The following is a 134145-nucleotide window of genomic DNA, read 5'->3' as shown; positions in this document are numbered from 1 at the left end:
CATAACCTTATGGAATCAGTTTGGAGAGGCTGAGGCTCAGAGAGGTTGAGTGACTGCCTGAGGTCACACAGGTATGAGACGCAAAGTAGGGGCAGGTGAGGAGGCAGGCAGGAACTGTGCCACTACTGCCTCTTGCCTTCTGGTCTGGGAACCCTAGAGGAGGCTGGGGGACCTGGGGGCACAGGAAGAGGGCGGAGAAGTGCCTTTTTCTTTTCTAGAAACTGTCCTTCCCAGGAAAACTGGGTGGAGGAGTCCCCTGCAGCTCAAGGCCTACATCTGCCTCTCCGAGGACACCGTGTGGTATCTTTGAGAACTGCAAGTGGTTAGTGCCTCCGGCCCTCTTCCAAGACGGCCCACCAAGGCCAAACGCTTACATTGTTTTGTGACCGCAGCTGCTTTTGTGTCCCCATCCACCTTCTCCCCTGGGTCACACACACTCTTTGTTGGCACGACACCACCCTCATGGTGCTGATACCGACTATAGCTGAATGTCCCCTGGATGAAGAGTTCCCCGCCTGAGACACTGCCCCTTGCCCTCCCCAGGATGGGAATGAAAACACAGCAGCAAAAACAACTTTCTACAACAATCCTTTTCCACAGTAGGCATGGTGGCAGCTCTCTCTGAGATGAGGAAGGAAAACTTAGGATGATAGTCTTGGCCTTACAGGCCACCTAAATGTGACGGGGAACTAACATTTACGGGGCATCTACCGTGGTCTGTGTATTTTTCATATAAGCCTTGTGAAATATAGATATCATTACCCCCATTTTACATGAGAGGGAAATTGACACTCAGGTTACACAGCTTGGAACAGCCTGTATCAAATCCTGATGGACTTTTTCAACAGCAAGTATCAGAAACCCACCTCAAACTAACTTTAGCAACAAGGGGAATTTGTTGGCTCATGTAGTGTAAAAGTCCAGGCGTAATGCTTTCCATGTGGCTGGACCCCACTGTTGGATAAGAGCAGGAATCCTTCTCCACCTCTTAGTTTTTTTGTGTGTGGGGGGGTTTTTTTTGCGGTACGCGGGCCTCTCACTGTTGTGGCCTCTCCCGTTGCGGAGCACAGGCTCCGGACGCGCAGGCTCAGCGGCCATGGCTCACGGGCCCAGCCTCTCCGCGGCATGTGGGATCTGCCCGGACCGGGGCACGAACCCGTGTCCCCTGCATCGGCAGGCAGACTCTCAACCACTGCGCCACCCACCAGGGAAGCCCTGCCTCTCAGTTTTGACTCCCTTTCCAGGTAGGCCCTCTGCTTGAGCGGCACCACGGCCACCAACAGCACCCACAGTGAGTGTCCCTTTCTCGATGGTTCCAGCAAAGTCCTGAGCCTGTTCCTCACCCGCTTGCATGTGGTCACATCCCTGAACCACTCACCATGACGACCTCACCAGCCTGCACACATGCCCATCCCTGCAGGGGCATGGAGGTCATGGCCACCCAAACTAAGGAAGGGGGAGCTGTCTGGAGAAAAGAAAATGACAGGCCGCAAGGGACGAAGGCAGGAGGGATGCTGAACAGGCCGAGACAACGGAGGTGCCCTGTCCACCCTTTCCAAAGTCACATGCAGCCAACGCCAGGCCACCTCCTCATTTCCTAGTGTGCGTGGGGGAAGCGAGGAGGGCTGGGGCATTCACAGGGAGCCTTAGGTGCTGGGGCCCACAGAGGGAGGAAGAAGGACCAGGGCTGGCAAAGTGCCAGAAGATGGGCAGAAGAGGCCCAGGTGGCACTAGGCTGGGGATCCAGGGCACTAGCGCTGGTGCACCACTGGGGCTGTGCCAGTGGCCCCCAAAGAGGTCCTTGCCCACTGGGAGAGAGGGCCCCTTAGGAGCAGCACCAAGAAGCTTGGGTCTTCTCAGGGGACTGTTGGGACCAGGGTGAGGCAAATGAGTGCCTGGGGTACAAAGTTGAGGAGGCACTTACCCTCAGCGTTGTGCAAATGCAGGGTCTGCCCCTGGGGGAGAGCTGGGGAATGGACAAAGTGGCCCTGGCCTCGCCCTGGGATAAACAGGGGCTTTGCAGTTAGGGCTCGCTTCCCTCCCCAGCCCTGTGCCAGCCTGGTTCTCCAGGTAGGAGGTGTTTCAGAATCCTGGGGCGTCCATGTGCCCCTCAGACGGACCTGTTTATTTAGCAACGCATGGCCAACGCACGGCCCTCCTCCAGGTGCACCACCTGCCCACCTACGGCTGAGCCCAGCTCTCCAGCTCTGCTACCAGGACAGTCCGCCACCTGCCGATACAGACAACTCATGACCACCAGCCCTTCCCTCCGCCCCTGGGTTCATACGATGACCCAAGTGGCGTGTCCTTGAATAAATGTTTTGCATGTCGACCAATCAGCTTAGCTGCCCCTCCTTAAAACACTGGCCCGTCCAGCATCAGCATCTACACAGTACAGCTGTCTCGGCGGGAGCAACACGTGTGGTCAGCAGGCAGTGGCAGGTCCCTGCTGGCAACGGCACTGGTGGCCCATGTGCTTTAAGAGCTTTATTTCACACCCCCAACATGCTCACACACTCGTCTGCCAGGCTAAGGCAAAGACCGGATTTGTCGACTACCACCCACCGTTGTCCCCACCCCAATAGCCGCGCACTAGCTTTGTGAAAACTTCCTTGACCTTTTTCTGTGCTCCAGCGTCCTGATCTGTAAAATAGGTATAAGCACCACCTGCCCGCCTCACCTGTGGCTCTGAGGCTAAAATGACTTGAAATTGCTGCTCCATATATGTCTGACCCCTTGGGCTTCGAAGGTGGAAAGCAGGGCAGCACTGTTGGCTGGCGGCGACCAGCGTGCCGGCGGATCCGCAGGCCAGGTCTCTGATGCCATCCTCCCCCTCCTCCCACTTCTAGCAGGACGGTGCCCAGACCGCTCTGGACCAGCCCCAGGTGAGGTGAGGCGCCACCCAGCACCCTCTGTCCTTGCTCAGCTGTCGCAAAGGCAGTGCACCATCGGGGAAGCACACAGGCAGGCCCTAGAGTCACACCCGCGTCCCAGTCCCAGCGCTGCCCCTGAATATCCGCACGGGCGCGTTAGTTAGCCTCTTCCTTCCCTAACTGCCCATCCTCAAGATGGCCCTGCTAACTGGGGTTAGCTCACAGGTTAGCAGAGAACTGAGAGCGAGCACTCGCCTAGGGCTCACCTACCTGGACGCTGCTTGGTCCTCCTCCCGCTGGGTGTGAGTGCGGCCAGCCCAGGAAGGGGGTGGGGGCGTGGGAGTGGTGGGAGGCGCCCCCTTCCCATCTCCAGACCTCTCTTATTAACAGGGACGTGCTAATGAAAATTCACACCCAGGTGCTAATAAACAGTGGGCCACTCCTGGGCTCGGAGAGCGAGGAGAGGCTCTCCGCAGGGGAGGGGGCTGGCCGATGAGCCCCACTTATCTGTGAAAAGACTTGCTAATAACTTTAATTCCCCGTCCTAAACCACGGGGCCTTTGCCATGTAAATAGATTTTTCTAAACTGGGTTGGGTCCTGGAAAAGACTTCCCGTTCTGCTCCTTAGGGCTCTGGGAGGGGAGAGCGCGTTGGGGGTGGAGGTGCGGGAAAGGGGGTGGATCAGCGAAGGTGTGAGGTCCCGCCCCCCTGCAGGGCCTCTGCTTTTGGATCGCACTCTCTGCAGCCAAACGCTGGCCAGGGTGCGCCTGGGCTTCTGAATTATACACAGTAAGCCCCCCACCCCACTCTGAATCACTGCCCCTCCTGGCCTGGGCCAGAGCACTGGAAATGATCTCCAAAGTGGTTTCAAAACAAACCTATCAATATCAATGGATAAATAAACTGTGGTATATCCATACAATGGAATAGCATTGAGCAATAAAAAGAAACAAAGTACCGGTACATGAGAAAATATGATGCTAAGTGAAAGAAGCAAGATGCAAAAGGCCTCATGTTATATGATTCCATTCATACTAAATGTCCAGAACAGGCAAACCTATAGGGATAGAAAGCAGCTGAGCTGGCTGGGGTGGGGAGTGGGGGAACGGAATCATGGGGAGTCACTGTTAATGGTTACAGGGTCTCTTTTGGGGGGTGATGAAAATGACCCAAAATTAGACAGTGGTGATGGTTACAGAACTGTATGAATATACCAAAACCACTGAATTATGTACTTTAAGAGTGAATTTCATGGTACATAAATTATATCTCAATAAAGCTCTTATAAAAAACGCCAAGGCCAGTATTTCAAAGATGCTTGAGCAGGGCAGAGGGGAAGAACTGAGTATCCATAGATAGCTGAGGAACCCTCGGACAGAGAGGCTACACCCCCTTAACCCACCTCACCACCCCCCAGGCTTGACTGCTCACCAGACCCCCTGACTGAGGCCAGGCTCCTTCAGGGCTCAAGGCTCCCCCTTCCCCACACAGCACTTCCCTAACCTGAATCCAAGCCTGGTTCCAGGTCAGCTCTGTGGATTTGGATGCAACCAATGGACCTCTCATCTCACCCTAGCCAGGCCTCTGGGAGGTCACAGTTACTTAAACTGGGGGCTGACCACTGATATTATTTCATGTCTCTAAACCACATAGGAGAGAAACCAGAGTGAAGGGAGATGGGAAAATGCCAGGGTCCAGGCCTAACGCTCCAGCACAAGGGGAATAAGGACTTGGGACACATGCAATGAGCCCTTGGAGCTGGTGTCCCCTCAGACCCCAGAATGAATGGAGCTGGCAAAACCCTACCAGAGCTGAGAGCCCAGATTCTGAAGTCATACCTAGGCTTGAGTACTGACCCTTGGCTTATCCTTCTGCAAAATGATTACTTAGGTATGAAATGTGTAAAGGACCTGGTGCACAGTAAGTACGCACTAATGGAAATGAATTTTCTACAGAGATACTTGGTTTTATTCAGCTCCCCACCAGATTCAAAGAAAAGATGGACAGACTCCGCTTGCTGCCACTTTCTCCGTAGAATCTCCTCCCCCCTCAGGCTAACCCATCTGGAACAGGAGGTGCTAAGCCAGGGCTGGGGAAAAGGAGGAAGGGGTCTGAGCCTGTGGGCTTTGGGGGCTGAAGACTGCAAGAAACCCTCCCAACTCTCCTACGTCCTTTGGAGGAGAAGAAGGGAGCTTTGTGCCCCTGTAGAGAAAGAAGAACTTGCCAAGTGACACCAGCACAAAATTTATTCACAAATAAATAAACACGTACTAGGCAGAGCCTCCTGCCTGCCTCAAAGTGTCTACCCTCTGGGTCCCTCCATCACGGGAGGGGTTGGGGAAGTCCGTCCTGGGTGGGGACAGGCTCTCCCTTTCAGCAATGCCCATGCCAGTATCGCCAGTGCCCTCTTCCAGGAAAGGGAGTCTAGAGTGGGACCTCTTCGAAGGCGCAGAGGCCAAAAAAGCGTCGGTGCTCACAGAACGGGGCGCCAGATGTCCGCCGTCACTTCAACGACTCAGGCCGGCGGCCACTCCAGGGGCGAGAGGGGCATCCAGGTCTCCAGCAGGGCCAGTACGTCGCCGGGAAAGAGCTTGAGGAGAGAGGGAACAGCGAGACCCTCAGCGTTGGACACCGAGCGTGGGCGTCCGCCTCGCGAGCTCCACTTTCAGGGCGCCTCTGGCGGGGAGCGGGACCCCGCCCCCTGCGTGTACTCTCCCTCCCCTCGCCGCTCGAGCGCCCCAGGCACACCAACTCTGTTGCTCCGGAGGGCGAGCAGGCGAGGCCGGGCCGTCAGTGGGGAAGCCGCACGGGGGCTGGTCCCCGCAGTGCGCGCCGCGGGGCGCGAGACAGTAGGTAGCGCCATCCACTACTGCGCCGCGCCCGGAGGGAGCTCCGCGCGGGAAGGAAGTACTAACCGGAGATGAGGGGCCTGGCTCCATCGCCGGCCCTTCCGGGCACGCCGTCTCGTTGTAAAGCACCGGCGGATCATGCGGCTCGGGCGCCGCTAGGGCTCCGGGGTAGGCGGGCGGGGACCCCCAGGACACCACGGCGCTGGCGGCTGAGCCCAGGTCTGGGCCGCACGCCTGTGCCTGACTCTGCATCTGCGTCTGCGTCTGCGCGGGGCCGCCGTCGGGGCACAGCGGGCAGCCTCGAGGGAGCGCCGCGTCGCTGTGCCGCCGGCGCCGGCGCTGCAGGCTCTCCTCGCTGAGGCCCAGCACGGCCGACAGGTGGCCGATGTAGCGGATGGCCAGGCGCAGCGTCTCGATTTTCGTCAGGCTCTGGCCGGCGGGCGCCACGGACGGCGGCAGAAAGCGGCGCAGCTCGTGCAGGGCGCGGGCGAGCGTGCGCATGCGCAGCTTCTCGCGCTCGCTGGCGCTCTGCCGCTGCCCGCTGCCTAGGCGGCTGCTGCGGGCGCCGCGCCTCCCCGCAGTCGGAGCGCGGAGGGCGGCGCTGGTGACGGGCCTCCCGGGGCTGGACACGGGGCTGCTGGCCGGGGCGCTGCCCCAGGAGTCTGGGGACGAGGCGGGCGAGCAGCCACAGTCCCTGTTGGAGGCCGGCGGCGGCCGAGCTGGGCCCCAGCCCGCGGAGAGGATCCAGGACTCAGAGAGCGGCGGGCACAGGGACTGGGCCATGGCAGCGCCGGCGCGTCTGGGGGCCGGCGGCCAGCGACCGCTTTATCCTGAGCCCGAGGTGTGAAGTGGCCCCTTCCAGGCCGCATCAGCACTTCAAAGCGGGCTCGGGGCCTGGTGGGGGCGGGGCTTGACCCTTTGAACCAACGGGGTGGGGGGCGAAGGTGCCTGCCCGTTGGCTGCGCCAGGTTGGCCCCTCCTGGGTGCTCGCATGGGCACCTGACCCAGACACTTGGGCCTCCTGCCTGCGCCAGTGCCGGCGCTGTCCAGGGTGTTGGGCCAGCTCAGTAGGTTAAAGGAAGCGAGGTCCGGGAACTGGAGGTTCAGTACTTAGGTTTGGGTCTGCCTTCACCTGTTGGGGACCTTATGCAAATTCTTAAGTTTTCTTGAATCTTCGTTTCCAGTTTGAATGATGGGAGCCTCAGGGCATAGTGCAGCCAGGTCTGTGGACTCGTATAGTGACCAGGAGTGGGGCCCTGATTCCTGCCAGAGTCCAGAGTAATCCGTTCCTCCTCTGAGGCAGGTTGGTCCTGGGTGCACCCTTCCCTGGTGGTGGTGAGTGGGAGGGACAAGGCTACCCTAGGTAAATCCAACAAGTTGGCTGAATCTGGGCAGGTTGCTGGACCGTCTGAGTGGAGGGAGAGGAAGCCTGCTGCCCTCCAGGCCACCTTCAGCCTGGCAGGATTAAGGGCTCGGCCTGTTGCCACAGCTGCCACCACTTGCCCCTAGCTGGTATTCTGCCACCTTGGGGCAGGTATAACGGGCCTTACCAATGAAATGTGAGTGCAAATGACACAGAAAAAAAGCATTTAACAAAATTCAGGGGAATTCCCTCGTGGTCCAGTGGTTAGGACTGGGCTCTCTCACTGCTGTGTTCAATCCCTGGTCAGGGAACTAAGATCCCACAAACCACAGAGAAGCCAAGAAAAAAAAATCAGCACCCCTTCATGACAAGAATTCTCAGCAAACTCAGACTAAAGGAGAGCTTTCTCAGTCTGATGAAAAGCATCTACAAAGAAGCTACAGCTAACAGCATACTAAATAGTGAAAGACTGAAAGATTTCCCCCAATACTGAAAACAAGGTGAGGATGTCTGCTCCTACCCCATGCCTCTTCAACGTTGCCGGGGGGCGGGGTGGTGCATCTAGCTTGTGCAGTAAGGAAAGAGAAATAAAAGGCTTACAGATTGGAAAGGAAGAAATAAAACTCTATTTATGGACATGATTGTCCACATGGGAAATCTCAGAGAATCTACTATATTGCCTGCCTGACCCCTCAGGTTTGAGTTTGCACATTGTCAAAATAGCCATTTCATGCATGGATGTCTGCTCTCCAGCTAGACTGTGAAGTACCTGGTGTCTGGTATCATGTCTTCAAAAGAAGTGGTAAAAAAAAAAAATTAAAAAGAAGAAGAAGTGGTATCTAGGGTCTCTTTCAGTGCCGGCGGTCTACTGTTTTGCATCCCCCATGGCTTCCAGTTCTGTGAGATTGATGGCTGAGCTGGTTTGTAGCAAAGAAAGCCAAGTGGCTTGGTACCTTCTTCCTGGGCATCTCTGCTCACCACCTCCCCCCTCCCCTTGTCTCTTTTTTCTTCTACTGCCCTTGGCCTTTTCTAACACCCTCTATACCCTCTACCCTGCAGTCTGTCCCAGCAGCCCCAGATGCTTATGCCCATGGTCACATCCAGGACAGGCAATGCCAACCCACCATTGGGGAAAAGGGGAGGAGCCCACTCCATGGGCACATGCCATGGGACCCTGTGAGAGCCTGGCCTAGGCCTGCAGCTGTCAGCAGGGTCTGCCCCTTCTGGACCCTGGCCGATGGATGCCTTCCTGGGGTTCCACATCCAAGCCAAGAACCTGGCATTAGAGCCCAGTGATGGTCCTGATCCACTGGACCAGAGCTAACAAATGGTGAGAATTGGTTGTGTACCCAAGCAGCGGGAGCTGCAGCCTAAAAGCTGGACAGGCAGGAGGGGTGGGATCTCAGAGGGCTCTGGGCATTCTGTTGCCAACCTCTGAATGTCAAAAAATTCCTCCACTTCCCACATGATTCTGATTTCCACTTTGTAGCTAATAATTGAGAAAACTCAGAATGACCAAAAACTCCTAGACAATCAGCCACCCTTTTGTTATATTGTTATACATTTGAAAATATAATACACGCACGTGATTAAAAGTTGAACAAGTACAGAGGGTATAACAAATCTCTTTCCTATTCTCCGTCTGAGGCCTCCAATTCCCGGTCCAGAGGAAACCACCATTCCTGGTTTGTGGGCAGCAATGCTCTGAAGTGAAGTTTTATTTTATTAAGTACAAAATCAACTAGACATTCTTTACACAAGAGGCCATATGTGTGGAAGGCAGACTGTTTATCGTGAAAACACAGCTCTGGCCCCTGAGGATGCTCAGATCTGGGACCGAACAGTTAACATTCATCGCTCACTTACATGGGAGCCACTGAGAGATCTGGAACAGGAGAGAAACGCCATGAGAGAGGGTTAAAAAGACCCAGGTGTGTCTGTGGAGGCAAAGAACTCACAAAAATGGCATGAGAGACAGGGCAGATGGGAGGGTTCCACCCCCAACCCCAGTCCTTCAGTCTCCAGCCCTAAGGCTGACAAATTGGATGTGCCACGTGGGAGTCCCTCCCTTTCCTGTTGCCTCTGAGTCTTGGGGCCCAGTGTGTGCAAGGGCTGTGGTCAGTGGGCCTGATGAAGCCAAGTGGGGCCAAAGGGGGGACCCCCAACCTAGATCCTGGGCTCTACCCCCTCCCGTCAGCCAGCCTCCCTCTTCCCTCGCCCCCATGCCTCTCTCACCTTTGATCTCCTTATCGCCAGCCTCTCCGGTGGCTTCATTAGGGAGCTGCCCCAGTTAATGAGTTCTCCGGGCAGCACGGCCCACACCGCCCTCCTGCTGGGGTGAGGACTTCACACCTCTGGGGCCTGTGTTTTGACAAGTGCCGGAGCCAGTGGCTCTTGCTCCCCTGGCCCGAGCCTGCCGTCGCCTGCCAACGTGTAAGGCTGGGAAATGAGGCCTTGGGGCAGCCCCACCAAGCGGAGGTGAGAGTTCAGTCAGGGTCCTTGGCCAGGGTGGGGGCAGGCAGGACAGGGCAGCACCCTCTCAGGCTGGGGCCCCCGTCTCAGCCTTCCCGCTAGGAACCAGCCGGCTTCCTCAGGCCAAGCCTGGGTCCTGGGCGCTCTCCCTCTCCCACCTCCCAGCCTCAGAGCCCTCATTTTCCCGGCCAGGCCCTCTGACATAGGAGTGCTAATCAAAGGTGCAATGTCAGTACTGCCCTTGCAGCCCCTAATCCCTATCCCCTCGGGAGCCAGAGGCCCCAGGAGAAGGAAGCAGCTCTCTGCTACCGCCAGCCTGTTTGGCATCAGCAGGCGCACCTCCTGGGAAGCTCCTAATTTGGGTGTTTCCTATTGCCAGGGATCTTCCCGCCACACCTCGGCACCAGCCTGAGAGGCAAGCCCTTTCAGGGGAGCGATTGTTATTCATGAAGTCCCCACCTTTAGACAGCCTAGGACACCCCTCTGGGGTGTGGCCAGTGTGGCTTAGAATAGAACCCCTGCCCTGCCATGTACCACTTGTGTCACTTGGGTAACTCACTCTCCATCTCTGGGCCCCAGCCTCTGCTTCTGTGCCATGAGTAATACCTACTGTGCTGATGTGATGTGGGTGTCATTGCCTTGCTTTGTAGTTAAAGACACAGAGGAGCAGAGCGGCGGTCCTACGTCACATGGCTAGTAGGGGCAGAGCTGGGATCCATGTGGCTCTGTCTGGGACCAAAGCCAGTGTTCTGTCCTACCACCAGCTCCCCTGTCTCCTCTGGAGGACTTGATTGGCTCCTTTCCTCCTGGAGGGCCGCCTGGAGAGTGAGGGTGCCGAGGTGGGGACGACGCCCCATAGTCCCCAAGCCTCCATGAAACCTCACTACAAGTCACTGGGACCTGTTGAGATGTAAAAAGAAAAACGTTTCCGGACCCACGCTGGAGCTGCTTGAACCAGAATCCCTGGAGGAGATTCTGGGTATGAAAAGTAAAATCTCCCAAGAATTATGAAGCTTGGCCACTTTTGAGAAGCAATGCCCTATAGTGAGCACCCCCCAATCCAGAGAGTGGAAAAGGCACGGGGAGTGCCCAGCCCCCCACCATGGAGCCTAAGCCCCACTGGGTCGTGGATAGATGAGGCCGTGCTTGTGCTGGAGAGGGGGCAGCAGCCACCTGGAGCCCAGAGCAGTCAGAGGGCCCGGCAGGAAGGCTCCCAACTTCTCCTCCACCTCCCTCCTTCCCCATCAGCCTCCCAGCTAAGGCCCCGGAAGCTCCCAGGAAGCCCCTTCCAACTGAGATCAGCCCCTCTCCTCACACCTTTAGCTCCCGGAGCCACTGAGTTGGCAAGCCATATGGAATAGATTATTCTGGACCCATGATAATCTGATTAGCTTGGTCATGGATCAGCTGGATGCGCAGCCAGTGGAAGTCACAGGAGGCAGAGGGGTGACGAGGAGGGAGGGGGTGGGAGGAAAGGAGAGAGATTTGTCAGATTCCGGGAAAGGCCCCAGAGGAAGTGCCAGAATCTCCCCTGTTCTGGGAGCTGGGCTGAGAATGCAGGGTAAGTAGACTGTGCCTTTCTCCTTAGGGGTGTCACATCTATGCTCCTTCACTTCATCTGGGTAAGTGGAGGAGGGTCTAAGCCTTACAGTGAAACATGGGGAAACTGAGGCATAAAGGGGTTAAGTAGTTGAACCAGCCCAGAGCAAAGATGTAGACATGTGAATGTAGGGAAACTTGTCACACGGCTCCTCAGTTTCTATGGCTGTAAAATGGAGCAGGGACTCCCAAATGCCTGCTGAGCTGTCCTGGGAGACTGCATGCCTTGATTGCAAGGTACGGTCTCAGGCCAGAGGGCTGCCCCTGGGTGTCCAGTGTCCTTGCGATCCCAGCTACAGACAGCAGAGGGCGCTACCCAACCACCTAGTATCTTGGGATCTGAGCTGGGCAGACCTCCTGCCAACCGGTCAGAGGCCCTTTTTATCTGGGGCCAGGGCCAGTGCGGGTTGGGGGTGGTGGGCTCTGGGAGCTAAGCAGGTGTGGCAGAGATGCTGGGGCTGGCTTAAGAAATAGGTGAAGCCGGCTTAGTGCCAGTGTGATGGGCCGTGTGACCCCAGACAGGCCACTTGCCCTCTCTGGACCCCAATTTGCTCATCTGTCCACTGGGAAAAACATACACCTGTATGGAGAAAGGCAGAGCAAGATGGAGCCTAGAGGAATGAGGAGAGGGGGATGGGCTCAGGAGGGCAGGGGCCAAACAGGGCTCAGGTCTCCCTACCTTCCCTACACACCTCTGGAAGCAGAGGTTGAAAACAATCAGACCACCAATTGACCGAAACTCTAGGCTTGCCAGCTCCCCAGTGGGGATTTGCAGGCCCAGCTCAGCTGCCAACTTGGGGCGCATCCAACACCCGCACCTCCTGAAAGCACAGGATGGAGCTCCCTCCAGGAAAGACGCACAGGTTTCAGGCTCCTTCTAACCCCACCCCTGCCCTGGCTGACTGTACAGCAGAATGGTGAGGTGCCAGGACAATGATGAGGCTCCTGCCAAGTCACTGGGTGGCTCAGGCTCTCAGCCAGCTCCAGGTCATCCTTCCCAAGGTCAGGGGAAGGAGCACACCTCTGCCTCCCCTCCCCCGAGGTATCTGTCTTCAGACCCAATAAGAAGCAGAGTGGGTCTAGGACTGAGCTGGAATGCCTAGGCAGGACCTGGGAGAGTGAACAGCCTCTGGGCATAGGATCCTTTGCCAGAGGCTGGGGGACAGTGACATCCCTGGACAGAGTGGAGAACATGTTAGGGGCAAAGATAGAGCTTAAGTTGACCAGATAATAAATCAAACAGAAGAAGGGTCTTAGATGGTCAGTACTGATTATGTGCCAAAGACTAAGGATAGGATGAACTCAGTCCTTGGTTCTAGAGGTTTCCCCACCAAGAGAAATCCAAGATCCAGCCCTTGGCTGAGCCGAGGAAGTTTCCTTCACCCTTGGAGATTACGCACCGCCCCAGGCCCTGGGAGTGCAAAGTCAGCGCCCGGCACAGGTGGCCAGGCTGGCTGAGGCCCCTGGGAGTGCTGACATGTGCCGCTGGTTGCTCACAACAAGGTTGGCCTCAACAACCCACCCCCAAGGCGCCCCAAGGCTGGCCTGAGGCTTCAGAACAGCCACAGCATGCCCTTTGCCCAGCGCGTTCCCTGATGGGGAATTCATCCTGATAAGAAAAAATTAAAGGTGCAAGTGAAGACGTACTGTTGAGTGACAGAAGCAAACTGCAGAAAAATCCCTTCAGTATGACTTGACTGATATAAGGAAAAGCAAAAGAAAACAAAAATCTAAAAACCAACCTCTACACAGAAAGGCATCAAATGATACCATGCATTTTGTGAGGCTCTACTGTATGTATGTGCGTAAATGCATACTCGCCAAGTCTGTGATAATGTACCAGGACTTATTTGGTGTGGGAGTGGAAGAAGGGCTGGGTTCTGAGGTGTGATAAAGGGAGACTTTAATCATATCTGTAATGTCTAAAATTTTTACAAGGAGTTTGCATTCGTATGTGACACGTGCAGTTTAAAAATAACTTTTAAGGGGCTTCCCTGGTGGCGCAGTGGTTGGGAATGCAGGGGACACGGGTTCGAGCCCTGGTCTGGGAGGATCCCACATGCCGCGGAGCAACTAAGCCCATGAGCCACAGCTACTGAGCCTGCACTCTAGAGCTCATGAGCCACAGTTACTGAGCCCACGTGCCACAACTATTGAAGTCCATGCACCTAGAGCCCGTGCTTCGCAGCAGGAGAGGCCATAGCAGTGAGAGGCCCGCACACCGTAAGAGGAGTGGCCCCTGCTCACCCCAACCGGAGAAAAGCCCAGCGCAGCAGCGAAGACCCAATGCAGCCAAAAATAAGATAAATAAAATAAATACATGTAAAAAAATAATAATAACTTTAAAAATATAGGTATAAGGATACACCTATGTGGAAAACTTTAAGGCATCTCAGTATATGCTAGAGAATTTGTTACCTAAACTGTAACTGCCACACCATGGAGTACTAGGCACGCCTTAAAAAATCTCATTACAGAAATAAATACAGCTACTGATATGGAAAAGTTATTCATACATTAGTAAGAAAAGGTCACAAAACAACATGCTCTTTATATATCCAAAGAATTGAAAGCAGGGGCTAGAACAAATATTTGTCCGCCAACATTCATAGCAACATTATTCATAATAGCTAAAAAGTGGAAACAACCCAGATGTCTATCAACTGATGAATGGATAAACAAAATGTGGTATAAATGTACAATGGAATATTATTCAACCATAAGAAGGAATGAAGTTTGGGCACATTCTACACTGTGAATGAACCTTGATGACATGAAATAAGCCAGACACCAAAGGATAAATACTGTATGATTAGACTTATATGAGAGGTACCTAAAATAGGCAAATTCATAGAGACAGGATGCAGATGAGAAGCTACCAGGGGCTGGGGGCTGGGGTTAAAGGGGAGTTTTTGTTTAATGGGTACAAAGTTTCTACTTGAGATGATGAAAAAGTTTTGGAAATAGAAATGGTGATGGTTGCACAACATTGCAAATGTAATTAATGCCACTGAATTGCACATTTAACAATGGTTTAGATGGCAAATTTTACGTTATATATATTTTACCACAATTTTAAATGTAACATATAAAAAATATTGAACTGTACACTTCAAACAGGTGAATTATTAGGTATGTGAAGTATATCTCAATAAAGCTGTTATAAAAAAGAGAATATATATTACCAGAAGCTTCAGAAAATGGGAAAAAGAACTCAACATGCTCCCTCAATGCCTCTGTCTCCATACTCTGTACTTGTAGGGATGCTCAGAAAAGGTTAGGATACAGAGATATGGACCAACGTGTTAACCTGGTTCTCTCCGGGTGGATGGAAGAGGGGGCTTTAAAATTCCCTTCTTTTTGATTGTCTGTATTTTCTCACTTCTTTGTAATGATTATGCATTGCTTTTATAAATTAAAAAAGAAAGAAAAGGAAGGAAGGGAGGGAGGAAGGAAAAGACTTTGCAGCCCCCTTCCCTCCCTTGTTTGCATTCCAGTAGTAGAGCTGGCGGACCCAAGCCCCCTTATAGCTTTTGGAGATCAGGATGGGGAGGCTGGGTCTTCCCTCACAGAGGCTGCAGGAGTGAGCACCACTCATTCTCCTCCTTTGTCCCTCCCTAGAGCTGCAGGACCACAGATGATCACTCCTCCCCAGCAGGGAAGTCCCACATGCTGAACACCTGATGCTGCATCTAATCCTCCTGGCAAGGACACCCATTTCATAGATGAGGAGACTGAGGCTCAGATGGGGACTGAGCCCAGGCACGGATGGTCCTAGGCCTGAGCCACCTCTACTGCACCTTGTCGCCCAAGGAGAAGGGCCAGGCAGCCCTGGGGCCTCTGCAGGCCCTTCCACACCAGCCTCCTTGGCTCAGCCTTCTTGTTGGAGGAAGAAGGTCGAGTCCACCTCCATGCCCCCGGCCTGCTGGGCAGCTCTCCAGATGCCTGTGGCCCCAGCCACTAGTGGCCATGTCCTTCCCACTTTTTCCCACGTTCCCTCCTATCGGATCCTCTGCCCACTCCCAGCGCCCCTGCCCGTGCCCCAGTCTAGTCAGCCCTTGCCATGATGTGACCGCAGTCTCCTGGCTGGTTTCCTGCCTCCAGCTCTTTACCTCCCAACCCCTCTCCCTCCTCAGAATTTCTGTGGGTCTCATTGCCTCCCTAAGAGTCCAAACTCCTCATTCAGCAGGACTTTCCAACCCCACCCGGCTCCCACTTGCCTGTCCACACCCCTCCCACCCTCCCCACCTCCAACCCAGGGCTCCAGACCACTTGGCATCACCCAAATTAGCCCTGGGCTTCCTGCTTCCAGACTTGGGCTCACACCTTTCCCCCCCGGCCAGAAATGCCCCACCTCCACATGGAGAAAATCCACAATTTCAAGTCCCTCCCTTCCTCCTGGGACCCGCACTGATCACCTGGCCAGGTGGCTCCGCTCTGTCGTCCATGGGCGCCCCGCACACCAGGGCCCCACAGACTCAGAGCCAATTTGTCTTTTTCCTCCTCCAACTCTCAGCTCCCAGAGGGCAGCAGAGACTCCTCCCTCCCTGGAGCCTCAGCCCCCTGGTTCGGAACATGGGGTGCATGGCCTTTGTGGGTTTGAATTCTGGTTCTGGGGGACCTAAAGCAAAGGAAGTGGCCTCTCTGGGCCCGGAAGAGCAGGCTGTCAGGCCTGGGGTTTGAGCACTGAACAGGCTGCTGCAGGCACAGCGCTGGGTGCTGTGTGGTGTGGAAATGCTCGGCGACCAGTAGACTGAGGCCCGGTCAGGGTGAATTCAGCTCCAGGGGCTGCTCTGTGACCTTGCCTGGTGGCTGTCAGCCTCTGGTGACACTGATGGTGCCTGCCTGGCAGGGCCTGGTCATCGGGCTTCCCTGGCTGTGCCCAGAGTCACGCACCAGCCCCTGGGGCCAGGGGAGGGGAGTATCCGGGCAGGCTGACTCAGGGCTCCCGGAGCGAGGGGCCCATGCAGGCCCCCCTGCACCCCGCTCCCCGTTCCAGGGACACAGGCTCTGCCTTTTCCTTGGGCCTCCCAGGATGGGGACCTGCAGCCTCCCACCCCCACCCCAGAAGGGCTTTCCAGGGATTCTGAGAGGACCTGCTGCCGCCTGTTTTGGAGGCCCCTGCACACCCTCGTTCCCAAGTCGACACCTTCTGCCCTGGGGGAGGCGGCCTTGTGTCAACAGGCAGACGGGAGGTGTGAAGGCAGCCACAGTGGCCAAGGGGGAGGCTGGGCTGGCCCTCGCTGCTGGCTGGTAATGAGAATACCACACGGCCCCTGCATGCAGCCCCCTTTCCTCCCATGTTCCCACAGCCTGACCACCCCCAGGGCCTGGCAGGGACCCAAGGGGAAGGAAGGGAAAGAAAACCTACGGGGCAGAGGCCAGCCCTTAAGTTGGCTCCACGTCCTTGGGCCTGTTCCCGAGGGCCCTGCACCACCTGCCCAGGAAGAAAGAGCGGGTGGAGAACTTCCTGGAGCAGGGCTGGGGGTAAACAAACACAGGTGAGGCCTGCGCTAAGCCACCCAGAGCAGGCTGAACAGAGGCCATGCCTTCCGCAGCTCCTCGCAGGGCCGGGGCTCAGGGAGCACATTCTGACCCCAGCCTGGGCCTCTGCCCTTCCCATCTGACTGGTGGTCTGGGGCAAGGCCCTGGGAAGTCGATCAGGGGCTGATGGGATGGAGGCCCCCGTTTCTTCACTTGTATAATAGGAATACTGATGTGGACACTGCCTGCCTCGTAGTGCCAAGCTGACTGGTGCCACACTGGCAAGCTGAGCCAAAGGTCACGTGGCCCTGTGGTTCCGGCCCTGAGAGCAGGCCCAGCTGAGCCCGAGCTGCCGGCACACAGAAGAACAGGGGTGGGAGTGTCATGAGCACTGAAGCACATGTGAGGCCTTATTCTGCCCTCCCCCCGCCCAAGATGTCCTGAAGCCAAGGTCTCCTGCGGCCCCCTCGCCCTGAGACTCCCCAGGGGGCAGCTCCTGTCCTCTCTCTGATTCTTGGCCTCAGCTCTGAAAGTACCTCAGGGATCATCAGGTCCGAACGCCTGTCTTATGGTACTTGTCAGTGTTGGCAGAGGCGACAGCAGCTATCCCCTCCAGCTCCTGCACGTACTCAGCTGGCTTCTTCTCGACCACATCCATGTACAGGCCACTCACCCCCTCACAGGACAGCCCCTGTGATCTTAGAAAGGCCTTCAGACTCTCCCTGGAGTATCCCCTCCAGGCATCTGGGGACAACTCTCACATCCCCTATGTCTTTTCCTTTTTGGATGAAACATTCCCAAGTCCTTCAGCTATTTCTCTGGACCTGGCTTCAAGCCCCTCACTAACCTCCCTCTCCTGAGCTAGGGTTTATCCCCTGCCCTCATAAACTGTGGCCCCCAGATTTGACCACTTACCCCGCATAGGCAATAAGAGACCACTGCCTACTTGATTGAAGATCCCGTTTCTTGCAAACGTGAATGGGATCACATTTGATTTTCATGCCCTTGGTGCCTAGAAGGCAACGACTACCATGCCCTTTCCACAGCTGCTGCTGGTTACATGATGTCTCCTAACCCTCAACTTAGAGGGGAGGTACATAGGGCTCTGTTGATTCTACCTTATTAGTAATGAGATCCGATCAGTTGTTCCAGCCTGCCAGAATCTCTTTAGATCCTGGCTGTTACCCAGTTAACTTCTTGGGTTTGGATCTTATCCCCAATTAGATCAGTTCATATCTTCATTCAAGATCATAATGCTGGGGCTTCCCTGGTGGCGCAGTTGTTAAGAATCCGCCTGCCAATGCAGAGGACATGGGTTCGAGCCCTGGTCCAGGAAGATCCCACATGCCGCAGAGCAGCTAAGCCTGTGCGCCACAACTACTGAGCCTGCACTTTAGAGCCCACGAGCCACAACTACTGAAGCCTGCACACCTAGAGCCCGTGCTCCGCAACAAGAGAAGCCACCGCAATGAGAAGCCTGTGCACCTCAACGAAGGTAGCCCCCGCTGGCCGCAACTACAGAAAAGCCTGCGCACTGCAATGAAGACCCAACACAGCCAAAAATAAATAAATAAAATAAATTAAAATTAATTAATTAAAAAGATCATAATGCTGCCCATGACGAGGCTGGGAATAGAGTTGGTGGCACATCACTAGAGACCTTCTTCTAGGTGAACATCCATCCATTCAACTGTGGGAACATTGAATCTGTTATGAATTCACTTAACTTAAGCTCACATGGCCCCATTTGTCAACAAGGATAATCTAGGAATTTTTTTTAATAACTTTAAAAAAAATAAATTTATTTATTTAATTAATGGGTTCTAGCCGCATGGGCTTCAGTAGTTGTGGCACGCAGGCTAAGTAGTTGTGGCTCACGGGCTCTAGAGTGCAGGCTCAGTAGTTGCGGTGCACGGGCTTAGTTACTCAGCAGCAGTTGGGATCTTCCTGGACCAGGGCTCAAACCCATGTCCCCTGCATTGGCAGATGGATTCTTAACCACTGCGCCACCAGGGGAGCCCTGAACTTCTTTACTATGTGAACAAGAATTATGTTTGGCTGCTCAAAGCACACACCCAAACTGACAATGACTTAAACAAGATGGTAATTTATTATCTCTCACATTAAAGAAATTTAGAGTTAGACTTTTCTGGGCCAGTACGGCACTTCTATGTTGTTATCAGTGCCTCAGGCTTCCTTCTGCTCCACGAGCCTTAGGTGTGACTTCTGTCCTTGAGATTGCCTGAGGGTCACAAAATGGTTGCTGAAGCACCAGCCATCACATTTTCCAGGATGACAATATAAGGGAGTAGAGCCACAGGAGTGTACCTCTCTGCTTTAAAGAGCTTTCCTAGAAGCCCCAAACAATATTCTAATAAATCTCCTTGGCCATTCCATCTGCAAGAGAGGCTGGGAAATATAGTTTTTCAGCTGGGCATATCACCACCCATTATAATACAGAGCCCTGTTATTAAGGGAGAAAGAAGAATAGAGGCTGTAACAGATGCTGTGTGGGCAACCAGAAGTGTCTGCCACACTGGTGAATATTCTACTGACCATGTTTCCCTGATCTAGCTTCTACCTCCTCCTATCACGGGAAGGAGGGGGTAAACCTGGTGTCACTATCAGGCTGAGGCTCAGAAGTTAATCACCTTATCTAACAGCACACAGCCATAAATACCACTCCTTCTACCAGGCGAGTCAGATGAAAGAGAAGTGGAGACTGCTCAAGTGGAAGCCCCTGCGGCCTGGGCCCAGACCTAGCTTGTTTGTGCAGCACCTGGGGCTGGTTTGAGCACACAGGGAGGAATGCCTGAGGGTCCCAGGGCCAGAGGTAAGCTGGAAAAGCACCTGAGCCAGGACCCAGCCCACCAGGAGAAGCTGGTTCAGATCCTCCACTTCCTAGCCTTGGTTGGGCCAGTCGGCTGCGGCTCCAAGCTCCAGCTCCAGGCACCTGGAGCTCTTCCATTGCCTCTGCACTGCAGCTCTGGTGACCCCTGCCACAGGCCAGGAGCTGGAGTGCCCTGCTGAGGAGGACTCCCCATGCTGGGTCCCGGAGAAGAAGGGCTGAAGATGGAGGAGAGGGTAGGGCAGGATGCCTGAGGCCCGGTGCTAGAGTGAGGAAGGAAGGAATCATCTTGTAGGGCCAAGGCTAAAGATGTCGGCCCTCTTCCCCACAATCCAATCTAGTCCTTTACCCACTCCATTCTGCTGCCCCTGAACTTACTATAAGCAAGACTTATAGGCTCTATTCTAAGCTCTACAACATGCATTATCTTACTCTGTCCCAACAATTGCCCTGGAAATCAGGATCCCCACTTCATAGATGAGAAAACTGAGGTTAAATTGCCCAAGTTCTGAGAGCTTGGAAGGGATGAAGCTGGGACTCTAAACCCAGATCTGTCTGATTCCATAGCCCAGCCTCCTAACCATTAAGCCATACTGTCTCCCTGTGCTAAGTGAGTGGGGCTGGTGACAGTGTGCCCCTGTGCTCCCGGAGGCTGGCTGAGGGGCCCAGTGAAGAGCCAGGGGCCACAGCAAACCAGCTCCAGGGCCTCACCTCCCAGAACTTATGCTCTGCCATCCCACAGTCAGCCTGAGGCCTGGGCGCCAGGGCTAGCCCAAACTAAGACAGAAGGAGGCCAAGCTATCCTGGCGAAGAAAGGATAGTATGCAGAGCTCTGCTGACAGTGAATTCTCATAATTCACCAAATCCTTTCACAGGAGATCCCTCCAGGCTTGCTCTAATGAGTAGGGGGTGGGGGGAGAGGAGGAATGATTCTGGATATTCAGAACCTTCCTGGGAATCACAAGGCCATTTCACCACTCCATATCTAGCTGCCTGTGCACAAGGCAGCACTCTTTGGCAAAAACTAAAACCATGCTAAAGGTACATCAATAAGGGACTATGGTGTGAGCACTCCGTGGAATATTATACTGCAGTGAAAAGGGGTGAGTTGGAACAGTCAGTATCAACAGCACAGCAATCTGACACTTCAGAATCCAGATGAAGAAGTATACATGAGGGACTTCCCTGGTGCTCTAGTGGTTAAAACTCCGTGCTCCCAATGCAGGGGGCCCAGGTTTCAACCCTGGTCAGGGAACTAGATCCCACATGCTGCAACTAAGACTCAGCACAGCCAAATAAATAAATAAATTTTTTTAAAAAAAGAAATATACATGAAAACTGATGAATCTTGTTTACAACTGTCAATTACATATATATAAATTTCCTGATAGTACAATATGTCAAGATCTTCATAGTACTGTGCAGCCTTGGACAAATAATGATTTGCCATTATTTTAATCGTAAAAAGTGTGGGATTGACTGTTTTCTAAGTCTCCCTCCCCTTAGGAGAAAGGATTATTATTTTTTTAACTTTGGTTTAAACCCTTTCAGATCATGAAATATTGCATGACTAATTGCTTCTTTCCTGTTTGAAATCAAGGCCATTATTGATTGGTTCCACCTTCTTTTTGTGTGATGGACAGATTAAATATGTCCCCTCCTCATTCACAGCAGCTAGAATAAACTAAAAACAGTTGCCCTGACCAACATTATTCAATGTCAATTATTACTTCATCATAACGTTAGAGTAATAACTTGGGCATATTTTCTCCAATATTTAAAAAAGTAAGTTCTGAGGAGAAGGTGATGTAATTTCATTATTGAAGGTTTATTTGTACCTCCTGCCATTTAATTTTTTTTCCAGTTAAAATTATCCACTATGATTTAAATGGATGAACATTTAAATCAACTAAGACCAAGTATGAGTCAGCTAAACACATCCTGACATGGAATGATCTCAGATACGCTGTTGAATGAAAAAAAAGCAAGTTACAGGCAAATTGCCATAATGTTACCTCACTTATACTATGTGTTTTCTAAGGATACATATGTTTATGTGAGTGCACAGGGACCAAGTCTGGAAGGACACATGACCTTTGGGGAGGGGTTACAGGGACTCCAGCTTTATCTTTCAGGTTTCCATTTCTTATAAAGAGAACATATTAGTTATGTAATTTGTGTAATAAAGTTAATTTTTTAAAATAAATTTATTTATCTATTTATTATTTTTGGCTGCGTTGGGTCTTTGTTGTTGCGCGCAGGCTTTCTCTAGTTGCAGCGAGCAGGGGCTACTCTTCGTTGCGGTGCGTGGGCTTCTCATTGCAGTGGCTTCTCTTGTTGCAGAGCATGGGCTCTAGGTGCGCAGGCTTCAGTAATTGTGGCTCGCGGGCTCAGAAGCTGTGGTGCACAGGTTTAGTTGCTCCGTGGCATGTGGGATCTTCCCAGACCAGGGCTCGAACCTATGTCCCCTGCATTGGTAGGCGGATTCTTTTTTTTTTTTTTTTTTTTGCTGTACGCGGGCCTCTCACTGTTGTGGCCTCTCCCGTTGCGGAACACAGGCTCCGGACGCACAGGCTCAGCGGCCACAGCTCACGGACCCAGCCGCTCCACGGCACGCGGGATCCTCCCAGACCGGGGCACGAACCCACGTCCCCTGCATCGGCAGGCAGACTCTCAACCACTGCACCACCAGGAAAGCCCCTGATTTTTTTTTTTTTAATGTCACACTTCTGCTGAAAAGTCCATTTGGCTTCCCATTGCCTTGGCAGTAAAATACAACTTCTCAGCCTGGCCCCAGCCAAGGTGAGCTCCTGCTCTCCACATCACCCCGCCCTTGCACACCATTCCTGAAGCACACTGGGAAATCCCACTGCCAGGCCTTTGCTTATGCAGTTCCCACATTCAGAATGCTCTCCACCTGCCTCTCTCCCTACCCAAGTCCTACCCATTGTTCAAGACCCAGCTGTGACCTCTCCGCCTCTGTGGCCAGAGCATGACAGTCCCTCTGAGTTCAGCCTTTTCTCTGAAGATTACGAAGAACACTGATACTGCCTTTAAATTGTAATTATTGCTGAGGGGTGGGAGCTTTTACTTTTAAACTTCACTGTATCAAAGGTTATATTATAAGACTATAACAACAGTCCTGTGAGCAGATACTATAATTACTACTCCTGTTTTAAGAGCTGTAGTTCAGGCTCAGAGCTGTCCAAGGGCAACACAGCTAGCTAGTGGTGGAGCTACTAATTACATAACGTTTACTCCTCTCTCCCACAAGACTGAAATCCCATGAGAGCACAGACCACAACTATCTTGTTCACTCTGGTATGCCTGACATTTACCAGCTGCTAAATAAATATGTATTAAATAATGCCTACAAGCATCTTGAAATGTAAGTACTTTCTTAATAAAATGGTAGCAGCAAACATTTAGCCCACTTGCCAGGCTCATTCTAAGTGGTCCCATGGATGGTTTCACTTGGTACCAGCAACCATCCTAGGTGGTGGGTATTTTATTTACTGCCACAGGGATGAGGCAACTTGAGCCTCAGAGGAGTTAACCGAACTGCCCAAGGTCACACAGCAAATAAAGAGGGTCTGCCTCAGGCCTGCCTGGGGGCCCACATTCCCCCATTTTCATCACTCACTACACTCCATGCCTCTTCTTCAGGCTGCTCTGTACTATTTCTCAGGGAAAGAAACTAACTGTGGACGGTGAGATGACTTTCTCGGTGTCACTCAGCAAAGCAGCAAGTGCGGGCTCTGGGAACCCAGTAACGGTCCACCCGTATGTCCCCTCCTTCCCCAACCCCTCTCCCGCCATCACTGTGAGCAAGTCCCTCAGGGTCTGTCTTGACGCCTTATCCAGCACACTTGTAGGCACTGGGTGGGAGTGACTGGGTACAGTCTCCCGGAGGGTGGTGATGAGGGAGGCGGCCACTCTTTGCGGGGGTCCTTGAGTCACTTGAGGGACAGCCTGGCCGCCCCCAGACGATGGCACTGCCCACCACTGTCAGGGTCCCGGGCACTCACCGGAGCAGTGGATGAGGCGGAGTGGGTGGGAACACAGTGAGAAGCTTAGCAGCTCCATCCAGATGCGAATTGTCCCTCCCACACTTCCCGGGCTGCAGGGGCCTCCATTAGAGCCCCCGAGGAGTCAGAATCCACACCTCCGCAAATGGGCCCGCTTTCCCAGGACACCCCCTGCCCAGACCTTCCCTGGGCTCTGTGGGTTTTGACACCTCTCTGTAACGTGGCAGGGGTCCACCTCGCACCTTTGGTCCAGATAAAAGCTCAGTCCTGGAGGTGGCCGGCCCAGCCTCCCAGAGCCCGCAGCCCCGGCCATGGCCCAGTCCCCTCCTCTGCAGGGCCTCCTCGGCCACGACCACTGGATCTTCCCGCAGGGTTGGGGCTGGACCGGCCACTCGGACTCGACGTCCCCGGCCTCCTCCTCGGATTCGTCGGGCTCCTGCCCCTGCGACCGTGCCCGCGGCCCCTCACAGCCGGCGCCGCCTGCCCGCACCGCCTCACAGGCCGCCTCGATGGCACCCGGACGTGCGCGGAGCCGGTCAGGAGGCGGGCAGCGGCAGAGCGCCAGTGAGCGTGAGAAGCTGCGCATGCGCACGCTCGCCCGCGCCCTGCACGAGCTGCGCCGCTTTCTGCCGCCGTCCGTGGCGCCCGCCGGCCAGAGCCTGACGAAGATCGAGACGCTGCGTCTGGCCATCCGCTACATCGGCCACCTGTCGGCCGTGCTGGGCCTCAGCGAGGAGAGCCTGCAGCGCCGGCGCCGGCGGCACAGCGACGCAGTGCTCCCTCGAGGCTGCCCGCTGTGCCCCGACGGCGGCCCCGCGCAGGCGCAGACGCAGACGCGAGGGTGCGGCCCTGGCTCAGCCGCTAGCGCCACGGTGTCCTGGGGGTCCCCGCCCGTCTGTCCCGGAGCCCTAGCGACGCCCGAGCGCCTGGGGAGCAGTGTGTCTGATATGGGTCCCTGGGTGACACTCCCTTACTGCCCCGGGATGCAGTCGCCCCCGCAGCTGTCCCAAGGGAGAGCCCCTGACGCGGCTCGTTGGACGCCGCCCCAAGCCTGTTCCGGAACGCAGACACCCCCAGAGCCCCGGGACCAGGCCACGCCCTGGACCTCGCCCCCCGCAATGGAGCTGGCTGCAGTGTACCAGGTACGCGCCCAGGCTCTCTCCGCTTCCCTCGGAGTGGTCCCCAGGCTTCGATTGGAAACGGAGGGGGTGAGTAAGCTCTAATCTGCAGAGAATCTTATGCTTTTTAGATCCCGGGTTTACCTAATCCAACCCTGGTTAGGGATGGAAAGCTGAAGGGAGGATGAAGAAGACCCTAACCTCCTTGGGGAAAGAGGTGGGGGCCCTGGGAAGTTAAGGCCACCACCACCTCTACCTAGAAGCCTTCACAGTCATGTGGAAGAGGGGGGAATCTTCAGACTTGCTTTCAGAGTCCAGGGTGGAAGGTAGCAGGGGCCTTCAGGTAATTCAGGAAATTCCTTGCAAGTGCTCCATCAAGGTTTGAGGGGGAGGGAGGCCTGGCTGCCCCGGGGGTAGGGGCTTTCTAAGTAGATGGGCTTGGATCTGGTGACCTTCATGCTTTCCTCAAGCTTCCATAAAAGAGCATATTAATAACCAAAATTTATTGAATGCTTACTGTGTGCCCAACATGATTCTTGGTATTTTACATGAATTAACTAACTCATCAGCCCTCCAGCAACCCTGTGAAGTAGGTTTTATTATCATCATCACCATTTTATAGATGAAAAAACTGAGACTAAAAGAGGTTATCTGAGTTCTCATTGCTAGTGAGTGGCAGAGCTGGGTTTTGAACCCTGGCAGTATATCTCCAGAGCTTGTACTCTAAACCACTTTGCTTCACTGGATCCATGGCACCAGGGCAGTTCAGCAGCTACCAGCCACACTATGGGGAACATCCAGGTTCAGGATCTCAGGGCATGAGGCAGTGGCCCACTAACCTGCTACTCTTCTCTCTCTCAGGGAATCTCTATGTCTCCAGAGCCTTGTCTGTTGCCAGAAACCCCTCCTGTCCTGCCCCGCCCAGCATGCCAGAGACTCCAGCCTGAGACCCAGTGGGGATGCTGGAGCCACAGTGCAGAGGTGCTGCCCAGCTCGGAGGACCAGGGACCAGGCCCCGCCTTCCAGCTCAGTGATGAAAGCCCTCCCCAGAGCTCAGGCCTACAGCTCAGTGGCTGCCCTGAATTTTGGCAAGAAGATTTGGAGGGGACTCACCTGGGCATCTTCTACTAATGGCCTTGGAATCAGGCCTGTAGCGTGGGGTGTCCTCCTCACCTGCTACTTCACTAGTATTCAGGCGTTGTTTTAGCCAAGGATCCCTTTTCCAAGTGATGTCTTTCATGGAAGCAGTGTTTGAAACAGCTAAGGGTGGCCTCCCTGGCTAAAGTCGGGGCTGGGGCAGTCCCTCCACTCCTAGATGCCCCCCAGAATGACCAGTGTTCTGTAGAGCACAACCTGAGCAGCAGTAACATGGGTTGTTTGACCACAGTGGTTGGACAGGCTGGGACTGGTGGGGGAGTGGGCTTGGGGATGGGTGGGGATGGGAGTGGGAAGAAAAGTATATGCTTAGATTTTGTACTTCTTAAAAAAAAAAAACCAAAAGAAACACCCAAATTTGGTTTGGTCTGTTTTTCTTCTATCCACTTGGGTTTTTATTGCTTCTGGAAAAGGAAAAATGTTCCCGTCCTTCAGGGAATAAATCATGCTGCTTTCCCCTCCTGGAATTCAGGCCCTCACTTGCCAGTTCGACAGTAATTATTGTGCAGGGGCTCCACCTGGCCTGCTGTGCAGGCGACACAGGTGAGTTAACGTTTGGGCCTGTTCACTTGCCTGAAGCCCGTCACCATTGCCCTTTTGCATTCTCCTGTGTGCATTCCTGCTGACCCATAGGGCTCTTTCACAGTTATCTGAAGTTGTTTCCAAAGGGTGCTTGTGAGTGGCTCCCATGTGCTAGGCCCAGTGTATTAGTTTACTAGGGCTGCCATAAGACAATACCACAAATTGGGTGGCTTAAACAATGGAAATTGATTTTCTCACAGTTCTGGAGACTGGAAGTCCAAGACCAAGGGGTCAGCAGGTTTGGTTTCTTCTGAGGCCTCTCTCCTTGGCTTGCAGATGGCCGCCTTCTTGCTGTGTCCTCACATGGTTATCCCATGGTCCAGTCTCTGCGTCTGTGTCTTAATCTCTTCTTACAAGGACACCAGTATATTGGATTTGGGCCCACCCACGTGAAGTCATTTTACCTTAAGTTCCTCTTTAAAGGCTCTATCTCCAAATACATTCACGTTCTGAGATACTGGGGGTTAGAACTTCACCAAGAGTTGTGGGGGAACACAGTTCAGCTCACAACACCCAGTACTAGGTGCTGGAGAAAATGTGCCCTGACTAATGGGGTAAATTACAGGGAAGGAAATGATCAGAGCCCAGGTCAAGATGGGGGTTTATACAAGGTACTTTGGGACCAAAGAGGATATGCAAGCCTGGTGGGAGATGGGGTTGACAGTGCTGTTGCGTTCTTGAGTTACCTGATCCATTAGTCCTGCCGCATTGATTTATGTGGCTTTGAGCAAGACTAAGAGGCACCTCCAGGATCTTGGGAAAGGGCGCCATGATCCATTAGCAAAGGCTGCCATAGGCTTGGGAGCCAGCAGTGGTGGTGACTTCATTCTGTTTCTGACTCGGAGAGGGGAGAGTTGCAGGATGTTGGAACTGAGTATTGAAGGATGTGTGGAGTTCGCCAAGAGGAGTAGGCAGAAGAAACAGCGTGAGCCAAGTTGAAACAGGTGGTTGAAGTCCAGAACTGAAGGGGAAAAGTGACAAATTGAGTTGGAAAAGGAGCTGGGAGGTGGGGTTGTGGGGAGCCCCACATGGCGGCAGGGGGAGGCATCTGGCCTCTGTGTCCTGGGTGGAGGGGGCAGTGAAGGTGGAGGGTAGGGGGTGGGCTGGTCAGAGCCACTCTTGGTCTTTTGGACTGCCTTATAGCAATGCAGCCTGGCAGGGGGCCACTGTTAGCGGTGCAGGGCGAGAGCAGAGGCAGGAGGAAGACCAGAGCGTGAGCTGCCACATGCAGGGCCTCCCATCTGAACCACTGCCTGCTGACATGCCCTTTGACGCCAGGCAAGTCACTCCATCTCTGTGCCTCAGTTTCCCCATCTCTTAAAGAGGAGCTGGATTAGGTGACCACTGCAGTGCCTTCTTCCCCCAACCTTTTAGAAGTGGGTTCTGGTTCCTACCCCAGGACCCTCTGTAGGGGCTGCCTGCCACAGCGGAGGATGGGAAACGCTCACACAAGTTTACATGCAGCAGGGAGACAGATACCGGGCACAGCTGCCCTGGTTGCACATTCATTCGGCTCTTACTCTCTGTGTAACTGTGGGCAAGCTTCAAAACCTCCCTGGGGACTTCCCTGGCGGTCTAGTGGTTAAGACTCCAAGCTTCCAATGCAGGGAGCGCAGGTTCAATCACTGGTTGGGGAACTAAGATCCCATATACCGCACAGCACGGCCAAAAAATTGAAAAGACAAAAAACGAACAAAACCTCCCTGACTCTCAGTCTCCTCAGCTGTGAAGTGGCAACAATAATAGACCCTACCTCTAAGGGTTCTTAGGCTTGGCACGTAGTAATTGCTCAATACATAATAGCTGAATAGAATCACACGACCTTAGAGATGATCCAGTCTGGTGGTTCCCTCACCTGACTGCATGTTGAGCCCTCTGGTTCCAGGGTCCCACCCTGAGAGTGCGGTTCAGTGCATCGGGCCGGGACCTGGGAACCTGGAGCCGAGGCCCAACCAGGTTTGGGAGCAATGGCTATTTTTTGCTCCTTCGTTTTACAGCTGAGGAAACTGGCCCAGGGAGGGGAGCAACTTTCTCTAGCCCTCCAGCTAGGTTGGAATATCAAGCCCCTGGCTCCCTGTCCAGTGCTCTCTCCTTCTCAAGAAGATGCAAGGACTTGGCTCCACAGTCTCATGGCACCTGCACCTAAGGCGGAACTGAACAGCTGCCCATCTCCTTCCTTTGGCTCCCGCCTGTCTGGGCTCAGTCCTTGGTCCAGTCACTGATGGCAACGGCAAGGGCCAGCCAGAGCTGAGCATCTTCTGGAATTTGGCAGCCTTCTTCTCCCAGCTCCTCTGGGAGATGCAAAGGCAGAGGCAAAAGGCTGCTATCACCCCAGCTGGAGTTGCCGGGGGCTTGGGCTAATCCCCCACCCCTGTCCTCATCCTCTGGGAGGGCAGGCTCAGCCCTGCCTCTCAGGAGCAGCAGCCCCTCACTCTCATGTGTGGCTCCATCCCAGACAGGCTGCTCTTGGCTGCACCTCTTTGCTAAGTGCCTGGCAGGGAAGGGAGAGGGGCTGATGCTGGTGCCCTCCCTGGGATGACTGGTCCACCTACACCTTCCTGGGGACCCAGTCACCATCCATAAGACACTGGACATTCACCGAGTACCTCACCCGGGGCTTCTCAATGACCCTGCAGTGCAGAGGATGTGCCTCCTGAGGAGTCTCCTGGAGGGTGGGGAGGTGGGAGAGCCCCCCCCCGCCCCTGCTGCTTCTGGCTGATCCTCAGGGCCCCCCACTGGCCGTGAGAAGTCAACCTACCTGTAGACGGAGCGCTGGATAGGGAATGAGCAGTCAGAGTTCTAGGCAGCTCCTGTTCTGCATCTGACCTTGAGCTAGGTTCTGCAAGCAGGTCTCTGGCTTTGCATGTCCTCGCTGCATCCTCGATACCGATTTCCTCCAGCCCCACAGGCAGTCAGGAATGCCTGCACTGTGAGCTGTCAGATGACGAGTGCCTAACTACCGTAGCCCCAAATGCAGGGCCAGCTTCCACTCATGCACGGGCATTAGAGGTGGGGTCTTAACCTCCCCGCGCCTCGGTTTCCTTATCTGCAAAACTGAGATAAAGGCAGTCCTTATCTCCTGGGACTGTTGAAAACCAAATGAGATAATGCGCATAAACACTTAGCCCAGTGCCAGGCACCAGACTAGGGTCCCTGCTGACTCTCCTACCTGGCTCCCCCAGGGACCCTAGATGGCGGTGCTGGTCCTTCCCCCAGCGGGGACCACCTGAGGGGGCCGCCTGCCCTCTGGTCCCCCGAAGGTCAAGTGCCAGCCGCCAGGGCCGCGACAGGAAGGGCTGGTCCGGAGACGCTGGGCTGGGGGGAGCCTCCTGGTTGGTGGAGGGACCCATATCCAAGGCTGGTCCCACCCCTTGGCCCGCCCCACCCTTTGATATGCGGAAGGCAGTGGAGCGTGGAGGAGCCTTCCTGGCCCCAGGCCCGCTGGTGCGCTTCTCACAAGGAGGAAGAGGCTGGGAGGAAAAAGGATGAATGGGGCCTTGAGCAGGAGACAGGGCTAAGGATGATAGTAACACCCTGCTCTCCTTAAGTGTCAGACTGTGTGCTAAGTACGTGAATCTCCTTAGATCCACACACCAAACCCTACGATAGATCGTCTTTATCGTGCAGATGAGGAAACCAAAGCCCAGGGGTCAAGAAACAGGCTGGACTTCAAGACTTCAGCTGGAGCAGCTCACAGGTGGGGTCAACTGGAGGTGACCCCTGAGGAGCCTGGGCTATCTGTTACCTCCCTCTTTCCCTCCCACCAGCCTTGGGTGCTCAGCTGGACCTCCTTTGCCAAGAAATTTCCACCAAGGCTGATGTGGGCTGTGGAGCCCTGCGGGTCCCAGACCTTCTCCTCAGAGTTGGCCCTGATCACTGGCTGCCCCAGGTGATCTGGAGAGCACCTGCCTTTTTCTGTATGCTACTCTTGAAAACAACCACTTTACAAACTGATATGCCACCCAGGGATCCTGGAGAGGTGGCAGAACATGCCCTTGGCCAGTGAGTGGTCACACCAGGCCTGGATCCAGGGCTTGCTGCCCTTACCGTGAGCCCTTTTCTCTCACTCTCCCAGGTGTGCTGGCTGCAGTGCAGGAAGAGGGGCCCAGCCAGCACCCTGCTCCCTGAACTTGCCTTACGCTAGTTCAGGTGCAAATCCTAGCTTCTGAAACCATGGAAACTCCTGCTTTCTGGAAAAGCACTCCCTCCACTGTCAGGACCTGCCCTGTGTCTGGCACCAAGCCCCACTCCACCTTGGGGACTGCTGTGTCCCCATTCCTTCCACCTCCAGTGTTTCCCCAGCACCCAGAGTCTCGATCCTGCCAATGAAATGAACACTGCAGGCAGACACTGCCATACAGGTGTTCTCGGAAGGACCGGCAGGCTGGGTACTTCTTCCCTCCTATGTTTCCTGGGGGTCCAAGGCCCCCACGCACCCCAGGTTCTCTAGCTGTTGTGCACATCCACTCCTGCTCTAGTTTAGTAATGAGTCTGGAAGCTCATCTAGAAATCCTTTATTTACATTTTATCTTAGAAAAAAATATACAGATCTGGTGCTCTGTTGACTCCTCCGGTTCAGGGTCTTTATGGGAGGGTGAGAGAGGGCACAGGGCAGCCCTCCAAGGCAGTCCATCATCCATCAAGGGCCTCTGCTCATCTGGCCCTTGAGCTGGACTTCCCTGAGATCAGCCCCAGGGCCCTGGGTGACAGGAGCCATGCCAGGCCTGGGGTGGGGTTGGCATGAGGGGCAGGGGCTGGGAGGCACTTGGACAGTCTGGCCATCAGAAACTGGATTGGCCCCCTGGGCAGAGTGGAGAGAACATGGGCCAGAGACTCTGTTCCTAAGGGGAGGACACAGGTGCCTCAGGCTTCAGGAATGGGGGCCCTACCGTGAGCCACTTGGATAGACACACGTGGGCATCTCACATGGGGGCCAGGTGACTGTAAGCACCAGGGACTATTTGGCTGTGTTCTGTGAACCACTTTAACACCACCTCCTTGTTCTCCTTCACCCACTTGATGTTGGCTTTGGTCTTCTCCAGGGCTTGCTCCAGAGCCCGGGTGCCTGAGCCGAAGCCTACATCCATGTTGTTCTTCTTGAACTGCTCCAGCTGTGAGGAAAAGGATAATTCTGAGCCCCTGGTTAGGTCTCGAACACAGCCCTGAGGAGAGGGCTGCCAGATCCTCTGTCCTCCCCCTCCATGTTAGGGCCCCTAACATGGGAATGGGGACCACAGCCTGTTCTCCAGGACAGGGAGGGCCAGTCCTTCCCTCTCCCTGGCAGGGGTCAAAAATGACAGCCCTGGGCTTCCCTAATGGTGCAGTGGTTAAGAATCCGCCTCCCAATGCAAGGGACGCGGGTTCAAGCCCTTGTCCAGGAAGATCCCACATGCCTCGGAGTAACTAAGCCCATGCGCCACAACTACTGAGCCTCCACTCTAGAGCCCGCGAGCCACAACTACTGAAGCAGGCCCGCACGCCGAGAGCCCACGCTCTGCAACAAGAGAAGCCACTGCAGTGAGAAGCCTGCGCACCACAACTAAGAGTAGCCCCTGCTTGCTGCAACTAGAGAAAGCCTGCATGCAGCAACAAAGACCCAACACAGCCAAAAATAAATAAATAAATAAATTTATTAAAAAAAAAAAAAAAGACTGCCCCAAGGTTCAGCCTGGCTCCTACATGTATTTAATCTTCATTGTGAGGTTCTTATTGAGTTGATCCTCAGTTTTTAAATGAATTACAATCTCAATCCAATCAAGGGAGGAGAGAGGAACAAATTAAACAGACACCACAAGGAAGCAACCAGCCAAATTCAAAATGTGGCCATTTCTATAGTACAAATGGCCCAGGTGCTTGAGCAAATAAATGTTTTTTTTGTTGGTTTTTTTTTTAAAGAGATGCTACAGATTAAAAGATGTATTAGTACTGGAGGTTGTAGCGAGGGCAATTAGGCAAGAAAATGAAATTAAAAGCATCCAGAAAGGAAGAAGTAAACTATCTCTGTTTGCAGATGACACGATTTTGTATACAGAAAATCCCAAGGAATCGAAAAATAAAAAAGCACAACTATTAAAACTTATGAGTTCAACAAGGTTGCAGGATATAAGAGCAATATACAAAGATCAATTGTATTTCTATACACTAGTTGTGAAAAATCTGAAAATGAAATTAAGAAAACAGTTCCGTTTACAATAGCATCAAAAAGAATAAAATACTTAGGAATAAATTTGACAAAAGACGTGCAAGACCAGTATGCTGAAAACTATAAAATATTGTTGAGAAAAATTAAGAAGACCTAAATAAAAGGAAAAATAATGACAAATAAATCTGTGTTAATGGATTGGTAGATTTAATATTACTAACATGGAAATACTTCCCAAATTGATCTACAGATTCAATACAATCCCTATCAAAATTCCAACTGTATTTTTTTGCAGAAATTGGCAAGCTGATCCTAAAATTCATAAAGAAATGCAAAGATTCAGAATAGCCAAATGATCTTGAAAAAGAACAAAGTTGGAGGGCCCACAATCCCGATTTCAAAACTCACTACAAATCTATGATAACTAAGACAATGTGTACTAGCATAAAGACAAACAGATCAATGAAATAGAATTGAGAGTCCAGAAATAGACCCTAAAATTTACAGTCAAATGATTTTCAACAAAGGTGCCAAGATCATTCAATGGGTGAAAGAATAGTCCTTTTATCAACAGAGGAATGGATAAAGAAGATGTGGTACATATCTACAATAGAATATTACTCAGCCATAAAAAAGAATGAAATAATGCCATTTGCAGCAACGTGGATGGACCTAGAGATTATCATACTAAATGAAGTAAGTCAGACAGAGAAAGAAAAATATCATAGATATCATTTATATGTGGAATCTATTTTTTTTAATGATACAAATGAACTTATTTACAAAACAGAAACAGACTTACAGATATCAAAAACAAACTTATGCTTACCAAAGGGGAAACATGGGGGCCAGGAGAGATAAATCAGGACCTTGGTATTAATATACACACACCACTATATATAAGATAGATAACCATCAAGAACCTACTGTGTAGCACAGGGAGCATTACTCAATATTCTGTGATAAGCTATATGAGAAAAGAATCTGAAAAAGAATGAATATATGTATATGTATAACTGAATCACTTTGTTGTACACCTGAAACTGACACAACATTGTAAATCAACTATACTCCAATAAAATTTTTTAATAAATTAATGATATTACAAAAAAAAGGAATAGTCCTTTTAATAAATGGTACTGGGACAACTGGATAGCCACATGCAAAGGGATGAAATTGGACCTCTGCCTTACACCATGTACAAAAATTAAGTCAAAATTGATCACTCCTAAATGTAAGAGCTAAAATGATAAGAATCTTAGTAAAAAGCATAGGTGTAAATCTTTGTGACCTAGGATTAGGTAATTGTTTCTTATATATGACACATAAAGCACAAGCAACAAAAGAAAAATAGAAAGTTAGACTTCATCAAAATAAAAAACTTTTGGACTTCCCTGGTGGCTCAGTGGTAAAGAATCCGCCTGCCAATTCAGGGGACATGTGTTCGATCCCTGGGTCGGGAAGATACCACATGCCCTGGAGCAACTAAGCCCCTGCACCACGACTACTGAGCTTGTGTTCTAGAGCCTGCGAGCCACAACTACTGAGCCCACGTGCCACAACCACTGAAGCCCTCGTGCCTAGAGCCCGTGCTCCACAACAAGAGAAGCCACTGCAGCGAGAAGCCCGCGCACCACAACGAAGAGTAGCCCCAGCTCGCCACAACTAGAGAAAGCCCACGTGCAGCAATGAAGACCCAATGCAGCTATAAATAAATAAATAAATAAATATTTTTTAAAAAATTTAAAACTTTGTGTATCAAAGACACTATCAAGAAACTGAAAAGACAATCCACAAAATGGGAGAAAATATTTGCAAATCATTTGTCTAATAAGGGCCTAGTATCCAGAATATATAAAGAACTCTTGTAACTCAACAATAAAAAGACAAATACACCAATTAAAAACTGAGTGAAGGGGGCTTCCCTGGTGGCACAGTGGTTAAGAATCCGCCTGCCAATGCAGGGGACACGGGTTCGAGCCCTGGTCCGCGAAGATCCCACATGCCGCAGAGCAACTAAGCCCATGAACCACAACTACTGAGCCCGCGTGCCTAGAGCCCATGCTCCACAACAAGAGAAGCCACCACAATGAGAAGCCGGTGCACCGCAATGAAGAGCAGACCCCACTCTCCGCAACTAGAGAAAGCCCGCGCACAGCAATGAAGACCCAGTGCAGCCAAAAATAAATAAATAAATATATTTTTTTTAAAAAAATGAGTGAAGGATTTGAATAGACATTTCTCCAAAGAAGATATACAAACGGCCAAGAAGCACATGAAATGATGCTCAACATCATTAGTCATCCGAGAAATGCCACTCATAACCACAGTGAGATACCACTTTGCACCCAGTAGGATGGCTATAATTTTTTAAAAAAGGAAAATAACAATTCTCCCCCAAACATAAAGAAATTGGAACCTTCATAGATTGCTGGTGGGAATGGAAGTTGGTGCAGTTGCTTTGGAAAACATTTTGGCAGTTTCTCAAAAAGTTAAACACAGTTACCAAATGACCCAGCAATTCTACTCCTAGGTGTACACCCACAAGAACTTAAAACATGAACATAGGGGACTTCCCTGGTGATCCAGTGGTTAAGACTCTGTGCTCCCAACGCAGGGGGCACAGGCTCAATCGCTGGTCAGGGAACTAAGATCCCACAAGCGGCTGTGGCACGGCCAAAAAAAAAAAAAAAAAAAAAAGACAGAATTTGAAAATGGCCTGGGTATAAGATGATAGTAAGGCATTGTTAATTTTCTTGTATTTGCTAATGATAGATTATGTTTTTAAATTCCTTTATTTTAGATATGACTAAAGTGTTTATAGGTGAAATTATATAATATCAGTGATTAGCTTGAAAACTGTCCACCCCCAAAAAATGTCAGCAAATGTTAACAATTGTTCAATCTGAGTAATGGGTACGTGGAGGTTCATTATATTATTCTCTTTACCTTTTGCCTATACAAAAATTCCAAGATGAATATCTGTGATTGAACTGTGACATTTAGAAAGTCTGGATACCCAGTTTCCCCTGTACATGAGGAAGGCCTGACCACATGGAGCCCCGCTGCCTTGTGAACACATGCGGTGGGAGCTGAGTGGCGGCTGTCCCTTGAGACTGGGGATGGGCCTCTGGGTGCTGCCCCAAGGTCCGGGGCTTCTTACCTCCTGCAGCTCGAACTCAGTGGAGAATCTTCGGGTCACAGCCTGGATGAGGTTGGAGAAGGAGAAGGAACCACCGCCGTAACTGCAGGGCAGGGAGAGAGAGGAACCGTGAGGGGGGCCAGGAACCAACGTTCAGTGACTGGCAGGCGACACAGGACCCTGTGACTGTCCCTATCTCGTAGATGTGATGAAATGACATGTCCAAGGAGACACCACTAGGGACTTGAACACAGGTTTGATTGCAGTGTCCTTGCTCCCATCTCTTCAGAGAACACTCCCATTAGCCAGACTTTCTTTCTCCCAAGTGGGAAAAGGAATGGCTGTGCCCCGCTGCCACATCTTTCCATTCCTGTCCCTTCCCGACCTCAAGCTGGGTTCTTTTTGGACCACTCCGATGCAGTGTCTACCGTCCACTCCCAACCCTACAGGGTCAGGTGCACACAGCCCATCCCCAGGGGACGCAGCCTTGGTGTGCGCTTCCCCTAACATGCTCTCAGCAGACTCACTCCTGAAAGATTTTCTTCCAGTTGCTTTGCACAAAGTCCCAGGCCAGAGATTGCCCGACGACGTTGCTGGCAATGCTGTTAATGGTGGAGGTGGCATCCTGCTTCCGGATGAGGTCTGGGTTCAGGGTGTAACTCAGGTACCTGTGAGGACAGCATGCTGCGTAGTAAGTAAAAGGACCCTGCCCTCCACCCCACACACCTCTCCTGCAACCTCTCAACATGCCTTCAGCATGCTGCAGGTTAAAGACTCCTCGGTCCTACCGCCCTCCTGTAGATGGGACACTGAGTCCCCTAAGCAGGGTCACTGGCTATGCTAGGTATCATACTGACATAGACCAGGTGCTTGATAAATATCTGACAATGAATGAACGAAGGAAGGGGTAAGCGCTGCACCAGGTAGGATGGCCACTCCTGTCTTTGAAATTGAGGGTAGCTCTTCTTTACTGAAGTACAGAAGATGGCATATGAGGCACACAGTGGGAGCCAGGAGCCCTCATCCAAGGGTTTGGGGGGTGCCCAGCTGGATGTCCAGAAGGCCTCAAGTCCAGGTGCACCACAGCCCTTGACAGAGAGGTAAAGGCTAGGAGACTGCAGCAGTTAAAAGCACAGGACGTGGACCCAGATCCAGATTCAAATCTTGTTTTTCTCACTTAGTAAAGCTTCTAGACTTTGGGCAAGTTGTTTTGCTTCTTTGAGCCTCAGTGTCCTCATCTGTAAAACTGGGAAACACACTGCTCCACTGCACAGGTTTGCGAGGATCCCACGGAGGAGAGTGTGGACGCCTGGCTGGTTTTTTCTCCCCCACATTGGGAGCCTGGTCCCCGGCGGGGAGGGGAACTCACCCAGCCCCGCCCAGCTCTGGTCCTCACCTGTTCAGGAGCCAGACCTGGTTGGTGCAGGCCAGCGCTGAGCGGAGCTTGTCAGCTTCATTAACCAGTTGGGCTTGTCGTAACTGCCTCCAGGCGAAGTCCCACTCTTTCTCGTCGCCCTGGGCGATGGCGTTGCAGTAGATGGTGGACCGCAGGTTGGGATGGATCCTGGTGTGGGGTCAGGGTGTCAGGGGTAGAGTAGCAGCAGGGAGGGCAGGACGAGGGTCTGATGAGGGCAGGGCTGTGAGCTTGAGGGACAGATAAAGATCAGGAGGCAAGCAGGGGACACACTCACGGGTTATTTTGGGGGTTCTCCATCCACTGGTTGTAAAGGTTCTTGGCCAGCTCCTCACACTTAGGCAGCCCATTGGAGCAGGCAGTGCTGATGGCATTAATCTCATTGTACCTGCCCCAGGGGTGACACTCTGTCAGCATGCCTGGCTCTGACTCTGGCAAAGACTCCCCGGCTGACACACAACTCCAGGAAGGGCAGCAGGGCTGGGGCTCTAAGGTTGCAGCCCTCCCGCCCTTTGGGTCCCCCCTCTTTGCTTCTTGCCTTGGGCAGCCCAGGGAGGGTGGGCACAGACTCCAGCCCCACCTTCAACACCTAGAATCTGAATAACAATGCCGGTGAGGGGACCTTGAAATTTCAGTTTGGTCCTTTGTACAAAGAGGCCACATAGAGCCTCAGGGCAGGGCTCCCTATTCCTAGTGGGTGGGTGGGGTCTCTCCCTGACTGGTGGCCCTGGTCCAGCCAGGAGTTGGGAACTTCAGAGGAGGATGCTGCTGGGACTTGCTCTGGACTTCCCAGGTCAGGGTGCCTGGGCCAACTGTGATCTCCAGACCCAAGAGAGGTCATACTCACTGGTCCATCAGGCTTTCTGGGCGCTTAGTCCAGTTTTGGGTGAGATTTTCAAAATGTAGGAAGAGAGGTTCAACCTGATTCCTGAGGTAATCCTGGGAAAAAGAAAACATGAACAGCCTCAAAGAAGAGACTCATGCCTGACCCACCTGGAGCCCCACGGAGCCTCTGATGTGGATGGGCAAGTGTAGCAAGGGCTAATGGCTACAGAAGCAAGAGGCCAGAGGCTAAGGGCCTCGCCCAAGGCCAGATAGTGGTCAAAGGAGCCGGCGCTAGTTCAGGTCTCAGATGACTGATCTGAGATTCTTTCTCCTCAACCAGTTCTGACACTGATGTCTAAGTATCACCATTTCCTAATATAGTTTTAGGGCCTACCATCCCCCCCCCACCTGATCATAAGTATTCTGCCTCTATTGTGGGGAATTTAGAAAACACTGTAAAGCGTAGGCAGAAAATACTAACCATCCCAGAACTTACCAAATCCAAGACTCCCAAATTGGTGAGTTTGCCCCTTCCTTTCTCTTTTCTACCCAGCATATCTACAATTCTGCATGCTGTTCTTTTAGCTGGCATTGTCGTGTAAGGCCCCACCCATGTTATTAAACTCCTTTGCAGACGCTGGTTCAGTAGAGTAGATTATCATGTGTGTCAACCAGAATCCGCATCCAAATGTTAAAGGAATAAACCCCCAAGAGCAAAGAGAATTGGAAAGGAAACAACAGTGGATGAGACGGCCACACAGTGTAGGAGCTGGGAGGTGGAGAGAGGGAGGTGGAACAGGCTTGGCCAAGGCGGGGGTCTGCAGCAGAGCACCTGCCATGGGGGAGATGGAGACAGAAGCAAGGAGACTTGCTGTGGCGAGGCTCGGAATTAGAGGGTTGCGTGTGCAGGGGACAGGAGTGAGGCCAGGCTGTGAACAGGGCAATGGAGTCCAAGTCTGCAGAGGGACTAATTAAACCCTCAAGCGCCCACTTCCCTCCCTGCCTCAAGCAACACCCCTCCCTCCCCCATGAGCAAAGCTGAATCAGAGGGGCTCAGCACTAGGGTCCCCAGACACAGTGGGAGGGTTGCTGAATTGCAGAGAGGGCCAGAGGTGAAAGTTTACAGCCTAAATGGAGGTACCCCCCAGTTTCCTTCCCCACCCTGATCCCAGAAAGTGAGCCTCAAATGCACAAGACAGAGGATCACTCTGGAGACTGAATGGTCTCAAGGGAACACAGTCACAGATATTAATTTTTGAGGGTCCCCACGAGGAGTTACTTAGTCACCCCATAACAAGACTGCAGGTGACAAACTCCACCTCCTCGTGGAGCTTTCAACCACTGCCTCACTCTCAAATTCAAAGGGGCAGCTCAGCTTCCAACTTGAAAGAGGAGATCAAAACAGACAGAAGACTTGGAGGAAACAAGTCAGTGAAAGAAAAAGAAAACTTCATAAAAGCCTATGATAAATATCCTCCAAGAGTTCAGAGAAGATATTGCATAGGACGCTGGAGCCAGGAATAGCACTTGGAAACTTAAATATATGATAGAAAAAATGAGGAGAGGCGGTGTGCTAAACTGAGGGCATATCCCGGAGGTCAGAACAAGAAGTCAACAAGCCGGAAAATAGGAGAGAAGAAAACTAGAGGACGAATGTACGGGCAGTGAATTGGATTAACAAGTGTCCCAGAAAGAGAGAACCGGGGGAAAAAAGGAGAGGAAGAAAGTTTAAAGGAGCAATGCAAAGTTGTCCAGGTTGAAAATGTAGAAGGATAAGAAAGGCCTGCATGAAGGACCACCAGCATGGAGAGAAGAGCCCACAGCTTCCAGAAGGGGAAACTGGCCACATTCAAAGAACTGGAAATAAGAAAGGCCCTGGGCTTCTCAACAGAAACATGAGAGGTTTGATGTCAATGGAGCAAGACCTGAAATTTCCTGAGGAATAATTTCCAAAATAGAAACTACTTTTTTAAAATTTTTTTGGCCATGCTGCGAGGCATGTGGGATCTTAGTTCCCTGATCAGGGATTGAACCCATTCCCCCTACAGTGGAAGCGCAGAGTCCTAACCACTGGACCGCCAGGGAAGTCCCTCAACCTAGAAACTTCTAAACCCAAGAAAACTCTCAATGCAGTGTGAAGGTGGAATAAAGACATTTCAGACAATCTACCTGAAAAAATCCACCTCTTATGAACCCTTTCTCCAAAACTGGAAGATGTGCTCCCCTAATAGAGAGAAAACTCAAGGAAGAATCCATGGGTTCAGGAAACAAGAGATGCAACAATGGAGAGCCTCCCAGCATGGGAGCTGAGTAGCAGTTCTAGAAGGGAGCAGGCCGACAGAGGGTACCAGGAGGGATGCCTCCAGGAAAAAGCAAAACTAATGTACTATCTGATGCATTTGTATAAGATGTATAAAAAAGGAGACACAAGCATGGTACTTTATGTGGCTCGGCGGAGAATGATATTTAAATAATCACATACAGTAAGTGCTGAATGCTGAGTTGACCAAATACTGTGATTTTACTACATTAGGAGGATGGGGTGAATCCAAGGTGTAGGTAGGTTAATGAGTTTAAAGTGAGTTAAAACCTCATTTACCATAACAGTTAGTTAATCATGTGAAAAACATTTTTAATGACTACATAATATCCCATCAAATGGATATTCTAGTTTACGTAACCAACTCCAACTGTTGGACATTTGAGTATTTTTGGTTTTCTTGTCTTTTATAAACCACACTTCAGTGAACATCCTTATGGGTTCAGCTATGGATCCAGAGCAAGCAGCTTCCCTCTGATCCTCCCTGCCCGTGCCCCCAAGCTTCAAAACTGTTAACATCGGCATCCCCCTCCAGGCCCTTAGGGCAGGCTAGGCAGGCGCAGGCCCGCTCCTTTCACAGAGGGGTTCTCTGGGGCTGAAGAGGATTGCCTGAGTCCACACAGCTGATGAAAGGCCTCCTCCCTCACTCCCACCCCCTTCCTGTTCTGTGGCTTTTTCTGTTGCCTTCTGAAAGAAGGATTTGCTAATTTCCAAATCTAGCAAACCTTGCTAGAAGTCTGTGTCCTTTCTTTGCCGTGCCCAACCTGCTCACCTTCTCAATCCCTGCTCCCTTCACCCTACATCCCTCCTAATCTCTCACCACTGCCAAGGACTTGGCGTGTTTCACCATTCCAGGCAATATTTCTATTCACTTCCTTATGGTGTAATTTCAGGCACTGGGGAATTGGTCCTTGAACCCTGCCATGACCCTCTGTACCTTCATGGGGCCGTAGACCTCGGATCGGTCGAACATGAGCTTGAAGTACCTCAGGCTGCTCAGGGCGGCCTGCCAGGGCATGTACTCTATCTCGTTTTTCAGGAAGAGGGTGTTGTTCAGCGCCAGGGTGACAGGGACTATACGGGCACTGGGAACAGACAGAGGGGCTCCAGTAAGCACCCCCACCCAGTCCAGCCTCACTGTGGGAACCCCAACCTCCTCCTAGAGCCTGAGGTCCCAGAGGCCCAACTGAGCCAACTCCAGCATTCACCAGGGGTGGGGCTGGGGGTAGGGGCAAGGGATGTGGATGCTGGGTGGTGCCACAGACGAGGCCAGCCCAGGCCTGGCCCTCACCCACTGCCAGTCACATTTCCTTGCTCATTATCCCCATTTTACAGGTGAGGAAACTGAGGCTCAGAGAGGTAAAGTGCCTTGCCTAAGGCCACACAGCCCACAGGAGACAGATCAGAAATTCAAAAAGACAAGAAACCTGTGCTATTTACTCTGCCCACCTCTTCTCTGATTGCTTGGCTCTCTGGTCTTTCCTCCCTCCACCTCCTCAGGCCATCTGTGCATATTTGGTTCATAAGTGTCCATGTCTATGGGTGATATCACTTATGTCTAAGAACTTGGCACCTGCTGGTGCTCATGAACACAGCAGCTGCTCAATAAATATCTGTTTATCCATGCTGCATCTCTTCTATCCTGTCCTTCCCGTATCTTTCTCAGCACTGAGCATGGTGGCCTGGGCCATAGGTAGCCCTCCGGAAAACCTTGGTGCCGTGGAGTGCACTGGGGTTTTGGAGTTGGACAGGACTGCGTCTGGCTGTCATGGGCTAATGTGTGACCTCAGGCAGGGTACTCAAGCTCTGAATCTCAGAGTCCTTCTCTGGGAAGTATGGGCTGTGACGCCGACAATCTCCGGGGACATGGGGCCAAGGGAGGGGTGTGCACAAGCACAGGGAGCCCACGGTGCTGAGCCTGGCACACGGTGAGGACGGCAGCAGGCAGCACTGGCTCTCACTATGGAACCGCACTCACCAAGTCTCCAGGCTTCCGTGGCTGAGCACTCACCTGGCCAGGTTGAAGCTGTCGTAGATGACCTGTGCCCGATTGATGACAGGGATGGTCTAGAAGGAGCAACAGAGCGTGTGACCTCGGGCTGGCAGTGCGGGCAGGCCCTGCAGTCTGGGGCCCCGTCGTGGGGCTGGGTCTCGGGCAGGGGATGGGTGGGGCGGCAGGTACCCACCAGTGGTCTTATCTGCAGCTGATTCTGAATCTTCCTCCAGTTGTTCTCATCGTAGTTCACCTGGTAATAGCCCGTCACGTTGACGTTAAGCAGGACCCACTCTTCTGCTCCGGTTTTGAACATATTGTTTTGGGCTGTGGGGAGAGACCAGAGCTGGGCAGGGCTGCTCAGAAGGCCACAGGCTGACCTGACCCAGGCCTCGGCAGAGCAGCCTCCGCTGCAGCCTGGCAGCAGCCGGCCCTCACGCAGCTGGGCCAACGCCAAGGAGAGGGGCGGAGAAGAGGGGTAGGACTGGCTGCCGGGGCCCGACTCTGGCCGTGGACCTTGGACAGATCAGTTGCCATCTCTGAACCTCAGTGGCCGCCCTGCCTCCCACAGGCTCTGTGTGGCCGGGTCAGTGGCATCCACCGGGACAACTCCATCGGCACACCCCCGGCCACTCAGACTCAACTCCCCAGGCGGCCTCTCACCCTCCACCCCCTCCTCCTCCCACCTCTCCACTTGTAACAGTGCCATCACACCCAGGCAGCGCCTCCCATCCAGTTAGCCCCCCAGCACTGCTCATCTCTTCCTGGGGGCTCTGTGCCCCCTCCTCACGGCTCTCCCTCCACCCTTTCTCCTGGCAGCCAGAGGGGATCCTTCCATAACTGCAGGTCAGACCCAATGGCTTTCCCACTTCCCACCTGTCCCAGCTCCTCCTGGCCCGAGGACATAGCCATTGTCTCCTGCAGCCTGCAGGGACCCGCTTCAGCTTCACCGAGGGCGCACCTCTGCCCGAGCCACACTCAGTCCCCGAGCTCTGTCCTACCTCAAGCCTTGCGCTTGCTCTTGACTCTGCCTGGACTGCTTCTCTCTGCTGCCATTAGCCTGGCGAACTCCTGCTCTTACTCTGACTCAGCTCACCTCCTCCAGTGTTTCCTGACCTCTCCATGAAGTTGAAGCTCCCTATTCCCCGCTCCCTACCCACTTGCCCCAGTACCCCAGAGGCCACATGTGCCTCCGTTAAAGCACTCAGCACAGCTCTGGAACGTTTGAACTGCTGTCTTCCTTCCCTTCACCTGCAGCCTTGGCTTAGGCAGAGGATGACTTGCCTTGACCTTGGTTTCCTCAGTGCCTGGCAGAGTAGGACTGCTCATACTATGTGCCAGGCACTGTTTTAAACATTTCATGGGAATCCTCTTCTTTAACCTTCACACAACTCAATGGGGTAGATATTGTTCCTAGCCCCATTGTATAGATGGGGAAATGGAGACCAGAGAGAGATGGTAACTTGGCCAGGGTCACACAGCGTAGAAATTAGAACCAAAGAAGCTGGCTCCATTTGTTGAATGAAACGATGAAGGAAGCCCTGGCTGAGGCCTGCCATAACCCCAGAACATGGGCCAGGAGCTGGGAGTATGGGATGGGGCTGCTGTCCACTAGGGCAGGGCTGGATTACCTGCTGCATTGCCCTGCAGCCAGTAGTGGTCCTGCAGGTTGCCATTTCTGATAGATGAGATGGGAACAATCCACAGGTATCTGCAACAAGAGATCCAGAGGCCAGGTGTGAGAAACGGCAGCTCTTGGGCACTGCCAGCAAAGAACAGCCTTGCCCGGACTTCCAGTTTCTGCCCAACTCTGGCACTAAAACGCCCCCATCCTCCTGGCCCAGGAAGGACACTGTCTACAGCCACTGTGGCAGGGCCACAGCGGGCCAGGCCCTGCTATGGTCAGAGGGTCCCAGAGCAACTGCCCCTCAGAACCCTCACTAGGACGCCTGTCTCAGTGACCTCATCTGCTCACTTGAACACTGAGGGGCGGGTGACGTTGGACTCGGGGTCAAGGAGGAAGTGCTTCTGGGAGATGCTCCCTGTTTTGGTGTCCACAGTGATGACAGGGAAGCCCATCTGCTGGGTCCAGCGGTCCATGATGGCACGCACAGTGTCTGGCAGCTTGACGACCGACTGACTGTTTACAGCCTTGGGCAGAGGGATATGGTGCGGCCATCAGCGACTGCCATTCTCCCACCCACCCACTCTCCCCTTGCACCCTTGGCCTCCCCTTAGTGGTACCACTTTGCTGGGAGGCAGGAGCTGGGGTCCCAGCCCGGCTCTCTGTCTCCTCGGCTGCCCAGTGCTGGACGAGCCAAGACCTTCCCAGCCTCTGGTTCATTCCACTTTGATTAAGCAAATCTATGTGGCCTCCCATTCTGTGATCCACCCTCAGGTGGGTGTGTGTCAGGGAGGGGCACCCAGGATGCCCATGGCTCAGCCTGAACAAACCCGGGAGGACAGGCAGGGAGAGGAGACAGAGAGGAAGGAAAACCAGTGTCCGCATGTCACAGGCAGCGCGAAGGAGAGGGTCGTGGAGATGTGAAGGAAACGCACCTGGATGAGGGTCTGGGGATGGGCTTAGGTTGGTTGTTATTGTCTTAAATCTTTTTTCATCTTTTTCCATGTGTGTGCATTGCTTTCATAATAATAACAAAAAACCAACCACATCTGTTAATAACTGAGAAAATAAAAAACTAAGAACAGCGTAAATAGAGGGCAGAAGACCCTGTCAGAAGGTGCAAGCTGAGGGAGAGGGCATCTCTAGGGGGGCTGCAGAGAGAAGGGGCTCAGGGAAAGAGGGAGGGGCAGATGGAGCTGGAGGGGTGCTGGTGTGGAGGAGGGCTTGGCTTCGGAAGAAAGGAAGGCGCTGGAAACTGAGGCTGGGCAAGGAAGACAGTGGAAGCGGAGGGGAGGGACTGACGCTGTGGGAGGTGTGGGAGGTGGACCGGCCTCGTGGCAGATGGATGTCGGGCTGGAGACTGGCCAGGAGGGCCCTGGAGCCCAGCTGTGACTCTGTGACAAGGCCCTGGGCCTCCCCTCCCTGGTCAGGCTGGTCATGGAGCACAGGCATATGGGGGGATCAGTAGGGCTGACCAGGGCCACAGAGAAGGGGTGGGGGCCGCCATGAAGGAGAAGACATGATGGGGGATGATGGGGAGAGTCTCAAGAGAGGTGGGGAGGAGGGGCAGGCGGGAGGGTGGGAGTGGTCAGAGGGTTTGCCCAAAGACAGGGGCCACTCAGGGTCTGAATGGACAGGAATGCAAGGTGAGGCTGGATAGGAGGGTCAGAGAGTGCGCCGAGGGTTCTGGTGTGTGCAAAGTCATGTCTGGGAGGGGCCAGCCGGGGCGCAGGGCAGCCAGGAATGCTGAGTAGGTGAATGACTGGCTCCAAAGTTCCAGGGAGAGGAAGGCTTGGGCTTGGGAACCACAAGAGCCCGTTTCCTCGCTACTCAGATGACGGCACTCCTCAGCTGCCCTCACAGAGCTCACTGTAGCGTGAGAGGGGCTGCCTGCCAGGGCTTGTGACCCAGGCTCTCGTAACACCTCCTTCAAGGAGACATCATTGCGCCCATTTTACAGATGAGCAACCAAGCCTCCAGATGGCCTGCCTGGGAGGGTAAGCAGTGGAGCTGGGCACATTCTCTTACACGTGTGCTGCCCCCAAGGACTTTCAGCATCTCAGGACCCCCACAGAATGGCTTCAGGGGGGCTGGTTGTTACTGACCTTCTGCAGGTGTTCCCACAGGTCCAGGTAGGTGGTGTTCTGATAGGCAAAGGCATGCAAGTAGGACTGTGGAAAGACAGGGCACGGTGAGGGTAAAGCTGCTGCCCCAGGCTCTACCACTCAGCCTCTGTGGTAGGCCGGGGCTTGGAGGAAACACCTCCCACCCTATGGCTGGCCAAGGGTACTCACCGCCAGGCCCTTCCTGAACAGGTCCTCAGTCAGGAACTCAGAAAGCATCCTGATGACTGAGGCTCCCTGGTGGAGGACAGGGGGCTCAGAAGGCTGCGCCGAGCCAGCAGGAGACCCTGTGTCCCCACTGGGCTGGGACAGGTGCTCCCGGAGCCCCCAGCTTCGGTGGGCCCCTGTGGGCCGAGATCCCACCTCCCTTCCCATGACCCCTACTATCTCAGGACCAGCACAGGGGCTGGGCAGCACCTTGCTGTAGGAGATGGAGTCAAACATCTCGCTGATCTGGGCGGGTGTGTTGACCTCCTCGGCAGGGGTGGTCAGGGGGTGGGAGGAGGCCAGCGCGTCCACAGCCATCACATGGTACAACTCGTTCGGCACCATGAGGTCTTTCTGCAAATCCCCAGCAGCCATCAGGAGACTGGCCTGGGAGGGGGTGACCCAGGTCTTCCCCCATCCCAGACCCCAGAGGTCCCTGGGCAGCGGGCTCACCAGGTTCCAGGTGGGCTCTGCATGGTCAGCACCCAGGTACTCCACGTAGGAGGCAAAGCCCTCGTTCAGCCAAAGATCATTCCACCAGGCCAGGGTCACCAAGTTCCCAAACCACTGTGGGGGAGGGGAGGTCAGCCCGGCAAGCCGCTCGCGCCTTGCAGCCACTAACAGTACCCAGAGCTACCCTTCACCGAGTGTTCCCAGCGTGCCAGTCTTGAGCTCGGCTTCACCGACATCATCATGACTCTCCTCCCTGACACCCTGCCAGGTGGAACTCTTCCCTTCTCAGCTGCCAAGGACGGAGCCACAACTTGTGCCGTCTCCTCCCAGAGCCCCGCTCGTTCTTTGTCTGCACTCCCCATGATTGGGGGGCTACCTGGTGGGCCAGCTCGTGAGCAATCACAGTGACAACCCGCTCTTTGTTGCTGCTGGAGGAGGCCTGTGGGTCAAACAGCAGCGAGTTCTCCCGGTAGGTCACCAGCCCCCAGTTCTCCATGGCACCGGCGTTGAAGTCGGGCAAGGCAACCTGGTCTGGGGAGTCCAGGCTGTTGGTGGGATGGCCTCGGGCTATGGGGGGAGACCCATCCACTTCCCCCCAATGCGAGGTACCTCACTCACCAGATTTTGGGAGTGGGTAGGGTGTATCAAAATGTTTGGCAAAGAAGTCTAGGATGGGACCTGTCACGTTCAGGGCATAATTGCCATGGTTCTCTGCAATTGCATTAGGCCGAGCCCAGATCCCGACCTGTAAAGAAGACAGAGGTAGGTCAGGGGCCCTTCTTGGGTCCTGGTGCAGGTGGGCCGAGTCCCAAAGCCTGGCAGGCTGGGGGACCAACTAAGTTAAACTGGGAGGCTTGGTCAGCGGAGGAGAGGGCGGGGGTGTCTCTTCAGAGCCTTGAGTCACAGGCAGGGGCCTTCGGGGAATAACAATAGCCATAGACACCATCTGTCTGGCACCCAGGAGTCGGGAACTCCCTTCATGAGGAGGGTCCCACTTTTCAGATGCAGAGACGGAGGGTCAGAGAACCTAAGGCACTTGCCCAAGATCACTCAGAACTGGGATTCAAACACTGCCTAGCAACTCAGGGGCTGGGACAAGGATGAGGATAAATAGGAATATCTCCCAGGCCACGACCAATCCCGAGGAAGGATAGGTGGCCTCAGCTCCATACCTGGACGTTGTTGGGTGCCATTGTCTTCACACTCGTGAACTCGCACACGATGTAGGCCAGAAGGTATGTGGACATTACAGGCGTGGTTTCGAACTCAATGACGTTCCATTTGGGGTCTTCTGCAAACGGGACACTGGGACCTGGGCAGAGAGCACGCAGGCATGTGGGGTTGTGCCCTCTCCCTGCCCTGTGCCCCAGCCCTGGGGGTCTGCTTTCCAAGGATGTGTGGCCCCAGCCAGACCTGCTCACCTTTGGGCGGCATGTTGGACAAGGCCGTGAATCCGTTGGGGTAGATGAGGGTGATGTTAAATGTGGCCTTCATGGCCGGCTCGTCAAAGCACGGGAAGGATTTCCGGGCATCTGTAGACTGCATCTGTGTCGTGGCCAGCACCCTGCCCGAAGCGGGGGTTAGAGGGTGTGCCAGCTTAATGCCTGTGCCCGTGTGGGTGTGCGGGGCTGGGGCTGTAGGATGTTGCTGGGTGTGCAGGGATGGGGTGCACAGATGCTGCCTGGCCTAATCCCTGCCCTCCCCACCTCCCCCAGGCCGCCTCTAGGCCGACGGGCCAGTTGACATGGGAGAGCAGAGCTCCTTCTGGACTCAGGGTCAAAGTCCTGGCAGGCTCCATCCCTGTATTGGCTGGGAAACCTTGGCAAATTTCTTTCCTCAGAGCCTGTTTTCCTATCTATCCAAGGGGCACTTTCATCTCTCATCCCTACTCCCTAATAAAGTATAGAGGAGCCCTCCGGGAAAGGGTCGATTGTCTTGGTAGCTGCTCTACCGGAGCTGCAGATGGAGTGATGGGCCAGCCAAGGACTCCCGAAGGTTCAAAGGCCCCGAACCCAAGCCCTTCCTTGGCTCCCAGGGTCCAGCTCTGCCTCAGCACCTAGGATCTGCCCCCCAGCAGACCCAGCTCTGACTTACTTTTTGACATTGCCTTCCATGTACTCGCTGCGGTAGAAGCCTGCCAGGTCGTCGGCCAGCTCCCCCTGAAATGCACTCTCCATCTCGTACATTCTGCCTGCCTCCAGCGAGCCCTTGAGGTGTACCACCAGATACTCCGTGGGCTCTACCAGCTCGGTCCTGGCGATGTCGGGGGCCGAGAAGCCCCCCACGCCCCGCAGGGCCACCATGTGCCCCTGGGTTGTGGTGTAGTTGAGCTTCTTGCTATGGATGATGATGACGTCAGTGGGGGCCTTGCAGATGAAGCGGACGATGCTTGTGCCCGTGAAGATATACAGGCCATTCTCATTGGGAGTGAGGTAGGGCCTCAGTGTCACCTTGTAGGAGTCAGGCAACAGTGTCGTGGGTAGGCGGTATCGGTTCCATGGCTTGCTCTGATCCAAGGTGGTGGCCGTGGTGATGGTGGTCACGGGGCTCGTAGGGGCCACGGTGGTGGCGTACCCGGCATTCTGGTTCTTCTCCTGGTCATACAGCACAGACAGAGCGATGATAGTGGCTATGGCCGCCACGCCCAGGAGGATGCCCAGGATGCCCAGAGCCTTGGATATGTAGAATCCTTTGGCCATGGTGAGGGTGCAGAGGGAGCTTGGGGAGGCTCAGGACAGGTGGGGAACAGGGCAGCCTCAGGCCAGGCTTATATCCCTGAAGGGGAGGAGCCCCACAGCCTGCAGACTGGGCAAAAATTAACCAGGGCTCAGACAGGCGAAGGTCACCGGACTGGGTGGGAACACACTCTGCCCAGGTTTCGGAGAGGAGATCCAGGAACAGTGTGCGGAGTGCAGCTCAGGGGTACCTGCTGGGAGCAAACTGTCCGGTTACAGGCTGCAGGCTTCCTGGAAGCCCACCGAGGGCTGAAGGGCAGGCGTCAGGCTTCGTGCCCAGCGGGGAGAGGGAGCGGCCAGGTGGCTTGGATCTGCCTGCAAGAGGAGACAATGGGCACCAGAACAGGAGGATCGAGGTTAGGTCCAGGAGGTTAGAAGGACTTCCCAGGAGCAGGGAGGTGGGAGATGAAGAGAAAGGGAGAGTTGGTTTCCGGCTCGGGTCAAGAACACATTGGTTCACCCCTGTGGTTGGATGGATGCCCAGGGCTCCTCAGTGACATGGCCCCAGGCTCCCTTGCATTCTTTCAGAGCAGGGAGTTCTTCCAGGTTCCCCTCCCTTTCCCTTCTGCCAAAAACTTTTTCCTCAATTATAAGCTCACTGAGAAGAATGAAATAAGTTGTTTTGCCTTTTTTTTTTTCTTTTTTTTAAGAGGAGGCTGGTGGAGCCTTAACCTCTTCCCAGCCGTGACCTTGGGCAGGTAATTTTACCTTTCTGAGACCCCTTTCCTCGTACATAAATAATAGTATTTACTTCTCAGATTTGTTGAACAGATTTAATGAGAAAACATATTAAATACCATATAGTAGAACCTGAAAATCCTTCCCTTCCCTTCTTTCTTACTCAGAGGTCAACCATTCTATCCTTGGTAGAAAGGAAGATATTACTTATCATGCTCAATATAATATGTTCTTACAGGAATATGATGTTCATCGTCACCCTTCCCATCTGCCAGCCCAGTTCCTCAGACCTCAATATCACCTGACCCTCACCCCAACATCCAACTCACCCTGCCCCCCAATCTCACCATGTCCTTGGTCAAAGCCACTGTCATTGTTTATGTGGGCACTGCTGGACCCTCATGACTCCTCACTTCCACTTGGGCCCCCTCAAACTAGTTTGCTACACAAATTGGATCATTTTGCACCACTGCTTAAAACCTTCCCTTTGCTCTTGGAATTCAGACCTAATCTTCTAAAGACACCCACAAGTTCAAGTGCTATCAGCTGGCCCACTTCCCAACCTCGTTCTCACCACACTCCCCTCTGTTGTGGCACTCCAGCCACTCTGGCCTTCACCCAGACCCTCCACCACAGGACCTTTGCATGTGCAGTTCCCTCTGTTTGGATCATCTTCTCCCCCTTCTTGCCCTGGTTACTTCCTATTTATTCTTCAAGTCTTTCTCAGAGAAGACACCCTGACCTCCGTGACTAGGTCAGGCCCCTTAGAACCACAAACCTCTTCTTCAAAGCCCTATAACTCAGCACAATTTTCCATTTGATCTGTGTGGTGATGATTTGAGTGTTGCCTGTCTCCCCGACCAACGGCAGGCCCCATAAGAGCAGGTCCCTGGTTGCTTCTGCTCACTGGCACTAGGCACGGTGCCTGGCACATAGTAGTTGCTCAATACATATTTGCCGAGTGAATGCACACAGGCGTGAATGGGTGCATGGATGAATGAGTGAGTCAATTCAGGCATCACTCCTTATTGGAGTCTTTGCAGCCCATCTCCACCCCTGTCTCCACTCCCACTTAGCCCTGGGAGAACTGTCTACCCCCTTCTCTGAGCCCTCCTCCAACCATGGCAGACAGGCAAGACTCTTGCTAGGGCCAGATGCATCTCAGGGCCCACGCTTGTCTCCTCCCTCATCTGGTCTGTCAGCTCCTCATTCATTGGCCACTCCCTGCCCCGTCTTGGGCCAGCAACCTGTGAGCCCACCTGGAGGCTTGGCAAACAAATGCATGCATGGACGGTAAGTGTTCATAGGTTAATTCATTCAGGCATCCCTGTACAGGGTCTTCAGGGGAATCCTGGGTGCCCATCTTTGGGCTCAAGGGCGCTCTGAGCCGTCAGCACTTCCCTCTTTCTCTCTAGAGACCTGCCCCCCAGGGCGTTGGTCTGGACAGTGTGGACTTCCCATTGCAGTGACCTACAGCCAACCCTACTAGGCCTGGGCTGATGGCCAAGGGGCAAGAGTGGGAAGCCAAGTACCGAGGGAGGGCTGCAACTTGGGCATGGTGACAGAGGGAGCAGCAGCCCCTGAGGGTGACTGAGAGTGAGAAGTATGTGCTTCCAGTCTCCCTTCATCAGGGCTAGAATTTGCCAAGGAAAGCCATCCCTGTTGTACCCCTGAAGGCTGGCACCCAGGGGTCATGCATCCCCTTGCAACAAGTTTCACTCTGTAGGACCTGAAGCCCTCTCCCACCTTTGCAGCAAAAAGACACATAAGCCTGATTGGCCTAATCTCTACTCCAAACAAAGAAAGAGGCCCTGCCTGGCCCATCGTGGCCTTTTCCTGTTTGCTTTGGACACAGTCCGTGGGCCCAGCTGGCTGGGATCTTTACCCTTTTGGAAAGGGCCTCTGGTCTTCAAAGCTGGCACAGCAGGCAGCCCATTGCCCTGTAATGAGAGGTCCCTGTTCTGGGTACTGTGCCAGCCCAGGCTGGGGGCACATAGAGGGGCATGCTCCACAGCCCCCACATTCTCTAATAATAAAAAGGGATCCCTCTTCCAGCCCCCTGCCAAGGCCCAGGCATGGCCATCTCTACACCCCACTGGGTAGCAGTAACCATGTTCTTCTCCCCTGTCACCCAACGTGCCCACACACCTTGGCAGAGGGATCGTCCTCTCCTGCTTGAACCTGGTCTCTGGCTCCTCACTGCTTGTGGAATGAAACCTCAGCTCTGGCTTGAGCCTGAAAACCTTCTGTGGACTTGACCCTCTGGCCTCTCCTCTTTCCAATGCCCAATGTGGCTCCAGTTGTGGGTATTTCCCCAAACTCCCTGGACTTTTTCATACCTCTGTGCCTTTACCCATCCTGTTTCCACTGCCGGGAATGCCTTTCCTCTCCCTCCTGTCAAACTCCTACTCATCTTTCAAAACTCAGCTCAAACATCACTGCCTTCTCATGAACAGGCAGCCCCTTTCCCCCGGGTGCTTCCCTGGCCTCTGGTTCACACCTCTATCACAGCACTTAAGGCCATCTATGTGTTCAAAAGCTTCTCACTAGACCTAGGCACCTCAAGGGAAGCCTCTGTGACTTTGTACACCCCTCCATGCCTAGCACAGGGCAGAAGCTCAACGCTGGCTAAATGAATGACAATGTCCACAATCCCTGCCTTGGCTTATAGGTCTAGTGTGATCTAGCCTCCAATGATTCTCTGGTCTCATCCCAAGCCTTCTCCCCCTGTTGCTCTGCCCCACTGGCCTCTTTTGGTTTCTCAAGCCCACCATCTCTTCCTTCCTCCACCCCCCACTCCACCCTCACCCTCACCCTCACCCCCACCTCACCCTCACCCCAAGCTTCTCTTTGGGCCTGGACAGCTTCTGTCTTTCCTTCACACACCACCCACTCATCCTGGAAGCTCACTTCAGCGATGCTATCCCGGGGCAGCTCTCCCAGCACCCCCAAGACTCAGCGCCATGAGGATGGTATCCTCCATACCAGGCAAGCACCTAGTACACAGCAGGCAGGTAACACATGCTCGCGAAATGGAGCAGCCATAAGAAAGCGAGACGCAGTGGTTAAAGAGCGAACTCGGCGTTAATTCAGACCCTGGATCCTCGGCACAGATTTCCCCTCTATGCCTCACGTTCCTTCTTGGGCTCCTAGATTGTGCATACAAACCACTTTTGTGAGTTTTGCCATATCTGTGATCCTCCTGTACATTATTTAGTTAACATTTTTCTTTAAATAAATTCACTGCTTACTCTCCTTCTGAGCAATAACGACCAAGAAGTCATGGTTGGATGTATTACGTTATAATTTTTCTGATACACATTTCAATTTATGACTATTTATTTTAAAACTATTCATCTAGGTAGCCACTACAATCATCTTGTTTAGCTGCACTCACTTGGGGAATCACTGCTCCACCTTGTATGATTCTGGGGTGGCATCACCTGCAGACTGCCTTTGGAGTGGAAGATTTCTGCAGGCGAGCAGAATGTGTGCATTCCTTTTACCATTCATTTCTTGATGGGGGAGAAGCTGAGTACCCAGCCCCGGTCTCAACCAAAGCAGCCTTCCCATCTATGGGTTTATTTATTTCTGCCCTGCCTATGTTTTGGTCCGGGAACAAAAGTTCTAAATTAAAAAAAAAAAAAAAATTAAGGTTGACAACAATCATGTTAGAGAATATTTGAGGCATAGCCACTCGTGTAGAAGACATTAATTGAATGGGAAAAGTCAGCTTTATCTCAGATATGGGGATACAAGTTGCCTTGAATTCAAACATGACAACGCCAGGAGCCTGGGAGGGGCTGTAGTGGGGAAAGCCAGGACCAGCAGTCAGGCAAACAACTGTGCAGTCCCAGCTCCCTCACAGATCGCTGGGTCTTGGGGTAAGCTGCTGCTCATGCTCGCTCAACACCTCCCCGCCCTATCCTCCTCAGCTGCAGGGCTGTGCAGGCTGGGAGCTATGGAACAATCTGAAGCCCATCTGTCTGCTCTGAAGGAGCAGCGAGTTAGGAGCAGGGATGAGGCTGGGGCCCCAGTTCAGGGCACATTCTGGCCCCTCCAGCCCCTGGCCTTCTCCCAGACTTCTGAGGTCTCCACCCACAGCTGCGTGAGGCTGGGCCTGGGCCAGCCCCCAGGGTGCTTCCTCTGGGAGCCTTGGACATTGTCCATCCTGTGAGAACCGCAGAAGGCCCTAATGGGAAGTCAGCTCCTGTTTTGGCCTTTGGAGCCCAATGCAAGGGCACTCAGGAGCAAAGGAGCAGAAGGGGCCCTCTTGGAGCTGGGGAAGTACACCAGCCTCGGAAGGGCCATTCTGGGCTGTGGATCCTGTCTGGAAACTCCCATCTGTGTAACTGAACAGATAATCACCATCAGGATAATCACCACCATTTGGCTGTTGAGAAAACCAAGGCACAGAGAAGTTAAGTGACTTGCCCAAGGTCACACAGCTAGTTAGTGGCAGGTTCTATTGCTTAACTATATGTGCCTCCCAAAGCATCCTCTCATACAGCTCCCCACATTTCCTACTAGGCAGTGCCCAGGAGGGTTAAAAGACCACAGGAGGAGACACACACCTTTTAGCATAACAACACATGACAACAAGTTAAGGAAGGCCAATCTGGGCAGGATGAGAGACCTGATCATCTTTTAGGGGAACTGTGTGTCCCTTCTTCTGAATTTTAGAGGCACACTAAGGGACATGGGGCAGGAGTGGCTGCTGCAAGGAATAGCTGAGAGACTGGCAACCTGGTGGAAGTCAGCTTGGGGGCTCTACAAAGGGACCATGAACTCCCTGCCCCCAGACCAGGACTGGGAGCAGGGGCTGGTTCTAGGAAGTGGAACTTCTTATCAGAGGGGGAGCACTGTGCTACCAGACACAGGTCTCTGTGGAGGACCCTGGCTTGCCTTCAAGGGTGCACCCGAACCACTGTAGCGTCTCCAATGATGGACACCCAGGGTTGGGCCCAGGCTGGAAGTGACGGCTGTTGGCCTGTGTGAAGGAAGGCACCCAGGGCACTCAGTGTGAACAGCTGGCCTACTGTCCCTGCCATCCCTCCTAGACTCTCGAATAGCCCCCAGCATGGGGTCCTGGATTTTCCACCAGAGCCAGAGGCCCAGGAACTAGGCCCCATTCCAATACCCTGATTGATGCCTTCCCACGTGGGGACCCCCCACCTGTCTTCTCAGAATGCTTAGCAATAAAACTCTTGAAGCAAAGTGGCTGGAGGACTTGGCTTAAGGGTTGTGGAAATGGGAAGGAGCTTATGCCCCACTCCCTAGAAGGCTCTGGGGGAATCACAGGGCAGGTGGCCGGTCTGCCTCACACAGTTGAGCCTGTTTCTCCATCTGTGAAGTGGGAGCAGCTCTCTGGGGTAAGCTTTCTTCCACTGATAGTCTAGCTTTACTCTAGGGTTTTTTAGGGAGGTGGACTAGTGGAGGATGCCAGCCCACTGCCAGAGAGGGGCGAGGCACCCTGCCTTCCCCACCTCCCCTGCCCCCAATGTGTCCAAAAGGGATCTTTGGTGGATTGGAGGCCCATTTCCTCTTCCGTGTGACCATGCCCTCATTTCTCCCCTCCCCCACCTCACATATCTACAGCCAGCTCCTCAAACACAGACAACCAACGGAAGGGCCCATCTAGTCCAAGACTCTGCTTTTACAGGTGAATAAGGCAAGGCCCAGAGAGGTCCAGGTCAGTTAGAGACTCAGAGACTAAGCCACAATCATACCTTAGGCCTGACTGAGAACAGTACTCTGACAATTCAACCACACTGCCTGGTTGGTGCAGTCCCTGGGCTGGGTTGGAGGGAGGAGGCGGATTCAAGTTACAAAACCCAAGGCATGACCCAACTGGGGCACCCGTGCCCACTGCACTGTTGGGGGTTTGGAGGTGCAGAGTTAGGGCCCCACTGGCTCATCTGGAGGACCCCTCCGCAGAGCAAGTGCGGGCTGCAGTAGGAGCATTGCTCTTCTCGGCTTCCAGGGAGTGCTGGAGCGGGCGCTCCGTTCCTGCCTCAGGAGAACCCGCGAACTATGGGGTTGTAAGGAGCAAGGGAGACGACGCTTGTTCAGCGGGAATTCCCTTTAAGCGGTCGGGGGGAGGGCTTTGGACGGAGGCAAAACGTCCAAGGCTAGCTAAGGGGGACTCCTACTGCGGCCTTGACCCTGGACCCCCCCCCCCGCTCCTCCTCTGGGGGCTGTATAGACCCCAAAGGCTGGCCGGGATTCCGTTCATTTTTGGCTCCGCCCCACCCACTACGAGTCTGAGCTGCGGTGCCTCACAGTCACCACGCTCGCACCTCTGTCCCCACACCACCCTGCCTCAGACCACAGCGGGGTAGAGTCCGCTGCACCAGCGGGGTCTCTCCATCTGCCCTCCCCCAGAGGCGCCGGCAGCTGCCCTCCCCGCCCTGGGGACCACCTCCCCAGGTGGACGGCCCCCTGCCCGGCTGATAGGCCCGCTGCGGAGCCAACTCGGCCGCGAGATCATAGCGGGATCTCAGCCAAAAGAATTCTTCGCTCTCCTTGGACCTCAGTGTACCGGTCTGAGAAGGGGGCGTCGGCAGGGACGTCGGGGTCTCTGCGCGCGCTTGCGTCGATGTCCCTTCCTCACTGTGGCTGCCGCCCCGCAGCTGCCCCGCAGCCCCTCCGCGCCCCGCAGACCCTCTCCACCGCGCTCCACTTGCCTGTGGCCGCCAGGGCGCCCGACACTGACCTGCTCGGAGCCTCCTCTCCCGAACGACGAGCCGGACCAGCCACGGCCACTGCCCACTAGGACCTGACTCCTCCTTTCCCCTTCTTTGTAAAGGGAAGTAATCTGACCCGACCACTACTCCCGGGTTAACCTCTGCCCCCCCACAGCTCCGCCCGGACTCCTCCCCGGCCTGCCCGCAGCCTCCCAGGAGCACCCCCGATAGGGAGCCGGTCCAACAACGGCCGGCCCGCAGGCCCTGGAATTGCTCTTTGGTTCCAGGTCTCCCGCTTCCACACCCCACCCCACTACGCCCCCCAGCCCCGCTGTGGCCGGAGCCCCAGGGCCCCGCCCCCCCATCTGGACAGCATCTGCCCTTGGGGGAGGAACACAAAGCCTCGCCCTTCGAGTTGGGGCGCGGGGGGTGGGGGGAGCCCCACTCATTCAAAAAAATAAACTGGGCATCCCCCGGAGATGGCTGTTCCCGATAATTGAATGTCGGCAGCACAGAATTTAACTTTTGTGATACCTGGGGCTCATCATTAAGAAGGCAGAGAAGCAGCAGGACCTAGCAAAAAAAAAAAAAAAAAAAAAGACCAGAGCCAGGAGTATGTTGCTTCCAGAGGCTGTGCAGCCAGGGGCAGGGCACTCCTCTTCTCTGGGTATCTTTTTTACTGGGCAGTACCAGATGATATTTGTATTCCCTTCCTATGGCTGCTGTAACAAATTAACACAAACTTAAAACAACGCGCTTATTATCTTACAGTGTTGTAAGTCAGGTCCAAGATGGATCTCACTAGGCTATATTCAAGGGTGTCCACAGGGCTTCCTTCTAGAGGCTCTACAGAACATCCATTTCTTTGCCTTTTCTGGCTGCCCACATTCCTTGGCTTGTGGTCCCCTACCATTTTCAAAGCCAGCAGTGGCCTATCCAGTCTTTCTGACATTGTATCACTCTGACATTAACTCTTCTTTGGCCTGCTGCATCTGCTTTTAAGGATCCTTGTGATTACATTGTGTCCACCCTGATAATCCAAGATAATCTCCCTATTTTAAGGTTAGCTGATAGCAATTTTAATTACTCTTTGCCACAAAGCAAAGCATCTTCACAGAATCCAGGGATTAGGACAAGGGCATCTTCAGGGAGGGGGCGTTAGTCTGCCTACCATAAAGTTCAAGATACCTTCCAGAATCTCAGGTTTAGAAGCAAATTTCGAGATCACCCAGTCTAATTGACTCTCCCGCATCCATTACTGGGATCTGTGGGACAGTTTAGCACTGCATCACCATGGTCCAAAGTGGTTGCTTTTTGACTGACATGCACTTTCTCTTCCTTTAGAAACAGCACAAGTGGGCTAGGGTGCTCTTAGTAGCAGCCTTGCTTCCCCTTTCTCATTTGTTCCTGTGCTCTGAAAAGACAGGTCACAAGTTTACTGGAGTATAGAATTGTATGTAAAGTAAAAGTTGGCTCTGAGTGATACCCTAGCAGCTACTCTGGGCCTCCAGTCTCATGCTGCCTGGTCCCCTCCTCTAGCATATTTGACATAATCCTCTCTATGGCTGACAAGTCAAAGAAAGGCTCAATCAGGCCAGGAGAGAATCTTCCATTCTGGGTCCCTGCCTTTCTGCTTTAGGCTCTGAGGGCATTTTGATAGTAATACACAAGCCACTGTGGGAGAAATGCAGCCCGACTTTCTGGAGAGCAGTTTGGGGATGGAAATGAAGTTCACTTTCAGGAATTTAGCCTGATGAACTAGAATATTCATGGACAAGGCTTTTACTGCCTTGTATTATTTATAATTCACAAAAAATCAGAAATAGCCCAAATATGCAGCTATAGGTGATTGGTTGAGTAAATTATGGTCTTCCCATATAATGAAATACTATCCCACCATGAAAAACAAATCATGTTTTATAACTACTGAATGAAACCATGGGAGAATTTTTTTTTAAATCCCAGAGTGGGGAAGTCCTTTATAAATATTATGCAAAACCTGAAGCCTCAAAAGAAAAGACTGATAAATTTGACTACAAAAAAAATTTTTTTTTCTGCAAAACAAACCACCACAAGCAACGTCCATAGGAAAACTTCATACTGGGGGGAAAATTAGCCTTATCTTGATCACTGTTGGAGCTCAGAGGTAGGTACACTGGGAGTTCCTTATATCGTTCTCATTAATTTTGAGTATGTTTTCAAATTCCTGTAATAAGGAGTTAAAAATCATTTAAGCATATATAAACTGCTGTATGGCAAAAGACGATTATTACATGGGATTATAATATTTGCAACACATACATCAAAGAATTAATATCGATAATGTTTAAAAAGTTCCTACAAGGTGATTTTTTAATTGAAAACTGGCAAAAACTCACAGAAGAGGAAATAGAAAAGGCCAGTCAGGGCTTCCCTGGTGGCGCAGTGGTTGAGAGTCCGCCTGCCGACAGGGGACATGGGTTCGTGCCCCGGTCTGGGAAGATCCCATATGCTGCGGAGCAGCTGGGCCCGTGAGCCATGGCCGCTGAGCCTGCGCGTCCGGAGCCTGTGCTCCGCAACGAGAGAGGCCGCGGCAGTGAGAGGCCCGTGTACCGGAAAAAAAAAAAAAAAGGCCAACCATTGCATGAAGAGATGTTCCACCTTAGCTGTATTCAGGAAATGCAATTTCAAAACAATGAGATGTCATTTTTTGCCCATGATACAGGCAAAGGTTTAGACTATTGATAACATCTAGAATTGGCCAGGGTATGGGGAACTCACGTTTTCATACACTCCTGGAGTCTTGTGAATTGCTCCGACTGTTTGAGAAAGTAAAATGGCAAGACCTATTAAAAATTCACATGCATATCCCCTTTGACCCAGTGACTGCTTTGGGGGCTTTATCCTAAACCCTGGAGAAACCCAACCAGAACTCAAAGATGTGTAGAAGGAGGCTTATTGCAGCATTCCTTGTTACAGAAAAAAAAAAAAAAAAAGGCCAAAGTGTCCATAGAGTACCATTTAAACAAAGTATTAAACATCCACAGGGAACATTACACAGCAGTTGGAGAGATCAAGTTAATTCTATTTATATGACCTTGGAATGATGTCCCTAGCATATTTTTAAGTTAAAAAAGCAAGAGCCGAAGTAATATATTTACTATTATTCATCTTCATAAGAACTTTCTTGGTGCATGTAGACTTATATAGAGTCATGAGTGTTGGGGTGGTGGAAATGCACCTGCCAAATGATTAACCTCATTGGCTTCAGTGAGGTCAACTTGATGCAGGGGGCTGGGGGGAGCAGGGCCGGGAGAGACTACCAGTTTTTCCTTGTACACCTGTGCATTCTTTGAATTGTTAGAACAAACATACATCTGTACTATTTTTGGAGCAACCACCACCAAAACCATTAAAATACTACTTTAAAAAGAAAAGGAGATAGAAAAGCTTTGGGGAAGGGGGAGCTGGAAGGGGTTAAGGTTATTCACTCACTCATCCGGTTGGTCATTCAGTCAACAAACATTTAAGGAGCACACACTGTCTGTGGGCACCAAGCTCATCTCTGTGCAGGCAGGTGGCACCTGTCCTGGGGGACTCACGGTCTACCTGGGCAACAGCAGCAGGGATAGTAATGTCCACCGGGGCAGAGGCTGGGCCGGTACTGTTTTCTGCTCTGTCCCAGTGCCTAGCATGGGAATGGACACATATCAGATGAATGAATGAACCAGGTTCCACCCAGTTGTCATGACAGTGGGGAAGAAGGCCACTCTGTTGCCTGGGGAGGGCAGGAGAGGGCTATCAAAAGAGGGAACTAATTGGGTTGAGTCTTGAGGATTGAGTTGAATTATCCTGACGGACAGGTGGAAGAAGGGTGTCCCAAGCAGAGAGAGGGACCAGCATATGCAAAGGCAGGGGGTCAGGTGCCTGGTGGGGTATGAAGCTGGGGCAAGCAGGGACTGGACATTGAAGCCTTGAATGCCGTGGTAAGGAGTTAAGACTCTATGAACTCTGAGTAAAGGACACTGATGGGGTCAGATTTGTCTTTCAGAGTGAGCCTCTGGGGAGAGCATGCACAGAGGGGACCAGCATGGAGGGGAATCAGACTGGAGGCTGGAAGAGCAGATGGGAGGCGTAGAGCCTCTCCAGAGGTGAAGGATCTCAGCAGCAGGCAGAGACAAAGGGGCTAAGGGATATTTAGGAGGCTTGGTACCAGGAATTGTGCATGGGTGGGTGGAGGTAGGGTTTTGGGGGAGAGAGGGAAGGGAACCAGTGCTGCAGCTTGGGCTAGAGAGGATGGTGCTGGAGTCAGCACTTCCTGGAGCTGAGAGTTTTTTCTTTTTTTATTTCTCATTGCTGTTGTTTTCAAGAATTCAGTTTGGGTTTTATTATAAAATTGATCAAAAACACATTTTTTGAAAAAAAAAGAAAAAGGACAAAGAGCAGTTTTAGAGCTGACTCTCTTGGCAAGGCCGGAAGTGGGAAAGAGCCTGTTGTTGATGCGAAGTTGAGCCCAGCGGGGTCCCAGGCATGGAAGGGACAGAATGGACTGGGAGCCTAGCGGGAGGGACAGCGGTCCCTGAGGCAGGGTGAGAGGGAGGGACAGGCCAGGCGGGGCAAGAAGGCAGGGTGAGCGCCGCTCCCCTGGGCTGGCTCCCATCCTAGTGCTGGCTCCACACCCCAGTCAACCACGCACTGGCCACAGGCTGCCCCCGGAGCCTCCCGAGGGCAGAGCAGGATGCTCAGGAGGCCAGCTTTGCAGGCAGACACGTGGCTTCCAGTCAGGGTCTGACACTTACAAGCTGGGCAACTACCTTACCCCTCGCCTTCGCCTTCCTCGCCTGTAAAATGGGAACAAGCCCTCCTCGAACTGTTGTGAGAGTTACACGAGAAAAGCTGTGCATGGCGTTTCCCAACGGACGGCCCACAGGAGCCCTCAGTAATGATTCCTTCGTGGATGATATCGGTGCAGTGCTCGTCTTTGACCCACTTGGCATAGCCCATGCCTCCTCTGGGCATGCCTCTCCCTGGGCATGTCAGCCTCTTTGTCTAGAAAGTCTCAGCTCTGGGGGTTTCCCCATCTGCCTTCTCGGCCACCCCTCCCGCGTCTCTTCCCAGGACCTGCCATCTCCTGAAAGTGCCCTTTTCCTGACCCCCCTCCTGGACCCTGGCTCTCCCATCCCCCTGAGAGCTCCAAGCTTCTCCCCACCTCCCACCCATCCGTCCCCCTCTGCAGGCCTTCCTTCTGCCCACCCAGCCTGAGCCCACCGCACTCCACCTGCCAGTCTGTGAGCCTCCTTTCCCGCCTGGCACTGCCCCATGCAGTGGAGGAATCTCTGTAACATGCCCGGTTTCACCCCCACCGATGGGTTTCCTAGGGCTTCCACAAACTGGGTGGTCAAAAACAACAGAAACGTATTCTCACACTGGTATGGAGAGTCACCAGTCTGAAATCACAGTGTCAGTAGGGCCATACTCCCTCCAAAGGTGCTGGGGAGGATGGTTCAGTGGCTTTTCCAGCCTCTGGTGGCTCCAGGTGGTCCTTGGCTTGTGGCTGCATCACTCCAGTCTCTGCCTGGAGTCACGTGGCCTTCATCTCTGTGTATCTCCTATAAGGACACTTGTCATTGGATTTAGGGCTCACCTGAATAATCCAAGATGTTCTCATCTCCAGATCCCTAACTTAATCACATCAAACACCATGTTTCCAAATAAGGTCACATTCACAGGTTCCAGAGATTAGAACTTGGACATGTCTTTTTAGGGGACACCATTCAACCCACTACACTCAGCAGGGCCCTGGGGCCCTCCTCAGCTCCCCCAGTCTCTTCCAGGCCAGCCTTGGTCCACTCCCCATGTGGCTCACCTGAAGCACACCCACCTGTCACCCCCAACCCTGCACTGCAGCCTCCCTCACCTCCAGCATCGGAAAGAAAATCACAGGCATCCTTCCCACCAGCCCTCGGGGCACTGCCTTCATGGCACCTGGGAGACCTGCTCCAACCTTCTGGCCTCCCAGGGCTTCCTCCTCTTGCTCTGGCAGCCTGAGACCTTTTCCAAGACTCTCTTCTCTGAAACTCGACTCTGGACAGTCAGCCCCGTCTCAGTCTCAGGGACATTTGCACTCCCAAGCCTTCACTTTCCTCACATATGAAGAGGAAGATCTGAGAGGAGGATCTGAGAGGCCCCTCAGGCTGCAGCATTCTGGAATTTCTCCTCTTCAGAGCCCTCAGGAGGCTTCAGGGCTTCTACCAGCCCAGCTTGTCCCCTAGTGCTCCAGGGCCCCTGAGAGGCGCAAACTGTTCTGGAAAGGGGTCAGCCTGCCCTTGGCCTCGGTCGTGGGAAACGGGTCAGTCCTCTCTCTGGTACTCAGTTCTGCACAAAACGTGGCCCCCAAGACAGGCTGCCCACAGGAGAACTGGGGCCATGGGCCCAGTGGTCACTGAAGCCTACTCCAGGCTCCTAGGGACCTGGAGCCTGTGCCTGGCTGGAGGTTTCAGGAAAAGGTGGGACCAGACCCTGAGTCCAACACTGCTACTTTCAGGGGGCAGAGGGTGTGTGGACAGTAGCAGTTAAGGGTCAGGCTTTGTAATCCTGCCTGTGACACTTACTAGCTGAGCAACTCTGGGCAAGTATTATATCTTCTCGGCTTCCTCATCTGCAGGTAGTAATAGCATTTTACCTCTCAGGGTTGTGGTGAGGATTAAGGGAGGGAATTCACAAAAAACTTGTCAGGCAGCTAGGGTCGAATCAGGCTAGCCATTTCATCACCGCCATTATAGGCGGCCCCGGGGCCTCCAGCCTCTGTCTGTACTTGCCTCTCCCTTCAGCCCCAGACCTGAGCCTCCTGTCCAAGACCCTAGGGCTCAGTGATGTGATGATTAAATGTTTAACAATCCGCAGGGGGTGGGCTTGAGGGGTTAGCACTGATTTAGCATTTTTCCCATGTCCATGGGGTAAATAATCCCACCAGTCCAAATTCAAGCTATCACAGGAGGCAGAGCTGGGAAGAGACCATCTCCCCCTAATAGACACAATGGTGTGCAGAACCATAAGAGCATAAACACCAGCCAGAGTGGGAACATAATTAGGAGGCCATGAGTTTTGAGTATTATAATCTTTGTTTTTCACATATTTTGTTTAATTGTAAGCATATATGATTTAATTTTTAATAACGGCTATGTTTAACAACTGATTCGTGAAATTCCTGAAATTTTAACAGCCAGCTCTCCCATGTGGGTACCAGCTGGCTCCAGAACCCCACTGCTGCCATGCTGTGCCTACTCTTCCAGGAGACATGGGGCTTCTCTGAAAACCGTGGGGCCTGGCATCTGCCCACCTCCTCTCCCCCCACAAGGTGACTCTTGGGGAACACTGTATTTAAGCTGGGGCTGTCTCTGGGGTTCCATATGTAGCCCATATTCATGCCTGGGGGCTCTCACCCCTGGACCCTTGGCCTGCCACTCAAACTCCTTTAGGGTTAAAAGGTACAGGTTTTGAATTCAGGCACACCTGGTTCAGATTCTGGATCCAGCCTTTAAGAGCTGAGTGACGCTCAGCAAGTAATTTAATCCCAAAGAGGTTCATTTTCCTCACCTGTAAAATAAGGATAAGAATTTTATTAGAATTCTAGTCCAACAGAGTTGAGTTTTCTATAAAAACAGTTTATTGAGGTATACTTGACATACAATAAACTGTACATATTTAAAGTCTGTAAGATCTGACATGTATATACAGTCACGTAACCATCTCCACACTTAAGATAATGAACATATCTGTCACCTCAAAACTTTTCTCATGCCCTTTGTAATCCCTCCCTCTTGCCCCCCTCTTTCCCAGCCGGTTCCCAGGCAGCCACTGATCTGCTTTTTATCACTATAGATAAGTTTATGTTTTCTAGAATTTTATAAAAATGGAATCATTTGTGCCTGGTGCAGAGTATACACTCCAAATCCACGAGCTGCTGTAGCAGTCAGCTGAGGCTATGTTATACTGCAGCAACAAACAGCCCCCAGATTTTAGCATCTTACAACAAGGTTTATTTCTGACTCACATTACATGTCCGTCATGGGTTGGTTGCCGCTCTGCACTAAGCCAGCTCCACTCCAAGACCCAGGTTGAAGGAGCAGCCCTTATCTGGGACACTGCAGGTCTCCTGGCAGAGATAAGAATGAACGTGGCAGCACCATGACTCCTGAAGTTTCTTTTTAGAAGTGGCACACCTCACTTATGCTCAGGTTATTGACCAAAGCAAGTCAGGTAGCCAAGCCTGATGTCAAATTATGGGAAGTGTCATGCTCCCCCAGGGAGAGGCAATAGATACTTTGAACAGTAATAATGTCTACCAGAGCCACTTTCACTATTATCATTGATATTGTTCTAGCTGGAGACCATGCAGAGGCTCCACACACGCGATCTAGCCTGATGTCCCCTGATGCACCACCACCCTGGGCTGGGTGCTCTCCTCAAGGGTCAGGGTCCTCCCATTCACCAGTGCCCACCTCATTAATTTGGAAATTTAGAGACTAGCTAAGCCCACCAGGCCCCACATCTCTGTCATCCTTGGCCCCGGCTCACTCTGTGCACCCATCCCATCCCCCTGTCAGCCCTTCCCCCCCTTCTCACTGAGCCCCAGAAACCCTGATTCCATGGCCCACACTCTCCTAATCTGGGCCTCTCCTCTGAGCTGGCTGCCTAAACTGGGCAGTGTCCCTGTAAGCCAGGGGTTCTCTATGCACACAGCTTCCCTTCCCTCCCACAAGCCCACCCTCCACAGGCATTGCCCACTGCGTCTCAGTCTCTTCTGACTCTGCTCCCCAAATCTAACTTACACTCACCCCAAATCCAGCTCCTCCATGGTGCCAGATAGAGCAAGACCTATCATCTGTGGGGCTACTCAAGCCCCTGGTCATCGCCTGCCTCGCCCATCCCCATGCTTCTCTCTACGCTGGATGACGATCCCCAAGTCCTATCAGTTCTAATCCTAGAATGCCCCATGAATCCTCCAATTCTCTCCACCTCCATGGTCTCACCCTGACCTGGTCACCACCAAAGGCTTCCTAACTGGACTCCTGGAATGTTTTTTGCTCCCTTTTCATCCATTCTCCTCACTAAAGCCACAGCCAAACTGGACACATACACCTCTCCTATGCCCAACACAGGCACACACAGACTACTCCTACCCTGGCTTCCTACTGTCCTCAGGATGGGCTCCAACACATTCCCTGCCTCCGAGGCCCCAGCTCCCCATCACCTCCCTGATCTGTCTCCACTCCTGTCCTCAGCTACTTGCAGGCCCTTTGTTTGCCCAGTTCTCACTCCCTCTGGCCTCCCAGCCTCTGCAGGAAGTGGCTAATTCCTTGAGGAGTGAATGGGTTGTGCTGAGCCAGGAGGTTTTCCCCACCACTCACAAATGAGCTCAGAACCCCTGTGCTTGCAGCACCAGCTCTGCCTACTGAATGCATTTGAGGGTTGAGAACACAGGGGTCTCTTCCAGCCTGGGAGGACAGTGTGTGTGAGGATGGGGTGTGTGGGGTGGGAGAGAGACCAACCAGTGACAAGGACGATGGTAACAACAATGACCTAACATTTATTCATCTCATACCATAGGCACTATCCCCAGTGCTTCCCAGAGACAAATTCTTTCTTTCTTTCTTTTTTTCTTAAACCCATATTATTATTATTATTATTATTTTTGCGGTATGCGGGCCTCTCACTGTTGTGGCCTCTCCCGTTGCGGAGCACAGGCTCCGGACGCGCAGGCTCAGCGGCCATGGCTCACGGGCCCAGCCGCTCCGTGGCATGTGGGATCTTCCCGGACCGGAGCACGAACCCGTGTCCCCTGCATCGGCAGGCGGACTCTCAACCACTGCGCCACCAGGGAAACCCCGTATGTGATTTTTTAATTGAAGTATAACAAGCCTAGAGAAAAATACAAAATCATAAATGAAGAACTCAATGAAGGTTCACAAAGTGAACACACTGTGAAACCAGCACCCAGATCAAGAAAGTGAGCTTTCTCAGCACAAGGAGCCCCACTCCTGCCCCTTCTTCTCTTGTCGTTCTAGGACACCCACTATCCCAGCTTCTAAAATCATGCATTCACTTTGCCTGTGTTTGAAGTGCAAATAAATGAAACCATACAACCTACATGGTTTTCTGCCTGGCTTCTTATGCCTGGTGTTGTGTTTTAGATTTATCCACATTGTTACATATAGTTGTAGTTTGCTCTTTCTTGTGGCTGTGTAGTAGTCCAGGGTACTTATTTATTCATGTGTTCCATTCTCGATGGGCATCTGGCTGTTCCCAGTTTTTGGTGATTACACAGAGTGCTGTTAACATTTTTGTCCCCGTCTTCCAGACACGCACACTAGTTTGACATCACTGAGTCATAGGATAAGCGTGTTCTAAATCCAGCAGATTCCACCAGGTTTCCCACTAGCTGTGTTCGAGGTTCTGGATTAACTCTAATCCTCAGGACAACCCTCTGCATGTGATGTGGTGGACAGGCGTCTGTTCCCTGCTTGGCAAGCTCCTCACTGTGTGATGCTGGGGCCAACCTCCTCTACTTGCTGCCCTGACCCCTGGATCTGAGTTTCACAAATCAGAGGCACTGCCTAGGAGTCGGTCTATTCAGGGAAGGCCAGCAGGGTCTGTGGCCCTGGGGTCCAGTGTTGGCAGTGCTGGTGGCATGCTTCAGAGAATATTTTTCCTTGTGTCCTGGACAGCTTTGTTTTGGGCTTTCCACCTTTCCGTTGAGCCTGTGAGAGCTTCCCTATAGCCCTTTAGTAAGCTTCTGGGTTGGTGCTATTGTTTGCAACCAAGAACCTTGACTGATTCAAGGAAGCTGTTTTACTCCCATTTCACAGATGAGGAAACAGAAGCACAGAGAGGTTAGGTATGTTGCCCAAGGCCACACAGCTAGCAGGTGGTGGAGCCGGGATTCAAACCAAGTTTATATCCCATTCAGGGCTTTATGTCTCTATGATAAGTGCGTTCTCATACACTATTCCTACAACTGGAAGTAGGCAGCTAAACGACTCACTCAAGCTCACGCAGTGAATTGAGAAGCCAGGCCCCATGACTCCCACCCCACAGAGCTTCCTGCCCTCAAGCCTGGAGTAGGTGTGGAGCTCCATGCATGTTGACAGGGGAACAGCAGAAGTGTTCATTCATTCATTCATGAACAGTCACTTATTTAACTGACAGCTAAAGTGGGTCAGGCACCGTGCTAGGCACAGCAAAATAGCAGCAAAAAATAGTGAAAAGAATAGAATTTGACATCACAAACACTATGACGTCAGGTGATAAGTGCCAAGAGAAACAGGAAAGGGCAGGGAAGTCCTCTGACAGCAACATTTGTGCAGAGACTCTCCTGAAGTGAGCGAGCGAGAAAGACCTGAAGACAGGCAGAGGGGTTGGCCAGGGCCAGGGCCTGGCACAGCCTGGAGTCTGAGGCCTTTCTGAGGCCACAGGAGCCAAGAGCAGCTCATCAGGTCTGGGCTGGAGCTGGGAGTGGGTGACCTGATAGGAAAGGGTTGTAACCCTGAGCACTGCGGCTCAGGGAGAGGCCTGAAAGGATGGCCCACTGCGGGCCACCAACCTGTGCCAGGCACAGCACGATGCCAGGTAGCATCACTGTATCACTTGCCTGTTTGGCACAGACCTTGGATCCAGGGATTTCCTTCCAATCTTGTAACATCATCGTGCACAATAAACAGCTGGTGGGTTGGTTGGTACTTCATAGGGCCCAGGTAGGCCCCAGTTGGTGGAGAAGAGGCAGGTAGAGGCTGGGAAACTCAGCAAAAAACGAGAAGGAATATCAGCAGAAAACACCCCAGAGTGCACAGTCCAGCATCTGAATGGGAGCCACCTCCTCATGGACCAGCTGTACCTCCCAGACACACAAAAGAAGTTCCAGAAAAGCTGGCTTAGCAATTAGCAGTTCAAATCCTAGCTTGCCTCAGTTAGATAAGCACTTTCCTAGCAAGAAAGGATTACCTTCCAGGCTGTGCATATTGCCATCTTTGGCATGCAGCGACCTCAGGCCTGCCAGCCAGAGTAAGATTCGTGTAGCCTGCGGCCAGCTGGGGAGCCACTGGGAGGCTTGGAGAGGGGTCAAGGGAACGGTGCCCAGTGCCAAGGACTCAGAACTGGGAGGCTGGAGGAAAGCTTCAGTGCCAGGCTGCCCAGGGCAAAGACGGTGATCTTCTGTGGTGGGCGTGCCCTGGGCTTGTGTCTCTTGGCCTCCAGTTTCACTTGCAGCTTGGAAGGGTCTAGGGGTGGGGTACGAGGAGGCTCCTTGCCCCTCCCACCTCAGGGCCCCAGCGGGAAGGGGCACACTGACTCACCAAGCCACAGTTGCCATCAACAGGGCCCCACGCAGGCCAGCAGAGGAGCTAACTGCAGCAGCTGCAGGTGTGACAACCTCCTGGGTTCTCCTCTCTGTTACCACAGGAGAGGTAGGGCCTAGTGGCAGAAGCATCATGGACCACCAGTAACACCCCCAAGCGCCCATCTGGTACCTCCACTTGTTGGTGCCTGAGACAGGCCTGTTGGTAAGTATTTTGAATATCACCTGAGCCTGGGGAGTCAGTGGATCCCAGTCTTTGAAAAATTCACCTGGCTCCCTCTCCTCAGCTGCCGCTAAGGTGCTCAGTCCCTCTGAGGAAGCTTGGGTCGCACTGGGGTGAGGCCCTCACTTCATCCGGCGACTAGCACCACGCCCGCCTCGCATTCGCTTGTACCATGGCCTCCATCTCGGAGCTCACCTGCATCTACTCGGCCCTCATCCTGCACAACTATGAGGTGATGGTCACGGAGGATCAATGCCCTCATTAAACAGCTGCTGTAAATGCTGACCTTTTCTGGCCAGGATTGTTTGCAAAGGCTCTGGCCAATGTCGACATCGGGTGCCTCATCTGCAAGGAAGGGGCTGGTGGGCCTGCCTGTCAGCTGGGGTGGCACCAGCAGGAGGTCCTGCCACCTCCACCACTGCTGCCCCAGCTGAGAAGACAGTGGCAGTGAAGAAAGAAGAGTCTGAGGAGTCTGATGATGACATGGGCTTTGGGCTTTTTGACTGAACCTCTTTTGTAACATGTTCAATAGCTGAACTCTTAAAATAATAAATGAATATTTACCTGTACCTCCTTTCTGTCATTTCAGCTGTGCCTTTATCCCATGGGTTTGTAAAGGGCATTCATCATCACCAATACAGAAAATAACCCCCAACCTGCCCTCTTGAAAGTGTGGTCCAATCCTAGGTGGGAGGGGAGGGCACCCCTATACCCAAGCACTCTCAGGCCAGGCTGATATCAGAGCTGGAAAAAAATGTAAGGTTTGCTCTTGAGAAAGCCTAAAGATCCCATTTCTCACAGGAAGCGTGGAGTCCCTATAGGAACCCAACCCTCGGCCAGGCCTGCTTGGCCAGAGGCCCTCACCCCCGTCCTGGCCAAATGCTGACTCCTCCCACTATGTCTTTGGGACTTCTCCGTTTCCCCCTGACTCTGGGGGAAGGGAATTCCAGGCTCTGTCCCCCACCCTTCCGGTCCTACCAATCCCAAGCTCGCTCTTCTATGTCTTCAACCTCCTCACTGTAAGGGAAGCTTCACTGTCCAGAGATTCCACCACTTCCCCTACAGCTTTATCCACCAGCGGCCTATAGATATGGGCCACTGGTGGGGCCAGGCCAGTATCCACTGTCCCCATCATCCCTCTGCAGCCCCACCTTTGAGGTCTTCTGCCAGGACTTGAGCACCGCAGACGTCCATCTCTCCTTCCCAGCACCACCAAACCTCTCCCAGCTAATTGCATCTACTTCAGCTCCCATTTCCTCTGCAAAAATCCCAATGATGACAGCAGCCAGTGTTTATGGAGTCCTTTGTGGTCTTCATCAATTCTCAGTTAACCCTCAAACAGCCCCCTAAGGCAGGAGTTATTGGTACCCTTTTATGGATGTGGTCACTGACCTTCCGAAGGCTCTGTACGTCACAGAGCTAGCTTGTGACGCACACTCTTATACAACCACCTTGTGGGTGAGACCCACCCCACCACTAGGCTAGAGCCACCCCTTCCAAGTTCCCTCATTTCGCTGCCTCACTTAGAGGGCTTGGGGTGGAGGGGCAGTGGCAAGACCAAGAAAGGTCATCTCTTCTAAGTCCCACCCCTTGGCCTCTCAGCAGGGGCCCTTCCCACTGAAAGTCCTCCATCGACTTAAAGTTGCTCCTCTGTCTAGACTCTCATCTCCCTTTCTCTGCCCACAGGCTGAGTCCTCTTGGCCACATCGCTCGCCCACATGGCTTCAACCACCATCTCTCTGGGCTGGACGTTCATTTCCTCTCTGCCCACTCCCAGGTTCCCAGCTGGCTGGTGGACATCTGCCCCAGATACTCTCAGGCAACGCCAGTGTCACATGTCCACATCCAAACTCTGGTCTTTCTCCCTCGCTGGTCCTCTGGTCATGTGGGCTCCACTGTCATCAACTTTGCCTTTCTCCTCTCCCTCATCCTCCACAGGCCATCACCTGGTCCCTCTCTATAGGCTGTTCCCAATGCCATTATCCAGGTTCTTTCCCCAAATGCTGACTGAGCACGGGGCCCTGGAGAGCATAAGCTACAAGTTGCTGTTAGAATGAGTTACCATTTGTCTCAAGTATTCACTCATTCAATAGTTATTTATTGAGAAGTACATACCAGGCACTGGTCATAGCAGCTGGGACACAGCACTGAACAGGAGAGACAAATCCCTGCCTTTGAGGGGCGTACGTCCTAGTGGGGGAGATAAAAACTACAACTCAAACACACAGGACATCAGAGTGCCATGGAAAATGCAGAGGCAGAGCAAGGATGGGGTGGTCTGGGAGGCCTCTCCCTCTACAGAGGATGGCAGGATTGTAGTGGGCTGTCAACCAAGGTCAAATGGAACAGAACTCTTTGAGGAAAGTACACTCAGTTTCAGTAATAAAAATCCAGGGGCTTTGTTTCTTAATCTTTTAAATTGGAAACACTTGTTGCTTCCGGGGATGGGGGTGGGTGCTCCGTGGTTTGGGGGAACAGGGTGAGAGTCTGGCTGAACAGCCTTTTGTCACCTTAAATTTTGAACCACGTGAATTTCCTTTTCAAAACATTAATTCATTGAAATAGGAAAGAACTTGGACAGTCTTCTGGAAAAGATTAATCATTTCCATGGAGCTACTGCCTTATAGGAGGCCTGTTTGTCTATCTGCCAACTGCTGCCAGACATCGCAGATGTAGCATCCTCCAGTGCTCCCTAGTGGGCAACATCTTAACCATGAGATCAGCCATTTGTCCACCTGCAGGCACTGGCCACGTGTACACACAGGTATGTGGACACCAGGCTCACGATGACCACAAGGAGATGGGTAGGGCAGGAGACTCGGGAAGCTGAAGACCAGGATATTTGCTAGGAGCCGACACCCCCACCCCACCCCAGGTGACTCCCCTACCTCACTGGCTCTTGTCATGGCCATCACACTCTCTCTTGACCTTTATCGTCAGGCACTGATCACAGCTGTATCCTATTTGGAAACCCATGGCCCACACTAAGGATTTAATCCCCTACTAAAGACTGGTCCACCAGACACGACTTGGCCAGCAGCCTGGTTTCAGCCTTACTTCCCTGGTTTCTTTCCTGGTGAAGCTGGGGCCCGAGAGGTCTTCCCTAGGTTGGCTCCATGGAGGTGGAGGTGGTGGGGAGGAAAGGCTGGCTCTGTAAGTGGCAGAGGCCTGAATAACAGGGACTTGAGAACACTCAAGATGGCTGACTTAATCCTTAATGTGACAAGCACAGGGCCATGATCTGTGCAGAAAGGTGGGTACACATGGACTGAATGTTTGTGTCCTCTCCCAAATTCATATGTTGACATCCAATCCCCAATGTGATGGTATTTGGAGATGGGGCCTTTGAGAGGTAATTAGGTTTGGATGAGGTCACAGGGGTGGAGACCCCATGGTGGGATTGGCACCCTTATAAGGGGATGAAGAGCCCAGAGCTTTCTCTTCATTATTTCCGGACAGAGCAAGAATATGGCCCTCTGTGAAACAGGAAGTAAGCCCACACTAGGCACCAAATCTGCTGGCACCTTGATCTTGACCAGCCTGCAGAACTGTGAGAAATGTTTGTTATTTAAGCCACCCAGTCTATGGTATTTTTGTTCTAGCAGCTTGAAGACAGGCTGTTTGGAGCACAGACAGCAGAGCATGATGGGGTCAGCTGGGGTTGGGAAATGGGTTACTGTCCTTTAAATATTCCATAAAACACAAAGTCACTGACTCTAGCCTCCACAAATTCAGGCTGCCAGTCAGATGCAACCTGAGCACTCAGAGATGCACAGCAGAGACAGCTGCAGGAGGCAGGGCCTCACTGCTCGCAACCTTCAGTGCCCAGAACTGAGCCTAGCATCCACCAGGCACTGAGAAATTGCAGAATGGAGGAATATTAGATTTTTGTCAGTGGCAGTGAACACTGAAAACCCAGTATTCTGTACCACTTCAGGAAATCCTCATTGTAAACCATCCAGGGCCAAGGGCTCCCAAATTCAAACCTGGTCCCTATTTTCATTAACCAACATCTCTCAGCAGCAGTATTTGTATCCCTCTCCAAAAAAAGGCCAATGAGGATTTCCTTTTATTTTTCAAAAACGTTTATGGCTTTGCTGATAACAAGCAAGAAAGGTACCTGGATTTGCAGGCAACCTCAAGTAGTTAATGAACAATTACTGTGGCTCATCCAAAGGGATCAAGTGTTCCAAACAAAAGACCAGGCTCAAGTTTTATGTCATTTTTAGAAGCAGTATGAGGGATGATGTTGCGATGCCCACTGCTGGAGTCTCTAGGACCGGTCAGTGGCTTTTGGGAATCACTGGTTTCTGGCAGGCAAAACATTCAAAGACTATTCCAGGAAATCCAGAACATGTGGCAGCAATGCGATAAGCCATGAAACAAACTCAAGAAAAACAACTTGATATGTATACGTATAACTGATTCACTTTGCTGCACACCTGAAACTAACACAACATTGTAAATCAACTCTACTCCAATAAAAAGTTTAAAAAAAGAAAAAAGAAAACTGACTTGGTTCTAGCTCTGTGACCCTGGACACAACACTAAACACTTTGAGCTTCTGCTTCCTAACCAGTTCAATGGAGGCATGTGGAGGACCCCCCAGCTCACACTCTTTGATGCTCTCACTGGCTACCAAGCCAGTTTTTAATCACAGTTTCTGAGAAGCTACCTATACTTTTTGAGGTTTCCTTATCCATAAGAAAGAAAATAATATTGGGAGAAGCCATTTGAGCAGTGAAAAAAAATGAACTGTGGATTTAGGCAAACAGACAGTCTCAATTCTTAGCCCTTGTGACCTAAAGCAGGTTACTTGACCTCTCTGAGTCTTACTTTCTTGACTTGCAAAATGGAGATGATAGTGTCTGTTGTAAGGATTGTGGAAGGATCTCGCTCATGCCACCTTACAGGAGGTGCAAAATAAATATCGTTTTCCTTCTTTGTTCCCTATATCACTTTCAGCAAATGTGAGAGGGATGTGAATATACTGAAATGTCTGTTAAAAATAAAAATTAAACTCTTTAAAAGAATATCAGAGGTTTTAACATCAGACAGATATATAAACCTACATTTCCCTCTTCCAACATAAGAGGGCCTACATTCTGATCAACACTGCCCATCTCTGAGGTTATCAGAGATGTTCCAAAAGACTGAGGTTAAGAGGCTACAGGGAGCAAAAGGCACCAAGCACAGGAAGCATTATTCAAAGTGGGAAAAGATGTGGTCCTGACCATGGTCCTGCCGGGCACCATCTCAGATGGGCTCTGCGACAGCATCAGGAGGCCTGAGGAAACAGTTTGAGCCACTGGCCGGCAGGCACGGAAAGTCCCCACGCCGGGAGACTTTACCATGATGGTGCGGCGAGCTCCCTAATCTCAAGGCAGCTCAACATCATACCCGAGACCTGGCCCCAAGGCAGCGCAGGAGTAAGAGGCACTACTTCAAGGAGCAGCTTCAGCTCTTAAGTTAACCATAGGAAGAAAGGCTCTTACCGAATGTAAACATTTACAGGTTTCCACAGCTAGCTCTAGGGGACTGTCATCTGAGGGGAACAGGGCGTGCCCAGAGTGAGCACAGGCAGGGACCCCTCGCACACTGGGGAGAAGATGCTGCACTGCCACCGGTTTCAGCCAGCAGGATGCCCGTGTCCCCAGCCTTCCCCTGTGCCAGGTCCAGAACACATGACCCCAGCTCAGGCTCTCATGCTCCAGAAGCTGGTGTAGACAGCAGCAGGTTTCCTGTACAAAGAAGACTCATCATTCATAACACAGCAACTGACCCGTCTGCTACTCGGAAGGAGAATGTATTTTAAACCTGGAAGAGTCATAATTCTTAGATGTTCCACCTGTTGTCAGCTTTGCTTTCTACAGACACAGGGCCCCTCCCCTTTGAGGGGGACCCCTCTGGCTGTGGGGGGTGCCCTCCCTATTGGCAGAAATGTGGGGGGCAGGCAAACAACAGGCTTATGATTTGGATCGTGTCCTGCACATAAACACCTGGGAGAGCAGGGCCAGGACTGTGGCAGTGGGGAGTGTATGCTGCAGGAGGTGGTGATGAGACAGCGTGGCTATACAAAAGGATTCTGGGTGTGCCAACTCTAGTAGAGTCAGTAGGCAACTCTGGATCTCATAACATCCTGCCCTTGTTTGCCACTCACCACATCCCCACATCTAGAGGGTCAGCCTTTTTCTAGCTATGGCACCTCACCAGGAAAGTCAATGCTACAGGACCTCAGGGAGCCTCGTGGTGCTAAAGTTGAAGACTCACGTCAGAGAACATCCTCGTGGTGGGGTTCTGGGAGCAGGGGGGCCTCTCACTACAGTCTGCAATCCCTGGGAGTGGCTGCACGTGGCAGGTAAAGGGGGCGAGTGGCTTGGGCACCTGACCCCTACTGAGGAAGCCAGGGCCCCTCACATCTGCAGTGGCTGTGTGTACAAGAGACAGGCAAGGCCGCACATGTGAGAAGCAAGCACACAGGCTGCCAGTGGACATAGGACTCCTTCCCACTTCGGGACAGCAGGGGCCACGGCCCGAGGCAGGACTCCTCTAGGGCACAGAGCGGGCTTTGCTGCAGAACTGGCTCAGCTTTGCTGGTTCCAAGGACTCAGTTCAGCCATCTTCCACTCTCAGACAAACTGGGACAGGTTTGGGACTTTGATGTTGAGATCACCAATGTTGATATTCCGAGGCATCTCCGGCAGGTTGATGTTTTTCACAGCGGACACGGCCCGGGCGGGCGCTGCTGAAAGGCCACCCTGGGGAGACGAGAAGGTGGGTATGAGAGAAACCCTCAGTGTCATCTGCTTAAGGCTTAAATAAAAACAAGTGAAAGAGGGCTAGAAAATGTCCAAACCGAGCACATGCAATGCACATTTTGATTTTTCCCTCCTTATGCCTCAAAGGTGGCCAACAAAACAATCTTTAGGTTAGTAGGTTCTATAGTACAGGGACCCAATCTGCACTCCTAAAGGTGGGTTGTGTCTTATGCAGTTTTATAGCCCCAGTGCCAACAGTGCCTGGCACACAGTAGGTGTTCAGTAGATGCCTGTTGAAATAACCAAGGAAGTTTAACCAAGTCATGTTCAGCAACAGGTTTATGAAACAAAATTAAACAAAACCCTCTCCTCAAGAGACTGAAGACTCTTACAGAGGAGTGCAGTCACAGGGAAATTCTTAAAGGGAAAAGGAATGTCACAGCTTAGGACAACCGCTTGCCAACTAATACCATGGAATGGACAAGAGCTGGCTTTGGAAATGTCATGTGGCCACAAGACGGGAAGAAGGACACGTAGGAGGTGGAATGTACCCACAGACACAGAAGGTCTGGGAGCAACAGAGGAAAGGTGCCTGCGGTCAGCCCTCACTCTCCAGGCTCGGCCCCGGTGTGCGGAGAGGGGGAGAAGTCGACGAGGATGTTCTCAAAACCATTTCGTCCTTCTTGACTACTTTTCAAGATCCTGACTCCAATTCCACCCTCGCCCAGCAAGTCTCCATTGCTTCTAGTTTCCAAACCCCTTGCCTCTGACTCACTTACTATTCCTGGAAGCTTCCCAGCCTACATTTCTAAGAGAACTATAGTTGCCACAATAGCTGTGGTCTGGAAAAGCTTCTTCAGCAGGACTGCCAGTCCTCACAGGAAGCATTCCTGGTTTCGCAAGATCAAGTTCCGTTACACAAAGCAATGAAGCTCTTTAAGACACTCAGATAATTGAAGAGGTAATTTGTTCTGCTTGTTCTGCCACGTGTGAAGGTGTATGCCTGTAACCTCTACTCCCTGGTAAGGCTGATGAAGGTGACGGAGAGACCTCAGGGGAAAAGGATGGAAATTTACTGTGAGCATTTGTATCAAACTCAGCACTATGTGGGGGTGGACCTGGGGTATGCTATTTTCAAACTCAGCCCAAACTCTACTGTAGCTTTTTATAAGGCTAACTGGAAATAAGGAAATTGGCAACTCTGAGGTCTGAAACCACGAGAAGTGCCTGCTGGGAGACCACTCATAGGCACACAAACTTAAGAAACCACACTGGAATCAGAGAAGGGGATTCTGGGTCCCTCCAGGGAACACGTGGCTTTGAAGGAGGAATTAGAAACCACAAACATTGGCCATAATCTCCCAAGCCAGAAGCTGTTTGCCTTCCCGTGCCACCTGGCTTTTACATTCACACTTTTAGCCTTTTTCTTACCTTTTTAATCTTCATGGCTGGCCTTCAAACCAATGAGTTTCGACAGACTCAAGGAAGAAAGAGGATGAGTAGAAAACCCTGCTAAGGATCCACAGCAACCCAAACCCACACATTAGCCATTCCTCCTTCTGCCCACGTCTTCTCTAACCAGCCAGGGCAAAATTACAGCTGCATCTCACCTCGGATTTCTCCAGCCTGTTCTGAGCTTCAATCTGAGCCACAATTTCATTCATGTTTGTTTCCAACACCATCCCACCCATCACCACCTCCTGAAGAATGTAGTGCACCTGAAGGGGAAACAAAAATAAGAAGGGTTAGAGCCCTTTGTGGGAGTGACAGTGTGGACCCAAAGGAAACCTTGTGGGCTTTCTTGTAGCAGCAGGGTGGTCATACTTGACACTGGCACCTGATTCACAACAAATGTCTCAGAGACCACAGGGGATTCCCCCCCACATCCCGGCATATCAAGACACAAATCTCTTTCAAAAGCAGTGCAGAAGGGCCTGGCTACACACAAGGTGGTGGCTGAGAGCACAGGCTTCATTTGAAGTTAGACTGTGTTTAAATTTCAGCTCTGCTCTTTGTTATTAGCTGGGTGACCTTGGGCAAATCATCCTTTCAGTGCTTCAGCTTCCTTCCAGGATTGTGGTGAGGGCTGAAGGAGACAACCTGTGTGAAGCACCTACCCGGTGCCTCGCACACATTGGGTTCTAAAAAAATAATGATGCCTTTCATTACTAGTGTTATCATCATAAACACCGACTGGCATTAAGTCAGTCCAGCTATGACAGAACAATTCCTGTCCACGCACATTTCCATGTGAAATATGTTATCCCCCAGGCTTCATAAGATCCTCCAGTCTGTGCTCTGCTGGAGGCAAAACAGGCCCGTTTCTTGGCACCCGTCCTCATCCCATATCTTCCAGCTTTAGATAAGAAACCATGTTCAGGGTGAATACTTTTTTGGTCATGAGGCTCACACGTGGGCCTTCCATCTAGCTAGTACTTCTCCCAACAAAGCTGAGTCTCAGACTGCTGTGACAGCCGACTATTGCGCTGACTAAACCACTCTATCCCACAGTGGCAGGAAAGCTGCCATGGGAAGCCCCAGGTGGGTCAAGGTGCCCACTGGGGTATGTAAGGGGTGGTACTTCATATTTCAAATCAAGTCCTATCGACATGGCCTTCAAAGCACTTTCAATTAAGTTGGAAAGAGAGCAAGTACCACTTTGTATTGTTAACCAATTGCCAGATTAGTGGGATAGTCCTACAGGAGGTCAGAGAAGGAAGAGAGCAGTGGCTAGAGAGACGAGAGCCAGTTTCACCGAGACAGTGAGAGAACTGAAGCTGGGTCCGCCATCAGAGAAGCAGGGAGGAGGATTTCAGGTGAAAGGCACTGGAGGAAGCAATTCAGCTGGTGTATGGTCTGAGGAGCACCTGGGTCTGGCTAGAAGGTCAGGTTTATGCAAAAGAGAGGCTGAGGATGATGCTGAGAAGGTAGTTTGGGTCTAAGGCAAGGTCTCTCAACTTGGGCACTATTGCCATCTGGGGCTGGAGGATTTTCTATTGTGGGGAGCTGTCCCGTGCATCGCAGCATGTTTAGCAGTATCCCTGGCTCTGCGCACTAGATTCCAGTAGCACTCCTTCACCTGTGACAACAAAAACGTCTCCACACATGATCAAATATCTCTGGGGGAAAAAACTGTCTTCAGCTGAGACCCTATTGGCGTAAAGTCCAGACTAAACTATGGAGGATTTGAGGGCCAATATACTCCACAGGCTATGGACAGTCAAGAAAAAAGACATCTCTGCAAGTTTGTGCACGTGTATTTTTGACACATGAAGTTTCTGACACATCAGTTCTCCATATTTTGCCCATAGTAAGTGAGGGAAATACACTAACAGATGTAACTAGGGTATTTCTTCTGACCTCGAGGAGGGAGTGTAATAAAGCATACATTCAAATACAAATAAAATATGTTTGCTTACATTAATTAAGCCTTATTAACCACTTTTATGTCTACATATACACTCACATGAGGTGTTTTAAAATTTTACACAATATGAACTATTTCATTATCTATATGCAATGGCAATTTAATAGTGAAACTCTCATATACAGATAATTTACAAAATGTTAAACAAGACTGGTCTTAAAATTATGCCCTGGGGGACTACACTGTTTATACTTCCCCATCAAGAAATAGGCTTCCAAAAATAGTATTGTTTCCTTAAAAAATTAAAAATAGAATTACCATATTACTTCTGGGTTTATACCCAAAAGAATTGAAAAGAAGGATTCAAAGAGATATTTTTATACCTATCTTCATAGCAGCATTATTCACAATAGCCAAAAGTAGGAAGCAACCCAAGTGTCCATCAATGGATGAACAGATAAACAAAATGTGGAATATACATGCGATGGAATATTATTCAGAAAATTCTGAAACATGCTACAACATGGATGAACCTTGAGGATATTATGCTAAGTGAAATAAGCCAGACATAAAAGGACAAATATAGTATAATTCCATTTATATAAGGTACCTAGTAGTCAAAATCATAGAGGCAGAAAGTAGAACGGTGGTTGCCAGGGACTGAGGGGAGGAGGGAACGGAGAGTGTTGTTTAATGGGTATAGAGTTTCAGTTTTGCAAGATGAAGAGCTCTGGAGATGGGCTGCACAAAAATGTGAACACATTTAACACTACTGAACAGTACATTTAAAAATGAAGACAGTAAACTTTATGTTATGTAAATGTTACCACAATTTTAAAAAATAGGTCTCTATACCAGTACTCCTAGTATTTATTCCCTTTGTTTAATGAACCTCTTTTTCATGGGGGAAGTAGTACTTGTTGAGCATCTACTATGTGCTGAGCACTTTATACGTAACTTATTTTAATTTTATAACATCCATCTGAGGTAAAACGATACATGGAAAAGTCAATAAACTATCCCAATGTCACATATTTAGTAGCAGAACTGATCACTGAATCTAGGTCTGTCTGACTCCAGAGCTCATGTCCTACCCTTTCCACCATACTCCCTCCTCAAAATCCCAAACTAAGTCTTCCACCCTCTTCATCTGAACAGGGTGTCAAAGGTCTAGTAGAAAGTCTTCCATGCTTTATCCCCAAGGCCTAGAACAATGCCCAGTGTGGAGTAGGCATGTTGAATGAATAAAAGGTTGTTTTTTTTTTTTTTTTGCTGTACGCGGGCCTCTCACTGTTGTGGCCTCTCCTGTTGCAGAGCACAGGCTCTGGATGCGCAGGCTCAGCAGCCATGGCTCACGGGCCTAGCCATTCCGTGGCATGTGGGATCTTCCTGGACCGGGGCACAAACCCGCATCCCCTGCATCAGCAGGCGGACTCTCAACCACTGCGCCACCAGGGAAGCCCAATAAAAGGCTTTTCATAAGTCTGAAAAGCATCTTCAGTGAAGCATCTTCCGTGGGCTTCAGGTGCTTAAAAGATGGATGACAGTGTGGTGGTGGAGGCTTTATGGAGAAGGTGTAGTAAAAGGCCTAACAGAGGATATCATGGGGACCAGCAGTTGGTTAATAGATAATGTCAGTTAAGACTTTTGATTTGAACACTGCATCATGAAGTCATAATTTTTAAATGCTATTCAAAATGTGTTTCAAGTGCAAAAAAGGAGAAATAAATAAAAATGCAAACTCCATTTTCAACAAAATTAGAAGATAACCACAGGGCTTCCCTGGTGGCACAGTGGTTAAGAATCCGCCTGCCAATGCAGGGGACACGGGTTCGAGCTCTGGTCCGGGAAGATCCCACATGCCGAGGAGCAACTAAGCCCATGTGCCACAACTACTTAGCCTGCGCTCTAGAGCCCGCGTGCCACAACTGCTGAAGCCCATGCGCCTAGAACCTGTGCTCTGCAACAAGAGAAGCCACGACAATGAGAAGTCCGCACACTACAACGAAGAGTAGCCCCCGCTCGCCGCAACTAGAGAAAGCTTGCGCACAGCAACAAAGACCCAACACAGCCAAAAATTAAAAAATAAATAAATACATTAAAAAAAAAAGGAGATAACCACAATCCCAGGCACCAATAGGTGTAAAAGCTGTCAAAATCAGGGAGCTCAAGCAAGGGCTCTTTTCCTTTTGAGAAGAAGAAAGGATGCTACTGAGAGAGGACACGGGAGCTGGAGAGCTCAGGAAGATCTGCAAAAATATACTTTTTGTAGGTAAAGAACACACCCTCTGGGACCAAACAGATTCCTTGTTTTTGGAAGACAGGAACTTCCTTGGACCTGGAGTTGGGGCTAAATGAGAAACCACCCAAACAAGCTCTATTTGCCTCACAGAGCCAGTCTCTGTGGCAGCGGAGAAGATAGCCTTTGCATGGTGGAAAAATTGCAGACACCCACCTCTCTTGGCTAGGTAGAAATAAAGGGTAAAGGAACTCACCCGGAACCTGAAATCATGAGAACAACTGCAGCCAGCCTGGAACACAGACTTGGGACCTCCCCTAAACAAGCATCCTGCAAATAGCTGGTTCCTGAAAAACTCACCTATTTAAAGATGAGTTATAAAAATGAAATCTGCACAGGATCTATATAAAGATGAAACAAGAAAAAAATAGGAAACCCAAAGGGAAGACTAAGACTACACACCAGAAAAATGCTGTGATACAGCAGATAAAATGTAATAAAATACTTTACAAAACTGAAAAAAAAAAAACTATGAAGCAAGAGCTCAAAGCAGAAGTGCAAGAGTTTATGGGAGAGGCAGGGAGACAAGAAGAAGAGAAGACATAAGTGGAAGGGAAAAAACATACAGAAAAGAAGATGAAACTGGAAGGAAGAAAAGGCAGGAGAGACTGCTGAAAATATAGGGAGGAACAAAAAGGGGAGAAATTTTTAAAAAGCAACTAAAATGAAATGAAAAAAGAATTAAAAGGAATAAGGAGAAAATGAGTTACAGAAGACAGCAAAGGAGATATAACATATGCATAAAAGAAAACTGTAACATAGAAACAGAACAAATATGTAAAGACTCAGTTCATAAAGATGATGTAAAAATATAATTCAAGATGTTCTTGAAAGGGCACATTGTATCGCAGGGAAAAACTGACCCAGAACAGTCAGTGCCAAGACAGACTTTGAAGGTAAGATTTCTCAATTTCTGCAACCAGGCAAAAAGATCAAATCACTTAAAAGAGGGACAAAATCTTGAAAATTTCAACGGTAAAATTCAATGCTAGCAGAAAAAGGAGCAATACTTACAAAACTTCCCAAGGAGACAAAGGGTAACCCAAGAATTTTACACCTAGGTGACTGTCAATCAAGAGTAACAGAATAGGAAATATTGTTCCCATGAGTCTTTTTTGAAGAATCTACAGAAGAAAACACTTCTGCTAACCAAGAGGTGACTGGAAAAATCGTGGCAGAAAGACTGGCAGTTAGCACTGAATCCCCTTAATGGTAGGACTAAGACAAATGGGATTAGAGTGACAACAGAATGCCCATGCTATATGTTTTGACAATGTAGAAAGCTACAGCTAGCCAAAAATTAGGAAGACGGGGGAAAAAAAGAGGGAGGCAGAATAATAACACTGTTTTCCTTACCCTCAATGGATAGCATTTAAAACCGACAACTCATGTAATAAAGATAAGTTATTTTGACTTTTATTGTGACTTTTTCCCCAATGTCCAAGCCCATAATCATCTGCTACAAACACTACCTTGAGAGCCATCAAATTTTTGATGTAGAGCCCAAAAGATCTTTTCTGCTAGCGAGAGATCTATGCCTTTTTTCTTGTATAAAATTCACTCATAATGTATCATCCACAATTTCCAGTTTCTCTAAAGGAGCGGGAGAACTCAGACTCCTGTGAAACAGGAAGCACAGAATTTTTCTAGATTTTAAGAGTCCTCCACCTCTAGTCTCCTACAGTTATCCTGTCCAAACCTAATTCAACTTCATTTCCTTTTTTAAGTAACTTGCCTTTCCAATGCAAGTTACTTTGCCTTTCCAAAGCAAGTTAAGTTTTCATAGAACAAGTCTCTTTCCTCACTCATGGTTTAGTTGTATATTATTAATTAAGTTACTTATTTACAATACCAATATAACTAGCATCAACAGGTCTGAAACAATCACAACTGACCTTTGGTAAGCACAGTGACTCGTGCAGTGTAAATGAGCAAAGGATGAGCAACTAGGGATTAGCTCACCAGCTGCCCATGTTAACCTGACAAGTCAGTGAAGACTTCCTTCCACTGACTATGAAGTGGACCATGTAAGATGGGTGACATTTCTTTGAGTGGAGATAGAGGGGCCTTGAGAAAGCTGGAGGTTGCCAAGCATGAGTGTGGGGAGAAGGCAGCCAAGAATCAATACCAAACTCATGTACTTAAAAAACTAGAAAAAAGGGCTTCCCTGGTGGCGCAGTGGTTGAGAGTCTGCCTGCCGATGCAGAGGACACGGGCTCGTGCCCGAGGATCCCACATGCTGCGGAGCGGCTGGGCCCGTGAGCCATGGCCGCTGAGCCTGCGCGTCCGGAGCCTGTGCTCCGCAACGGGAGAGACCACAACAGTGACAGGCCCGCGTACTGAAAAAAAAAAACAACCTAGAAAAAAGAGATCACAAAGAATGGTTCTGTTAAATGACAGGAGCTGACTGATGGACTGATCTTAAGGATGCTAGCAGAAATGTAGGTAAGTACCTCAGAGAACACTGAGGGTTAAAGGATCAAACCAACAAACCAACTGATATGGGGGAAAAAGAAATCTGAAACCTGAGTCATGTAGGTAGCAATAAAAACCACAAGAATAGAAGATAGCAAAGAGGTAAAGGTCCTCAAGAGCCCTAAACCCAGCTTAACGCAGTGTGCACTGAACAAATATCAATTATGAAGTAATAGTAATTCATAGCTCTCTAGCAAAATTCATTCAGAAGTGTTTAAACAAAAGTGCTACTGATTTCTTAGTTCCTGGCAAATCCCCTGGTAATTTGACCCAAGAGTAATCACAACAGGGAAGAGTTTAATCTGAATAAAAAGATTAAGATAACCCTAATAAACAAATAGGTTATCTTGATGTGAGGGGAAGGCAACAGAGGAAATACTTTGGGTGATGAATCTGAAATGTTAACAGGTAAAATGCTGGTTGGAAACTGTGTTTTACAAGATCAAGATACATAAATTTATGGCCACACTTTAATGAGTGAAAGTTGGTATTTATAATTCTGTCTCTTAAAACCCCTTAAAGGGACTTCCCTGGTGGTCCAGTGGGTAAAACTCTGCACTCCCAATGCAGGGGGCCTGGATTCGATCCCTGATCGGGGAATTAGATCCCACATGCATGCCACAACTAAGAAGTCCGCATGCCACAAGAAAGATCCCACATGCCGCAACTAAGACCTGGCGCAGCCAAAATTTAAAAAGTAAATTAATTAAAGAGAAAAACAACAACCCTCAAAACAGTCAAAAAGTAGGAATGATTACCAGTCAAGATGTCTATTCCTCTGAAGGCAATCTAACCTGCTATCGAGACTCTATTCTCTCCTCCCCACACATCTGGACATCTGTCTCCTTCATTTTTCTTTTCCAGGAAGCTGTCACATCATCCTCCCTCTGTTGAAGGTACTTGCTTCTATAACTGGATCCACTGGGCATCCAATGTGGCCCCTGTATTCTTTTTTGTCAGTATAAGCTAACTGTTTGAGACCTTCCCCATCTCATTCCCTAGAGGCAATATGAAATGTCCTGATCAGGATAGAGACCTATAAGTTTGTACCCTGGGCTCCCTCAGGAAGTGTTCCTGTGACCCAGTTTACTAACAGATGAAATAAGAATAAATCTGGTGCATGTTGAGCATTCAACAGAGCTTAGGTACAGCTTTGGGACTCCTGGAAGGTGTGACTCTCCTGTTCTGAAGAGCTTGAATCAGAGGTTCTGTGCCAACAAAGGCTTGGTAAGCAGTTCCACTGTGAAAATGCACAGAAAGGTGAAAATAACACTGGGAAGCATCGAAGGAGAGAGTTAAATGACTGTTTAACCTGCTGGGACTTCCTGATGGAAAGAAAGCACTTCTCTAATTGAACAAGGGCTTGTAATGCTGATGACTCTGCTGAGAATTGCTAATACTAACCCTCACTACCTTCTACCATTCTTCATGCTGATCCTGTTAAGCAGTTCTGTAAAAATCAGAGACTGCAAAACCATTCTTCCAAGATTTGAGGTGATGAATACTTAAGACTTGGGCCGAGTAAATTCAAGAAAGACTAAGGACCTCTCTAGGCTAAGATAATCACCCTCTTCTCAGTGATACTGCTGTGCCTAGTATGCAACTCTCCTGAGGCACTCAATTCAGTGCACTGTCATATTTTTCACTTGTCTGTTCTTCTCCTCCACCATGATTTTCCTTGAAGGCAAAATCTATGTCATATTCTTCTCTGGGTCTCCAGTGCCAAGCACTGTGCTTCGTAACAGCGGTACTTCATAAATCTGGCTGCATGGATGAAAGAGGCTCATCTGGTTCACAAGTTCTGATTTTGAGGAGACACAGGCCTTTTGAGTTGGCCTGGCTTCCCATTCTGGCACTGAGAAGAACACTCTAACTGCCTGGGACACAAGAGTTAACCTCCACAGATAAAAGTGGGTTAAAATGAGCTTGCTCGTTTCGTGTCAGGATTGATACAGTCTAAAAGGGAAAATAAAAGTGTCACTTCAAGGACAGAGGTGCTCCTTAGGGACACAGCTCTGGAACTACAGGGGGTGGAGACAAGTCAGTTTCAACAAACCTGTCCAAGAATAGAGGATTCCAGGATCTTCAAAAGTTCATCCTTGGTTATGTTTCTCACTGAAGATAAAAAAGTTCTGAATCCAATCCCAGGTCAACAGAAGCCATCACTGTCTATGGCTGTTAGCATAACTGATGCCATCTTGGGCACATACAGTTCCTCCTGTCCTTCTGCTGATCCTACCCGGGACTGTACTGTGCAGTAATCACTTCTCTGTTGTCAGGGGATTGGTATGTAATAGATATTGTTTAATAATCATTCTGACCAGGTGGCCTCTATGCTCTGTTAGTTCCCAAACAACGATGAAGACCTTTGCTGACATATACCTGGTTACCCATGAGACTAGTAACCCATTCATAAATCTTGACTTAGGAATGCATGTCCCATTTCCAAGCACATACCCCCCTACACTAGGTTAACTATGAAACTGTCCCAAGGGCCCCTCGGCAGTGTGGAGTGTAGCTGCAAATGCTTCCAGATCACTGCCTGATCCCACCCTGTGAGTGAATTACCCTATAATAAACTGATCCATCGATTATATAGAGCTGCCTGTCTTGTCTTTCAGTCTCAAGATAGCTTCTCAGTTCACTGGGCACTTTTCATTCCCTCTGTCCTCCAGCAATCACTAAAAGCAAACTGACCTGGAGCCTGAAGATAACAAACATCACTCTTTTTCCTCCAGTAAAAATACAGTCTCCAGACATTGCTGGCTATGTTCCAAAAGTTTATTTTTAAATATTAAAGTTACAGTGTATTTTTCTATATTTATAATAAATAAGGTTCTCATGCAAGCAGGACACAAAAGCTGACTCAAATCCATGTTACCTAGAATGTGATACCATAAAGCACCCCTGCATCTACAACTAAGTACCATGAATAATACTGTTTCTATAGTAAAATGCAGTTCTATATTGGGATGGCAGGAACCCATCTAGCGGAACTCCACGGGCAGAAAGGATAGTGACATGTCAACACTCACCACACTCCAAGCTCAATCATATCCACAGAAATCTCTAAACTAGATCAATCCCTCTCCAGGTATTCTGCATTGGAGGATGAAAGCCTGCTGTATCACACAAGACAAGGGCTCACATCCCCACTTCGTATCCATACTCTCATATCTTTTTTTATTTTTATTATTTTTATTTTTTATTTTTATTTGGCTGCGTTGGGTCTTCATTGCTATGCACGGGCTTTTTTTTTTTTTTTTTCTAGTTGTGGCGAGTGGGGGCTACTCTTGGTTGCAGTGTGCGGGCTTCTCATTGTGGTGGCTTCTCTTGTTGCAGAGCAGACTCTAGGCACGCGGGCTTCAGCAGTTGTGGCACACGGGCTCAGTAGTTGCGGCTCGTGGCTCTAGAGTGCAGGCTCAGTAGTTGTGGCACATGGGCTTCATTGCTCCGTAGCATGTGGGATCTTCCCGGACCGGGGCTCGAACCCGTGTCCCCTGCATTGGCAGGCAGATTCTTAACCACTGCGCCACCAGGGAAGTCCCTCATATCTTTCTTAAAACAACTATTACGGGGCTTCCCTGGTGGCGCAGTGGTTGAGAGTCCGCCTGCCGATGCAGGGGACACAGGTTCGTGCCCCGGTCCGGGAAGATCCCACATGCCGCGGAGCTGCTGGGCCCGTGAGCCATGGCCGCTGAGCCTGCGCTCCGCAGCGGGAGAGGCCACAGCAGTGAGAGGCCCACATACCGCAAAAAAAAAAAAAAAAACAACTATTACCACAGAGAAGACAATAAAATGCTCATCAAATACAAAAGAGCATGGTCACAGTGCTTGTACTGGAACAGGAGGATGCCAATATTGCAACATTCAAGTTTTAAAAAAGAACTGTTAATCACTAATAAAATATCTAGTCTACTATATAAAATCTAAGTGCTAATAACTTTTTCTACCCCAAGTCAAAAAGCTTGGTTGGTTTCATCTGTTCCGAGGAAAGGCCTCCAGAGAGTAAGGAGGGAAGAGATTCTTGGTGGGATGGGGTATGCATCATCTCTTTGTCTATGCTAGAGGGTGTGGTGGCTATTAATAGGCCAAAGGATAGGAGGATGCTCCAAGTGGACTCAGTACTGATAGGGGAAGAGAAAATCATCTGAGAGTCATTTTTTCCAAAGTAAGTCTCTAGTTCCCATATTACCCATTTTAGAAAGAAATGAAAAGGGGAAGAGGGCATAAAAATGCCTTCCAGAAACCTGGTATGCTCTGCTAAAGTAAAGAGAGCAGGCAAAGAAAGCAATCTGCTTTGTAAAGTTCTGTTTTTCTCTTTTCCTTGCTATTAGTGTCTCCTGAACCACTTTCATGACCTTCCTTGGTTTTTAGACTAGACGTTTTCCACAGTTTTCTCCAGACGTCTTGTCATGAAATTCCATAAGACCCAATCCCTAGCCCTTGATTTTCTGTCTTTCTCTTTCACTCACATGATCACACAATGAAAAAATGAGAAAATAGTGGAATCTCATCTTATATAAGGTTTAAGTTCTAAAGTCACCAAGTAAGATGGAAACTATGCATAGCCAAAATCCCTTAAATCACCAATGCAGTCCAACCTGGCTAGTCTTTCCTCTTGATTACTTTTTTTTGTCCTCAGTTAAGTACTAGATAAAGTGGCTGGCTTGTTGTTTAGGGACCACACAGATTGAAAATCTGTATTGTATCTTTAAGGATTAAAATCACTCTAAACACAGTAAGATGCTCATGGGAGGCACATGACAGGCACATGAGAGGAGAGGCAAAGAAGAGAGGATTCAAATCTTCCCTCTCACACTCATTCCAGGCACAGACTAAGGGAGTAGAATTGTGGACAGAATCATTCTGTATTTAGAATTTAATTCTCTTTCTTCTTGCCAAATGGTTAGAGATGAATCTGTATATACTAAGTATGTATATGTGAGCCCACTGTACCCCCACAAACAAGATAATGTATTACGTTCAAGTATTCACTCATTTTCACTAAAAGAATGTGATCTGTAACAATGTCTATTTTTATTTTATTTTTATTTTTTTTAATATTTCCTTGGCCGCGCAGCACGGCATGTGGATTTTAGCTCCCTGACCAGGGACAGAACCCGTGACCCCTGCACTGGAAGTGCTGAATCATAACCACTGGACTACCAGCAAAGTCCCATCAATATCTGTCTTTAAATATGCTTAACATCACAGAATGTTAAAGCCGGAAGGAAGAAATGAAGATAAGATTTGGACCCTGGCCTCAAAGGGCTTAGTCAAGGAGGGAAGATAAAACATGCATGGAATTAACTATAATAAAAGGAAGACTGTGACCCAAGTACAAAATGCTGTGGAATTTTAGACAAGGCTGGGCCTTAAACTAACCAGTAAATGGAAGAGAAGCTATCCAGGCAAGGGAAATGGCAAATCACTCAGTAACTCATTAACTATTCTTCAGGGAATTCCCTGGTGGTGCAGTGGTTAAGAATCTGCTTGACAATGCAGGGGACATGGGTTTTATCCCTGGTCCAGGCAGATCCCACATGCCGTGGAGCAACCAAGGCCATGCGCCACAACTACTGAGCCTGAGCCCTAGAGCCCACACACCTCAACTACTGAGCCTGCACACCACAACTACTGAAGCCCGTGTGCCCTAGAGCTTGCACGCTGCAACTACTGAGCCCACACGCTGCAACTACTGAAGCCCACGTGCCTAGGGCCCATGCTCTGCAACAAGAGAAGCCTCTGCAATGAGAAGCCCACGCACCGCAATGAAGAGTAGCCCCCACTTGCTACAACTAGAGAAAGCCCGTGCACAGCAACGAAGACCCAATGTAGCCAAAAAATAAATAAAATTAAAAAAGAAAAAAGAAAAAAATCATGGTAAAGTCTCCAAACAAAACAAAACAAAAAACTATTCTTTATGCTCTCCGAATAATTCTTCTTCTTTAAAAAGGATTACTCACTTGCTGGTTTTATGTTTTGTGCTCTTTTAAAAAATAAATTTATTTATTTATTTATTTTTGGCTGCATTGGGTCTTTGTTGCTGCGTGTGGGCTTTCTCTAGTTGCGGCGAGCGGGGGCTACTCTTCGTTGTGGTGTGCGGGCTTCTCATTGTGGTGGCTTCTCTTGTTGTGGAGCATGGGCTCTAGGCGCACAGGATTCAGTAGTTGTGGCACACGGGCTCAGCAGTTGTGGCTCACGGGCTCTAGAGCACAGGCTCAGTAGTTGTGGTGCATGGACATGCTCCGTGGCATGTGGGATCCTCCAAGACCAGGGCTCAAACCCGTGTCCCCTGCATTGGCAGGCAGATTCTTAACCACTGCGCCACCAGGGAAGTCCTGTTTTGTGCTCTTGAGTATGTATTGTTGACTGTAGCCAAGTATACTCATTGCATTTTACTCCTTCCTTAAAAAAAAAAATTCCTATAATGAGTCAGAGTTCTCTGTGAAGTAATTTTTTAAAAATGTTCTAGCAGGACTTTCTTTTTTGTCTACTGTTTCATCCTCCCTCATTTCCTGCCTGTTTGCAATATTGGTCCCAAATGCTAAGCACAACACTTTGTAAAGAAAATGGTCCAGGCTTTGTTCTCTTGAATTTTATCCTCTCTCTGGCTGGTTATCTGTTAACAAAACATGAGCTTAATACATTCTTACCACATTGAGGATGCTAAAGCAGGAGAGGACACTAAGGGAGTATAGCTGTGTGGAGAGTGCAGGCTCTGAAATCAGAGTCCAGGGTCTGAATTCTGTCTCTGCCACTTACTAGTTGTGAGACTTTGGAGAAACTGAGGCATCCTAGCTCTAAAGCTCAGTTTCTCCATCTGTAAAATGGGGAGAACAAGAGTTCTTACCTGACATACCTATTTAAAGATAAAATAAAATGATGCAGGAAATAGGGCTTCCCTGGTGGCGCAGTGGTTGAGAGTCCGCCTGCCGATGCAGGGGACACGGGTTCGTGCCCCGGTCCGGGAAGATCCCACATGCCGCGGAGCAGCTGGGCCCGTGAGCCATGGCCGCTGAGCCTGCGCGTCCGGAGCCTGTGCTCCGCAACGGGAGAGGCCACAACAGTGAGAGGCCCGCGTACCGCAAAAAAGAAAAAAAAAAAAAAAGAAGAAGAAGAATCACTGCTATGGGGGGATACAGAGCCACTGAAAAATTCAAATGAGGGAGTTAGTCAAAAACACACTTTTAATATGTCATTAGGCAGGTGTGTAAAGGGTGAAGTTAAGGGGGTAATATTGAAGGCAGAGAGAACTGTAGGAAAAAAGTAAAAATAAAGACAAAAATCATCATTTATTGAGCTAAGCAGTTACCCATTAACTCCAATCCTCAAAATAACCGCGAATGCATGCCGCGGAGCGGCTGGGCCCGTGAGCCAAGGCCGCTGAGCCTGCGCGTCCAGAGCCTGTGCTCCGCAGTGGGAGGGGCCACAGCGGTGAGAGGCCCGCATACTGCAAAAAAAATAAAAAATAAAAAAATAACCGTGAATGGTAGATGCCAAGACTCTTTGATTATAAATCACACCATTATTTTATGTATCACTAAAAAGGAAAATGTTGAAATGCTAATTAAACTGTGAAATGCCATTGACTGTAAGACAAATCTGGATTTGATATGTAAAGTTATAAATATTACCAAAAAAGGGAGTCTAAGAATCAATTAAATATGGTATCATCCCTGTTTTACAACTGAAGAAACTGAGGCACAAGGAGGTCTTTAGGAGGGATGCCTAAGTCACAAAGTTAGAATCTAGTAGAGCCAGAACCCATGAAGCCACTTCAGGCAGAATCCCACTCAAGGAACACAGGGCTCCTCCTGAGTCCACCCAGATGTTATCTCCCAAGGGAGCAAAGGCAAAGCTAAGTGATAGACTGATGTATGCCCTGAAACTAGTGGGTGTACACAGCTCATAACCTTGAAAGTTGAGGTCTAATTAGAATCTAGTTTTTAAAAATAGGCCTCTAGGGCTTCCCTGGTGGCGCAGTGGTTGAGAGTCCGCCTGCCTGCCGATGCAGGGGACACGGGTTCGTGCTCCGGTCCAGGAAGATCCCACATGCCGCGGAGTGGCTGGGCCCGTGAGCCATGGCCGCTGAGCCTGCGCTCCACAACGGGAGAGGCCACAACTGTGAGAGGCCCGCATACGGCAAAAAAAAAAAAAAAAAAAAAAGGCCTCTAGCTGTGTTAATCAGACATTATATCTGAAAAGTGCTTTGAAAATTAAAAAAATTTAAAAACCATACAAAATTTGGACAACCAATCAACTGCAACAATTAACCTACCAACTATATTTGAGTGCCCTGTACTGTTCAGATAACTAACAAACTATTACATATTGACACTATTCCAAGAGTTTAAAACCTATTGGAAACAATTAGGAATAAAAACTTTAAAGCAAGAGTAAGAAGACAAATAACTTGGAGACCTACAATACTGGAGTTCAGAGAAGACTTCATCAAATGTAAAACTTGAGCTGGGTGCTGAAATCTTGAAAGCTTGTTAGGGAGAAGATGAGGGTATTTCAGGGTGGAGACAAGGCATAGGCAAAGGCAAAGAAGTGGGAATTGACAAGGTATGTATGAAAAACAGAGGAAGACTGTCTGATTGGCCTGAGGGGTCTCCGTTCCAAAGCAGAGACAGCCTGAGGGACAAGAGGATCCACAATCCAGAGATCCTTTGAGGTCAGAAGGAAGAATGTAGACTGAAGGGAAAATGGGAGAAATGTTTTCTATGGAAGATTAGACTGAGTGAAAAAGGTTGGGAGAAATACTGGATATAGCTGCTGTAGTTACCTAGAGCTGATATATTAGTTACCCAGGAAGGAAAAGGAAAGGAAAGGGGAAAGGAAAAGAGAAGGAAAGGCAGAGGTGGGACTGAAGCGGACCCTGAAAGAAGAACCAATACCATTTTGCGACCACTTGGAAATAGAAAGCAAAGTACACATCCGAGATTTCATGCCTTGAAGGAAGATGATATCGCTGACAGAATAAGGAAAGTTAAGAAGAGAAGACCACAGCTGAGTGGGTAAGTGGGTGAGGGGTAGGCAAGAGAGGAGGTGAGGAAAGTAGGAGAAAATGAGCGGTTTGGTGTACACTAAGTTGGAAGTGATGGCAGGTCATCCAGATGGAAAGGTGCTGTACACTCCCATAAACACAAGCCTTTAGCCTGGGTCAGAATGAGATGTAGATCTGTCGCCCATCTGTATCAAAGCAGACGAGTGCCCAAGGATGAATGTAAAAAGAGAAAGCCAGCAGGGTGCCAGGGACAGACCTGTGTGGAATGTGCCCATTTCTCTCATTCTGTAGGTAGGAAAAGAAGCAGCAGTCTTAAAGCCCAAGGGGGTCAGGCCCAGTCAGCAAGGAACCTTCCATTCCTTCCCTGAGGTTTCTAAACAACATTAACATGATTCTTCTAGGGTAAATTCAGATATATTGATTCTGAAAATCTAAAGGGATGCACTTTATAGTGACTGGGCAAAAAAACAGGAAGTGCTCAACTCCAGGCTTTGACAGGATGACTTCCCTTCAGTGCTATCAGGAGTTCAACTGCAGGCGGATGGGTCTGGGCATCCCTCTGCCCTAACCTGCTAAAAATGTCTCACGGTACAGACCTGGCTAACTTCAGAAACAGATGGAGCAACTTGTTCTCGACAGAATATGGACCTTAATTCTTGGGGTCATAAGCAGATAAGGCCACAAAGATTCATCAATGACCAAGATGTCAATGTAGCAAATTGTTTTCCCCAATCTAGATGGATGTGCTTTCAGACTCATAAATGTGTCCTGAGGTGTACTCTGGGCCATTACCACTACTGTGCACACACTCCCTTGGCCCTCCCACTTGTACTCCGGAGTTAATCACAGTTCCTAGGCTAAGGTGAAGGGATAATGTGTAGACAATCTACAACTTATCTAGCTTCAAGCTCAGACTTTGCCTCAGAGCAGGAGACAGCAATTTAAACTGTTTACTGTATAAAGCTTACATTAAGAGAGGGCTGTACTCTTTCTTTAGTGCACTGGACCTAGAAGACCCAGGGTGATAAAGAAGCTATATATGTATATGCACATGGTACAACATTTTTGAAAAGTTAGTCCCCACACTTACCTAGCTCCCCTCTCCGGAGGCAGTGATGACTTTTCCGCTCCTCTTTCCCCATCCCTACCTCATCTCCTATTATTCCCCCCGCTTTCTCACTTCCATTCGGCTATACCAGCCCCAAGGCCTTTGGACTTGTTCCATTTACCTGGAATGTTCTTCTCCAGGGAAGAATCTATCTCTCTCTTCTCTTACTTTCTTCTGGTTTTTGCTCAAATGCCATCTTATCAGGGATGCATTTCCTAAGCACCCTATATAAAATATCAAGCCATACCTACCCACCCCTCAACCTGCTTTATTTTCTCTCCTGCACTTATTACCACCTAACATTTATTTTATTTTGTCTCCCTCTAGTAGATATAAGATTCATGAAGAAAGGAATTTTTGATTAACTATTTCGCTGGTAGTAGATGGACAAATGAATTCAACAATGAATAACCAGTATGTGCCAAGTATTGTGCTAATATCTGGAAATACAGTAGTGAGCGAGACAGTCTGATCCTTACCTTAACAGTATCTGGAGGTGGCGGGGGGGGGGTAAACAAACAAAAGAATGAAATAAATATTTACTATGTCCTAAGCACTTTCCATATATTTAATGCTCAAATCCACCATATAAGCTAGGTGCTATCACGATTTCCTGTCCACACATAAATTCCTAAGGCACAAGCCATATGGTTCTTAAGCGGCAGAGCCGGGAATCAAGCCGAGACATGCAGGCTCTGGAGTGTGTGCTCTTAAACAGGCAAATAAGCAAAAACAACACACTGTGTTAAATGTCACGGCAAAAGTAATTGAAGGTGCTCGGGTGGAAACAAGACAAGTACATCTATTTCAGTCTATGGGCAGTGAGGGGAATGCCAAGAAGTTTTCCTAAAACCTTTCCAGAACTGTCAGTCTGGAAATACAGGGGGATAGAGATTCAGTTTTGGACATAACTGAGTTTGAAGTGAAGTGAGTTCGGATGGTACTTTAGGAATCACTAGCAGAAAGATAACTGAAGTCATGGGATTGTGTGAGATTTCCTAAGAAAAGAGTGTCTAAAAGAAAAGAGAAGAGGGATCATTTAAGAGGTAAGAAGCTCAAAATGCCAGATGAAATGGCCAGAAAGGTAGATAAAACCTAAAACTAGAAACAAAGAATGCTTTAAGAATGAGGAAGTATCAAAACTGCTTGGTGAAAAGGGCACTGGGGAGTGTACATTGGACTTAGAAACAGAGGACAAGGTTCTCCACAGTCTGACCATTATCTACTTCTTCAAACTTCTCTCGGCCTAATCCCATACACACACCCTACTCTAACTCAGTGCTCTTCATCTAGGATAGCACTGCTCCCACCCCAGAGGGCATTTGGAAATGTATCAGGCAGAGGACCTACTAGCATTTAGTAGAGGGGGTCAGGGATATCCACAGTTCAATGAACAACTGCACTGCCCAAAATGCCACTAATGCCTCAGCTGGCAGACCCTTTGTCTAGTGGCAGTTTATGCAAAGTTCCCAATCTCCGGTGGCCTTCACCCCTAATGTTCCCATTCCTCCCTACCCCCTGCCATACCTTTAGCCTTTGTTCCTACTGTGTGGTCTCCTGGAATTCTGGTTTTGGAATCAGAAGTCAACAAATTCTGTAAATTTTTACATATCATATTTATTATAATATTCATGCATTTAAATTCTCAAATTCTGTAGTAGAGTGGAAAGCACATGTTTTGTGTTTTTTTTGGTTTGTTTGTTTGTTTAAGTTTTAGGCACTTTAAGCCTCAGCTTGCTGATCTGTTACACAGGGATGTTACTATCTACTGTATTAAAGATGACTGGGCTTAAAGTACCTAGCACAATGCCCGGCACTTGGCAGCTGCCCAATCAACATTAATTTCCCTTTCTATGATTACCCTCCCCTTGAATGATTACAGTCCACCCATGGTATCGTTGGGGGCTGATTCCAGGACCCTGCCACCAAATACTGAAACCCGTGAATGCTTAAGCCCCTTATATAAAACGGCACAGTATCTGCATATAACCTACGTACATCTTCCCATATACTTTCAATCATCTCCAGATTACTTATAATACTTAATACAATGTAAATGTTACATAAATAGTTACAAATACAATGTGAACGCTATATAAATAGTTGGCAGCATGGCAAATTCAAGTTTTGCTTTTTAGAACTTTCTGGAATATTTTTATCCCCCAAGTATTTTCAGTCTGAGGTTTGCTGAATCTGCAGATGTGGAACCTTCAGATCCAGAGGGCTAACTGTATTCTACTCAGGAATTCATACAGACCTCACTGCTCTTCTCACTTGGCAGTGATCTTCTACCTCAAGTTGCTAATGGTTTTCTCCAGCTACCTGACTTGGGGCCGTCACACCTGCTGCCCAACATGCTCCATATCTAGGACCTAGGCTCTCAGGCAAAAGCTATAGATGGGCCACCATCTATCCTGCCCCTCCTCCATTTCAGAGACTTGCCCCAGAAACAGCTATTTCTTTAAAGTTCCATTCTTCTTTCTCTACCTCTGATTAAATATCATTAAATAAAAGAGCTCACGATTAGGCACTATGTTATTCTGTATAAATAATGTATATATATTTTAGTTTTATGAAGTACAATATGCAGATATACTATATATATTTGACTAAATGCAGTGCTTGTGATCACTGCTATAAAAAGTAGTACAAAATGAGAGCTCCCTCATATAACAACATGCCTCCTAAAAAATTGCATTCAACTTAAGGCTCCTTCTTCAAAAATGTTGCTTTAGTCCAAGACCCAGGAATGTCTCTATGTGACCCATCTTTATAGTTGCACCATGAACCTCTTGAGGACAGAATATTTGTCTTTTCCATCTTTGTATCTCCATATCTAACACAGTGGCCTCCTCATTAATAAATGTTTGCTATTTGATAATCAGAGAAAAAAAGACAAAAACATTCTCAACAGACATCAGTACTTTACCAAGGTCAGAAAGCCATCAAGGTAAGGATAGGTAACTGGAAGCCTCTGTAAGGAGAGAGGAACCTGCCTCTCAGATATGGAAGCAATTTATTCTATTAGGGAATTTTAATTTTGTAAACCACCTTAAATTCATATGGGAAGCATATAAGACATAAATGCCAAGTATTTCATGAGAGAAACTGAAAAGCTGCTACATGAGATGCCTTTTCCTAAGATTCAATCATGTTTCCTTTTTACAAGTGTTCCTCGATTTTTCTGATACTAAAATTTCTAAGTTTCCACCTATAAATTGATACTGAAGCATACGTCGGATTTGTTTTGCCTCTAAGAAAATAAATGAAAACAAAACAAAACAAAACTGTGGTAGTCATTAGTAATATTCAAAACTATTTCAGGTTCTCCCCCATCTTGGGCACACCGTAGGACTGCACTTTCCTAGGCCTTTAAGTGAGAGCATGTGACTTGCTTTTGGCCAATGAAATGTGAGTGCAATGGATGCGTCACTTTAAGAGCCAACACACTTTAAGCGCCCAGGTGGAAAAGTACACGTTGATGAAGATTTCCATCAGCCTGGACCCCCGAGTGACTATAGTTAGCAGACACACACCACGGCCACACAGCCTGAGTGAGAAATTAACCTTTCTGCTACTGAAAATTTGGAGTTATGTTATTACCTAGTCTACCTAGATTGATACAAACACCAAGTCTGGCAAAGGGTTTTCAATTGGGGATCAAGAAATTCTGTTTTTTATCTCAGAGCAGGCCAATCCTCTTTTGCATCATAAATAATAATAGCAAGAAGTGAATCTCAATTCCAGCCTTTTAGGGCACCTACACATCAGCAATCCAGGTGATACACAATTTGTTTTATCTGCAACACAACCAAGTAACATCATTGGTAATAAGCTTTGCTATCACTACAGTCTTGACAAACACTAGGTTTTATTGAAAAGGCCGGATAACAAACAGCTCTAAAGGTCAAATTTTGCTGTTCTGTGTACAGTATCATCCTAATACCCTAAACCAGTAATAAGGAACGATTAAACAAACCAAAAAGGTTCTCTGTAATTTCAAGTGGCAATCAATGAGACTGTACATTGAAGCAGTGCAAAGTTCAAGCGCAAAGGAAAGTGAGAGTGTATACTGTAGCAGATATTACGTATAGTTTGGAGCAGTCTGAGCTTTTCTTTCCTTTTTTTAAAACAAAGTATAGCAATGTTAGAAATTTAAGAAATCATTATTGCTAATCTCTGAGCTGTCCTGAGGGAATAAGATACTGGCCTCTGAAAAATATTCTGCTACAAAATTCTTCTCAAGTCTCAGCAGAGAAGGGCTTGGAATGCGATGGGACAAAAGGCAGGCCTTGGCTCCCCTCCACTTTCTCAGGAGCATTCAAAGAGAAACACAGGTAGCCAGAGACGGTTAGACATGCCATCACCTTTCACAAGAACTAAAACTCAAACAGAATGTCTTGTTCTTTTAGGCCCAAACAGCTCCTCCCTCCTCACTAAAAACACACAAAACGTGTGTCCTTTACTCTTCCTCCATTCTCTGAAACAGAAATCAGGGTATCTGCTTCAAAGATCACCGGGGTGTGGAGGGCATTAATGAGCTTTCTTATCACAACCTCTGTTCCCAGAAGGGACACTTAACAAGCACCATCATTTATTTATGATCCTTTCATCTTAGGTCTCAACAGTTCATTTCAATTTTGAGCCCTCAGCATTTTCCCATTTCAGCAGCTTATACTTAGCAGAGATTTAAATTCCATACTACAGGGTTTCTTGGGCTCAGACCTGCCCCAAAGCATACGTTCCAAATTTCCTGAGACAGCCCATTGCAGATTGAAATCTATAAAAAGGCTGGATGAATTCCCTTGACACAGGCACTAAACCATGACTCTGATGACCAAATCTTGAAAGCCCAATTGAGTTCCAAATCCAGCTTTGCTGTTGAGGCACTGGTAGAACAGAATGTTAGGCTACTCACGTGACTGTCTTTGAACAAAACTCAATTCACCAAAATCAACACCAATACCCACCTCAGCCATGAAATTGAGCTGTGTTTGGGGGATTTCTGAAAACAGAAGGGAACCAACTGCCCCAGGCAAGATAAGCTCCAAATGGCACAGTCTGGAGAGTTGAGGACTATGCCAGAGCCTATGAAATCAAACTTTATTCCAACCTGCAGCATTTTAAATCATGAAGAAGCTTATGAGGCTAGAGACGTGAGAACTCTTTAGTGACACTCACCTGTAGACAGCTCACTCAGTAAAAGGGGCCATGCTAGATCCAGGGAGGGAGACAAGGGCAAACACAAAGAAAAGAACAGTCTAGTCAAGTAGGGAAAACATACAAACTCACATAAACTAAGGTACATAAGGTCAGAAATAGCACTACATATTGTCCACAGAGATGATGACAGGCCAGGGTAACCAGGACAAGCTTTAGGGTGGTAGGATTTGAGCTGAGCTTGAATGACAGACTGGATTACAAAGAGATGTTGAAAGGCAATTCAGGCAGAGGCTCTGAAGCACGAATTACAAAGAGATGAAGGCTGGTCCACTCTGGCTAGAGCAGAAGGTATCTGGCTAGAAATAATGGTAAGTGAGGACAAGACAGAATAGGGACAAACTGTGAACAGCCTTGAATGCCTGGCCAGGGGGTCAAAGCTTGATAATGGGGGACCAAAACAGGTCTGTGATCAAGGGACCTAGTCTATAGGGTGCTTTGGAAAATGAATCTAATTCCAGTGTGCAGGATCAACAAGAATGAAGAGAAAACAAGGTTAGAAAACCCAACAGACACAACTGAAATCAAGAGACACCATAAATGAAGACAGTGGCTCTCCTTGACTCATAATTGAAACTAGGATTATAAAATTTATATATATATAAAGGACATTACTGGGTCAAATGGGGAAAATTAAATATGAACTATATATTGGATAACAGTATATATTAATGTTAAATTTCCTGAATGTTATGTTGTGGTTAATAATTAATTATGCTGTAATTAAGTATATTAGAGAATTATGCACAACATATTATATAAGACAATGTCTTTGTTCTTAGGAGAGGTCTGCTGAAGTATTTAGGGTTGAAAAGTTATGATGTCTGCAACTAACTCTCAAATGGTTCAGGAAAAAAGTATGTATCTAGAGAGATATAAAAGCAAGTGTGACCAATGTCAATAACTAGTGAATCTAAACACAAGATATAAGAAGGACTCTATGGAAAGAAGCACAGGTTTTAGTGACTGACTGGCTATTGGGGGCAAGGAAGAAGGAGGAAAGGTTTTGCGTGTACATGACACAGAATACTGGTAGCACCACCGGAAAAGGGAAGCTAAGGGAAGAAACAGTTTTCAGGAGACATGTGCTGAATCTGGCTACGGATAAGAAGTGGCAAGAAGAAACAAGATACTAGAATGAAATGAGAAAGAAATGTCTTCGAGCAGTTGGGAAAAATAAGACTCAGGCCACACATCAGGACTAGAAATACCAATTCACGAACTACCTAAGTGGATAATAGTTTAAGTATGAGAAACAGATGAGATCTAAGATAGAAGCAGGACAGGGAAAAGAGTGAAGTGAGAGATGACTGACATCATAATTTACTGGTAGAAGGTGGGAAGAGAATAAGAGAACCAGGAGGGTTCTATGTGACAGAAACAAAGGTAGGAAAAGGATTAAGGCAGTGCTTCATGGAATGATCAACGGCATCAAATACTGCAGAAACACTAAAGAAGGTGAAGATTGGCAAATAGAATTAGGAAATAATCAGTGAATCTGGGGTAGAAGTGAAAACCAGGCTATAGGCTCCAGAAAAGGAACAGACGAAGTAGAAATGCAAGACTGGGTATAAATCACTCACACATGAGGAGGTTTACCTTAAATGAAATGGAAATGAAACGACAGTTAAAAGGAGCACTAGAAGCATGGGGAGAGCTGTATTCTGTAAGAGATTGGGACAATCTGGCGAAATTTGTAGTTATAGGAGAAGGAGCAAATAAAGACACCTCGGAGACGAGTTGAAGAACCGAGATTATGCTGCATATTAGGGAGAGATAGGAAGAGGACTTAGTTCTAGAAATGGAATGGAATAAACCTTCCTTTAAGACAGGAAGAAAGGGTGAGTGAAGAGGTGAAGAGAGCAGCGGTAATAAAAAGAGGACATTGACAAAAATAATTTAGAAGCTGAGAAAGAAATCTCAAGATTAGAAAAAAATTGCCAGGGCAGCAGGAATTGAGTCATTTCTGGACCTTACACAGGCCTGCTACTCCAGCCACAACTGCTTAGGGGAATGGGGCAGCTATCCATGACAACCCAACGCAGAGTGTAACCGCCTGATGGGAATTCCTGACTTAAGGTGGAGACTAATTAAGAAGGACTGCGTTCAAGGTGACATTCCTCCTGTATTATGACTGGTCCTTTGCCTATATGAGTAAAAGACCATTTTCTACTATCAATAGAAGATATGCCTGAATTAGCAACTGCTCTACATAAGGGCAAAGGTAAGCTTGAAATCCCACTGAAAGAAAGTCCGCTGTTGGAAGACACCTTTAGACATTCTACAGGCGAGTACAGTGAGATTTGGTCCTTGCATCATCACTTTTCAAAAACCTTAGGAGATATGGACAGCAATTTCCTGACGTCATAGAGCAACTAAAAATAAACAGTTCTATAAACTGTAAAAGAAATGTGCAGCAGCAGCAAAACACTTCATAGAACTCATCTGAAGATAAGACATATGAGAAAGAACAATATTTTTATGGCCTTTTATTTCCTTTAAAAGACACGTGCAATAAAATAGTTGGGACTGGAATTACTTTACTGCTTTAGCAGGTATCCTCACAAATATTTAAAGAACAATATTAGAATGATAAGGCAAAAAATCATGATTACCCCAGGAGATGGAGAAAAAGCTTTTGATACATTTTAACACCCTTTCATGACTAAAAACTCTTCGCAACTAGAAAAAGAAGAAACTTCCTTTAACTTGATAAAGAATATTTACCCAAAAACTTGCTATACTTCAAATACTATATATACAGCAAATACTGACAAGATGAAGACTTCGCTTTGAAATTATGAACAAAATGAGATGCCCACTATCACCACTTCTATTCAGCATTACACTGGAGTTCCTAGTCAGTAAAGCAAGGAACAGAAAGAAAGCTACAGGATTGAAAAGAAATGGGCAAAATGTTTACAGATAAAATATCAGAATTAGTAAGTGTTTAACACAATCTCTGAATTCAACATCAACTTGCAGAAATAAAGTGATGGATATATTATATAGCAACAATAAACAAAAAATGAATATTTAAAACATCATTACATAAAAAAACAGGTATCTAGGAATAAATTTAATAAAAGATATGTAAAACCTCTATGGGAAAAATTGTAAAAGTTCACTGAGAAACCTCAAAGAAGACCTGAAGAAATGGCTATACCATAACATGGATAAAACTTGATATTGTAAAAGTGTAAATTCTCCTGAAATGTTTTATAGATTCAATGCAATTCCAATCAAAATCCCAACAGGTGTGCGTGTGTGTGCATGTGCGCATGTGTAACTTACAAATTGACCCTAAATTGCACAGGACCAAGCTCAACTTCCCATAGGACCGCAACTGCCTCCTCCAGGTGTATCATCCTATAGGCCCCCCAAGTTTTCAGGTGTTAGGCATGTGGCATCCTGAGACAACTTCTAGAGACAGATGGCACCCAAATAACAGACTACCTGGTATCCAGGCAGTTTGTCTATCTCCTCACTGGTAAGTCTGCTCCTGCAGTTGTCTGATAAATACAGAGGGCAGGGCTTCCCTGGTGGTGCAGTGGTTGGGAGTCTGCCTGCCAATGCAGGGGACACGGGTTCGAGCCCTGGTCTGGGAGGATCCCACGTGCCACAGAGCAACTAAGCCCATGCGCCACAACTACTGAAGCCCACGTGCCTGGAGCCCGTGCTCCTCAACGGGAGAGGCCACCGTGATGAGAGGCCCGCACACTGTAACGAAGAGTAGCCCCTGCTCGCCTCAACTGGAGAAAGACCACGTGCAGCAATGAACACCCGATGCAGCCAAAAATAAAAAAAAAATTTAAATAAAAAAGAATATAGAGTTTCTTTTAAAAAAAAAAAAAGAAAGGGCATTGGGAGAAGGGGGCGGGAAGCCACTCTACCAGAGACAGGCCCTGACACACCTTGCCATGGTGACAATGGGAGGATGGGAAACCTGTGCCTCCTCTTCTCTTGCTTGGGAATTCCCAAGCAAAGCCTATCCCTTAATCCATGAGCTGAGAATGGCTTGGTAAGCAACAGGTGGCATCCCCAAAGGAATCCACTTTGAAACCAGGTGTTAACCCCAAGGTTAACACCTTGTATTTCACAATTTTAAAAAAATTGTTTTAAAATAATAATAGGGCCTATAGAAAGCATTCCTCTGTTCCCTCCATATTCTCAAGTCTCTTTAAGTCTTAACTTTTTTTCCCCACTAGTACAGAAGGAAACTAGAGCTATGGCTCTCCTTGACAGAAATTACCAGATAGCAGCACCTTTAACAACTGACAAGCCTAAAACCACTCTAATTGCCTGCAAAGAGGAGGTTGAGAGGTCTCTGAAGTTTCTAAAGTCCTTTCATATGAAAAGGGAGAGTAACCACCTCAAAAGTATCAGTCAGTCCCGGAAGTCTTGTGAGGCTATCAGGGAGCCCCAAGTCAAGTATCTATAAAAGGAATGGGGTTCTGTGATTCTCTTGCACCAAGCTGCTCAGGGAGCCACACAGCCAAGCCACATGTTGAGAGAGAAAACTGTACTCCATTCCAACACCCATTGCATTAGCCCAGAAAATGCTATCTGAGAACCCTGGGAGAGTTAACTGAGACTGAAGATCCTACTGGAAAATGAAAGTGCTCTAGATGGCAATGATGGATCTAAAAATAACCTATCAATAAAGGATCACGGCATAGCAATGGGTAGTAGTCTCCTAAACATCATTATCTCCCTCTAAGGGCCATGGATCATTGTGACAATAATCAGTGGAAGAAAAACCAGGACCAAGCAAATCTAAGATGCACCAACCTCCACCAATGAACAGCACTGGGTAGAGCATGTGCCCAGCTGGATAAAATAAATGTGGCAGCTCCTATCCCCTTGCTGGCTATCTCCCACATTTAATTTGGCACATGAGGACATAAGCCATGTCACAGTTATGGTAGCAACACAAAACTGAAAACGTGTACTTCGGACCACTTCAGTTCTGCCTGGCAGGCTCCCCTACAGAGTATCACCTGACCTCAAACTATGTTACTGATGTCTTAGTCACTATATTACTCTTTAGAAAAAGGGTACATTTTACTAGCTAAGTTCAAAACCATGATGTGTTTATTTCAAAGCTTCACTGTCACTGGACTATGCCTGAGAAACTCATTTCAAAATCAATACAAAACTATTTGTCTCACCATTGGCCTGGTAGCCATCATTGCCCTAAACCAAGAAGTCCGTCTGTGAAAACATGAACCATAATATAGGCCCAGTAATTATCCTGTGTGTGTTAAAACTGGTAACAAATCTCAGCAAAATACTCCCAAAACTATTAAACTTATGTTATTAAGTTTAATAACTTAGGTTCTAGGACTATCCCTAGAGTAAAAAAACCAAAAGAAAGAACATGAAGGTGTACAGATGGCTAGAGATGTCCAAAGTTCTTAGTTTCCTAGTAACCCTGGTTTGGGAGAGAAGGTTACCTTATCCATATGGAAGATCAAATCCAATTCACAAACATTTTCGAAACACTTATCCAGAGTCTCCACAAAAACCTAGGAAACAAGGAGAAATAGATACACAAGTCACATCTTCATAAATGTCACATCTGAAAGTAAAGGGGGCAGTCAAGATACTATTTACCTTATGATAAATCTCAAACCCCCGCCCCCCCCCCCCCAAAAAAAAACCCACCGCAAACCTCCCAGCACTAGCTGATCACCCTACTTATCCCAATTTGAAGGGGACAATTGAGGACAGGACAATCTTGTTTTCAGTATAGCAATACAACCAGCAGACACATGAGGCTTTCTTTCCCCCTTTATAAGATGCCAGCTGATATAAAAGAATAAAGATCAATAAGAATCTGTTCCCCTTGTAACAGGACACAATTGGAAACATTGGTGGTTATATTATCAAGGCTTTGACTGGAATGTCATATTTGAGAATGATGTGCATGGAATCAGATATGACCTGAGAGCTTTAAGGAACTAAAGTTGACTTTATGAAGCCAATGTTAATAAAAATGTTTTGGAAAAAAAAAAAAAAAAGAATAACGAAGTAACAGCTACTTATAATACTATGTCCTTTCCCCAAGCCTCCACATATACATGTAAAAACATTTTTCATTATCATGGTGCTAACATAGCTCTGTCCTGCTAATTTCAATGAACATTAACTTCAAAACACTTTTCCATGAATCAACTTAATTAACATGCTTACGATTTTAATTTACTTTAAATATAACATTTAAACAGAAAATTTATATACAAATTTATAATTTGTATATTATAAATACTTTATAATTAAGCTATAAGGGTATAGCTTAATGAATTTTCAGAATGAGCATATCATGTAACCACCATCCAAATATTGAAATGGAGCACTACCAGTTCCCTAGAAGCCCCCTTCATGCCCCCTCAGACCGTATCCTCTCCAAAGGTAACCACCATCCTGACTCCTACCATCACAGTTTAGTTTTGCCTGTCCTTGAATTTACATAGAAGGCGTCATACATCATGTACTCTTTTCGTTTGGCTTCTTTCACTCAACAATGTTTGTCAATTCTTCCATGTTGTTGCATGTCATAAAATCTTGTACATATTCACTGCTGTATAGTATTTCATTCTTGAATTTATTTATCCATTCTCCTATAGACATTTGAGTTTTTTGTTTTTGACTGGGTACAAATTGATATAAATGGAAACTATACTTCCAACCACTCTGGAAAACTATTTGACATTATTTACTAATACTCTGTGATCCAGCAATTCTACTCCTAGGTACATACTCAAAAGAAATGCATACAAATGTATGCCAAAAAACACATATAATAATTTCATAATAGCATTATTTATAACCCTATACATTTTTAACAATGACTGAAAATCCACTGTAAGGATAACATACATAAATATGGGTTTTCAGTCACTGTACTGGGCAGTGAGCCCTTAGAATCCGGCAACTCAAGTCCTTCAGTTTGAGGAAATTTCATCAAATAATTTTGTTGAGAATTTCCTCCCTTCCATATTCCTCATCTTTCTTTTTTTGGAGCTGTTTATATTGGGGTATTCGACCTCCCATTTTCTTATCTTTTCTGTCTCATTTTCCTCTCATGTTTTTAATTTTTAAGAGATCATTCTGCTCTGTGTTTCCTGTTTATGAGCCCATTTTTGTTTGTCTTCCTTTATTTCTCTGTGGCTTAGAGATAGGGGGCTGTTTGCTTTATTGTTAAAATGAGTTGAATTTTACTGTTGGTTTTAGTCTCCATTTTCCATGTCAGAGCCTTTCCTCAGATGTCTGATTATCCTTGTTTTTTATTCATAAGAATTAAAGGCTGATTGGAAGCTCTGTAATAATGGCTATTTGCTGGGAATCCTACCCTCCACCATGGCCCTGGGCTTTTAAATTTCATTTTCCTTAGATTGGTCAGATTTCCCAGAGGAATTTTACAATCTCCTGCCTAAAGAGTAAAAGACTAGCTGTCAGAAATTTGGGAGCTGAGTGGCAGGAAAAGGGTTGGAAAGTTAGTATACAACATTCACAAGGCATATGTTCACTTAATCCCCCCGACTTGTACCATCGACTGTCTAGAATTGGAGAAAGGACTCAGGGATCTAACTGGTTCTCAGCTTTCCTTGACCACTCCACACCCACACCACAGTGAGACTCTGTACAGCTAGCTTTGTGCCTTTTGAGGGTTCCACAGTGTGTAGCAGGTTGGCTGTCAGCTTTCTCTACTGCTGGCCTGGGGTGTGACCTCCTTGGACCAGCCAAGTGAATACCAGGCATTCATACTCTTCCCTTCTTTCAAACAATTCCTTGCTACTGTCTTCTCTCCTGTTCTCTCTGTCCTTGTGGGTATGTATGTTCTTTTAAAATTCATGTTCTATAGTTTTAAAGGAAGAAAATGAACTTAGAAGTGTGGGAGCTCCCAAGAGGACTTTTTAAAACATGAAACTGACAAAATCTAAAATTCTTAAGAAAATAAAATGTGAAAGAATACCAAGAACATTTGGACAAACAATGATAATAAGAAATGACTGGTCTTACTAGGTATCAAAATTCATTGTAAAGCTTTGGTAATTAAAGGAGTGTAATACTAAGATAGAAATGAAAGTATGGATCAGTGGGACAGAATATAAAATACTGAAACATATACATGTTTATAAGAAAACAATTTTTTTTTCTGGATGGGATAAATCATTTTCATTACTATCAAAGGCATAAACACGAGTTGGAAATTTGTTAAAAGGTCAAAGTTCATTAAAAAAAACCTACTGTAAATTAAGGTAATGTAGATTAAAATGATGTAGATTAAAATGCATCATCTGTCTCTTAAATAAAGTAATACTTCCCATAAAAAGCAAAGGTGGGCTTTTGCCTTAATGCTGAATAACGCTGGTTCTAGAATCCTGTGCAAGTCTGAGCAAAAATGCATTCTCTGAAAATTGTTTTCCACTTATTGTGAATGTCAATAGATCAAGTTCAAAGACAAGGCATGATTAAAAACTGCCATTGTCTTAAATTCTACAGGCTATGAATTTCAGATAAGTTTCACCAAAAAGTCACAGTTGACAAAACCAGTGAAGCACAGGGACACAGCACAGACACTTTGGGTTTTGAAGTTTGAGAAAATTGAAGTAGAAAGTTGATTTTGTGCGGAATACTTTTACATGCTCTAGGAAGCCCCAGAATCACGACAGCTGTAGCAGTCTGTGAAAAAGTCACTATAGCCTGCTGTCACCAAGTTGCCTCCATATCTGTAGCTCCCATACCGGGTGCCAGCATTCATGTAGCCTCCAATGGTTGGCACCACCAAATCCTCTTCCTCTCCCTCTATTGCAGATGTCCCCTCCTCTGCCCTGCCCTGGTAGGTCTGGGAGTAGAGGCACTTCATTTTGCATGGAGCCTCCCATGCCAAGAAAATACAATTTTTGATAAAGATGGGAAAATTGATGGGAAAAAGATGATCTAGACAATAAATAGTGTCAGGACAAATGGCTATCCTTTGGGGTAAAAAATATTGTACCTGGGCTTCCCTGGTAGTGCAGTGGTTGAAAGCCGACCTGCCGATTCAGGGGACACAGGTTCGTGTCCCGGTCCGGGAAGGTCCCACATGCCGCGGAGCAGCTGGGCCCATGAGCCATGGCCGCTGAGCCTGCGCGTCCGGAGCCTGTGCTCCACAACGGGAGAGGCCACAACAGTGAGAGGCCCGCGTACCGCAAAAAAAAAAAATATATATAGTACCTATCTCAATACAGATATATAAATACCTTAAAGATATTGAGCTAAATGTAAAAAAAACAAAAAAAACTAACAAAGCAATGGCAGATCCATTTTATGCCATCTGGGTCTCTCTTGGAAATGATTTAGTCATTCTGTGGGATGCTTCTGGTTAGCTGACACTGTTCAAAGCAGCAAGTGGAGATGCTGCCTAGCACCAGGACACGTGAGGAGAACCAGCCCATATTTCTCAGCAGCACTGTGCCAAGGGGCTGTTTTCATTAAAGAGGGTTAATGAAATTAAGATTGGTGTATTAGGGGCTTCCCTGGTGGCGCAGTGGTTGAGAGTCCGCCTGCCGATGCAGGGGACACGGGTTCGTGTCCTGGTCCGGGAAGATCCCACATGCCGCAGAGCGGCTGGGCCCATGAGCCATGGCCGCTGAGCCTGCGCGTCCAGAGCCTGTGCTCCGCAACAGGAGAGGCCACAGCAGTGAGAGGCCCACGTACCGCAAAAAAAAAAAAAAAAAAAAAAAAAAAAAAAGATTGGTGTATTAGTCTGCTTGGGCTGCCACAACAAAATACCACATGGTAGTAACTAAGTCTGTGTGGCTTAAACAACAGACATTTTCTCACAGTGTTGGAGGTTAGAAGTCCTAGATCAAGGTTTGGCAGGAGCAGTTTCTCCTCCTGGCTTGCAGACAGCTGCCTTCTCCCTGTGTCCTTGAATGGCCTCTCCTTGGTTTGTGCATGTGGAAAGAAAGAGATCTCTGGTGTCTCTTCCTCTTCATAATTATAAGAACACCAGCTGCATGAGATCAGAATCCCACCCTTAGGCCTAGTTTAACTTACTTCCTTAAAGGCCCCGTCTCCAGATACAGTCACATCGGGGGTTAAAGGCTTCAACATACAAATTTTGGGGGGACACAATTTAGTCCATAACAATTGGGTTCTCAGTAGGCTAGTGATCCAGAATAAGATGGAATAGCTCCAGAAAAGACATCCCCAGATAGAGATCAAAATGAACAGTCAGATGTATCTGTTTCTCCTAAAGCTTTCTCAAAACATCATTATTCAAGATCATAATCAAGGTCAAGAGAAAGGAAACAAAAGTCACATAATGTAGGAAGAAACCGCAGGAGCCAGAACATAAGCAAACAGCATGCTAATGCATGAAGGGACTGAAACGAAGGTGCTACAGACTCAGATGGCAAAATAACATGACATGAATCTAAAACTAAATTAAGAAACAAATCTGGGGAATAAAATGACAAGGAACATTCTTCTCACAAAGGAAAAGAGCAACTAAATTCATCTGCAAATGGTGAGAACAGACACAAATACAAAGAATGAAAGTCACCAAGAGGCAAAAGTCATTCAACATCTAAGTCTCATAAAAGGCATCACCTTAGTAGAAGCAAGGAATGGAAAAGGTCTTGATCCTACAAGGTTGGAAAGGGCAGACAAATTACAAGAAAAGGAAATGGTGTAAAAACAAAAACAAGAAGAAACAGCTGCAGCTACTGGAGATTCTGTTCTCAATGTTGCTGCCCTGTTGCCATCAAGAACACAAGTAACTCCTCAGGTAGCTACAGAGGCTCAAAGGGCAGCCCCACAAGCTAAACCTTTGGCAGAGATCAGAATAGCCACATTTAGCTATTATAACACAGCAGCTGTGACTCCAATGAAATTCGCTGAACAGAAATAAAAAGGAAAACACTGGATATAGTTCAGCTGATGAAGAAAGTTACAAGACTCTGAAGCAACAGGAAGTACTATGTGGAAATCTAGATGCTCAGTATGAAAAGATCATAAACTCATACACAAAGAGGAGTAGGATTGGGTCTCACTCTTCAACGCGAGGAATGGATACAGGTTGAAAAAGATCACACATTTAAAGTATGGGAGGGACTTCCCTGGTGGTCCAGTGGTTAAGACTCCATGCTTCCACTGTAGTGGGCATGGGTTTGATCCCTGGTTGGGGAACTAAGATCCCGCATGCTACAAGGCGCGGCCAAAAAAAAAAAAAAGTATGGGACTTACAGAGTTCTTGTTCTGAAGTCAGGTCCTTGTGCACCAAACAGCTAGCATTCTAATTTGCATGGATGTCATGCTGACTTTAGTATATTGAAAAATGATTTTTACCACAAAAAAGAAATGATAATTTTGTGACATGATAAAAGATGTTAGCTTGATATGGTGGTAATCATTTTGCAATATATAAGTATATCAAGTCAATACACTATACATCTTAACTTTACACAATGTTATGTGTTATACATCAATTATACCTTGATAAAGCTGGGGGAAAAAAGAAAAACATCATTTTTTGTAACTATTAAATCAATGATACTGGTGTTAGTGTTGTAATCAGGTTAAATCTACTTCTATCAAACTTGATAGGCGGGGACTTCCCTGGTGGTGCAGTGGTTAAGAATCCAACTGCCAATGCCGGGGACATGGGTTTGATCCCTGGTCCGGGAAGATCCCACATGCCATGGAGCAACTAAGCCCTTGCACCACAGCTACTGAGCCTGCGCTCTAGCGTCTGCAAGCCACAACTACTGAGCCTGCGCACCACAACTACTGAAGCCCGCGTGCCCTAGAGCCCACATGCCACAACTACTGAGCCCACATGCCACAACTACCAAGCCTGCGTGCTTCAACTACTGAATCCTGCACACCTAGAGCCCGTGCTCCGCAACGAGAAGCACGCGCACAGCAACAAAGAGTAGTCCCTGCTCACCACAACTAGAGAAAGCCCACGCGCAGCAACGAAGACCCCGCGCAGCCAAAAATAAATAAAATTTTAAAAAACAAACTTGATAGGACAATATTTTTTAGCTCATGAATTCTACTTTTCAAATATATAAAAGCTGCACATGGGATAAAATCTCACACAAATTTTTTTGCATCCACTGTCTTGTGTACCTTTGTTAACTTTTTACAGTTATTTTCATCTCTTGAAACATGAAAGAAATGTTATGTAGATTTCTTTAGACAATCTGGCCAATGTGCTACATAATCAAGCACAAATAAGCTGGGTGGCGATAATAATAAAAATGGTTTTCTCAAAAGAAAAAAAAAAGCAATGGCAATACTGGAGAATATTTTTATATACCTTCAATCTACAAGAAGAAAGACAAGCAAACCTAACTATATAAAGTTAAAAGACAAATGGACTAGGAGAAAATATCTGCAATAAATATAACAGAAAAGGATTAGTATCCATAAAGTTAGGAAAAAAACAAACGCTTACAAATGAATAAAACAAATGAGCCTGACTTCCCTGGTGGCGCAGTGGTTAAGAATCTGCCTGCCAATGCAGGGGATACTGGTTTGAGCCCTGGTCCGGGAAGATCGCACATGCCATGGAACAACTGAGCCCATGCGCTACAACTGAAGATCCCACATGCCATGGAGCAACTAAGCCCGTGCGCCACAACTACTGAGCCTGCGCGTCACAATTACTGAGCCCACGTGCCTAGAGCCCATGCTCCACAACAAGAGAAGCCACCGCAATGGGAAGCCCACACACCACAACGAAGAGTAGCCCCTGCTCGCCGCAACTAGAGAAAGGCCGCGCACAGCAGCAAAGACCCAATGCAGCCAAAAAATTTAAAAATAAATAAATAAATAAATAGATTTAAAAAAACAAAAACAAATGAGCCATTAGAAAAGTGGACAAATGCTATGGTCAGACATTTTCAAATACAAAATGACTGGTAAACAGTAAAAGATATGTGGCCTCACTAGTATTCAAGCATGCTAGGGAAAACAACAAATTTCTATTTTTTCACCCATAAGACGGCAAACATTTGAAAATATCCTTAATATTTAAAGCTGGTAAGGTTATGGGGAAATAGGACTTTGGGGAGAGGCAATTAGGCACTATCTAACAATTTAAAAAGCACACATCTTTAATTAAAGCAGCAATTCCAATTTTAGGAATCTATCCTAAAGAAACTAACACACGTGCATACAGATGCATGTGCAAGGATATCATTGCACAATAATTTGCAATAGGAAGAAACTGGGAGAAACCTGAATGCCCAGGGTACTGAATAAAAGATTATAAATAAAAGACTATGATATATTAATATTGTGGAAAATCATGCATCACTAAAAAGCATATATGAAGTGGAAAAAGCGCCAAGACTTCTAAGTGATTAAAAAAGCAAGTTGCGGAACTATGTATGTAGTGAGATTACTTTTTACTTAAAAATTAAATAATGTATGTGACATGTGTGTGTGTGTCTGTGTGTGTACATGCATTAAAAGGCTTAATAGTGGCTACCTCTAGAAAGAGGAGTGGTATATGAGAGGGGAATGAATGCTAAGGGGGAGGACTTCTCCATTATACTTAATATATTTACTTAATATATTTAATGACCTATATGGGAAAAGAATCTAAAGAGTAGATAATATGTATATGTATAACTGATTCACTTTGCTGTACAGCAGAAACTAACACAACATTGTAAATCAACTATACTCCAATAAAAATTAATAATAAAAAAAAAGGAATGGAATACTGATACATGCTAAAGGAATGGAATACTGATACATGCTACAACAATAGATGGATATTGAAACTATTATGCTAAAGAAGCCAGTCTTCTGTGGTCCTTCTGTGGTCCAGAAGGACCACATATTATACAAATCTATTTTTATGAACTGTCCATAATAGGCAAAACTATAGATACAGGAAGTAAATTAATGGTTGCCTAGGGCTGGAGTTAGGAGGCAGTTGGAGGGAAATGGGAAGTGACTATAATGAGTAAGAGGTTTCTTTTTGGGGTGATGAAAATGTTCTAAAGTTGGTTGTGATGATGGCTATACAACTCTGTGAATATACTAAAATCCACTCAATTACACACTTCAAATGGATAAACTGTATGGTATGTGAATTATATCCCAATAAAACTGTTTTAAAAAAAAAAAAACCTTACTTTTTTAAATAAAAAGAATATATCCAGGTACTACTTGTATAATTTAAAAAACCCAAAACAATGTACTTGAAATTCCAAAAAGGGGCCTACATTTATACAGAAATTTAAGTTAAACTAGAAGTAGCAAAACAATGGGAGACTGAATAATTTGAAGAAACTGGAACATGATACAGAGAAAAAGAAACTCAGTTCCATATCTCAGAATATACTGAAATAAATCTTGTGTGTGTTAAAAAGATTTAAATAATCTTTGTGCTAAAAACTTATTAAAACATTTTTTAATTGAAAACAAATGATTTGGAATTTTGTCCCAATTGGAAGATAAACTTATGACTAGTGAAGAAGTAGAGGAGATAAACATAAAGTGGATAGTTTCAACTATGCTGAAGTGCAAATAATGAAGAGCGTAAAGTAAGAATTAGAGGGACGGCTGTATAATGGTAAAGAAATATTTGTGAATATAATGATGAATAAAAGCTTAATATCCTGGGCTTCCCTGGTGGCGCAGTGGTTGGGAGTCCACCTGCTGATGCCGGAGACATGGGTTCGTGCCCCGGTCCGGGAGGATCCCACATGCCGCTGAGTGGCTGGGCCCGTGAGCCATGGCCGCTGAGCCTGCGCGTCCGGAGCCTGTGCTCCGCAACGGGAGAGGCCACAACAGTGAGAGGCCTGCGTACCGCAAAAAAAAAAAAAAGCTTAATATCCTAAAACTCCAGAATAAACCATGGGATATTAGGACCTTTTTTGAAAAACAAAACAAAACAAAACTGTAATGTAAGATTTGAAAGGAATGAATAAATGCAAGGAAATGCTACTTTAAATTCACTTCTAATTAAAATCCAACAGGGACTTTGGGGACCTTTACAAATTATTCAAAAATGTATAAGGATGAATAAATGGTTATAACTATTGGAGAATATTCTGAAAAAGAACCGCACACAAGGGGAATAACCGGTCTTACTGGGATATGAACCTATATTAACAACAAGTAAAACAGTGCAAAATTAACACAGAAAGAGAAACATAACTCAGTGGAACAAAGTGAAGAGTAAACACTAAATAGCGAGTGATTACTGTGCACTAGGCATACACGGGTGTACTCTGGGGATACCTCAGTCAGCAAGTCACATTCTTGTCTGGGTTATGTTCTGGGTGTGAGAAGAATGAGGCAGATAACCAAGATCTTTTCCATTGTCACACATGCTCTGAAGGAAGTAAATAGGATGATGTGATGGGGGTTACTTCAAACAGAGTGTCAAGAAAGTCTCTCTGAGGATTAACATTTGAGCTGAGTCATGAATGAAGAAGCCAGTCTTTTGAAGAGCTGAAGAGGGAAACACCTGGGAAAAATCACTCCCGTGGATAGAACAGGTGCAAAGGCCCTGAAGCAAAAATGTACTTGGACTTGAGGAGCAGAAAGGCGGCTGGAATGGCTACAGTGAAGGTGACAGTGTATATGGTGAGATCGGACAGAGAGAGACAAAGGAGCCAGACCATGTCGGGCCTTGCAGGTTGTGATAGGGAGTTTGGATTTTACTCTAAACTTAACATATTATACATTAAGGTTTCTTCAACAAGGGGAGGTATAAATGGATTATTCACATTTAATAGAATCGTTTAGAAAAAAGTTAGTTTTAAAATAAACAAAAATATACAAAGAATTACTTTTTCATTGACTATAAGACAAACCATTATTTTTGTATTAACAAAGAAAAAAATGCTGTCAATTGTAACTGTAAGATATCATCTACTGTAATATACATCCTCATGTTAGTTATTAAAGTGTGAAAAAAATGTGTATCTTACAATAGATGAAATATAATATTATAAACCAGGAACTAGACTTAACTGGACAAATGTTTCAATTATATTACAAAAGGTTTACATGAAAAAGAACATTGTAAATTCACACATGGGGGGTTCCCTGGTGGCGCAGTGGTTGAGAGTCCACCTGCCGATGCAGGGGACACGGGTTCGTGCCCCGGTCCAGGAAGATGCCACATGCCACGGAGCGGCTAGGCCCGTGAGCCATGGCTGCTGAGCCTGTGCGTCTGGAACCTGTGCTCCGCAACGGAACAGCCCACAACAGTGAGAGGCCCATGTACCGCAAAAAAAATAATAATAATAAATAATAAATTCACACATGGGAAAAGTTGGCATGATTAATAAAAATAAAAATTCAGACATTTCTGAGGTACCACTCACCTCCAAGTAGAAATTAAAAATGACGTATTTCAATGCTGGAGTTAGGAAGAAACATAAACTCATATACTTCAGGAAGCATTATAAATTAATATAACCTTCCCGAATATCTATCTAGCAACATGAATTATAATTAGAAATATTAATCCCTTGACCCAGGAATTTCATTGGGGTGTGAAGAGACACAACAGTTTGCATAAAGACTTACAGCAGTTATATTTGGGTTAATTAAAAAAAAAGGAAAATGAAAACAATCAAACTAATAAAAAAAAGGAAAATGGAAACAATTAAACCATCTAGTATCTGTTCTACTGCTCTGCCACCTGGATCAGCTGAGAATACTCATTTTACCCATCCCCCATTGAAATGTTCTGCTTTGATTTACTCTTGAAATACAGAGGTTATGAAAAGGTGAGAAGCAGAAAATGCACAGTGGTCCATTCCTCCTGTCCATGTTCCTCCAAGACAGCCAAAAGCTAATGCCCCAACTACGGTGAGCTCTAAGTTTCCCCAGAATCACTCACATGAGCTTGCCCTCAGACTTCCTCAGAAAGGCCTCTTGTAAAACCCTCAGGGATACTGAAGTCAGATGGTGACACTGTTCAGCTTATCTTCTTGCGGGAGCTTTCATCTAGTAGTGGCAAATTATCCTTTCCTTACACAACTACTTACACTCAGTTTTTCCAAACTAACAAAGTATCATTTAGGGAATATACATCACATGATAAAACTATAAAGAGAAGCAAAGCAATGATCAACTTAAAAGTCTGAAGAAAGGGACTTCCCTGGTAGTCCAGTGGTAAAGAATCCACCTTGCAATGCAAGGGATGCAGGTTCGATCCCTGGTTGGGGAACTAAGATCCCACATGCTATGGGGCAACCAAACCCATGTGCCACAACTACTGAGCTCGAGTGCCTCAACGAGAGAACCCACGTGCTGCAAAAACTACAAAGCCCACTCACTCTGGAGCCCACACGCCAAAACTAGAGAGAGAAAACCCACACACCACAAGTAGAGAGAAGCCCGTGAGCCGCAATGAAGACCCAACACAGCCAAAAAAAAAGAAAAATAAAAGAAGGAAAATAAATAAATAAAGTCTTTAAAAAGTCTGAAGAAGGATGCAATGAACAAGGGGGACGGAACTGAGGAGGGACATACGGGGGCTTTGAGGTACTAGCAATGTACTATTTCTTAATCTGGGTGAGAGTTTCATTTTATTGGCATTCCTCAAACTGCATAGGCATGTTTTCCGTAGTTTTTGTATATACGTTTCACAATAAAAATTATTTAAAAAACAGCAATAATCTTATTGGGATTCTGATTGGGTTTTCAGTAATTTATAAGCTGGAAGTACAGCTGACACTTGACCAACACAGGTTTGAACAGCGCGGGTCCACTTACACTCAGATTTTTTTCAATAGTAAACACTATAGTACTATACAATCCCCAGTTGGTTGAATCTGAAGACGCAGAACCACGGATATGGAGGAACCGTGTACACGGAGGAACTGGGTATACAGGAGGGCCTACTGTAAATTATATAGGGATTTTCGACAGCACGGTGGGTCAGCACTTCTAACCCCTGTGTTGTTCAAGGGTCAACTGTACTGACAGTTTTAAAAGTTTTTTCCACAGGCAAAGCGTATGTTTTATTCATATATTTTGCTCTTTTATCATATTTTCCGTAGAATTTTAAAGTTTTCTTCATATAGATCTTACACATTTTTTACATTTATTCTTGGGTATCTTAAGGAAGGTTTTCCTACTGTGAATGGGCCCCTTTTAAATATTATATTTTCTAACTTATTATTGCTAAGGGAAAGCTATTAGTTTTTATACATTAAACTTGTATCCAGTCCCTTACTGAACTATATTGCTCATTCTAATTGTTTTCCAGTTGATTGTTTTGGAATTTCTAGGTAGATAATAATTTCATCTGCAACCATTATATATTCTGAAGCCTAGTGAAGCCAGTCACTCATTACTGCCCTTCTTCCCTCAGAACATACTTCTGCATTTCTTGGCCATTCACTTTTCCTCATAAACTTTCTCTTTACCAAGTTCTATACAATCTCCTGGATTGGGACTTCCCTGGCAGTCCAGTGGTTGAGACTCCGTGCTTCCACTGGAGGGGGCACGGGTTGGATCCCTGGTTGGGGAACTAAGATCCTGCATGCCATGTGGCATGGCCAAAAAAAAATTTTTTAAAAAAAAGATCTTCTGGATTTATACTTGGTTCCCCATTTAATCTATTGATTACTACTGTCATCTTTGCTCAACTCTTCCCAATAAGGGGCTTATAGCTCCACTGATTTGAAGTATTCCTTTATGTTTTTCCTTTAAAATTTTACAATTGTAGGGACTTCGCTGGTGGTCCAGTGGCTAAGACTCCATGCTCCCAATGCAGGGGGCCTGGGTTCGATGACTGGTCAGGAAACTAGATCCCACATGCACCAACTAAAGATCCCACGTGCTGCAACTAAGACCCAATGCAGCCAAATAAATAAATAAATAAACAAAGATTTTATAATTTTATTGGAATCAATATCAAGTATTCCATACTAAGTTAATTTCTAAACACTAAATATCCTTTGTCACTACTGTAAGTGAAATTTCTTTAATTATGAATTTCCTAGCTGTTTTCACAAAAAATAGGAAATTCAATTTTGACGAACTGATCTCATATTCTGCCATGTTGCTCATATCATTCATTACTTGCCACAATCTCCCCCCCCTTTTTTTTAAGGTTTACTAGGTACATAATCAGGCTCTCTTACAGTAATAACTTACCTCTCTCCTCCTTTACTATGTTACTTCTTCATTTCTTTTTTAATCACTCATTACAAATGTTTGCTCAAATTAGAATAACAGTAAGAGACACCTTGTTTTCATAAATGCCTGTAGATTTCTCCCCTGAGATAACACTGGCTCTGGCTCTTGGTTTTAAAACTAAAATTGGCTGTTTCTGGGTGACTGGGGGAGAAGAGAAGAAAGATGTTTTCCACTGTATACTCTTGGTATTCCTTTTGAATTTTGAACCACATAAGTGTATTATTTCTTCAACAATAAATAGTTTATACTGAATAAAGAAAACATGCACTAAATAATCAAGTAAAAATGCTTCCTATTCCAATTTAAGAGTATTTCAGAAACATAATTTGGGTAATCATTTCTCTCCGCACGTACTGATGAAATTATATTAGTTATATTTTTCTTACTGTTGTAATAGAGACTCTAAGAATATGTCATTGTTAAACTGACTTGTATCCTTGGAATAAAGATTATTTGGACATAATAAATAATTCTTCTAGTATGCAGTATTCCTGAGAAAGAATTTTAGAGCTAGAAAGAACACCTAGTATACTTATAAATAAACACACATATACACACACACACACAGAGCCAAAACATAAAACAAAAACCCTAACGCCAACAAAACTTAAATGATTTAAGACCATGCTGCTTGCTAACAGGAGAGTCCAAAACAAGAGCCAGGTCTCATGACTCCTTGGTTCAACTGATTATTCGCTAAGATTTTATTTAATAATTCTGTCCAATAAAAATATGCAATATCAGGGACCTCCCTGGTGGTGCAGTGGTTAAGAATCTGCCTGCCAATGCAGGGTACACAGATTCAATCCCTGGTCCAGGAAGATCCCACATGCTGCAGAGTAACTAAGCCTGTGCACCACAACTACTGAGCCTGTGCTCCAGCCCGCGAGCCACAACTACTGAGCCCACGTGCCGCAACTACCGAAGCCCGCGCACCTAGAGCCTGTGCTCCGCAGCAAGAGAAGCCACTGCAATGAGAAGCCTGCGCACAGCAACAAGGAGTAGCCCCCGCTCTCCGCAACTAGAGAAAGCCTGCGCACAGCAACGAAAACCCAACGCAGCCAAAAATAAAATAAATTTTTTTTTTAAATGCAGTATCTGACTCACATTTTCTTTGTGAGAAGCTTTTGGATCATAACCAATTTACTCCATAAAATACACTTAAGCAGTATGATTTTTTAGTCTGAGTCTAAAAAATAACTTACATAATAGAGGTCTTACTGTACTAAAATCTACTGAGTCTATTAGGGAGTCAGTTTTTCATTTTACCTTTCTTATTTCATCCTGATATTGGATTCAGTGTCTTTGGATATTTATTTTTTGAGGTCAGCTATTTCAAATATATTGGCATTATAACTATGTATATCATCCGCTAAAACATTTTAATGTTTTCTACTTCTGGCTTTTATCCTCTTTATATTAGGATAATTATTTACTGATTTTATTGTCTTCTCAATGATGAAAACTCTTAGTTCCTATTATTTTTACCTTTTCTTTATCTATCTTCCCAAATCCAGTGCATGCTAAGTATTTAATAAATGTCCACGACATTATAAAGTTACACTTCTCGTTTTGTCTTGTTAATATGCATTTCTCTTTTGTCTTGAAGTGCATCTCCTCTAATAACTGCATCTCAATTTTAAAATTACCACTATATATTTTACCTTTATTTTCTAATACACTTATTATATGCACATTTCTATAGCTTTCTACAGTGTATAATAATATAAAGTACATTGTCACAACTGAATTCTACAACCTAGTATTTTGGGTTTTTTTAGTTGAAATACAGTTGACATACAACATTATGTTAGTTTCAGATATACTACATAGTGATTTGACATTTGCATACATTATCATACAATCACCAAGGTAAGTCTAGCAACCATCTCTTTCAAAACAAAGTTATTAAAATATTATTGACTATATTCCTTAAGCCGTATATTATATCTTTGTGGCTCATTTATTTTATAACTGGAGGTTTGTACCTCTTAATCCCCTTCACCTATTTTGCCCTCCACCTCCATCCCCCCTTCCCTCTGGCAACCACCCATTTGTTCTCTGTACCTGTAAGTCTGTTCCATTTTTACAACCTAGTAGTTCTATATCAGATGGTGGATCCATGATTCAAACCCAGGTTTTCTGACTCTAGATCTTGAGCTCTTTCTGTTATGCCACATTGACTCTCAATGTCCAATCGAACTCAGGTGTTAAGAAAGCATTTAAAGGGACTTCCCTGGTGGTGCAGTGGTTAAGAATCCGCCTGCCAATGCAGGGGACATGGGTTCGATCCCTGGTCTGGGAAGATCCCACATGCTGCGGAGCAACTAAGTCCGTCCGCCACAACTACTGAGCCTGAGCACTAGAGCCCACACGCCACAACTACTGAGCCCACGTGCCACAACTACTGAAGCCCATGCACTCTAGGGCCTGCGTGCCACAACTACTGAGCCTGCATGCTGCAAATACTAAAGCCCGCGCACTGCAACTACTGAAGCCTGCATGCCTAGAGCCCATGCTCTGCAACAAAAGAAGCCACTGCAATGAGAAGCCCACTCATAAAAGTAGCCCCCACTCACCGCAACTAGAGAAAGCCCACAGGCAGCAACAAAGACCCAATGCAGCCAAAAAAAAAAAAGCATTTAAAATTATCTTAGAGATGAATCTTTTTTGGATGTTTCTAGTATTTATTTATATTTTTATATATGATAAGTGAATATACTATATGAAAATTTAAAACTAACCATTTTAAGTCATTTTCTGAACGTGAATGGGTGTAAATAAATAAATAAAACTTAAGAGAGGGGAGACAGCAGAAGCAAGAACTACAATCCTGCAGCATGTGGGACGAAAACCACATGCAGAGAAAGATAGACAAAATGAAAAAGCAGAGGACTATGTACCAGATGAAAGAATAAGATAAAACCCCAGAAAAACAATAAATGAAGTGGAGATAGGCAACCTTCCAGAAAAAGAATTCAGAATAATGACAGTGAAGATGATCCAGGACCTCAGAAAAAGAATGGAGGCAAAGATCGAGAAAAAGCAAGAAATATTTAACAAAGACCTAGAAGAATTAAAGAATAAACACCTAGAAGAATTAAAGAACAAACAGAGATGAACAATACAATAACTGAAATGAAAAATACACTAGAAGGAATCAATAGCAGAATAACTGTGACAGAAAAATGGATAAGTGACCTGGAAGACAGAATGGTGGAATTCACTGCTATGGAACAGAATAAAGAAAAAAAAAATGAAAGGAAATGAAGACAGCCTAAGAGACCTCTGGGACAACATTAAATGCAGCAACATTCACATTATAGGGGTCCCAGAAGGAGAAGAGAGACAGGACCCAAGAAAATATTTGAAGAGATTACATTTGAAAACTTCCCTAAAACTTCCCTAACATGGGAAAGGAAATAGCTACCCAACTCCAGGAAGCACAGAGAGTCCCAGGCAGGATAAACCCAAGGAGAAGCACGCCAAGACACATAGTAATCAAACTGACAAAAGTTAAAGACAAAGAAAAATTATTAAAAGCAACAAGGGAAGAACGACAAATAACATACAAGGGAACTCTCATAAGGTTAACAGCTGATATCTCAGAAGAAACTCTACAAGCCAGAAGGGAGTGGCACGATATATTTAAAGTGATGAAAGGGAAGAATCTACAACCAAGATTACTCTACCCAGCAAGGATCTCATTCAGATTTGACGGAGAAATCAAAAGCTTTAAAGACAAGCAAAACCTAAGAGAATTCAGCACCACCAACCCAGCTCTACAACAAATGCTGAAGGACCTTCTTGTGGGAAACACAGGAGAAGAAAAGGAGCTACAAAAACAAACCCAAAACAATTAAGAAAATGGTGATAGGAAAATACATATCAATAACTACCTTAAATGTGAATGGATTAAATACTCGAACCAAAAGACACAGGCTCACTGAGTGGATACAAAAACAAGACCCATGTATATGTTGTCTACAAGAGACCCACTTCAGACCTAGGGACACATACAGACTGAAAGTGAGGGGATAGAAAAAGATTTCCCGTGCAAATGGAAATCAAAAGAAAGGTGGAGTAACAATGCTCATATCAGATAAAATAGACTTTAAAGAATGTTACAAGAGACAAAGAAGGACACTACATAATGATCAAGGGATCAATCCAAGAAGAAGATATAACAATTATAAATATATATGCACCCAACAAAGGAGCACCTCAATACATAAGGCAAATGCTAACAGCTACATAAAAGGAAATCAACAGTAACACAATAATAGTGGGGGATGTTAACACCTCACTTACACCAATGGACAGATCATCCAGACAGAAAATTAATAAGGAAACACAAGCTTTAAATGATACAATAGACCAGACAGATTTAATTGATATTTATAGGACATTCCATCCGAAAACAGCAGATTACACTTTCTTCTCAAGTGCACACAGAACATTCTCCAGGACAGATAACAGCTTGGGTCACAAATCAAGGCTCGGTAAATTTAAGAAAACTGAAATCATATCAAGCATCTTTTCTGACCACAATGCTATGAGATTAGAAATAAATTACAGGGAAAAAAAAGTAAAAAACACAAACACATGAAGGCTAAACAATACGTTACTAAATAACCAAGAGATCACTGAAGAAATCAAAGAAAACAAACAAAAGTCCAGGACCAGATGGCCTAACAGGTGAATTCTATCAAACATTTAGAGAAGAGCTAACACCCATCCTTCTCAAACTCTTCCAAAAAATTGCAGAGGAAGGAACACTCCCAAACTCATTCTACGAGGCTACCATCACCCTGATACAAAAACCAGACAAAGATGTCACAAAGAAAGAAAATTACAGGCCAATATCACTGATGAATATAGATGCAAAAATCCTCGACAAAATACTAGCAAACAGAATCCAACAACACATTAAAAGGATCATACACCATGCAAGTGGGATTTATCCCAGGGATGCAAGGATTCTTCAAAATACACAAATCAATCAATGTGATACACCATATTAACAAATTGAAGAATAAAAACCATATGATCATCTCAACAGATGCAGAAAAAGCTTTGACAAAATTCAACACCCATTTATGATAAAAACTCTCCAGAAAGTGAGCACAGAGGGAACCTACCTCAACATAATAAAGGCCATATACGACAAACCCACAGCAAACATCATTCTCAATGGTGAAAAACTGAAAGCATTTTCTCTAAGATCAGGAACAAGACAAGGATGTCCACTCTCGCCACTATTATTCAACATAGTCTTCAAAGTCCTAGCCATGGCAATCAGAGAAGAAAAAGAAATAAAAGGAATACAAATTGGAAAAGAAGAAGTAAAACTGTCACTGTTTGCAGAATACATGATACTATTACATACAGAATCCTAAAGATGCCACCAGAAAACTACTAGAGCTAATCAATGAATTTGGTAAAGTTGCAGGATACAAAATAAATGCACAGAAATCTCTTGCATTCCTATACGCTAACAATGAAAGATCAGAAAGAAATTAAGGAAACAATCCCATTCACCATTGCAGCAAAAAGAATAAAATACCTAGGAACAAACCTACCTAAGGAGGTAAAAGAACTACTCAGAAAACTGTAAGACACCGATGAAAGAAATCAAAGATGACACAAACAGATGGAGAGATATACCACGTTATTGGATTGGAAGAATCAATACTCTGAAAATGAGTATACTACACAAAGCAATCTACAGATTCAATGCAATCCCTACCAAACTACCTATGGCATTTTTTACAGAACCAGAACAAAAAAATCTTAAAATCTGTATGGAGACACAAAAGACTCCGAATAGCCAAATCAATCTTGAGGGGAAAAAAAGGAGCTGAAGGAATAAGACTCCCTGACTACAGACTATATTACAAAGCTACAGAAATAAAGACAATATGGTACTGGCACAAAAACAGAAATATAGATCAATGGACCAGGACAGAAAGCCCAGAGATAAACCCATGCACCTATGGTCAACTAATCTATGACAAAGGAGGCAAGGATATACAATGGAGAAAAGACAGTCTCTTCAATAAATGGTCCTGGGAAAATTGGGCAGCTACATGAAAAAGAATGAAATTAGAACACTCCCCAACACCACACACAAAAATAAACTCAAAGGGGCTTCCCTGGTGGTGCAGTGGTTGACAGTCCACCTGCTGATGCAGGGGACACAGGTTCGTGCCCTGGTCCGGGAAGATCCCACATGCCGCGGAGCGGCTGGGCCCGTGAGCCATGGCTGCTGAGCCTGCGCGTCCGGAGCCTGTGCTCCGCAACGAGAGAGGCCACAACAGTGAGAGGCCCGCATACAGCAAAAAATAAATAAATAAGTAAACTCAAAACGGATTAAAGAACTAAATGTAAGACTGAACACTATAAAACTCTTAGAGGAAAACATAGGAAGAACACTCTTTGACATAAATCACAGCAAGATCTTTTTTTGACCCACCTCCTAGAGTAATGGTATTGAAAACAAAAATAAATAAATGGGACCTAATGAAACTTAAAAACTTTTGCACAGCAAAGGAAACTATAAACAAGACGAAAGGACAACCCTCAGAATGGGAGAAAACATTTGCAAATGAATCAATGGACAAAGGATTAATCTCCAAAATATATAAACAGCTCATGCAGCTCAATATTAAAAAAAAAACCACCCAACCAGAAAATGGGTCGAAGACCTAAATAGACGTTTCTCCAAAGAAGACATACAGAGAGCCAAGAGGCACATGAAAAGCTGCTCAGCATCACTAATTATTAGAGAAATGCAAATCAAAACTACAATGAGGTATCACCTCACACTGGTTAGAATGGACATCATCAGAAAATCTACAAACAATGAGACTGCCCTGGTGGCGCAGTGGTTAAGAGTCCTCCTGCCAATGCATGGGACACGGGTTCAAGCCCTGGTCCGGGAAGATCCCACATGCCACAGAGCAACTAGGTCCATGAGCCACAACTGCTGAGCATGCGCTCTGGAGCCTGTGAGCCACAACTACGGAGCCTGCATGCCACAACTACTGAAGCCCTTGCACCTAGAGCACATGCTCCACAACAAGAGAAGCCACTGCTGTGAGAAGCCTGCGCACCGCAACCAAGCCCCCGCTCACTGCAACTAGAGAAAGTCCATGCACAGCAACGAAGACCCAACACAGCCAAAAATTAATTAATTAATTTTAAAAAAAAAGAAAGAAAGAAAATCTACAAAAAAATGCTGGAGAGGGTGTGGAGAAAAGGGAACCCTCTTGCACTGCTGGTGGGAATGTAAACTTATATAGCCACTATGGAGAACAGAATGGAGGCTCCTTAAAAAACTAAAAACAGAATTACCATATGAGCCAGCAATCCCATTGGGCATGTACCCAGAGAAAACCATAATTCAAAAAGACACATGCACCCCAATGTTCACTGCAGCACTATTTTCAATAGCCAGGTCATGGAAGCAACCTAAATGCCCATCGACAGACGAATGGATAAAGAAGATGTGGTACATGTATACAATGGAATGTTACTCAGCCATAAAAAGGAACAAAGTTCGGTCACTTGTAGAGATGTGGATGGACCTAGAGAGTGTCATACAGAGTGAAGTAAGTCAGAAAGAGAAAAACAAATATCGTATATTAACGCATATATGTGGAATCTAAAAAAATGGTACAAATGAACTGGTTTGCAAGGCAGAAACAGAGACACAGATGTAGAGAACAAACGTATGGACACTAAGGAGGGAAAGAGGGTGGGATGAATTGGGAGATTGGGATTGACATACATACACTAATGTGTACAAAATATATAACTAATAAGAACCGCTGTAGGGCTTCCCTGGTGGCGCAGTGGTTGAGAGTCTGCCTGCCGATGCAGGGGACACGGGTTTGTGCCCCGGTCTGGGAAGATCCCACATGCCGCGAAGCGGCTGGGCCCGTGAGCCATGGCCGCTGAGCCTGCGCGTCCGGAGCCTGTGCTCCGCAACGGGAGAGGCCACAGCAGTGAGAGGCCCGCGTACCGCAAAAAAAAAATTAAAATAATAAAAAATTTAAAAAAAGAACCTGCTGTATAAAAATAAATAAAATTTAAAAGAAAATAATAAAATAAAATTTAAAAATTGCTATGTCCAAGTATATAACTTTTTGGAAGAGTGTAGTATATCTGAAATAAAAATACACATTTAAAATTTCCATTTATTTGTCCCAAGGTATATTAAATTTAGCTTCTTTAATTTTATCTTAACAAAATAAAATATAGTTATAAGCATGTAAATTTTATAATCTATAGCTAGAGTTTTCTATAATTGTTGTTATTAGGTTTTAATGCATGCTCCTTCTGAGTGCTTTCAACTTAACTTGTTCAGTCACTTAAAGCCTATCTAGAATATCATGTACAAAATGACGGAATTGTACTAAATTAATAGTTCCCAGTACAGGGTTCCTACATATCTCAATTTCCATGAAGGTAATGAAAAGAAATCTGTAAGCCATTTCTAATTTTCAAAAAGCCTAAAAAAACATGTTTACCTATGTCAAGATTGCTCAGACTAGATAAAACATCAAGTTTCTTTGCTTTAGGCTAGAGTTACAAGTGAAAATACAAAGTATGCATTTTTAAATGTCATTTAGTTTGATACTTGAAAAAAATCTTAAAACATGATGTGACACTGTAACTTATAATGAGAAATATTTGGTATTCATCCTTGTATCTGGCACAGGGCTCCTAAAAACCTTGGAACTTCCTAAGTGATAAAGGTACCTTTTGTTCTGTTAATAAGGTGACTTTTGGAAAGCACCCAGGAATGGGGACTGGTTGCCAGAGGAACCAACCATGTGATTGTGGGAACTTTCAGTCCTACTTCCAGACCTCTGGGGAGGGGAGAGGGGCTGCAAACTCAATCAGTCATCAATGGCCAATGATTTAATCAATCATGCCTATGTAAAGAGGCCTCCTTAAAACCCAAAGGAACAGGGTTCGGAGAGTTTCCAAGCTAGTAAACATGTGGATATTCGAGGAGAGTTGCATGCCTGAAGAGGGCATAGAGGCTCCACGCCCTTTCCCCATCTTCCATCTGGCTGTTCCTAAGTTATACCCTTTTAAATTAAGCTGGTAAACTAGTAAGTAAAATGTTTCTCTAGAAAGTTCTGCGAGCCACTCTAGCAAATAAACTGAACCTGAGGAGGAAATCATGGAAATCTTCAAGCTATATGCTGTCAGTCAGACGCACAGGTGACAGACAACCTGGACTTGAGACTGGTATCTATCTCCAGGTAGACAGTGTCAGAATTGAGCAAATTTATGGGACACCTGGTTACTGTCCATGGAAAACTGAGTTACTTGCTTGGGGTGGGGGTGAGTACACACATTGGAACTGGTGTCAGCCTCGTATAAGAAAACTAAGGGAGTGAGAGGGCTGGAGAAGAATCTCTAAGAATTTTTAAAGGTTGCTAAGGAGCGTTCTCATAGCACCATCTGGTGGACATCTAGTAACTTTCACCAAGTATCAAAAAAGAGACTGACAAAAGGATCTACAGATGGTTACTCAAAAATCCCATGCAGGGCTTCCCTGGTGGCGCAGTGGTTGAGAGTCCACCTGCCGATGCAGGGGACACGGGTTCGTGCCCCGGGTTCGTGCCCCGGTCCGGGAAGATCCCACATGCCGCGGAGCAGCTGGGCCCGTGAGCCATGGCTCCTGAGCCCGTGCTCTGCAACGGGAGAGGCCACAACAGTGAGAGGCCCGCGTACCGCAAAAACAAAAAAAAACAAAAAAATCCCATGCAAACTCTCTGAAGTGGCTGCCATCATTACCTGCTACACATACCTGGATGAGGTCCAAGATCCCAAGTTCACTCTCTGATGAATCCACACAAAATACAAAATAGAGGGTAGCATAATGCCGATAAATCAGTTTGTAGTCAGAGCCACCAATCAAACTGTGGAAAATGGGAAACATTTAAATGCCTATATCTTAACTGAATATATCAAAGACAAACTCTGTGCCAAGGGAGGAGAAGGGGCCCAACAGAAAGGGGGAGGACAGGCCAAACAATAGGCCATTTCTACCAGGTGAATGGCAACCAAATTTGGCAGAGGTGCCTAAAGCCATTTTACCTCCCCTTTTCTTCTGCCCATCCTCCCAGGCACCAAACTTGTAAATATCTGAAGCACAACCATTTAGCAGCTTACAGAACAGAACTGGGTCTCTCCCTGAGCAGATTCAGCTCAGCTCAGCTCAAGTTGCATCAGGTACTCACCTGACACTTGAGTACTGCCTGAAGAAGCAATAATGATGAAGGTCACCCAAAAGTGGATGTATGGGGGTCTTCCCTGGTGGCGCAGTGGTTGAGAGTCCACCTGCTGATGCAGGGGACATGGGTTCTTGCCCCAGTCCGGGAAGATCCCACATGCGGCAGAGCGGCTGGGCCCGTGAGCCATGGCCACTGAGCCTGCGCGTCCGGAGCCTGTGCTCCGCAACAGGAGAGGCCACAACAGTGAGAGGCCCGCGTATCACAAAAGAAAAAAAAAAAAAGTGGATGTATGGGGAGAAAACTGATCATTTACCTTCCACCCTCCAAGAAGTTACAGATGTTGTCATCCCGCTTGAGAACTAGATGGAAGGTCTCTCGAATAATCTGCTGTTGAATTTCTTCTGGCTATGGAATAAAAGAAATAAAGTGAATCAGTGGGAAAGTCTGAAAAACTACATCCCATCAGTGAGGATGGACAGGAAGGCAAGGGCTTCCAAACTAGGAATGATTTGAACATTTGGTACCAGTTTACAGAAAAGACAGAAATGATGAGTAGAGAAAAAGTAAAAGAGGAATCTATGGAAAAATTGATGACAAGTCTCTGTTACAGGAATTAAAATAGGGTATATTTACCTAGATATCTAGTCCCTAACCATTACCATCCTGATAGGTAAGCTGAGATTTCTTTACTGTGAATAACCAAGGAAAGGAGAACTGACAAACTCTCATACAAGGTCAAAGAATAACTAGAAGGCCTGGTTCCGAAATATTTTGTCTTACTCTAGAAAACATCTATGCCAGGGCAAATAACAAACGTTAATAGGTCTAACACTTTAAGGAAGTCAAGATGTAATCGTGTACGTGCTTTAAAAACCTGCATTTGCCATCTTCTGTACTGGTAATACAGACATTACATATAAGATGCTGTGTTACCAACAAAGTACTACAGAGAAAGACAGAAAATGTTCTATTTACAGATTAGAATCTTGAACAATTACAGAGGTATAAACACCTTTTTTCACTTACTACACTCCAGAAAGCTCAACTGTGATGGAATCTCTTGATAACTCACATTTGATTTCCATTTATACATATGAAGTTCATAGTAAGTATGGTTTTTAAAAAAGGATAGTGGGAGGGAGAAATCAATCATTAAGGCAGAAGTAGGGATTCCCTGGAGGTCCAGTGGTTAAGACTTGGCGCTTTCAATGCAGGGGATTCAGATTCCATTCCTAATCGGGGAACTAAGATCCTACATGCTGCATGGCCAAAAAAAAAAAAAAAAAAAGACAAAAGTAATTAAAAGCTCTAGACCAGTGCCCAATGTATAATGGGACTTCCCTGGCAGTCCAGTGGTTAGGACTCTGCACTTTCACTGCCAAAGGCACAGTTTCAATCCCTGGTTGGGGAACTAAGATACTGCAAGCCACGTGGCAGGGCCAAAAAAAATCTCAATGTATAATGAATCACCCGGGAATGTTGTTAAAATGCAGATTTTAATTTAGTAGGTCTGGGCTAAGTCCTGAGACTGCATTTCTAACAAGTTTCCAGGTGATAACAATGCTGCTGGTCTGAGGACAACATTTTGAGTAGCAAAGCTTAAGAAAACCTTCAGATTGGACTTCCCTTAAAGAGTCAGAACATAGATTCAAGTAACATTAACCCCTTTCTTCCTACAGCATTGAATTTAGACTTGAAATGGTTAGTTATTTAAACGAAACAGGAAAAAACAGGGAAAATGTCATTGTGGAGAAATTACTTTTCATAACCTTGACTTACACTGGTATACAGTGGCTCTCTCATTTACCAAATGGATAAATGAAAACTTGCTAATAACTGGTCACTGTAAGTTTGAGTAAATCAATCACTATTTTCTGGTTTCCATTTAAAGAATTCAGAAAGCTCACAGACGCCAGGATGCTGTAAAGGATTAACTCTGTGTACCCAGAAATACAAAACATACTAAGCATCAGCACTTTCTTAAACTGACCAAAACATCTTGCAAAGCCTTTTATCTGATTCTACAGGGAAGTGGTGATAGTCAGTGGGTAAGCACTATGAAATGGTGAGGTTACCTAATTTCTAATTCAACAAAATAGCAAACTACCAATTGCTTACATCTCTCAATCATTTTAATAATCCCTCATATCTTTTAGTACTCTGCAGTTTTCAAGGTAACTTTCACTTAGGAATTAATTTAGGTCTTATAAAAATCCTATGCTCTCCAAAGAAGATAAACAAATGGTCGATAAAGACATGAAAAGATGCTCAACATTATTAGTCATTAGAAAAATTTTTGAAACCGCAAGAATCCACTTTACACCTACTAAAATGTCTTTAATCAAAGAGATAATAGAAAATGTTGATAGGGAGGTGGAAAAATTGGAATTCTTATATATTGTTGATAGGAATGTAAAATGGTGCAGCCACTTTGGAAAGCAGTTTGGCAGTTCCTCCGAATGATCACCATAAAGTTACTACGTGACTCAGCAATTCTACTCCTAGATATATACCCAAGAGAAATGAAAATACATGCTCACACAAAAGCCTGTACATCAGTGTTCACAGCAGCATTATTCACAAGAGCCACAGGTGGAAATATCAACTGATGAATAGACAATCAAAATGTGGCGCATCCACACAATGGAATATAATTTGGCAATAAAAAGGAATAAAGAACAGATACACACTCCAACATAGATGAACCTTGAAAACATTATACTAAGTAATAGAAGCCAGTCATAAAAGACCACATATTGTATGATTCCATTTTATATGAAATGTCCAGAATAGGCAAATTTAGAGAGATAGAAAGTAGATTAGTGGTTGCCTAGGGCTGGGGGAGTTGAGGGGGAAACACAGAATGATTGCTAACGGGTAGGGGGTTCCTTTTTGGGATAATGAAAATGTTCTAAAATTGTGGTGATGGTTGCATAACTCTGTAAAGTACTAAAAACCATTCTACTATATAGTTTTAAAAGGTGAACTGTATGGTATGTAACGTATCTCAATAACACTTTAAAAAACCTGAGAGAAAAATTCACACACACACAAATGCAAATACAAGTTGAATAGTGTTACTGAATGTTAATATAAAATCGATATAATAAAATGTAACCTAGCTAAAAAATTCTACGAAAAAGGTAAAAAAAATTTTTTTTCATTTCTACTTGACAAAAGAGGAAATGAAGTCTGAAAAAGATTTTTGTTAACTTGACACAAGGGTAAAATAAGGTGTTGCTGAGGCCTGAACATAAGTTTTCTGACACTTTCCACTCTACGTTAAGTACGTAATTTTCACAATTACGTACTTAACATTTTGAAACCTAGCCACGAAGAAATAAAACGTCGGGTGGCAGGAGGCAAATAATGATGTTTATTTTTTCCAGAATAACGCCTTTGGAAAATTCAAATTCACATTATCACGTATAATTTCTCAACATTTCCCACTTTCAAACTGACTTTTTCTTCAACTCTACGTAGTGAAAGGTATCTAGCTCCTGGGCGGTCCCAGCCTACACTGAAGCAAAATAATTCCAAGAAAGCACTTTTCCAAATCCGTTAGCTAAAGCAAAATAATTAAAAAGCTGCGTATTTCTTCCTCCTCGTGAAACTGCGTTTAACAGTTTAATTAATTTGAGATTCATTTGATTTCAATCATTCAAGTTGTCCATGAGGCACACCCCCTCCACACACACACACCATTTATAGAGCCCTGAGACTCTGCGAGAAGTGTCACAAAAATGGCACAAAAATGCCGGGATCCAGGAAGGGGTGGAAAAGAGCGGGGGTAGCGGGGCGTGGGACACAAGGCCTGACACTGGCCCCGGTCTGGGGAAGATCACATATACGGTGCAGGAGGCCTAGGAGGTCAGCGGGCGATGCCCGCGTGCGCCGTACGGGACAAAGAGAGAGAAGGGGCGCAGGTGCCCCGAAAGGATGTGACGAAGCTCGGCCGCACTCACGAAACGCTGGTAGAAGCGGACTAGCCGCGGCTTCCCGTGGTTATTGAAAACCAGAATCGCCTGAATCATCTTTGCCCGCCACGCTCCTTTCACCACCGGCTGCTTCCAGAGAGCACCTCCTTCCGCCACAACACGGACGCTTCCGGTTGGTGCGCTGCTGAAAGTAGCTCCCGGAAACATGTCCCGGAGCCCAAGGGCCCGACCACCAAGAGTCCGGTTTCCCGGCACGCCTTGGAGAAGGCTCCAGGACTGGCGGCGGGTTGCGGGGGTAAGGCTGGTGCAGACACCGAGGCTAGGGCCGCAGAATCCCGGGCCTGGCGCAAAGCCGAGCACACCGGAAAAGCGGATCAAGAAGCAGAAAGCCCAACAGCAGCCGCGCTCCCAGGTGAAGCGCAGCGGGAGTCTCCCTTTATCGTCGTCTGCCTTAACACATGCAGTCTTACCTTCCCCTTAACACTGCAGAACGTTGCGCGGTGTGGAGATGCAGGCTAATTTAGCCATTCCCCGGTTGGGGAAAGTTAGGTTCATTTTTATTTTTTAGTATTACATACAATGCTGTAGTGAATTATATATGTGCCTCCTCGTGCAAAAGGGCTCTCTCTCCACGGTAGATAGCGAATGGTGGAATTAAGGGATCTTTAATGCAATTCCTTTTAAAAGGTACCGGCGACCCCAAATTAGTAAAGTTTTTGTATTTTCTTTTAATGACTTAGTGCGGGTGAGGTGGGGCACGTCCTTATATCACAGATAGAGCTGCAAATTGGAATCACCTACCCAAAGGACAGTTGACAATATTTATCAAGCCTTTAAAATATATTGAACATTAGACCCAGCATTTCCAGTTTTAGAATTTATAATAAAACGATGTGGGTGTGTGAAAAGATTTAGCCTCAAGAACATACCTCTCAGCAGTCTTATTACAGGGGAAAGTGGGAAGCAAACTAATTATTCCAAAATGAGAAACTGGTTAAATGCATTGATCCACATGCATATGTATGTAGAGGGACACTCCACTTTGTAAAAGATTGGAAGTATATACACCAAAATATGAATAATAATTGTGTCTGATGGAATGGCAGCATCATAGTGTTCACCACAGGCCGGTGGAACCACACTGCTCTGATCAAAACCCTGGCTCTCTCCACCACCTGTGCACCTTGGGCAAGTGTCATCATTTGTAAAACAGGCATAATATCAGTTTCCTTTACTGTAAGACTAGTTTATTTCTACTT

At 47.6% G+C, this 134145-nt stretch overlaps 4 protein-coding genes and 2 pseudogenes across 7 annotated transcripts; 3 read left to right on the top strand and 3 right to left on the bottom strand.

Moving 5' to 3' along the window:
* Nucleotides 1-4989: 4989 nt before the first annotated feature.
* Nucleotides 4990-6505, bottom strand: MESP1 (mesoderm posterior bHLH transcription factor 1). The gene is made up of 2 exons (XM_030878703.3): nt 5789-6505; nt 4990-5463 (listed from the first exon to the last, which is right to left on the bottom strand). Exons 1-2 carry the CDS (start codon nt 6503-6505, stop codon nt 5389-5391), a joined length of 792 nt encoding a protein of 263 aa, XP_030734563.1. The 3' UTR covers nt 4990-5388.
* Nucleotides 6506-23827: 17322 nt separating this feature from the next.
* On the top strand, nt 23828-26032 carry MESP2 (mesoderm posterior bHLH transcription factor 2). Of its 2 annotated transcripts, none has more exons than XM_030878701.2 (2): nt 23828-24658; nt 25496-26032. In XM_030878701.2, the coding sequence occupies exons 1-2, from the start codon at nt 23828-23830 to the stop codon at nt 25763-25765; spliced, it is 1101 nt and encodes a 366-aa protein (XP_030734561.1). In that variant the 3' UTR covers nt 25766-26032. The 2 variants fall into 2 exon arrangements, with proteins under 2 accessions (XP_030734561.1, XP_060149502.1); XM_060293519.1 differs by having other exon boundaries at nt 23828-24724.
* A 4867-nt stretch (nt 26033-30899) lies between these two features.
* Nucleotides 30900-65242, bottom strand: ANPEP (alanyl aminopeptidase, membrane). Of its 3 annotated transcripts, XM_060293517.2 has the most exons (22): nt 64746-65242; nt 64205-64288; nt 48709-49664; nt 48036-48178; nt 47787-47926; nt 47233-47359; nt 46991-47145; nt 46615-46728; nt 46372-46515; nt 46126-46191; nt 45937-46002; nt 44183-44358; nt 43839-43918; nt 42401-42534; nt 42226-42281; nt 41152-41299; nt 37917-38008; nt 37347-37457; nt 37052-37219; nt 36183-36323; nt 35677-35758; nt 30900-31482 (listed from the first exon to the last, which is right to left on the bottom strand). In XM_060293517.2, exons 3-22 carry the CDS (start codon nt 49311-49313, stop codon nt 31294-31296), a joined length of 2937 nt encoding a protein of 978 aa, XP_060149500.1. In that variant the 5' UTR covers nt 49314-49664; nt 64205-64288; nt 64746-65242; the 3' UTR covers nt 30900-31293. The 3 variants fall into 3 exon arrangements, with proteins under 3 accessions (XP_060149500.1, XP_060149501.1, XP_030734494.1); XM_060293518.2 differs by lacking the exons at nt 64205-64288; nt 64746-65242 and adding an exon at nt 62118-62233; XM_030878634.3 differs by lacking the exons at nt 64205-64288; nt 64746-65242 and adding an exon at nt 56743-56837.
* A 4185-nt stretch (nt 65243-69427) lies between these two features.
* On the top strand, nt 69428-69774 carry LOC115864673 (large ribosomal subunit protein P1 pseudogene; annotated as a pseudogene).
* A 5283-nt stretch (nt 69775-75057) lies between these two features.
* On the bottom strand, nt 75058-133071 carry AP3S2 (adaptor related protein complex 3 subunit sigma 2). The gene is made up of 6 exons (XM_030878632.2): nt 132914-133071; nt 129262-129353; nt 128522-128633; nt 104967-105038; nt 77636-77743; nt 75058-76025 (listed from the first exon to the last, which is right to left on the bottom strand). The coding sequence occupies exons 1-6, from the start codon at nt 132980-132982 to the stop codon at nt 75897-75899; spliced, it is 582 nt and encodes a 193-aa protein (XP_030734492.1). The 5' UTR covers nt 132983-133071; the 3' UTR covers nt 75058-75896.
* Nucleotides 105895-110145, top strand: LOC132596802 (arginine/serine-rich coiled-coil protein 2-like; annotated as a pseudogene).
* Nucleotides 133072-134145: the final 1074 nt, after the last annotated feature.

This window comes from Globicephala melas, chromosome 2 (genome assembly GCF_963455315.2).
Source record: "Globicephala melas chromosome 2, mGloMel1.2, whole genome shotgun sequence".
Taxonomy (NCBI): Eukaryota; Metazoa; Chordata; class Mammalia; order Artiodactyla; family Delphinidae; genus Globicephala; species Globicephala melas.
The sequence above is the reverse complement of the archived record's forward strand: the minus strand, read 5'-3'. Positions and strand labels throughout refer to the sequence as shown.

Coding starts and splice junctions, on each gene's coding strand:
- MESP1 (XM_030878703.3), bottom strand. CDS start 6,505: ATGGCCCAGTCCCTGTGCCCGCCGCTCTCTGAGTCCTGGATCCTCTCC. Junction 5,464..5,788: donor AGCCAGGCCCCTCATCTCCG/GTTAGTACTTCC, acceptor TCTCTCCTCAAG/CTCTTTCCCGGCGACGTACT.
- ANPEP (XM_060293517.2), bottom strand. CDS start 49,313: ATGGCCAAAGGATTCTACATATCCAAGGCTCTGGGCATCCTGGGCATC. Junction 46,516..46,614: donor CAGAGCCCACCTGGAACCTG/GTGAGCCCGCTG, acceptor GGGGATTTGCAG/AAAGACCTCATGGTGCCGAA. Junction 35,759..36,182: donor TGGAAGAAAATCTTTCAGGA/GTGAGTCTGCTG, acceptor CCTGCCCTGCAG/TTACGGCGGTGGTTCCTTCT.
- MESP2 (XM_060293519.1), top strand. CDS start 23,828: ATGGCCCAGTCCCCTCCTCTGCAGGGCCTCCTCGGCCACGACCACTGG. Junction 24,725..25,495: donor TTCGATTGGAAACGGAGGGG/GTGAGTAAGCTC, acceptor TCTCTCTCTCAG/GGAATCTCTATGTCTCCAGA.
- AP3S2 (XM_030878632.2), bottom strand. CDS start 132,982: ATGATTCAGGCGATTCTGGTTTTCAATAACCACGGGAAGCCGCGGCTA. Junction 128,634..129,261: donor AACTTCTTGGAGGGTGGAAG/GTAAATGATCAG, acceptor CATTTTCCACAG/TTTGATTGGTGGCTCTGACT. Junction 105,039..128,521: donor GGATCTTGGACCTCATCCAG/GTATGTGTAGCA, acceptor CTTGTTTCCTAG/GTTTTTGTGGAGACTCTGGA.